At 43.4% G+C, this 141,203-nt stretch overlaps 8 protein-coding genes across 11 annotated transcripts; 5 read left to right on the forward strand and 3 right to left on the reverse strand.

Moving 5' to 3' along the window:
• Positions 1–2,478: 2,478 nt before the first annotated feature.
• Positions 2,479–9,864, reverse strand: taf1b (TATA box binding protein (Tbp)-associated factor, RNA polymerase I, B). The gene is made up of 15 exons (XM_085432715.1): positions 9,679–9,864; positions 8,512–8,610; positions 8,167–8,251; positions 7,999–8,096; positions 7,841–7,933; positions 7,388–7,481; positions 7,114–7,273; positions 6,931–7,030; positions 6,707–6,854; positions 6,427–6,601; positions 6,312–6,349; positions 6,000–6,087; positions 5,536–5,606; positions 5,167–5,389; positions 2,479–2,910 (listed from the first exon to the last, which is right to left on the reverse strand). The coding sequence occupies exons 1-15, from the start codon at positions 9,694–9,696 to the stop codon at positions 2,571–2,573; spliced, it is 1,830 nt and encodes a 609-aa protein (XP_085288841.1). The 5' UTR covers positions 9,697–9,864; the 3' UTR covers positions 2,479–2,570.
• Positions 9,865–10,139: 275 nt separating this feature from the next.
• Positions 10,140–20,757, forward strand: adam17b (ADAM metallopeptidase domain 17b). Of its 2 annotated transcripts, none has more exons than XM_085432713.1 (18): positions 10,140–10,208; positions 11,947–12,079; positions 12,163–12,296; positions 12,815–12,903; positions 12,975–13,155; positions 13,654–13,784; positions 13,867–13,953; positions 14,038–14,148; positions 14,378–14,522; positions 14,605–14,696; positions 14,797–14,946; positions 15,097–15,296; positions 15,373–15,476; positions 15,864–15,998; positions 18,125–18,255; positions 18,332–18,499; positions 18,591–18,647; positions 18,731–20,757. In XM_085432713.1, the coding sequence occupies exons 2-18, from the start codon at positions 11,961–11,963 to the stop codon at positions 19,079–19,081; spliced, it is 2,385 nt and encodes a 794-aa protein (XP_085288839.1). In that variant the 5' UTR covers positions 10,140–10,208; positions 11,947–11,960; the 3' UTR covers positions 19,082–20,757. The 2 variants fall into 2 exon arrangements, with proteins under 2 accessions (XP_085288839.1, XP_085288838.1); XM_085432712.1 differs by lacking the exon at positions 10,140–10,208 and adding an exon at positions 10,899–11,252.
• A 306-nt stretch (positions 20,758–21,063) lies between these two features.
• Positions 21,064–28,702, reverse strand: cpsf3 (cleavage and polyadenylation specific factor 3). The gene is made up of 18 exons (XM_085432714.1): positions 28,504–28,702; positions 28,019–28,082; positions 27,838–27,935; positions 27,612–27,740; positions 27,130–27,307; positions 26,565–26,654; positions 25,659–25,809; positions 25,400–25,575; positions 25,163–25,321; positions 24,678–24,824; positions 24,227–24,379; positions 24,036–24,144; positions 23,840–23,938; positions 23,375–23,469; positions 22,941–23,028; positions 22,789–22,855; positions 22,538–22,634; positions 21,064–21,277 (listed from the first exon to the last, which is right to left on the reverse strand). The coding sequence occupies exons 1-18, from the start codon at positions 28,572–28,574 to the stop codon at positions 21,188–21,190; spliced, it is 2,061 nt and encodes a 686-aa protein (XP_085288840.1). The 5' UTR covers positions 28,575–28,702; the 3' UTR covers positions 21,064–21,187.
• Positions 28,703–33,087: 4,385 nt separating this feature from the next.
• Positions 33,088–59,571, reverse strand: asap2b (ArfGAP with SH3 domain, ankyrin repeat and PH domain 2b). 2 transcript variants are annotated; one of them, XM_085432710.1, is made up of 29 exons: positions 59,282–59,570; positions 57,356–57,744; positions 50,899–50,971; positions 49,528–49,682; positions 49,331–49,405; positions 48,516–48,565; positions 48,063–48,192; positions 47,350–47,435; positions 47,137–47,212; positions 46,939–47,025; positions 46,498–46,601; positions 46,188–46,257; positions 44,337–44,427; positions 44,203–44,251; positions 43,961–44,127; positions 43,055–43,188; positions 42,543–42,637; positions 42,280–42,469; positions 41,973–42,058; positions 41,786–41,901; positions 41,068–41,135; positions 40,867–40,974; positions 40,545–40,779; positions 40,353–40,448; positions 38,085–38,352; positions 37,949–38,010; positions 34,264–34,328; positions 34,000–34,119; positions 33,088–33,836 (listed from the first exon to the last, which is right to left on the reverse strand). In XM_085432710.1, the coding sequence occupies exons 2-29, from the start codon at positions 57,479–57,481 to the stop codon at positions 33,762–33,764; spliced, it is 3,057 nt and encodes a 1,018-aa protein (XP_085288836.1). In that variant the 5' UTR covers positions 57,482–57,744; positions 59,282–59,570; the 3' UTR covers positions 33,088–33,761. The 2 variants fall into 2 exon arrangements, with proteins under 2 accessions (XP_085288836.1, XP_085288837.1); XM_085432711.1 differs by lacking the exon at positions 33,088–33,836 and adding an exon at positions 33,845–33,907 and having other exon boundaries at positions 59,282–59,571.
• A 4,429-nt stretch (positions 59,572–64,000) lies between these two features.
• Positions 64,001–69,849, forward strand: LOC146692591 (protein NLRC3-like). The gene is made up of 5 exons (XM_085433496.1): positions 64,001–65,838; positions 68,137–68,310; positions 68,413–68,586; positions 69,063–69,109; positions 69,272–69,849. The coding sequence occupies exons 1-5, from the start codon at positions 64,001–64,003 to the stop codon at positions 69,847–69,849; spliced, it is 2,811 nt and encodes a 936-aa protein (XP_085289622.1).
• A 7,565-nt stretch (positions 69,850–77,414) lies between these two features.
• LOC146692592 (protein NLRC3-like) lies at positions 77,415–95,985 on the forward strand. 2 transcript variants are annotated; one of them, XM_085432707.1, is made up of 8 exons: positions 77,415–77,466; positions 79,266–79,442; positions 81,111–81,213; positions 83,542–83,655; positions 83,823–83,880; positions 84,116–84,344; positions 86,134–87,913; positions 87,990–88,167. In XM_085432707.1, exons 3-8 carry the CDS (start codon positions 81,125–81,127, stop codon positions 88,165–88,167), a joined length of 2,448 nt encoding a protein of 815 aa, XP_085288833.1. In that variant the 5' UTR covers positions 77,415–77,466; positions 79,266–79,442; positions 81,111–81,124. The 2 variants fall into 2 exon arrangements, with proteins under 2 accessions (XP_085288833.1, XP_085288832.1); XM_085432706.1 differs by lacking the exons at positions 77,415–77,466; positions 79,266–79,442; positions 81,111–81,213; ... (1 more) ...; positions 83,823–83,880; positions 84,116–84,344 and adding exons at positions 90,905–91,078; positions 93,195–93,241; positions 93,461–95,985 and having other exon boundaries at positions 86,068–87,913; positions 87,990–88,163.
• Positions 95,986–97,196: 1,211 nt separating this feature from the next.
• LOC146692593 (NACHT, LRR and PYD domains-containing protein 3-like) lies at positions 97,197–106,975 on the forward strand. The gene is made up of 14 exons (XM_085432726.1): positions 97,197–97,279; positions 97,356–97,472; positions 97,691–97,804; positions 98,072–98,188; positions 98,484–98,594; positions 99,902–100,018; positions 100,479–100,527; positions 100,625–100,838; positions 101,913–103,707; positions 104,105–104,272; positions 104,512–104,685; positions 104,815–104,988; positions 105,350–105,396; positions 105,502–106,975. Exons 1-14 carry the CDS (start codon positions 97,197–97,199, stop codon positions 106,062–106,064), a joined length of 3,843 nt encoding a protein of 1,280 aa, XP_085288852.1. The 3' UTR covers positions 106,065–106,975.
• A 4,229-nt stretch (positions 106,976–111,204) lies between these two features.
• On the forward strand, positions 111,205–119,871 carry allc (allantoicase). Its single transcript, XM_085432718.1, has 11 exons — positions 111,205–111,405; positions 111,948–111,998; positions 113,808–113,895; positions 114,234–114,353; positions 114,455–114,534; positions 116,699–116,831; positions 116,916–117,071; positions 117,196–117,269; positions 117,864–117,972; positions 118,049–118,167; positions 118,240–119,871. The coding sequence occupies exons 1-11, from the start codon at positions 111,316–111,318 to the stop codon at positions 118,417–118,419; spliced, it is 1,200 nt and encodes a 399-aa protein (XP_085288844.1). The 5' UTR covers positions 111,205–111,315; the 3' UTR covers positions 118,420–119,871.
• Positions 119,872–141,203: the final 21,332 nt, after the last annotated feature.

The raw sequence follows: 141,203 nt of genomic DNA on the forward strand, positions 1-141,203 counted from the left end.
TGGATGCTGTGCAATCTCATCCAAATATGGTGAGCACTGGAAACAAAATGGCATCAAAATGAAATTTAAAAAAAAAAAAAAAAAAAAAAAAGACTGAGGATTGGGAAAAACCAAAAGGTGATGTGACAGAAGCGAGCTCTGTCTTATACACGATGGTTACGATCATGCGTTTAGAAAGAAACAAAGCTTCTATTTTGTCAGATGCTTGGAGCTGGTGACCAGGCTCCTTGTAGACATTTTTGTACATCGTCTGCTGCGCCAACCAATACAGGAAGTACTACTCACAAAGTACTGAAGCTGAGATGAACCAGCAGGCCTTGAATGCAGTACGATGGCGTTTATGGCACACAGAGAAATTCAATAAAACATTTACAGCTCAGAGTTCATCTGAGGACTCGATGCCAGTGTCAACCAACTGTAAGTGAATGCAACACAAAGCTTCTTTGATGGCTACTCTCTGTAGTATCACCATGGCAACCTGCCCAACACTGTAATGTTACCCTAGCAACAGCTGTGGTAAATGAAGGTGGACAAACAACTGGTGAAAACAAATGAATGAAGTTAAAAATGAAGCATGAGATGCTGATGTTACTTTATTGTATTTGATTCTACTTTCATTTTATTTTTGTTTTCTGATTAACTCAAATGACCTGCAGAGGAGAGGCCATAGCAGCAGCGACTCGATGGAGCGAGCACACCTGAAGTCAAACAGTTGGCTCAGGTTGCCTCAGACGTCTTCTAACTTGGATGTCTTTACATCGTTTTAGAAACCAGCTGCAGCACATCATCAGAGAATTGCTATCCCAGAAAGAGCTGAGGAGAGCCCCAGATGAGGGGTCACTCAGCAGCCGCGGAGCAGAAGCCAGGGGGGGGTTGCAGTGACGCGCCCGTGAGCTCCGTCGGCAGGCAGCTGTGCCTGTGACCGAGCCCCAGGCCGAGAGGCTGACAGCACCCCACCCCCGAAGTGGCCCGAGTGAGCCCCAGGCTCCAGGCCCCGACAAGCAGCCACCAAGGAGTGAGCCGGTGTGTACCTGGACACCCATCCCCGGACACACTGTAATATCCTTTATCTATCCAGGTGAATGTCTCATTGAGATTTAAAACTTTTCCAGTGGCCATCATGGCAGCAAAAGTTACAAGACATAACAAGTAAAAAACAAATACATTTATACGTAAAAACATCATTAAGAGCGACATTAAAAACAGTCACACTGACTAGAAGAGTTATTCTCTCTTTAAAATGGACTTAAACTCCATTTTGTTCCTTCTGTAGATAATTCCAAGAAACAGGCACAGCGTATTTCAAAGTCTCTTTTCCTATGTTCTGTTTTGATTTTAAGAAAAAAAAAAAAATCATTTGTATGACGTTGTGAGAGTGAAGACTATATTGGTTGTGGTTTTTACACATATAAACACAAAGATAAGTTATGAGCTAAACCTGCACAATTCAGGGGTTTATAGTAAGAAAACATTACAAAAGGTCACGTGTTGGCCACAGTTTCTTCTTCTGCAGGTGGAAACCAGAGGTGAGCAGTTCCGCTTCCTCAGGACTGACACAAGTAACAGACCAGAGTAAGACCTGAAACACTGCTTCACCTTTAACCTTTGGTTGGTCAACAGTTAGGGTTAGTACAGCTGTTTCTGCTGCTGCTGCCGCCATCTGCCCAGCAGCAGAGACAGCTGTTCACAATCATTTCAATCATTGAGGTCAAGATATATTAACACGGCGCAGACTGTACATGAAGTAAAGGTCACCCTGTGTCAGATGGAGGTCAGCTGAGGTAAATAAGTCCTTAGCTCCTCCTCTAAACTACAGCTGCCTCCACCCTTCATACTACAACCGCAAGCTGTTTTCTAGCTTCTGAAGCCAGAAGATCTCAAACTCGCCCAAAAAACATTCAGCTGCAGAGGGAGGAGGAGGAGCCACAGAATCAAGCAGCCAAAAGAAGCTCTGAGCTCAACTTTTCCACAAACATCTGGCCAGCTGCTCGGCGCTGCTGCTGTAATGGACCTCAGCAGTTTCAGTGTGTGCTACCTGTAACAGGCTGCTCTCCATTAGTGTGATTGAACATCACCTCCTGCTGGTCACTCTTAGTCAGTGCAGCACTCCTGTTCATCCATGGCACACAGGGCAGTCCCCTGGAGAGTCACACAGTCTGCTCAAATATTCAGGACAGCAAGTTTAACAACTTTAAATCTACACAATTTAAAAGCTCTTCCAGCTCCATCCACACACATGCAGAACTACACCCTCATCACATGCCACACATCCATTAGTCTTCCAGGTACTGCGTGCTCCCCGCCTGCAGATACCATTCCCAACCCAATGCTGCAACTCTCCATCAGATCCTGTTGTTCAAACTACAAATCTTTTCCTCCTTTAGAGAGATCTCTCTCCTTTTTAGGAAACGCTCTGATCAAATTTTCTTCCTATTGACAGAAAAATCTGTTTTAATGCAATTAATCAAAGACAAGAGCAGCCCTTTTAGGTTTATTAAAAATGTCTTTGGTTTAAACAAAAACACGGAGGTAGCAGAAACAGCCAAATGTCCCACAGATGCTGCAAATTCTCAGCTCTTCCTACTTCGCTGCCGTTTCCTGTGTGAAGCCCGGGTCCCGACTGAAGCCTCAGCCGTCCTGGGTGATGTCCGGGTCCTCCTTGGTGACGTCCGGGTGTTGAGTGAAGCCTGGGCCTCGGGTGAAGCCCCGGCAGTCTCAGCCGAAGCCCCGGCATTGGCCTTGCTCTTCCCTCTGTACAGTCTGGTGTCAAAGATCCTCCTCTCCACACTCAGGACCTCCTCATAGAGGCAAAACGGCTTCACGTCCAACATGAAGGCGAAAAGCTGCAGCAGCCAGATGAAGGAGCGTGGCAGCGTTGCCTCCACCTCCTTGTAATGACTGTTGTAGCACCTGCAGGAGGAGGCAAGATTTAAGTGTCAATGCATCGTCATGGGAACGTTTGAACAGATGAGGGGAAATTTGGCATTATGATGTGGGATCAGTTTGTTGTCGGGCCTAGTCACAAGTTTGAGGTCTTCCAGGAGATCTCATTCAGCAAATCAGTTTAAAACCCACTAATGAGCATCGAAGGAATCGAAGGAGCTTGGAAAGAAAAGCATCTGGACTTCTTTAAGTTTCTTGAAGACGTTTCGTTCTCATCTGAGAAGCATCTTCAGTTCTAAGAGCAATTGTTGATTCCCCAAGAGAAAGGATGCCCCAAATGTCTACATTTTGGACAGAGAATGTCTTCTCTGGTTTGAAAGAGGAGTGGAAAAAAAAAAGCCATCTATGGTCGTGTCCAAATTCATGGGCTGCATCCTCCTGAGGACCCAGCCTTCACGATCTACGTGGGCCGGGTCCTCAGAAGGTTGGGTAGGCCGGAAGTAAACGGCTGGGGAAATTGGATGGTCTAGCCTTCTGATTAGCGTCACCGCTGTCTCGGTGGAGTTTAATAAACTCAGCCGTCTGCTCCTTGCTGTCTAAAATATAACAGGACACTGGCGTAAACTCTCAACCGTCTCACACTTCTGTTTAATCAGTTTTCTGTTTGACGTTTATTCAGCTGTGTGAAGATCCCGGAGGAACCCACCCGGGGGATTAATAAAGTTTTATTTTATCTAATAACTTTAATCTCAGCCAAACCGATTTACTCACAAACAAATAAAACACTGAAAAAAGCCCAACAATAACATTTTTAGGTTGTCTAAGTGACTTATATATTACGTTTAACCTGAGTAGCGAAACTCTGCGGTGATCTGAAAATGATGTGCCGGGAGTTGTGCTGTTCTCGGCGGCTTCAGTGACCCTCGAGCTCCCGGCTTCCTATCGAGCTGGTGGGTAGCAGATGCTCCGAAAACGTTGAAGCACTTTTGCAAATATGCGATATCTTGATAAACCGAGCAGATATTTGATGTTTACATAAGTACTTTCTCGCCTGAAAATATGTTAAAAGTTCATTTTGTGACCCAGAAAGATTAGTACGAGTAATTTTAAAACTTAGTAGCGGCCGCCATTGTTGGAAACTGGAGTTTGGCTGGGCCGCGCTATGAATTCTGGGATATGGTAGGCCACGAAGGACACACCCGACCCATCCTTCAAATTCGGGAAAAGGAGGACGCATTTGTCGGCTGCTTTCGGAGGAGTCTACGAATTTGGACAGCCTTCGGCGCGTCGCTGTGACATAATCGGTCTACAAATGCGGCCTCGGGAGGATGCAGCCCATGAATTTGGACACGACCTATGTCTACTGTGAAAACCATCTTTAAACAGAGGGCGGGGCTTATGACACCAACTGTCTGCCATCTATAATCCAGTTTTGAGATCCTTCCCAGACACTGACATCCGGGGCCATTTGACTTCAGTAAGAACTGAAGAAGCTTCCCAAGAAATTTAAAGTCCAGACGCTTTTCTAAGCTCCTTAGACTATGATGACCTGGATGACCGAAACCCTTCACAGACATGAGGTAAGAAGCGTCATTCTGTAAGCGATCGAACCCAGCGTCCAGTCTGTGAGGCAACATCAGTCCAACCTTCATGACATACAGAACACCAGTACATCTCCATATATCACCGCTTTGTCATCACCCTGAGGGGGAAACTTCAACCAGCCAGTGAACGTCATAGAGCTCACAACTCCTAACCATCACATTACTCCACCACGCTTGGCAGGTAACTTCCTCCTCCACCCAATTTTTTTCTTCCTGACACTTCACACTAAGATTCTTTGTTCATGCATCGCTATTTTCAGTCCTCTGTCATCAGCTCAGTTTAAAATGACTAAAGCCTTAAACGACCAAATAGACTCACCAGAACTTCTGTCCTCTGAGAACAACTTGTCAAAAGATCTCAAGCCAAGATGTGTACTACTCCCTTTACTGGCCATTCTCCAAGGTTTAAAACTATAAATCTCAATTTTTTACTGAATTATTTCATAAAGCTGACTGCTGATGACCAGCGATCTACAAGCGCTGATGTTTATGTCGTGCAATCTTCTATTTTTGCTCTATACAAGCAGCAGTACACTCTTAAGTGTGAAATCTTCACTTTCCTCTTTGGAAGTTTCTCTCTTTGAGGCAAGTTTCTGGAGAAAATATTCCTCTTTGGTCATTTTGAGATTTTTGTGCATTTTGATATTTCAACCTGAGACTGAAGCTGTGAGTGACTCACAAGCAGCGTCTGAGCGCCGGGTGCCAGTACATGTCGTTCAGCGGAGTCAGGAAGTCGTATCTACGGGTCACGACCTCGTCCAGCTTCATGTGGTGCAGACTGGGACCATCTGATTCCTCCTCGTCCCCCCAGCAGAATATGAAGCTCGATGGTCCTACGTCCTGGAGCCCCGATGGACAGGAAGCCAGCTTCTCGAAACACAGCTGGACCTGCTCTGCAATTCCTGCACAAACAACAGAGGGAGCGTGTCGCATCTCAGGATGTTTTTTCATGTGCTTCAGATTAATTTTGCAGAGAGAAATGAATATACAGGAAAGGACAGGACTTCACCTCTCTTTCACAATAAGATCAGCCAATTAAATTTCTTACTTTTTTTTTTAATCATCGAACACTTTTCTTTCTTGTTTGGGTAAATTTGTTTCTTTGACTTCCACTGCTTCCTGCAGAGAAGAAGAAAAAAAAAAAAAAGCATATCAGGAACTCTTCATCAAAAACAGAAAGCACGGGTTTAAAAAAAAAAAAAAAAATCTTTTTTTTTATTTTTTTTAAAGGAACACAAGCAGCTATTAAGCAGCTTCAAATGTCTCCACATCTGCAGGTGTCCGAGTCAGACACCAGAGTCAAACTCACATTATTCACATAAAAACACAAAGAGAAAAAAAAAAAAAAAAAAAAAAAAAAAAAAAAAAAGAGCCCATTATTCCTTAACGTAACACACAGATTGCAAACTTCCTGTGTGCAGATACGCCAATGACGTCACGCTTTAAAATCAGGACTAAAATCTGATTTCTGCACACAGATCCACCTCAGGGGAAATACCGCTGATGTCCTACCTGGAGACATTCTGGTCTCTCCTCTCTTGAGCTCGAATCAGAGTGGCCTGCATCACTTTGTACCACCTCCTCAGGTTAAACACCTTACCTGTGGATCCACACAGAGACAGAGTCGCACACAAGCCACGTCTAGAAGGGGTCACGCTCAAAGGTCAAAAGGGCAGAAAAGTTCCAAGATCAGACATAGTTCATCATCTGTATACAGTCATTCACAAACACGTGCAGTCAGCCATTGATTTTCAAACTGATCATGTTATCGAATAGCTCCTTACATCTGTGCCATGTTATTTTTTTAATAAATATAAACCCAACCTGAGTCCTTCTGTCGTCCAAGATCATTGGACAGATGCCTGAAAGATAGAACCAATCACAGTCAGCACACCTGGAGCCCTGCCGGAGGTCGTCTGACGGCGTGAAAGATACGTACCACTCGGTCATGTCGTCCAGGCAAAAGAACAGCTTCAGAGTGACGATGATGAGGGCAGCGGCTTGCACGTCATACCGTGGCAGGGTGGGGTGATTGTGGGGGTCAAATGTGTGGAGCGTTTGATCCATCATACCGGTGTGCTCCAACAGCCTGCAGACCCAGGGGTGGAGCTCATCTGACAGGAAACAGGCGTGTACAGGTACACTGTCAGTGTTTGTATGTAAAGAAGGTCGCCTCCAGCAGAGACCATTATCGGTCAGAACACTGAAGTAGTCGTTACCGGGCAGGTTGACATCGGACAGGTATCTGAGGCTGAGCAGCGCCGGGTGCAGCAGGGTCTGCTGACTGATTGGAGGAAAAGCAGGCAGCTGCAGGAACTGAATGAGAGTCTCGGCCTCTTTATGAACGGCGTGATGAGACGGGACCGTCTACAGAAACCAGGTGAGAGCCAAGTCACGCATCATTACCAGGGCCAGGTAATAAACAAGATGGCGGCTTTCTCACCTCAACTACAAAGATGAGGGAGTCCTTCCCCGTGACTTTCATCTCCTCGGGAAGCTGCTCATAGGCGTTCAAGTACGGGATGTGACCCTCATTTACAAGCCTGCGAAACATCACGTTCATCCAGGTGAAACACACTGGTTAAAACCCCTCAGCCACGCAAGTGCAGGTGGGTGCAAGTGGTACCTGAGCAGGTCGCTGAGCGTCAGCGCCTCACGGCTCCACACCAGAGCCAGGTAGATCAGAGACAGTGTCTTCTTCATGCTCAGCAGACTCTGGCTCCGCTTCTTCCTGGCCGACAGGTAGGTGAGGGTGTCCGAGGAGCCGGACCAAAAACCAGAATTCTCTGAGGTTAAACGAGCAGTCAACTAACGCAGGAAACCTCATCTGGTCATATGACCTGACACTGAAACTTTTACAGGAGCTTCCTGTCAGACTGAGGACGCTTCCAGCACCGTACCTGTGTTTGAGCCCGCCGTGCTTGCTGGGTTCGACTCGCCATCTGTGCAGCTGATCCCCTCGCTGGCGCTCTCCAAGTCAGAGCCCACAGCTCTCTGAGGATTTAGATTTAATTATTAAATCTCAAAAAATGAAATAAATCAAATGAAATCAATAACCAAAAAAAATAAAATAAAACTTAGTAGATGAAGTAAAACATAGAAAATCAAATAAAATGATTAAATATACAAAAAGAATACAAATTTTTAAAAAAAAGTGAAATAAATAAGAAAATAAAGACAAAACTAATCAAAATTAAGGATTAAAAATACACAAATCAAATAAAAATACAAAAAAGAAATGAAAATGGATTAAAAACAAAGGTGAAACTGCCAGGAGACAGATAGATAGACAGATAGACAGATAGATAGATAAAGCTGACAAGCAGTTTCCAGGCACCACCATAAAAACTCACCACTCTGAACTTGCAGCTCCTCACGGGGTCGTGGGTGTAGGCCTGGCGACTTTTCTGCAGGTAACACCTCCACAGAGGACACAGCACATCATCCTGAAACAGTAGCACCAGTTAGGCCTCTGATTGATTGCTTTGTGGTTAACAGAGAGGAGACGGACCTTAAATTGAGGATGGACTCCAAGCGCGAGCAGAGCATCGGCCTGGTTCTTCAGGATAAACTGGAAACCCTCGCAGACCATCCACACGTGACCACGCTCTAAGACAAACAGACACGTTAAACAGGATATGACATCATCGATTTATGCTGCTGCTGATCGGACACTGACCGGCCTGCTTCTTGCGGGGTCCTCTGATGGTCGACACCCTGCTGGACAACTTTAAGAAGGACAGGTCCACCACCTCCCGGGTCCTCTGAGGACACAGTCACATGTTAGGAAACAGAATAAGGAGGTCCTCTACACGTGGGCTTAACCACCAACACCATATTGTTAAAAGAAGCATCTTAAAGCATGTTTATGGAGTTCTGAATTCCCTATATCCCCATAACAAATTCATACTCATCCACCTGTGTAGTAAAAAGAGTGTCTCTGAAAGGGCACTGAAGAGACCCTGACACCTCAACCTCCAGTTACAGACCACTGTACAGGTCATAATGACGAAGATGTTTTTACCTCGATCACGTTGTGGCAGGACCTGCAGTAGAAGCGACCCTCGTCCGAAATGCCCCAGTCCACTGCTGAACACTGGGCACAGGGCACCGTGTACTCGGCCTGCACGCGCGCACACATACACAGACACACGGTAATGCTCAGGTGTTTCTGTAAATATTCTAATGAATAAATTAATCTTTCAGTCTTAAAAAAACAAAACAAAAAACAAAAAACGTACTTCATGTTTTTATTAACTTTATATAATACTAAGTGCAATAATCCTTTCTGTCATCGTTGTATTTTTACTCAGTTGTATATAGTATTTGTATTCTATTTTTATCTTATTGTATATTTATTTTATTTTATTCTACTGTATATAGTATTTTATTTTATTCTATTCTGTACAGTTGTGTACTGTATTTATTCTTATTGTATTCTAATTTTTGCCTCATAACTTTTGCACTGTCCACTTCCTGCTGTGACAAAACAAATTTCCCACGTGTGGGACTAATAAAGGTTATCTTATCTTATCTTATATTCGTGCATTCAGCTCTTAATGAACAGCGGAGGAGAAATCAGAGCTAATGTTCACGTTCAAATGCCTTTGAAAACAAATTTATGTACAACAGCTGGTGAAACTGTACAGCAGCGCCCACGGGAAAGAAGGTCAACAATTAAACCTCCAGATCCTAAACACTTCACCCACAAAAGTCTAGACGTCATTAACAACGATTGCTAAAATAATCCGTCTATGTTTATCGGGAATATTTATTTGCGTTTTCATTTGTTAACTTTAAGGCTTCTTTGAGACTTTCTGAGTATTTCGACACACAATGTAGTTAAAATCAAATTTTAAATCAAAACTCATTAAGCGTACACAGTTCACAGGTACTGGTAGAGGAGTTTATTTTGAACATTATGGATAAACTGTCGCTGATATTACGCTAACGGATTTTAATTGAAGAGAACAGTTATTAAATGTGTGCCGATTAATTACTCAACGGCTGCGGAGTCACACAAACCTGTTAAATGTCTGAAGTTAAAGTTGGAGACTGAATGTCGTGCCAATCATCTTAAAACACTAATATTTTTAATTGAGTTTGGTAGGACCAAACTAGCTGACAACTGCGTTCACCGTAGGTTGCGTAAAATGAAACGGCCGGTTTATGAGAGCACCGGGAGACTCACCGTGTGTTCGTCATCCATCCTGAGTAGAAAACTGCAGCTTTAACACGAAACTTTGGATTTTGTCAGCACTTTGTTACAACCGCACGTGCCTCTGGTTGGAGACGCTGGGACTCTTCTTCTTCGCGCATGATTTCTGTGAGACTGAACGCCTCTCTGCTGCAACCACAGGCCAGATTACATACTTCAACTACTTCTACTCAGCTGTAAAATAAAATAAAAATAAATATGCTTTATTTAAATATTGTTGTAAGTAAAAATAATACATGTGCTATACTGTGTTAAATGTGTTTAAAATAACAAATGATAAATGTGTCTTTTATACTTTTTTTTTTTTTTTTTACATCTCCTCGTATAAATATACTAAGTATTAATTTTCTGGATGTTTCTAAATCACTTTAGTGAGAGTTTTTCTTCCTCCAGATGATGATGATGATGATGAGTTCCTGATGTGCTCTGTGTTTCTAAGCGGATTTGATGAGGTCAGAGGTTATAAATAGATGCCAGATGTCTCTCTGATTCTCTTATATAAGGTGACCCCCCCCCCCCACACACACACACACATACATACACACACATATACGTACAGACAGAATGATGGTTTGATTGATTTTTTATTATTGATCTAGCTGAGGCGGATCAGCTGTTATCAATCACTGTCACGGGAATGGTTTCGCGAGCTTTTTGTTGGACTCGTGTGCAAAGCTTACAACAAAACAAACACAAACGCCTGATAGATTTTCAAAATAAAACATGTGCGGGTAAACGCTTTTCTTTGTGAAACATTTCTAAAACAACTGAAGGTTTGATTATTGCTTTGCTATTAAAAGAAAAGCAAAGAGGGCTATACAACACAGACATCCCACTAAACAAAAGAAATTGATTATTTATTAATTAGAAACACATTTGTATGTATACATTACTATTTGTATTTTAAATTTAAATAGTATACTTTTATTTGTTATTTATTCATCAAGTTAATTTCATTAAATTAATTAAATGTTGTATTATATTTATTACTTTAAAATGAACTTTTTTTAAAACTTGTTTTAGTTTTAAAGTTAAGATGACAGCACTCCCCCTCCAGTCTAAAAGATTTCCATCATTAAAATTTATTGAAATATTTACTATTAGCTACCGTGCGTTTGTTTTCAACAGTATTGATTATTAATCGAATTAATACTTTTTTAATCGTACCCTTAAAATCCCTTGCTTTTACTGTGAAAGCCCTCGGGCCTACTTCCGCCCTGCTTCCTCGGCTCTCGGTAGCTTCACTCGGACGCTCTCTGACTTCCTGGTGAGTGGGGGCGTTTGTTCTGCCCGTTTCCAAACACAACAAAGACTCGAGTGGGGTGAGATTTAGTGAGGTCGGTCCAGAGATGAGCTTTAAAGCTTAAATTTGTGTCTGAGCTGCGGTTGGAGTTTAATCTGATGCTAGGACGTTGAAGCGGGCGGCGGAAGGTCTTCATTCAGTCCGCCCCGACGGTTCAACATGTGGCTGCTTTTCGCCTTTTTAGCCGCTTTCACCGCTTTAACGAAGGCCGCCGTCCCCCCGGACACGACGGAGCAGGACTTCAGTGAGTGTTTAAAACTGAATTTAATCGTAAATGTGTCCTTTGTGAGAGCCGCCTTTCCGCCGGAAAAGTTCATGTTTGAGGCAGAATGTATGGAGGACCGCTCATGTCAAACAAAAGTTTAATTCGCATAAAAATCACAGATAATTAAATAAATGGCTGAGTGCAGGATTATTCAACTGGATCATGATAGTAGTTTATTAAATGGAAAATCAAGTCAAATGAGATTAAAAGTTAACATTTTGACCAGATATTTAACTATTATAAAAAAATCACAATACATGAACTTAAAAATAAAAAAGTCATAATAAGAGAAGTGTAGGGAGTTAATTGTGCCTTTTAAGAAAGAAAAAGCAAAACCAAGAATAATGCTGTGCCATAACGATGTTAGCATATGTCACTGGTTTCTAATCATGATGTCATCATTTGACAGGAAATGAGATGATAAAAAGTGCAGAGTACTGAAGTTTAATATTTTAACTTCGTTTATCGTTACAAACTTTTTCCTTTTTTTTTTCATAAAAGGAAAAAGTGGATGGAAAAACTTACATTTCTATTAAATATAAAGTCTGCAGCATTTCATTTGTGTTAATTATTAACTGATGTGTTGAGTTTGGTCACTTGTTGGCGTGTGGTAGAGCTGAGGTATTTCACAGGATTTTCAATGCTAACAGGCAGGTCTGCGTTTCCTCCGCAGTGTCTCTCAGAGCGATGCTGGATGACTTTGATGTGCTGCCTCTCTCCAGCCTGCAGACGCACTCCGTCCGCCGTCGTGACGTCCAGACTCAGACGCACGTGGAGAAGCTGATCAGCTTCAGCGCCCTGCAAAGGTAAGATGGCGGCGTCCGTCCATGCAGCTCTGTGCCATTTCTTTGATTTGTAAAATCTGAACATCTCCTCCTCGTGTCTACAGGCATTTCAGACTCTACTTGAGGACCAACGATGAGCTCTTCACCAGCGACTTCAGAGCCGTGGTCATCAGCGAGAACGGCCAAGAGTCGACCTACCCGGTCAACAGGCACAACTACTTCACTGGACACGTCATCGGTAAACTATTTAAGCAGAGCCTTTGTGGGAGGTCTTTGGGGTCCTTCTGGTGGTTTTTTTTGTTTGTTTGTTTTCTTTGTTTTGTTTTTTGTATTCGTCTTGATGGAGGCTTTTAAGGTCCTTGTAGAGGTCTTTTTTGGTTTCATGTAGGGATATTTGGGCTCCTTGAATGGATTAAAGAGGTCTCATGGAGATTTTAGGTGTTCTTATGGGGTTTTTAGAGTCCATGTGGGGATTTCACGTGTCCTCAGAGGGTTTTAGAGTCTCTCGTGGAGGTTTTTGGGGTCCTCTGAGTTTTGAGAAATCTACTTCATGGTTTCTTGTAAAGCTTGCAGAGTAATTAAAAAAAAATCCCCAGATGTTCTTGAGAAGGTTCACAAGGCCTTATCAGGCTTCTTGTAGATGTTGTCGGGCTGGTCCAAAGTACTTCAAACACACGTGTGGAATGTGTGTGGTGACCTTTAGCTGAAAGGATTAACATGGAGTAACTGCTCCTTTAATGAGTTTTTGTGTTGTAGGGGAGGAGAACTCCCGTGTTCAGGCGCACATCGAAGATGACGAGTTCTCCGCTCACATCCTGACTGATGAGGCCGAGTACAATGTCGAGGTAAACATCTGAGACTTGGAGTAAACGCCTGCTGAGTGATCAGTCCCTAAACCTTCATCTGCTCTCTTCAGCCTCTTTGGAGGTTCACATCGGCGCCCTCTGGCGGTCGCCTCCTAATCTATCGCTCGGAAGACATCCGCAACATCAGCCGCCTGCAGCAGCCTTCGGTCTGCGGCTACGTGACCTCTGACCCCAGTGACTTGCTCCCTGACAGCGTAAAAGCAGCTGTGATGGAGGAAAAGGAGGAAGAAGGTGAGAAGCGAGCTCCTCACCTGAACTTAGCACTGCGACTGCTTCCTGTTTGAGGGTAAAGCTCACACTGACCCAAAGTGACCACGCCCAGGTGACACAGAGAATGCGAGAACTTCCTGTCACTGCTCAGCACAAAGGTGCCCAGTGAAACACCTTCATCTGAACTGAGTACAGAGCGAGCGACACAAACAGGAAGTCAATCAGAAAAAAGACTTTTAATGTGAAAAAAAATCACAAAGTAAAAGCTGTTTAAACAAAAGAGAGCTCGCCATTCCAACCGAAGGAAAAGTTCGAGCTTTAAATGAAAAAATACAAAATCTGAAAAAATATTTTTAAGGTAGGGGGGAAAAAAAGAGAAGAGAGATTTTACTGTAAAAACATATATTTTAATATTTGACACATTCAAACACTTATAAATAATAACAAATAAAAAAAGAGCTTTCAGTTTCAAATGCATAAATAATATTGTCTGACGTGTTTCGGTGGTTTCTTGTTTAGAGTCGGCGTTCAGAGTGAAGCGTCACGTGCACGACCACAAGAAGAACTCGTGTCCTCTGCTGCTGGTAGCCGACCATCGCTTTTTCAAACACATGGGCCGCGACGAGGAGAGCACCACCCTCAACTACCTGGTCGGTACCACCTGTACATTCATCACCCCCGCCTCTCCCATCCACTGACACTGAACCCTGCCCCCTCCCAAATGTGTTTCAGATCGAGCTGATTGACCGTGTCGACGACATCTACAGAAACACGTCATGGGGCGAGGGGTTCAGCGGGTACGGCGTCCAGATCGATCAGGTGAGCATGCTCTGTTCCGCTTCCTGTTTGTGTTTAAACTCGGACGCTGTGATTTTTAACGTGACACTGCGTTCCTGCCATCAGATCATCATCAAGAAGTATCCGACTCCTGTGGATCCCGGAAAAACTCATTTCAACATGAAGGGAAGTCCAGTGGAGGGGAGAGACGTTTGGGATGTGAAGAAGCTGCTAGAGGTAACCACAGGAAGCTGACACTGCCACGCCACCGAGTAACTGTGTCCATATTCACATTTAGAGAAACAGGTTCAAGATTTAGGTCTGTGAACACAGGTTTTTTTGTGAAAACGACATTTAATTTGAAAAGAAACAGCTTAGTGTGAGTAGAGCAGGCTGTGATGTGGAGTGTGTCGGATGCATTGGATCGGTCAGCTCTCTGAGGTCTCTGCTCGCCATCCTCTCGCAGCAATTCAGTGTGGACATCGCGGGGAAAGCCTCCAACGTCTGCCTCGCTCATCTCTTCACCTATCAGGACTTTGACGAGGGCACTCTGGGGCTTGCCTACGTCGCCCCGTCTAAAGCCGACATCGCTGGAGGCCTCTGCTCCAAAGGTGAGTCCCGTGGCTCCGCCCCAGAGTCCCTGGTAGATGGAGGTGGAAGTGTGACTCACGTTGTTGTCTCCTTCCACCACAGCTAGTCCTTCGACCTTAAATGAGCAGGGAGTGATCTACCTGAACACTGGCCTCACCAGCACCAAGAACTACGGCAAGACCATCCTGACCAAGGTGGAAATGAACCAGGCGTTCTGATTGGTTAATGCCTGCTCCTTTAGAATTGTTTGAGTGTGTGTGTGTGTGACACAGGAATTGTTCGTCATCTCCACAGGAAGCGGACCTGGTGACAACCCATGAACTCGGCCATAACTTCGGCGCAGAGCACGACCCGGACAAACCGGAGTGTGCCCCCCGAGAGGACCAGGGTGGGAAGTATGTCATGTATCCCATCGCCGTGAGCGGAGACCACGTCAACAACAAGGTGCAAAATGCTGAATCCAGGATTTCAGTCTTTAAACTCACTGTTCCACCTGCATGTTTATTAGCGCCTCTTTACACATTGATTATGAGTTGAAGCGACAGTGAACCTCTGCAGAATTACAGTCTGTGTTTGCCTCTCGTGTGCTTCCAGATGTTCTCTGACTGCAGTAAGCGCTCCATCGTGAAGCGTCTCAGGTTGAAAGCACCGTCCTGCTTTAAAGAGAGGAAGATCAATGTATGCGGGAACTCCCGGGTGGAGCAGGGCGAGGAGTGCGACCCAGGACTGCTGCACATCAATTCAGACCTCTGCTGCACGCCCAACTGCAGGCTGAAGGCCGATGCTCAGTGCAGGTCAGAGATACACCTGACAGGTGAGGTGATTCTCTTGCAGCGGTGCTCTCGGCTCACCCCTGCTGTCTGTGTTCAGTGACAGGAACAGCGCCTGCTGCAGGGAGTGCAGGTTCGAGGCCAAAGGAGCGGTCTGTCAGGAGCCCATCGATGCCACCTGTAAAGGACACTCATACTGCACAGGTGAGCTCCAGTTACCACACAACACTTTCAGTTGACAGCGTCAGACGACTGCAGATTTTTTAAATTATTATTATTGCTATTATTATTATTTCTGCTGTAAAGTTGAACAATGTAACATGGGAGCCTGCTGGAGCCTCTATTGGACGATAGAGGAACTGCAGGGTCTGGGATCGGTTGTTTCAATGAATCTAAATCCTTTCTAATCTTTTGCAATTCTCAGTTTAGTAATACGTAGTTGTCTTATTTTAGTCATCACAATGAAAACTTCTTCTAATTAATAAAATAAATGTTTTTGAACCAATAGCAGAAGAAGCAGAGAGTGAGGTTGGATAAATGGCTGTAGGTGGAAACGCTGATAGTGTAATATAAAGTGTTGTGTGTTGACAGGAAACAGCAGCGAGTGTCCTCCTCCAGAAAATGCTCCAGATAAGACGGCGTGTTTGGACAGTGGCGAGTGTTTGAATGGAGAGTGTATCCCCTTCTGTCAGGCCGTCCTGAAGCTGCAGCCCTGCGCCTGTAACGGTACGACGCTCTCAATTTGCAAACAGTTTAAACTTAGGTTTATACCCCTGAGTTTTCTCTGTAGTGAGTGTACTCTGATAGCAGGAAGGCTGTTTACCTCAGCGTTATCTACTAGTATCTAGTATAATGTTTGGTTATAATGAGCTGTTGTTTTTCAGTTAGCTCATTATCACATGTCTAACCTGCTGACATTAAGCCCCAATATCAGGAATAAATGAGCACGTTTACAGGGAGTGCAGAATTATTAGGCAAATGAGTATTTTGTCCACATCATCCTCTTCATGCATGTTGTCTTACTCCAAGCTGTATAGGCTCGAAAGCCTACTACCAATTAAGCATATTAGGTGATGTGCATCTCTGTAATGAGAAGGGGTGTGGTCTAATGACATCAACACCCTATATCAGGTGTGCATAATTATTAGGCAACGTCCTTTCCTTTGGCAAAATGGGTCAAAAGAAGGACTTGACAGGCTCAGAAAAGTCAAAAATAGTGAGATATCTTGCAGAGGGATGCAGCAGTCTCAAAATTGCAAAGCTTCTGAAGCGTGATCATCGAACAATCAAGCGTTTCATTCAAAATAGTCAACAGGGTCGCAAGAAGCGTGTGGAAAAACCAAGGCGCAAAATAACTGCCCATGAACTGAGAAAAGTCAAGCGTGCAGCTGCCAAGATGCCACTTGCCACCAGTTTGGCCATATTTCAGAGCTGCAACATCACTGGAGTGCCCAAAAGCACAAGGAGTGCAATACTCAGAGACATGGCCAAGGTAAGAAAGGCTGAAAGACGACCACCACTGAACAAGACACACAAGCTGAAACGTCAAGACTGGGCCAAGAAATATCTCAAGACTGATTTTTCTAAGGTTTTATGGACTGATGAAATGAGAGTGAGTCTTGATGGGCCAGATGGATGGGCCCGTGGCTGGATTGGTAAAGGGCAGAGAGCTCCAGTCCGACTCAGACGCCAGCAAGGTGGAGGTGAAGTACTGGTTTGGGCTGGTATCGTCAAAGATGAGCTTGTGGGGCCTTTTCGGGTTGAGGATGGAGTCAAGCTCAACTCCCAGTCCTACTGCCAGTTTTTGGAAGACACCTTCTTCAAGCAGTGGTACAGGAAGAAGTCTGCATCCTTCAAGAAAAACACGATTTTCATGCAGGACAATGCTCCATCACACGCGTCCAAGTACTCCACAGCGTGGCTGGCAAGAAAGGGTATAAAAGAAGAAAAACGAATGACATGGCCTCCTTGTTCACCTGATCTGAACCCCATTGAGAACCTGTGGTCCATCATCAAATGTGAGATTTACAAGGAGGGAAAACAGTACACCTCTCTGAACAGTGTCTGGGAGGCTGTGGTTGCTGCTGCACGCAATGTTGATGGTGAACAGATCAAAACACTGACAGAATCCATGGATGGCAGGCTTTTGAGTGTCCTTGCAAAGAAAGGTGGCTATATTGGTCACTGATTTGTTTTGGTTTTGTTTTTGAATGTCAGAAATGTATATTTGTGAATGTGGAGATGTTATATTGGTGTTACTGGTAAAAATAAATAATTGAAATGGGTATATATTTGTTTTTGTTAAGTTGCCTAATAATTATGCACAGTAATAGTCACCTGCACACACAGATATCCCCCTAAAATAGCTAAAACTAAAAACTACTTCCAAAAACATTCAGCTTTGATATTAATGAGTTTTTTGGGTTCATTGAGAACATGGTTGTTGTTCAATAATAAAATTATTCCTCAAAAATACAACTTGCCTAACAATTCTGCACTCCCTGTATATTGACTTCAGTTTAGAAGATGAGGAGGAAGAGGATGTGGTTTAATTAAGATGGCAATGACGTTGGCATTGATCCCTTTTGCAAAAATAAAAAATAGCGATGATGCTTCATATCATGAGTCTGAAAGTGCAGGTATGAATTTAAATACAATATCCTTTTTCTTTTTTTTTTTAAAACAAAATAAACTTTAAAAAAAAAAAATCCAGCTGACTGCAGAGAATCACATCTGCAGTTACTTGTGCGATGCTTCTTCTCTTAAACTCTGTTTTGTTTTTCTCCTGGAGGTAGTTTCAGTCTGTTTCATGCTGCAGCTAAAGCCGTTGTTTCTGCCTTTGTTCCTCTCAGAAACCAACGCTTCCTGTAAAGTCTGCTGTCGGAGCAGCGGCGGCGTCTGCACCCCCTATCAGGACATATCAGGCAGTTTCCTTTTTCTCAGGAAGGGCAAACCCTGTACCGTGGGTTTCTGCGATGGAGCGGTGAGACCATCGCTAAATATTCAGAGCTTTTACACTGAAGGCGACAGGAAGTGATGACCGTTTCCTGTGCCTGCAGGGAAAATGCATGAAGCAGGTGCAGGACGTGGTGGAGCGTCTGTGGGACTTCATCGATAAGCTGGACATCAACACGTTCTGGAAGTTTCTGGCTGATAACATTGTGGGCTCAGTGGTGGCGTTCTCGCTGCTGTTCTGGGTTCCTTTCAGCATCCTGGTGCACTGTGTGGTGAGTGGCATCTGTGATCGCATCTGCGGGGGGGCTGGAGGGTTCGGGTCGCCTTTGAAGTCTGAATTTTGTCGCACTTCTTTGGTTTCAGGACCGGAAACTCGATAGGCAGTACGAGCAGACCACCAAGTCACTCCTGTTCCCCAGCGTGAGCACAAATATCTGAGTAAAGAAGGTTTTTAAAATTTAATTCTCGGACATGCTCTCACACACGTCTCTCTGTTTTCCCAGAATGCCGAGCTCTTGAGCAGCCTGGATTCGGCCTCTGTTCGGATCTTCAAATCTCCAACGTTCTCCTCCGGCCCCCTTCGCTTTCATCCCAGTGGCCCCGAGCAGACTGGCGCCGACCCAGCCCAAAGCCCACCTCCTCTGGACAGCCCCCGCATGGCCACCATCCAAGAGGACCCCAGCTCAGACTCCCACCTGGAGGAGGCATCCCTTGAGGAGGCGTTCGGACGTCCAGCAGGGGCAACCCGGCGCTCCTTCGAGGACCTGACAGAGAACATGAGTCGCAGTGAGAAGGCAAAGGTGTTCAGGCTGCAGAGGCAGCATCAGATCGACAGCAAGGAGACACAGTGCTGAGGCGGCGAGTGCCTCCACCTTCATAGAATAGCTAGAATAGCTCTTTGCCATTGTACATGTACAACGAAATCCCGGCTCCACCTTTAGCTGTATCTTCGTCAGGATCCGTTCCAGACTGCAGAGTGTCATACTCTGTAAGACAAAAGCCTCAACAGCTGGCACTCAGACCACAGACGTATACAAGATGGACTTAGCCCCGAAAATATGTTTTAAATACTGATATAAAAAACATGGTAGCCTGCTGGCGCCTCTATTGGATGATAGAGGAACTGCAGGGTCTGGGATCAGTTGTTTCAATGAATCTAAATTCTACGTACAACAGAAAGTAAACTCAAAAAGTAAAACAAAGAAATCTTCAGATAACGTGCTTTGATTTATATCGTTATTCACTATCAGTGGACAAAATGTCCTTATTACAATATAAAAACACTGTAGTGGCTTAAACCTGCAGCAGTGACCAGCAGGGGGCGCCTCCTCAGTGTCTAAAAGAGACTCCTGCTCCCTTGACCGTTGACCTCAGTAAACGACCTCCTGACGCGTTCATGTCTCGATTTCACTTGTTACTCAATAATGGTGTCGTTGGGGGCAGGGTTTCAGTACAGGCATCGCAGCTTTTGTATCTGTTCATTTTCCTTCCCGATGTTTTGCACTTTAGTCTTTCACGCCAGTTCTTTGTGTTCCTCTAAAACAGGTGGCCAACTCCAGGCCTCGAGGGCTGGTGTCCTGCAGGTTTTAAATGTGTCCTTGAGCCAACACAGCTGATTCAACTGGCTATATTTACCTCCTCAACATTTGCTGAAGTTCTCCAGAGACTTGGTAACGAACTAATCATGTGATTCAGGTGTGTTGACCAAGGGTGATATCTAAATCTTTCAGCACATCGGCCCTCGAGGCCTGGAGATGCCCACCCCTGCTCTAAAACAACCCGTCCTGTTCAGTGAAGCAACTCAGCAGCTCCGGGAATCAAACCTGTCAGTGTTCGTGCCTTGCTCAACGTGCTGAGCCTCTGTAAATATATGAACGTAAAATATTTTATCCTCCTGCAAAGCCCTTTGGACTGTTTGTGTTTGGAGCCTCATTTTAATCGTTTAAATTAAGCTGATGTGTTTTTGTTTGTTTGTTTTGGGCTTTTTGTTTTTTTAAAGCACTTCGTGCATCTCAGATTCAGGGTTGGCGAAATTACAGTTTATGGTTTTCTGAATATTTTTTCAAATTTTTTTTTCTACTGTTTTGTAAGGCAAAGTTTAATGCTCACCTTCAAGAGTTTCAAAGTCTACAAGACTTTTAGGAGAAAAAAAAAACAGGGAAAATGTGGAAATAAAACAAAACATTTAAAATGAATATTGTTCTAATTTTCTAAAGAAAAGCAGGACTTTTTCTTGCATAAAAACAAACCAGGTTCAAGCACCAAAGCTGAACTCCCCGTAAATCCATTTTTTTTTTTTTTTTTTTTTATTTAAAAAGCGACAATCAGTCAGCAGTGAGCTCCTCTTCTTATCTGGTATCCTGATGCAATAGAGCCAGTGTTTTTAATTTCATGTGCTCTTCTGTGCAGATGATGCTCTGCTGTATCTACACGTTGTTTACTGTCACATCACTGAAGTGGTGTCGGATTTAATATATCATTACATGTTAGAAAATTCTGCTTTTGGATTAAAAAATGAAGACATTTCTAAGACTCTGTACTGTTTGTGTGTTGAAGATAAGAATACTGCACTAATTAGCAGGTATCTGTGCCTGTGGAATAGCTGATCACCTAGCACTCCACCCTCTTGTTCAAATGTGGTCTACAAATGTGGTCTACAAATGTCCATCTGTTACATACAGTCAGTGTCTGAGGCTGTGAAGCTACAGCTAACAGATCTGCAGAACACCATTGGAGATGATGTTTTATGTATCCAGAATAAGCCAGCATGACTGAAATAAGTGTAAACCTTTTTAAAGCGGCCATCGGAGGCTTTGATGGTCTAAAGGAAACAGACTGAGAAACTCAACTGAAGTTTATTTTACACATTAAAAAAAAGAAGCATTCATTTTTATAGGAAATCGGTACAAAAGCATCTCCTGGAGGTACAAAAGCATCCCCTGTGACATCACTGTGGCCTGTCAGAAAGCAGGGCTTAGGGCGTCATGGAGCCGATGGACAGCGACTTCTATCATCTCCCTTAGAGTCTCGTCCTCTGCGCATGACACCAACTGCAGAGTAACACACAGAGGTCAAATAAAGGGTATTACATCATTTTCTACAGAAACAAACAAAATACTTGCATAAATAACATATGTGAAACTATTAATTTCACACATAACCAGGAAGCAACTGTAAGTTAAACTCAGTAGCACTGACTGTGACTGTATAGTAGTCTGAGAAAATAAGCTTGAGCAAGTCTGAGTTCAGTTTAGCCCTTTACAGGCTTTACCTTACAGGCGCTCTTTAAATGTTACTGTGTGTGTTAGAAAGAAAATTCAAGGGGCTTTTGAAATGAGAGAAGGCGAGCTTTACAGGGATATTTTGTGTATCACGGTATCATGAAGCATTCACTCAATACTGCTGTCTGAACACAGACAGAAAAAAATCACGTGTGTGCTACACATCCCCCCCCCCCAATTCCTCACACATTTTGGACTCCAGAGAAAATAAAAAAAATCAGTTGCACTGAAGTTTTCTTCCTGTTCAGCAGCTGACTTTCAGTCTCATGGAAACTGCACAGCTGCCTGCTGGGAGGTCAGAGTCATTGCAATCACACAGACTGCTTAAGGTTTACAAATGATAAGCATCAGATTTAGTAGAAAGCCAGTTTGTCAATGAGTTGCAATCGGTCTGAGTGCAACTAACTAGTCTTTACAACTGGGGACTCCAGTGGTTGCTAACTGGGTGTGTTCCTATATGAAAGCAAGGTTGGCGAGGATCTGTGTTTGTTATCTGTGGAAGAATCTGTTTCAGATCTCTGAATGTATGAAGTTAAAGTGAATTTTGGTTTTCAGATGGACACAGACTTTTGATGTTCCCTGATTTATCAGTTAATCTGTGTCATCATGAACAGAGAGCATGCAACTGTCAACTCAACCCAACAACTTTTATGCCGTCATGATGTAATAATGACTGATCAGAGCTGATCTCAGTCGCATGAAGGTCAGGTAATTTCTCTGTGTGAGTGCAGCCTGACAGAACTTCAGCCAATGACATCTCAGAGGCGCCGTCTCTTATTTACATGCTTTGAGGTTTAAACTTAACATAAAGCCCTGCAGCGGGAACAGGAAGTACCCATACTTTCAGGTTTTTCATGAACAGATCGGGTTCTGTAACAGGAAGTCTGAGGATTTAAAACAAAATGATCCTTAACACCAGATTTATGTCACATGACCTTAATGCAGCTTAAACTGCACAGCCCCCTGTGCTAAAGGTCAGAGTTTTGTGTTCTGTCAGAAGGTCTAACTCTGCCCACTCCTCATACTCACTCTGGTCTCTGGGTCTACTGACGCTGTGACGCCGTCCACGGTCACGCTGAGGTTTTTACCATCTTTGAAATTCACGCAGTCATCCCCAAACATGTCGCTGCAACACAATACAAGTTAGTCTACCACTTGGGGACTTTTACTTTGAAAATTTTGAAAATGCTAAGTTAGAAATGAAATCCTTTCTTGGGTCTGTGTGTGTCGGTGTGTGTGGTGTTTGTGTGTGCACATGTCTGTGTGTAGCAGCGACTCACTGCAGCATGAGCGCAAGCCTCTCCACAAACACGTCCATGTCGAAACTTTCCTTCTTCCCCTCCACAACTGAAACACACAAACACACAGATGTTACAGATTCTGCACTGTCCCCAAACATTGCACTTCAAACTGCCGTACTGTGTTTACTGACACTTCTGGGCGTTGGGGTTGGACTGGACCTCGAGGATGACAGTGGCAACGGCGTCAGCGTACATGTCATTGAGCGGATTGGCGATCCACTGAGGAAACAAATCAAGAAGAAACACTTACTTACTTCAATGATGGCAAAATGAAACAGAAATTAGTGAACTAATTGGTAAAATTCTGGATCTGTAACACTTTAAAAAAAAAACGAAAAAACAAATTTACAACAAAGAAACAAAAGATCTGAAATTAAAAAAACTTCAACAGCTGCTTAAATATGAAGCAAAATTAATTTTCCTCCAATCAGTGAGTTCCTGTTTGAAATAAATCTGAACATTTTGTTTCAGACAGAGCACTGAAGCTGCATCCATGAACAACAAAGGCTGTACGAAATCACAGCACCTCTGCTCACATGGGCTGTAGTGTATGTGTGTGTCTGACCTCTAGCAGCACCATGCTGGCTTCATGAACCATCGTGATGCTCTTAAAGATTCTCACGGTGATTTTCTCAGTTCCCTCCACCTGCTCCACATCGCCTGAAACACAAAGAGCAGCTCATGAACGCTCTGTGGACCGTGTTCAATTAAACTTCAGTTCACTTTTATTTATATAGTTCCAAATCACAACAACAGTTGCCTCAAGGTGCTTTGTATTGTAAAGACATTGTCTCCATCATTCTCTGTAAACGTCCTGATGGAGGTGAAACACCTTCAGAAACTAACATGAACATTTTTAAGCCCACGTATCATCAAGTCTGACATGCAGAAAAATTCACGACCAAAGATCCCATTAAATATTTCTAATGCATCGCCTCACAAAACTTCCGGTAATGGGAGGAGCCAGCTTAAGTTTTACTCTGGATGACCCGAGTCAGGTGAGTCCAGGTGAGCTTTGCTGCTTTCTTACCTGCGAGGTTTCTCAGCTGGCTGACCAGCAGTGAGATGGGTCCGGTGTATGGGATGGCCTGCGTCTGAGTCACCATGCCCATCGACAGGTCAGTGTAGTCTGTACAGAGAGCACAAATGTCAGGAAGTAACAGGCGATGCGTTCAGGGACCAGCATCAGGCTGGAATAATTAGTGCAGGTAAACTGAGTTACTGACTGGAGAGGTCGGAGGGCGACAGGATGTGATAGTTGAAGTTTCGTTTGACGAGAATCCCAGAGACCCGCTGACCCTGAATGCACTTCTTGTCGGCAAGGGAGCCCATCACCTGCAGCAGAGGATGCTGGGAGTTAAGGTGGCAGAAGGTGAAACGAGACACGCTTAAAGCTGCGGATGGTTTTCAGGAGGACCTTGGCCAGTTTCTCTCCTCTGAAGTTGAGCGTGACGGCCTCGGTGTTCCTCGGGTTGTGCACCTCGATGTGGACCTCATCGTTGTCCTCGTACTCGCGGATCAACGCCGCCTTCAGACGCGCCATCTCGTTCTGCTCGCCGTGGACGAGAATCTGCAGACCCAGGATCAGCACACGTTAAACTAAACTCACCTGTTCCCGACATCAGACCGAGTGCTGTGCACAGTTTCAGTCAGTAGAGCAACAAAGAAAAACTCCAGGTCCAGGACTGAAGCTGCATGCGAAGGTCCACAGCGCACAGACGTCTTACTCTCATTAGATGATCTCTGCTCTGCTGAGCGATTGGACTGAGTCATGATTAACAATTATACAGCTGCTACAATTTTAGCACTTTTGAAACGCTGTCATCTGTTTACTGATAAGCTGAGAGTGAGTGAATAAATCTGATTACCACATGAGGAGGCTTGAGAGCTCTGATGAACTCGCTGGTCTGTTGGTAGTCTGTGTGAGCTGAGAAGGAGATGTAGTCCACCGACATCTTCAGAGGAAGCTTCTGACCCGACATGGTGGTGATCTCGTCGGGCTCTGTCATGATGTGCTGAGAAACGCAGACAAACCGTTAGACCTCGAAGGAATCAGGAAAGAAACTCGGCTCTCTGAAGGCTTTAAATGATTGTGTCATTTTCACTCTGGCCTGATGGGGGCACTGTTGCCTTATTATTAATGCCTAAACCCTGACACAGACGGTTTAAATCAGAGCAGATCTGCAGGTCTGGGCTTTCCGCCACTCCCCGAAAAGAAAATCAGACTCTCAGGAAACATTTTCCACTCAGAAACGGGAAAATGTTGGAAAAGCCTCAGAAGCAGGCTCACTCAGGTTTGTCCTTCAGGGCAGTTTCCTGACTCCACAGTTAAAATAGTCCAAGCTGACCTCACCTTGGCGAGCGTCCCCTCCACGCAGTATCCGGCGATGATGACGCCATTCCTGCGGTCGGTGCACCAGCTCTCAAACAGCTCTCTGGACAGGCCACTCTGCATCATACCAGGAGATGCCATCACCACGCTGGGACCGATGTCATCGAAGTGGTCCATGCTCTGAAACACACACATGTAAAAATCCTGCATGTATAATGATATGAGCCAACTGACAACCCACGGACTGCATTCACTGACCTTGAGGTTGCTGATGTGCTTGAAGACAAAGGGGTTGTTGATGTTGATAGCCTTGCGGATCTTGTCGTTCATGGCGTTGATGTAGGTCTGGTACACAGCCATGCACTTCCTGGCCAGAGAAGAGGCGTAGTAGATAGGGATGTCGTGGAGCTCCGGGTGGTTCTGCCAGTACTCGTCTGGATCAAAAACACGAGCAGATCAGAGGTCAATAGGGTCGGAGCCGGGCTCATGGGCAGAGGAGACCGAGAGAAGACCTCACCGAGGATGAGGAGCAGCTCCTGAGCCCGTCCCAGGGCGAAGACAGGGATCAGGCAGCGGCCCTCCCTGTTCACGATGTCGTGGACGGTGTTGCAGAAACGAGCCTCCCTCTCCTCACGCTTCTCGTGGATGTGAGTGCCATAGGTCGACTCCTGAACGCAGAGCAGGAAACATTACTGAGTATGCTTGGCTCGCTGATTCATCACAGTTGCATCAAGATTAGCAGTCACATGATGTAGTAACAGCAGGTGTTTGCAGCTCCAGGTTTCACCTTTAGGGTGTGATCTCCACACACGGGATCATGTGGAGATGTCAGATCTTACAGACATTTGAGGCGGTTACACCTCATTCATGGTTTTACTCCGTTTCCTGGGCAGGGATAGCTCAGTAGGTAGAGTGGTGGCCCCATGATCGGAAGGTCGGGGGTTCGATTCCCCTGAACAGCTACCCTGAGGTACCCCTGAGCAAGGTACCGTCCCTACACACTGCTCCCCGGGCGCCCAATGGCTGCCCACTGCTTCACTGAGTGAATGGGTTAAATGCAGAGAGGGATTTTCCCCACGGGGACCAATAAAGTACACACTTTCTTCTTCTTCTTCTGTCACGTTTCTGTGGTCGATGTTTCTAACGATGACCTCAGAAGTAAATTGATCCCTGTGAAGTTCAGGCTGCTCTAAAATATCAGTTTTTTTTTCTACTCTTGGATCTGGATGATGTCACTGAGATGCTCCACCCATATGTGGATTCTGTGAGGCAGCCAATCAGGAGAAATTAGGCTTAAACTGGGCGTAGCTAAAAGAGGACAAACCAGCCCAGAATCAGATAAAGGAGGATTATTATGAACGACGGATCAAGCAAAGCTGCCATAAACTTTGAACAGTTGATTTCTGATTTCAGAATCACTCACTGTGATGAGGATGTCCGGCTTCACGCTTGGGATCTCTGCTGCCATCAGGTGTCTGTCCTCTTGACGGGAGAAATCACCTGTGTACAACAGCTACACACACACACACACACACACACACACACACACCATGCGCGATTAGCAGCTGTGGCCATGCTGTCCTCAGTAAACTCACTCATTCACAAAAACAAAGTGCCTGTCTGAGGTGGTCCCTCCGGAGAGACAATAGTTTTGGAACACACCAGCACATTTTCTCTGCTGTTTAACGCAGAAAAACCCGACTGCGATGCGACAAAGCATCACCCCACTGATCATGTGTCTAAGACAGCCTCGCCCTCATCGTATTCACATGAAGTCACAGGAACTTATTTCACCTTTATTTTCAGTTCTTGCAGCGTCTTTATTTCTTAACAAGCTGCAGTGATTAAAAAAAAGGTCAAAGAATCTGAACTGTAGTTTTTAAACTGCAACTAAATGTCCATAAAAACTCTGAGTGTGTACATGTAGCAACACGCCCACAGAGGCGCAAACACTCAGAGGAGGCTGGATCAATGTCTGAAGAACTCACCTTGACGCCGGCGATCTCGATCATGAACATGGCGGCTCCGAGGACATGGCCGGCGTGGTAACACCAGAACTTAATGCCAGCCACCTCCTTCACCTCGTGGAAGTTGATGGTCTCGATCTTTTCCATGCTGTCCTCCAGGTCGGTCTCCGTGTACAGCATGTCATCAGCTGAGATGTTACTGCAGACACGATTCAGACAATCAAGCGTCAAAGATTCTAAGCAACTCATCAGCAGCGTCTTTGACGGCAAACAGCACTTACCTCTGCTTCACAACTCCTACAGCAGGTTTGCATTACTCCAGTTTAAAATAACCCTCCTTTGGATGTCTTGTTATTTTAATTTAAAGCTGCTTATCACTGACCTGACACTGACCTTTGCTCGTTCGAGGTAACCCAAAAGTGAGGCTCACCAGCATTCGCCCACACTCTTATTAAACCGTTAAAAACATTCTCAGAGTCAACGTGTCTACCGGCGAGTCTCACCTGACTTTGACGTAGTCGGACAGCAACCACCGGTAGATGGCTTTGGTGGCGTGTGTCATGAACGTCCGACCTTTAAAGCTGGTCTTCTGCAGGAACCAGGGCAGAGCGCCGCAGTGGTCCAGGTGGAAGCTGATGGAAGGAGGAAGAGTCAGCATAAACATCTGCGGTACATCAGTATCATCATGCTGCAGGCAGTCATGTGACCACTCGGAGGCTGTGAACTCACTGGCTGATGAGCAGCAGGTCGATCTCAGCTGGGTCGATCAGGTCAATGTAGGGCAGAGCGTCCATCCCCTCCAGACCAGGATGGATCCCACAGTCCAGCTGACACACACAAAGAGACACAGACCTTTACACACACTGAGGCTTCACGTTCACAGCTGGAAGGTTCATATTCACTATCTCACCATGATCTTTCTTCCTTTGAACTCCAGGATGATGCAGGACCGTCCCACCTCCTGACCGGCCCCCCTGCACATAGACACACACTGAAACCACACTCCACACCTCACCCCAACATCCAGCTCAAACTCACTTTAAACCAAACTCCATTCAAAAATCAGTCAATTTTTATTTGTAAAAGAGCAAAACCCTGAAAGAATTGGAGTCACATGACTACACTCATAAGATTAAATATGCACTGACAGACGACCTTATATTTAATTATCAGCTGTGTCGAAGCTGGGAGGGAGATCTTTTCAGATTATAAGTGTTGTTAAATGAGTTCTGAATCAAAGCGCTTCACTGGAAACTTCCGCGGACCTTTTTAAGTTGTGTGTTTTACGCGTTTTATAGTTTATTTATGAACCCTGAATGAGTGATTTTCTGAATGTAGTTCTGTGAGGAGGGGGAGCCCGCACACAGAAAGAAGCTGAAGTTGCCTTAAACTCACAGCGGGCGGATCAGCAGCTGGTCGCTCTCCTCCGCCGGAACCGTCGCGTCGGGTTTACGTTTAGCCGCCATGTTGTTTACTTCCACACGCCGAAAAACAAACAAACAAACTCCGTCATCACTCCGTTAGTTAGCCACCTGCTATTAACAGCGGCTCCACAAGGTTTACTAATATGTAACTTCCGGTCCCCAGTGAAATCTTTCCGTGTAGTAACATTAGTCCTAACTTTTTGTTCCGCGATGAATCCCGGAGGAGAAGTGTGCTTTAAAGCAATCTAATATATTTAAAAAAAAAATCAGATTAATATGTATCAAATAAATAAATAGTATTCATCAATAAATGCTCAAATTAATTATTAACTAAATATATACTACTAATAATTACAAACAAAAATTATTTTCGTTTTTGTATCTTTGCTCTTTAAGTCTATGCACTTTTAATTTAGGAGATTTTAAAACTCTTTAAACAAATTCATTCTATAAATTGGCTTTGATTAAATTTAAAATCATATACATGACTATGTTTTTGTGTATTATATTTGAGTATTTAAATATTTTGTACTCAAGGTATTAAAAAACAATAATAAATAAATAAAAACAAATGGTTTACATAAAAACATTGACAAAATGCATCCTGCTCTGCTCGCTGATGCTTCCCCCCTCACTGATTTTCTTCTAGAATAATCAGGATGAACATCAGAGCCACAGATATGGCATGAATATTATTGATCGTTTTCTAATAAAAGGTGGAAACAGTTTGAATTTCATACAAGTTCTTAAAAATGTTTCACAATAAAAGCTCTGTCAAGAAAGTTATTTTGACCAGCGAGACTTTATAGGACTATTAATTTGAAAAGATCCAGGATAATTCGAGTTTGTATAAATAGAGTGATGCAGTAACTTTAACAGATTTGAGAAGTTTAGAAAGAGTGATGTAGGAAAAAACGGACACCGAACAGCTCACAGCGAAAAGCTGTTTGTGTTAAACTCGGCTCTTAGTAAAGTCCTCAGCTCCGAAGCTGCTTTCAGGTCTCGAAGTGAGAAACTCTTTTATGCACTAAAGGAAACGTTTAGACTGAACTTGAGTATTTTTGTGTGAACCACTTTGTTTATAGAACCACGTTGTTCTTTCCTCAGCTTGGTTTGGTGTTTTACACCAGCTTTTTATTTTGACATGTTTTCTGTTTTTATTGATTTCAAAACCTATTTGTTCCCCTGGAAATGCCTTTTTGGGTTTTTTTTTTAAATGCCGTTTAGTTTTCACAGTTTGTTCATCCTGTGTGTCCTTGTCAGTTTTCTCTTGTGTATCGATTCATCATCTCCCAGTTATTAGTCTATTTCACGTGTCAGCGCTGACAAAGAGCTTTACAGGTCCATCTCAGAACAGGAGTGCTTTCTTTGACTAAGTAATTCATCAGGCCTTTTACCACCACTTGATTAAATCCATGGCTGCAACATAAAAATTCTAATTTATTGATTAAGATAGACCTTCTAAGTTGCAAACTTTATTTTTTTGGGTTGTGTTGAAATAATAATGTTGGTAATTACATTAAATTAATTTTATATGTAATTTGAAATTAAATCCCAATGTTAGTGGGTTCAAAATAAAATTCAAGTTGTAATTACTTAAAGAAATTGAATAGATAACTTATTTTTTTTCCACTGTAACTTCTGATTTCAAATTCCCTCCCCTACCGACTTAACTAGCCCGGGCAAATTCACACATGTTGGGTTGCATGGTGCAAGCTTTTGTAAAAGACATTTCAAGGTAAGTAACATTTCATTTACAAATAACAGTTCTACCAAAGCAAAGCATTTGTGCTAGTCACCTGTAGTGGATTTGTGTATGATGTGATGCTCATACAGATAAGGAAATACTTTGCACTACCACATGTAGCTAATGCTAGCCATTCTAAACTTTAGCACAGCAGAGGATAAGACTTATAAAGTTTCATTTGACAAAAGTCTTCAGCTAGAGAGTGCAACTGTGGCTAGGAAAAGCGTGGTTAAAGTTTTGCTACACAGTGCAATCTAATTTCGACCATAGGCTGATTTTGTTTTTCTTTTTACCAAAATTAGAAGCCTTAAACTGTGAATAGTTTTGTCAGAGGGATAACCTAGAGGCTTCTTTTTTCCATCTGGCTCACCTATTTTATGTCTTTATAAAACTTGCATGACCTATACGTAATATTACATTGTAAATGATTTTGGTTAGTATTGTGATACAGCTTAAAGTAAGTATTGTTCTTGATCTTAAGAGCTGTAGCTATCTTTGTTTTTGTTTGTTTTTTTAAAAAAATCAGATTGTGTGAAATATTGTTAATGTCATTCCAATAGCATTATTCTGGCATAGGCTATGTGAATCTACTTAATATTAAGACTTTATGTAAGCAGTTAGTATAGTGTGATAATCTGGGGTCATTAGTGCTTTGTTAAACTGGGACACATTTTTTACAAAATGGGCTGGGAGTGAACAATGTGTCAATTCGAAACCTCTGCAAAAACAGGGTTGCTAAAACATTACAGATTACACCACGGTTATGGTGGGGAAGTCTCCCTTGTCTTCACCAAGATTGTTTTTGTTCCCTCAAAACTTGGGGTAGCCTTAGATCACATCTATCCTCTTTAAATAATGTATTACAGCATTCATTAATGCAGTATAGCTAATAGTCTGCAAGGTTTAATTCTTCTGTTTGTGTGGTCTACAGATACAGGAGGAGTTCAAGAGAATAACCACTGTAAGCCTTGAATGGCTACACTTGACCATTGCACCCCAAAACTGATGGATGTCATTTTATCAAGGGGAGGAGCTAAGGGAGTGAGAATCAGGCAGATCAAGGACATGCTTCTTGAGGTAGGACAACTATTTAGACTTTGGGTAGCTTTGAAATGAACTTTGTTGGCAGTCACCCATGTATTTTATACTCATACTTTATTTTTTCTTAAATAGCACAATACAATTGAAACATGCAGAGAAGTAGCCATCTGCTGCCTTATCACTTTCCTTGGAGAGAAGGACGAGGACCTTTTCATGGAGTTTTGGAGTTTGGTGTAAGTAATTCAGCATTGTGTGTGTGTGTGTGTGTGTGTGTGTGTGTGTGTGGGGTATCCATTGATCATCTGAATTCATTAAGATTCAGTAAGTATAAAAGTCTAATCTATAATTCACTAACCTATTTTTTAAAATTTGCTTTACAAGGACACTGAAGAACTTAAGGCAGGTGATGAAAACTGCCATCATCAGTAACCGGTACACCCGTGGATCTAACCATAAGACTGCAACCATTGTGTTTTGAATCCTGTATGTGTAAAATTGATCTTAAAGGTGTTTGCTGCATTGTGTAATAGAAAGATGGAAGATCTTGTAAAGTTTGGTAGGCATTGAAAGTTAACATTTACTGAACACTTGCATGGAAGTATTACTGCAACAAAATGTTTTCTAAGTAGATTTTTTACCAATTGAACACATTTGTTTCTGTGGTGTTAAATACATAAAGGCATATTCTATAACTTGGCTGTGATGGTATAAATCTAAATTTCTGGTTTATTTTCACTTTTTAAATACAAAGTGTTGAAATGCCTACTGTTAAAAAATAAAAAAGTTATTTGATAAAAAAAAAATGTTGAATGAATTCCTTTCTTAAAAGCTATTACAATAAAAAAAAATAAGAGAAAGCTAAAATGATGATAATAATGATGAAAATCAGCAACTTAATATTTTAAATAATGAACTTTAAAAAATTGTTTTTGTAATTGCTGTAATTAATTACATAACACTTAAAAACATATTTTTAAGTTGTTTACTCATAAAAATTATGTTCCTCCAATTACTTTTTCCACATTATTTGAAATGATTTTTAAGCTACCAAATATTACGTAAATGGTAATTAAAATCACCTTTGATTATGGAGGATAATTAAATTCCCGTAACTCAATATAGTTTGTTGGTTCAATCTAATTTCAACATAAGTTATCATAACTCAAAAAGAGTAATGGAAACTGTTGCGTTAATTTTTTTGTTGAGCTTAAACAATAGTTTTTAGAGTGTATGTTTCTGATGAGTTTCAGCCCTAGATCCTTCACAGATCATCAGTAGTTGTTCTGTTCCGTATGGCTGTAATTCCTGCTCTGACCACAGTGTGGTGTGGTTAAGATGGTCGGTGTAATTAGCGATGTCCTGTTAGTACACAGGTATGTCTGCCTGATTATCTGTAATTCCAGCTGGTCTGAAAGTCCAAACTGATGATTTTCCAAGTATGTAGAAAATGAAAAGGCTCCGCTCACATAAAACTGAACATATGTCATTGTTTTAGGTAACACTCATATGAGAGTAAACTGAAATATTTTAAGTGATCGCAGAGTTTGACCATTTCTTTACATTTGATTTTTTTGCCAATTATTTGTCTTCCAACTTATGAAATGCTTCAGACTGCTCTTCACTGACTCACAGAAACATGTAAAATAATAATGTAAATAAAAACTGAAGCAGTGAAGCGTCTAAACAAATCTGTGCCACTGACAAAACTTGTGGGAAATAAATGAGAGTGAAAAAGTGAGTGCTGGGAAAGAAAAACAGGACAGACTCTCACAGGTACACTTATGATGATTTTAATAAGTCGAAAATACATTAAAATTTAAAGGACACTCAGATTTTCTGCTCAGATTACATGTTTGATCTTAAAATAATAAAAATCATTTCATCCTGAAGCTTTTACAAACAAGCTGAATGTTCCTGATGTAACACAGCTAGATCCCAGCAGCAGAACCACAGAAATGTACATCACATCTGCCAAAAGTATGTGGACGCTGTGCCGGTGCGGTCATCCTGACAGAGTGAAGATGAAGTCCTTTCATAGTAAACTGATTATTTCTATAAATGAAGCTGGCTTTGTAACAGGAAGCAGAAAAAAACAAAGCTGTTGTTTCGTCGCGTTTTTTTAAGGCAGTGAAGGATTTTACTGTAACTGTGTTCAGCTGTAGTTCCTGTTCTCTGTCTGTGGAGGCGCTGTACTAACGTAGCTCTGCTGTGTGTAAACGTATCACTGAAGAACACTGTTCACATACTTTTGGTCTGGTCTGCCCTTTTTGTGTCCGCTGCATAGCTTTTAGAACATTTCAAACTCAGGCCGACAGCTTTTGAGGAAGAGCATGAGTGAAGATCGAGACCCCAATCAGATCTCTTTGGATGTCGGACTCTCCTCTCAGGTCCACAGGAGGATCCAGATGTGCCCTCAGTCTGACCACAGTTGGAGGCACGAATCACTCCGACAGGAAGTGAACAAAGGTGCGAGGAAACACTCCCCGCCTGGTCGGATCGCTTTCGATGTGACCGATCTGAAACGCAGACGGTGGTTAAATCACAACCTGGACAACGGGTCAGGATTGTTCTTCAGGTGGGTTTTCATCTAAACGCACACACATGCTGTAATAAATGTTGTGAAGTGAATGAAGTTGTGCTGATGATGCGTTTCCTGTGCTGGAGGCGTTTCTCACTCACCCACCACTCGCTGTCCTCCTCGCCGTCCACCACGATCAGCTCTCCCTCGCTGAACGTCAGCTCGTCTGGACTGTCCGCTGCACAGTTGTAGATGGCCCTCACCCTCTGAGGCCTCTGCTTCTACACACACACACACACACACACACACACGCACGCACGCACGCACGCACACATTTAGCAGTAAAGCTGTGTTACATGCTGGACTTGTGATGATGACTGTGTCTGTGTGCAGAAATAAATGAGGTGGTGTGTTTGAGGACTTACAGAAAATGTAGTTCTGGGTTTGCGGGGTGGAGGAGACGGATTATGAGGGGACACGATCGGACGACCTGCCAAAGAGAGATAAAGCCCCCACAGACTTCAGAAAAAAGTTTCTCTTCTGTAACTTCACCTTTGTTTGAACCAGAGGCGGAGGCAGACATTTGATACACCCGGGGCTTAGGCCTAAAGGGTAGTATGCATGTGGGATTGGGGGGGGGTAGAAATGACTGAAAGATTAATAGGCTCTGTTTTGAGTTTTGTTAAAAAAAGGAATGACTTCATATAGGGAAAAATATATATCACATATGCAGGACACCTTAAACTAGTTTTTTAATTAAGCAGCAAGGCAGAACAAAATCAGGGCTGCATCACGACACGAGGACTAAACCCCAAATCAACCAGACCCAGAACTGATCCGGAATTAAAACAGGACACAACAGTTCAAAATCAGGACTACTGAGGACTTAACCAAGACAGAACCAGAATCAGAACTAGATGATAGTAGCACTAAAAATCATCATAGACCTGCACTACACTTATTTTTTAATTCTACCAAAGTACAATATTTAGATTGAGAAAAGTTTATTTAATTATTTAGCCTTGTTGTGCAAACAAGCCTGCAAAACTTAATTAATGTAGAATTTGAAAAATAGTAAACCTAAAAAGAAACACTAGGTACGAGATACATGAGGACCTATGATACGGTGATACTTTTGGCAAACAACCATTTGACTAACATGTGTGTCTCACCTGCTCTCTCTCCCTCTCTGTTCCTCTCTCTCCCTCTTTGTGCTGACAATCACGGCAAACATCAACATCATCAAACATACAGTGGAAACCAGATATTTACATACTCTTCAGATAAAAACACTTTTTTAATTGTAACATCAAATCAGACTAAATGTTTATTTTTTTTAGATTGATAAATATAAAAACATATTTGTTAACTTTAAGAGTAAAGAGAGAAACTATCTGTTTTCTTAATTGTAAATGGCACCAAATTGTATTCAAAACTGAGCCACACTTATGGAGCTCCACAGTTCTTTTTCTGGTGTTTTGGTTGACATCTCTTGATTTTCCCATTTCAAAGAAACAGGCTCTGTGTTTTGCCTTATATGCATCCACAGGTGTGTCACCAATTTACTCACATGGACTCTACGAACCTATCAGAAGCTTCTTCAGCTCAGAATGGAATCGTCTGCAGTTTTCTTATTAATTAACAATAAACTTAGTGTATATGCACTCCTAAATTTGATGAAAGTGATAATAAAATGACAGCTCTCTCTCTTATTCCGACATTTAACTAATTCAAAAGATCTTTCAATATTTATTTATCCAAAACAAGTTTACTCTAAATTGATGTTTAACAGTAAAAAATGTTCTTGTGTTTTCCATAAAGTGTATGTAAATATCTGGTTTAAACTGTGAATATACTGCTGTGTATTGAAATTCCTCTAGCCGTTAGCATGCGTCCGTACTAGCTCCCCCGGGAAATCTCGCATGTTATCACGATAACAGCGCATGTCCCCCCCCTCGGCCAACGCGGATGCAGCCAGTGACTCTCTCCACTCTGTAGTCAGCAGACTGCAAACGCAATCACTTCTCCTAATATCAGGGGACTTTAATCATGTCTCACTGAACTCCACACTGTCCACCTTCACCCAGTATGTGACACGCCCAACCAGAGACAATAAAACACTGGACTTACTGTACACCAATGCAGAAGAGGCATACAGTTCATCACCTCTCCCTCCCCTGGGCAGATCTCATCACAACCTGTGTATGAGCCCTTATTGTGCAGGAAGCTACCAGCTGCCCGAACAGTGCAGAGATGGTCAGAGGAGAGCGAGGAGGCTCTTAAGGACTGTTTTGAGTCTACTGTGTGGGAGGTGATCTGTGACGACCACAGAGAGGACATTGACAGCCTTGTGACATGCATTACGGACTATATCAACTTCTGTGTGGATAACGTTGCACCCAGCAGGACTGTGCGCTGTTTCTCCAACAACAAACCTTGGATTAACCGTCCTCGAGCAGAAGAGGAGGGCCTTGCAGAGAGAGCTGGAGGACTGATAAGGAAAGGGAAGTTCAGCTACAGGCAGAAGATGGAGAACCAGCTTCAACAAAACAACTTCTCCCACAACTCCACCCAGTGCTTCCTTCAGAAGTTCTCTGACGACTTGGCAATAGTTGGCCACAGTGATGGGGACGACAGGGAGTACAGAGAACTGACCCACGACTTTGTGGACTGGGTCCAGCAGAACTACCTCCAGATGAACACTAGTAAAACCAAGGAGCTGGTGGTAGACTTCAGCAGGCACAAACATCCTCCACTGCAACCACTAAACATTCGATGCATGGACATTGAGACTGTGGACAGCTACAGGTACCTTGGTGTTCATCTGAACAATAAACTGGACTGGACTCATAATTCAGACACCCTCTACAGAAAAGGGCAGAGCAGGCTGTACCTGCGGCGGAGACTCAGGTCTTTTGGAGTGAAGGGCCTATTCCTGAAGACCTTCTATGACTCTGTGGTGGCCTCAGCCATCTTTTACGGTGTGGTCTGCTGGGGTGGCAGCATCTCTGCTGGTTCAGGAAGAGACTGAACAGGCTGATCCGGAGGGCCAGCTCTGTTCTAGGATGCCCGCTGGACCCAGTGGAGGTGGTGAGTGACAGGAGAATGGTGGCTAAGCTGTCATCCCTGGTGGACAACATCTCTCACCCCATGCAGAAGACTCTGACAGCACTGAGCAGCTCCACAGTGTAGGACAGAGCGATTTCGCAGGTCTTTCCTCCACACTGCTGTCAGATGTATATTGCATTTGTATTTTATTTTATTCTATTGTGTACAGTATCTTATTTTTATCCTATTCCAGTGTTTTTCTATGCAACTTTGCACTATCCACTTTCTGCTGTAACAAAACAAATTTCCCATGTGTGGGACTAATAAAGGTTATGTTATCTTATGTTATCACATGGGAAAAGACCCAGGGAAACAGAGTTAACGCTAAAAAACAATAAAACCCCTGAAAACCACGAATTTCACACTCGAGCCTCAACTCTCATGGCCTGGTACCAAACCACTCACAGACCCAAGGGGTGGGAACCACTGCAGTAAAGCACCAGAATATCTGACATGGCACGAAACTGCAAAGATACCCTTAAGTTTCACACAGAGAAACATCCAGTGTTGAGGTTTAATGAGCACCTGACCTCATTAAACCATGACGGGGGTATTTCACTGATGTATTGTACACCATAATCACAGCTTTCCTTGAATGAGTGACATCAGAGATCATGTGAGTGTGTTCTTGCAGGTCGTGGTGTTCCACAGAGCTCTATTAACAGTCCCTTGTCAAAGCACAAAAGTTTCAGCCTTTTAACAGCAGTTATGTTTTTATAACACACCTGCTTACATCATATTCAGGCTTAAAGTTTGACACAGGTGCCTGTAGCTGCTAGCTGTCTGCTAGCTTCACCTGAACTGGATGTCTGCACCATGTTTGTGCTGCTGGAGCCTTTTAGAGCATTTTTAATGACATCTTACGACCAATAATATGCTGCTGTGAGTTACTGTACTAACATCCAAGAAGGCGGTGCTGCAGCCTGAGTGAAATTCAAATATTTTCATGTTACTGATTGTGGATATTTTAGTGTGTGTGCTCATGTGTGTGTGTGCGTGTACCTTGTTTTTCCAACGGAATCGTGCCTGCAGGTCTCTGAGGAGGAGGAGGAACCCTCGCTGCTCTGTAATCATAAGAACAACATTAAACTGGTGTGCTTCCTCCCAGCAGACCCAGCTCAATCAGACCAGTACGTACGCGGGAGGAGAGACAGGGGCTTTGGATCCTGGTGGTCCTCTGTGTTGGTGGCTGGGTGGGAGGAGAGGAACTTTATGCTGGGGTGGTGATGGAGGTGGGATGCAGGGCGGTGGCGGGACTGGAGGTGCTGTAGGTAGTCCTGTCGGCAGGGGAGGCAGAGGAGGGAGGGGGGCAGTCTTGGCTGTGGCGGCTTTGGTCTCCAACATGCCGGTTCTCCTGCTGGGCCCAGGAGGAGGAGGAGGAGGAGGAGGAGGAACCAGTGAGAGCACTGGGAGAAGAGGGCAGAACAAGAGTCAAGAAAGCCCTGAGCAGTGGCTCCAGGCACACCTCCACAGTCAGAGCCTGAAAGCAATCCAAAATGCTGCAGCAAGAGTACTGACAGGGAACAGAAAGAGAGAGCATATTTCTCCTATATTGGCTTCACTTCACTGACTCCCAGTTAAATCCAGAACAGAATTCAAAATCCAGCTCATATACAAGGTCTTAAATAATCAGATCCCATCTTATCTTAATGACCTTGTACCACCATATCACCCCATTAGAGCACTTTGCTCGTGCAGTGCAGGCTTACTTCTTGTTCCTAGAGTATTTGAAAGTAGATGGGATGCAGATTCTTCCATTTTCAGGCCCCTCTTCTGTGGAACCAGCTTCCAGTTTGGATTCAGGAGACAGACACTATCTCTACTTTTAAGATTAGGCTTCAAACATTCCTTTTTGCTAAAGCATATAGTTAGGGCTGGATCAGGTGGCCCTGAATCCTCCCTTAAGCTGGGCATACACTGTGCGATTTTTTTAGTCACGTTAATCAGCTTCTGCTCAAACTGTACAATTGACTTGCAGGGGTTAGAAGTTTGTAGGTCACCATGCAGGGTCTCACACTATGCGGCCTGATGCTCTGATGCGACCTCAGTGCTCACACTGTGCATCCCTAACATGAAGGTTATAAAACAAAATCTGTCTCTCGCTCTTCCTCTCTGTCTTTCATTCACACAGACATACAACCACCATCAGAAACAGGAAAAAAATAATTTTTCCACTTAACAAACTCATTCACCCAATTAAACAGTTTGAAAAGTCAATCTCTTCACTTAATCTGACTCATGAGGTTATTTTAAATGAAATAAACAATTTTACACAAAAGAAACATTTGGTTACACCCAATTGACATGATCAATGACATCATAACCTATAAAATCAGGAAGTACTGGGGCAGCCCTTCCCACATACCTGTTTTACACATAGGACCTGCTCAAAGGAACACACAATGGTAAGTATAACCAAACTATATAAACAAATGAAAGATTGTTCTTAGCTTTAAGAACATTTGCACAGATGAAATGAATATAACCAATGCTAATACAAACAGACCCGGGATAGTATGTAGAGCCAAGATTACATGTGCTTATTTTGTGTTCTATAAGATAACAGAACACAAAATAACAATTTATGCATGTGACAAATGGTAAATGAATTCAGTCCTAGCCACTTTGTCACAATACTACACGACGCATGACACACGATGAAGGTGAAACTCGGGCCGATCACCAAAATGGTCACACGACTGAAAAAAAAAAATTGCCTCAAAATGGGCCAAAAGTCGCACAGTGTATGCCCAGCATTAGTTATGCTGCAATAGGTGTAGGCTGCTGGGGGATTCCCATGATGCACTGAGTGTTTCTTCTTCTTCCTTCACTATGTGTTAATAGACCTCTCTGCATCATGAATAAATCATGAATGAATCATATGAATCATAATTGTTATCAATCTCTGGCTCTCTTTCACAGCATGTCTTTTATCTTGTCTTCCTTCTCTCACCCTAACCGGTCGCAGCAGATGGCCGCCTGTCCCTGAGCCTGGTTCTGCCAGAGCTTACTTCCTGTTAAAAGAGATTTTTTTTCCTTTCCACTGTCTCGAAGTGCTTGCTCATAGGGGGTCATATGATTGTTGGGTATTCTCCGTATGTATCTAGGTTTCTACCCTACAATATTAAGCGCCTTGGGGCGACTGTTGTTTTGATTTGGCCATGTATAATTAAAATTGAATTGAACTGAATTTAAATTCATTGAATTGAACTGAACTGGATTAAATTGAACTGAACTTGAATTGAATTGAAAGCCTCATACAGCCGGTTCATACCTCAGAAAGAGGACAGAACTGTCTGCTCTTTTCGTGAAAATAAAGCAACAAAGCCAAATAAAGCTGACGGACGCAAAGAAAAACATCACAAACGAGACCCTCCGCTGTGGATCTGACAGGAAGTCCACCCACCGTACTTGGAGTTCCTCTCCGGCGTTTGAGGGTTGGGGGGGTCGGAGGACGACCGCTGTCTGCCTACTGATTCCACGGAGGTGCCTTTATTGGTACCTGATGGTGACAAGACAGAATCAGATCAATTTTATTTCCTCACTTCTTCACAGGGTCTGAACAGCAGAGCTGATCTCAGCCCAGGCGCCCTCTGACCTCTGCTGGGTCCTCGGGGAGGAAGCGGGGGCGTTGGGCCGGGGGGCGGCAGGTTCACATTCAGCATGGTGCCGTAAGTCTCGTTGCTAATAATGGTGCTGGGGATCGCAGGCCGCTGCTTGTCTAATGCCAGGGAGGCAACATCCCACGCCAGCGCCGCCAGGTTGGGCTGCACGGGTCCACTTCCAGGCACAAAGCAGCTGACCGGGCGCTCCTCCCGCCGCTGTGGGATGGGCTGCAGGACCCACAGAAAACACAGGAAGTACACGGTCACTTAAAGCCAACAGAAAGTTTAATGCAGGACGTCAGAAAAGCAGCCTACCTTGTCCTCCATCTCGTCATCGCTCTCATCCAGGTCTTCGTTTTGCAGACGCCACTCATACTCGACGTGAACATGGACGTTAAACTTTCCGGTCTGAGCCTGAGTCAGCTGGAACACATCAATCAAACTTTATTGGTACAGACACTCGACAGCACAGGAACTGCTTTACTTTGAACAGCCTGGAAGTGTTTGGATTCTCACCAGTTCTTCGCACTCTTTGTGTCGCATACGTTTGGCAATGTCCAGCGGTGTTTCTCCTGCATCGTTAGCTGTGGACACAAATTCAGTCATTCAGACTTTTGGTGAATTATGTCAGCACATTGTTTCCAAAAGGGAAAGATGATTAGATCTGCACTTTTCTTGTGTTACTGCAGGTTTTTCTCCCCCTGAAAAGACAAAGTACTCAGCTCTGTTTGTTCTCAAGACATCATTTAAATTTTATGTGATGGTAGAAACAATAACGGCCCCAGATGAGGGTCACACCAGCTGTGAAACTTGCTTTTATTTCTTCAAACCTCACAACAATAAACTAGAGCCAGGTTGGCTGGTTATTTGAACTTGACCTTCATCATTAGTGCCCATGTCAAAGTTCCTCTTATAAAACATTTCAAGAAACCTTATCGAGTGATATATCATATTAAAGGGCATGAAAAGAGCTGTACCACACACTTTTTCTTTTTTTTTTCTAAAATGACATCCAACGACTTTACAACGATGTCATAAAGTTTAGAACAATCACACACTGCATAAATACATCTTAAAACCTCAAGTTTGGACAGATTTCAGACCAGTCGTATGGTAAAAGATCATAAAAAGCAACATTTGAGTGTGTAATGCTCATATGAATGATATGAGCACTTGTCACTCATCGTCAGCATTCAGCACGCTCTGATATATGTGCAAGTGTGTGTGTTCTTACTGATGGACACTGAAGCTTTCCCCCTCAGCAGCAGTTTCAGGCACTCGCTGTTGTTGGTTAGGCAGCAGTAATGCAGCGCCGTGTTTCCTCTGGTCGTCTGCTTGTCCAGGTTACCGCTGAAACACAGACCCGGTCACTACACACATACACACACCTGGAGAACAGGTATTTAATTGAACAGTCACACCTGTTTTGTCCGAGGAAGTCGACAATGTGGAGCGAGTTTCTGTCACCCATTCGGACCGCCAGGTGGAGCACCGTCTCCCCGGGTTCCTGACACACACACACACACACACACACACACACACAGTCAGTCTGCAGAGCAACAACGGACACCTGCACAGAGCTGTGTCTACGTGTTACTGAATGGACACACAAAGCAGAGCTTAAGAGTAAAAGCTTAGTAAAAACAGACACAAAATGAGCACAAAGACACAACAGAGAGACGCATGAGTCAGTCCGTCAAACTCGTGTTAGAGATGAGGAGGTCATACATGTTCGTTGGGCTGTGGGATGGCATCCATCAGGTCCACCCCCTCAGCGTAGACTTGGATAAGCGACAGAATGTCTCGGTTCCTGATGGCCTCGTAGAGAGCCCGCAGCCTGGACGCGGCGTCGGTGCACTTCCGCCGGGCGAAGCGTTTCTCGGTGTACTTCGCTGTGATGTAGTCCTTCCTCATCTGCCTGCAAACCAGACGGACGAGTCACTACGACATCCTACTACAGCTCAGACTCACCTCCTGATGCCGTCACCTACATGTCGCTGGTTGGAGTTGGTTTGGTCACTTCCTGCGCTGACAGATCTGCCTCCATGATCTCATTGAAGCTGGCGTTTCCCACATTATTCGCCAACTAAAAGGCAACAAAAGCCCAACATCAACTCGGTTCTGGCTGTAGCTCCTAAGATTAGACACGTGATCACACTTCCTGATTCTTCACAGCTGAAGACGACTGACATGCTCGGCAAGGGTTCTGGTTCCCTGATTATTCCAGAAAAGGTTTGCAAACATTCAGAATGTCCCTTCCATTCACGTCTTCACACAGGTGAATATAATGAGGTTAAGAGATTTCAAAGAAACAGTTTTAAACGAATCAGGAGACAGTCTTGCAGGATGGTAAAAATCTGAGGGTTTTTTGCTTTGCTTTTTTGGCTTTTTCCTGCAAATATTTTAATTTTATTTAACAGATTAAAGTCATGATGAAATGAGTCACCGCAAACTGACAAACAGAATGCTCTGACCTTCTGTCGGGACAGTGAAGTGGACTCACCAGCAGCTCAGAGGTTCCCAGGACGTCCAGGTCCAGACTCTGGATCCTGGAGTAGTGGACCCCCATTTCTCTGTGGATCCCTGAGCACTCAATACAGATCAGCACCCCGAGGTTCGTGGACAGCCAGGAGGGATCTGTAGAGGGTGGGTGGGGGCACAGAAACAACAAGCGGTGCCTTCACATCCTCAAAATGTAATTTCAAGACTAAAGAAACAACAAAGTGAATGAGATGAATTAACAATCTGCTGACAGACAAACCTGGAAAAGAATTCTGGGAAGTTTCTGCAGCTCTGAGCAGAAATGTGTTTGGACTACAGGTCCACGTGAGGAAGCTGAGTGAATACTTTTGGCAATATAGTGAATGTTGAATATATAATTGATAAAAAAAACTGTATGTTATTAATCTAATCTTTGGACGTGCTGAGATGAACAGATGAAAACGTGTTTTGTGGTGTTATTAGAGAGACTGTTGATGCGCCCTCTCTCATGACACTAACGTGTTCTCACTTCTGTAAACCATGACAGGAAATAGAAGTGCTATGAAGTTCCACATCAAGTGTTCACAGTGCAGTTCAGTAAAACCATCATCTACAAGAATATCAGCTAGGTTTAAAGCAACAGACCAACTAAAAAAGTTGCATAAAACAACTTCAATGCCAAAAACAAAAAAACCCCACACAAAACAACCGCAAAGGAAAAAAACTGCCTGAAGGCCCAGAGCTTTCCACAAGCAGTCCTGCAGAGGTCAGTGGGGTTAGAACGCCGGCAGAACTAAGAAAGACTCATTCAAGCGTCACTACTTTTTTGACCTGACCGTGAGTGACTGGACTTCCGTGTTTAATCTTTGAATTTTGTTTCCTTTCATGAGTGGTGTTTGTTTGAGAGAGACTTCTGAACAATTCTGACCTGCAGCTCCACAGTCGCAGCAGCTGTTGTTTCCAGTCCTCTTCTTCACCTCTCCCACAATGGACTTGGTCAGCTCCTGGACGATGTTGTTCTCACCCTCGTCCTGGTCTCCTTTGAACGCCTTGTTCAGCGCCTCCTCCTTGCTGTTCTGCAGCACCGACACCCAGCTAAAAAACACCAAACCATAAGCGCTCGCAGTAGCGCGAAGCCCGGCAGCTCAGGCCATGCCTGCTCGTACTTACATCTGACACTCGGCCTCGTCCTCGGCCTGGAAGTGGTAGGTCCGGTCATCTGTGGGGGGGGGGGCACGAGACAGAGTTTAGACTTTACACACATATATACAGAGGAACATGTGAGCAGGAAGTCTGCAGCATACGGGAGAACAGGTCGAAGCTTTTCTTCTCCTCATCGGGGTTCCTCTTCACCTGGCAGGTGAGCAGGTTGACCTTGGCTGGAGGTTTGTTTGGCTGCAAGACAACGAGAGGAGGTGAGAGCTCAGCTCTGACTGAACCTCACTCAGATATCAAACATTCAGCGTTACAGAGAAAAGATCCTGAAACTGTCACAGAGTCTGTACTGCTATATACCATAACATGGACAATAGTTGGATCCCAGTTAAGTTCAGCCCACAGCAAGAACCTGTAAGGACTTTAAGCTGCACAACTCAAAACCTTCCCTCATCTTGCAAAACATCTGCACATATCATTTAAAGTTCTGAGATGATTAACCTCAGTGACTTTCTGTAATCTCATTTTCTACTGTTTTCTGAAGCCTGATGACTTTTGATCCTCTGGCTTTTCATGCCACAAAACGTCTCATTCATAAGGAAACTATTGATGAACCACAGGGTTTTCCTTTCCTCCTCTTGCCTCCACCACTGTCTCCTGCCTCCCTAAATGGGCGTACCATGCGGGCCCCACAGTTCACCCATACATACCCACTATGGGCCCATGGACCCGTTTTAAGTCTGGTAGACTAAAGTTTTATGACGTTTTTCCTTCACATTTTTGATATCAGAGGATCTTCTGCAGCTGACGGTTCTACTCCCCAAAGCAAGGCAAGAGTCAGGTTTCAGAGCTGGAGCTGATCATCATGCGCAACGTTTGTATCTTTGTGTTCAATTCATTTTGATCATGTAAACAAAATGCAATTTAGGAAAAGAAAAGAAAAACTAAACTAGAAATACCCTCCAATATCGCTTCACCTATCCTCAGAAAGGAGTGGGAATGGGAGTGGGAATAAGTGCACATTGGACCATAAGACGGATGAACTCGGTGAGCTGACCTCAGATGGAGCACTGCGAGGACTCTGTCTGCAGTACCTGTCTTCATTTGAGTCTGAGTGGTAAATGTGGAAGGTTTCTACCAGCTGTGAAGGGTTGGCGTAATCCTGGACATGTTACACTGAAGAAACGTGTCTCTGAAGGAATGCTTTCATGAAGGAACATTACTCTGAAGGAGGGATGTACCCAAGGATGTACCGACAGCTATCAAGAAGGTGTAGGTTACCTTGGAAACCCGGTTCTCAGAAACATGAGTCTAATCTTGAAATTTACCTTAAATAGAACTGAAGATATGTGTTACTGTGAATCTGTAGATATGAGGTTTGTTTTTCTTTGAATTTGCTTTTCAGCAAGCTCAAGGAGAAACAAAAGGCTGAAAGTTAAAGAGAAACAGTTAAGAAGAATTAGAAACTTTCTCTCCAGCAGCCCTCAGATTTCAAATCAAATCCTTTTCCCACCCTTTTCTTTTAATCATTTTCCTTCTGCTCTTTGTGTTCTGCTAGCTCAGTCCTGATTGGCCATTTGACTGCTCAAACTTCAAAATAAAAAACAGAAGGCAGAAAAGAAACTAAAAAAATAAATAAATAGATAATGTACTATTTAACCCCACTTAATGTAGACCAGGAGTAGGCAACTCCAGGCCTCGAGTGCCGGTTCCTGCAGGTTTTAGATATCACCCTGGGTCAACACACCTGAATCAAATGACTAGTTCATTACCAGCCCTCTGGAGAACTTCACGGGATGTTGAGGAGGTCATTTAGCAATTTGAATCAGCTGTGTTGGAACAGGGACACATCTAAAACCTGCAGGACACCGGCAATCGAGGCCTGGAGTTGTCTACCCCTGATGTAGACGATAAACTCATGAGGAGATTTCTGATTGGACATGTAGTGCAGGCTGGAGGGCGGGGGCTTGTCATGGACCAATGGGAGAAGAGGACCTTACCGTCCCGTGACAGATGGTCAGGAAGCCGTTCTTCACCGAGCACTTTCTCTTCTGCCACACCTTCCTCAGTCTGACGAGGAGAGAGACAAAGCTTTTAGTGTGAAAGGTCATAGAGTGGAGTCGTGACTGAGGCAGCTACCACTAACACACGTGTGCAGAAGGAGGAAAACATGTTAAATCTGTAAATATGTTACATTTAACATTGAGTCTGTGTAGACTGACTAAATGCTGCCTCTGCTGGACGTCACAGGAACTGCATGTGCATGTCAGTCACATTCATATGGCATTCTGGGACACTGAGTTCGCTCACCCTTCACTTTTCTTGTAGAGGAAACCAGAGCGCTCGTTGCCGTGGGCTTTGTCACCCTGCAACTGATGGAGGCTGTAACCTGCGTTCTGTTTGGCCTGGGCGTCCTGTCAATAAATCAGACACTTTATGTGAAGCAGCTCTTATGACAGAAAGACGTGAGAACTATGACCCTACACAGAGTTCAGAGCTCAGAGCAGCCTCTGTTTGATGGACAGCTTTGTTAATCAACTTCCTTTCCAGTAACAGGTGAGCCTGTCAGAGCTCACCTGGTTATGCTCACCATCAGACTCATGACATCTGTTCAGACCATGTTTGTTCTAACTGCTGTGCGCATGTTAGCGACTCTTTACCCTCGTGTTTATCCTGCATTTTAACTGTGTTCATGTTTTCGGTCTGTGCCATCAGTCAAATGGATGTTACACCATGTTTGATGTTTTTTACCTCTTTCTGATCGGACTGCAGTGCCGCCTTCAGGGTGTCTCGGAGCTGAGCCAGCTGCTTCCTCTCGCCGTCCTGAGTCTGTTTGATCTGCAGAGGAAGAGAAACTCTAACTTTAAGCCCATTGTTGTGTTCGCACAGAGCGATCGGTAAGTGAGCTGTGAGCTTTAATGCTCCTGCAGGGAACACAAGCGTCCTCACCGCTGTCAGGTCTGTGGACAGTTTCTCTACGGCCGGTTTCAGAGTCTCCACAGCTTTCAGTCCATCCTGGAAAAAACTGAAGAAAAAAACGTCTGAGAACCTCCAAGGAAAAAGTGAATCAATAACAAAATTAATGTTTTAATATTCACACTTTATTATCTTTTCTTTAACACCTTACTCATACATGGACCTGTTGGTCACGTTTGGACATACTTGCACTGAGCATGGTAAAACTTGATGAGGTTCTGGAGGAAGTCTACTCCTTTCTTCACTTTGATCTCGTTCACTTTGAGCAGGTACTGCAGAGAAAAGCCAAAGAATCAAGAAAAACTGAAGAAAATAACCGTTACTGCATGACCAGTCCTTCCTTGTCCTCCTCCAGCTCTTCTAGGAGGACACTGAGGCATTCCCAAACCGCTGAGAGATCATCTCTGCATTTCCTGGGTCTGCCCGGGGTCTTCTCCTGGCCTTTAAACCTCATCTTGTTTAGGCATCCTGGTCAGTACCATCTCGGCTGGCTTTACTCTGAGCTGATCCTCATCGGGTCTCTAACAGCGAGCCTGGACAGCCTTCAGAGGAAGCTCGTTTTCACGGCTTTTTTTCTGTCACCTCTTTACCAGCATATCCACAGAATTCACCCTCCACTCCTTCTCTACTCATGACCAACAAAAAACCACGAGAAATACAGACTGAGCTGAAGATCAGCGCCTGATGAAGCCAAAAAAGCTACAAACCCTGAAAACCATCAAACTGGAAAACTTCTGAAAAGAATCCGTCACAGACCTCTGTCCACCAAATCTTCCACGTCATATAAAATCTGCGCTGACTGGTCGAGGCAGTAAAACAAACGTTGCTCTCGGTCTGACCTCAGAGGATAGAGATGATTGTTTTAGCATTCAGGTCACCTGTGTGACCTCTGACCTCACCTCGCACATCTGCAGCTGGAACATTCGTCTCTCCTTCTCCATCTCCTCTGCGATTTCTCCTCCGCTGAACTCCGTCCGAATCATGCCATGCATCTTGGCGTTCTCTTTCTTCTCTTTCTCAATCTTCGCTCTGCAGAGGTCAAAGGTCATGTTAAAATCTCAACACAAAAAAATGTGATCAAAACAACAAACTGAGGAGAAGAAAAAATAGAAAGATGCTAAAATACAGAAGCCAAGAAACGCCATGATTTCAATCATCATATTTTATCTTTTCTTCTTTTTTTGAGAAAAAAGGAAAAAAAGAGCATGTATCAGTCTGTGGAGACAGAAACAATAAAGATAACTTTATTCAAACATTCTCATTTAAATGCTGAATGAGTCGACTGGTTAACGTGTTCTCGTTTCTGTGATTTAACATTTCAGTGAGAGCAGCTGATAATGAGCCCTTCTTACAGTTTGGTCTCGTAATCCTTCCAGGCCTTATCGAACGGCTTCTTCAGATCCTGCAGGAAAAACAGACGTCACACAGTCACAGTTCATAAACGTACACACACACACACACACACACACACACACACACACACACAGGACTCTAACCTCTGAGTCACTCTGGAAATATTTCTAGATGATAGCATGTGCGTTAGATTAGAAAAACAAACACAATGGTGACCGTGTCACAACAGAGGTGTTTTAAATTCAGCCATTTAGTCTTTATGCCACGAGCCACAGCCTGCAGGACGACACCACCATTACAAACAGGAAGTTATGCTCATCGCACAACTACAAGAAAAACTGTTCAGTGTTTTGCAGAAATTAAATGTTGTATTTGGCACCTCAGGGCCACCTTACCTAACATGCCTACATTTTATAATTCAAGAAGCAGTTTTTTTTTAAATTATTCAAACTGAGCATAAAGCAGGAAAAATAATATTGAATAAATCAGAAAAAACAAAAAATTATCTTTTATTTCGATTTCCTGCTTTTGTTTTTTCATATGACAGGAAACGGAGAATTTTACAGTGGCTGGTTTGCTGCTGTGGTACAAAGATATTTAGACATTAATGTGGGACCCCAGCGTGATTTTATTTGTTAAATCTGAAGCTGTGTGTTTAAAATGATTACAGTTCTGATGTAATTATTGTAAATACACAGTCAACATGTCATCTAACCAAACATGATTAATTTTTAGCCACAGTAACAGGAAGTGAAGTGTAACTGAGCGAGTGTCTGCGGGTTTGTTTCAGCAGGAAGAAGAAAGTGACACCAACCCCTTTCACTCCTTTCAGGTCTCCTTTCAGCAGACTGTCCAGAGGGAATGTGATGATGTTGTTCATGTTCTGCAGCTGCAAACAGGAAGTTGTGTCACAGCACAAATGCGCAAAACACACCACACTTTCTACATTTAACACTTTTCACAATAAAATGTCTGATGTTTCACTCTCTGAGGCTGACTTTGGTTCCTCACCAGGTTCTTGAAGAGGGCTGTCAGCTCTCTGGTGAAAACGACAAACTTGATGAAGGCAGAGCCGACATCGCCGTCATCCCTGTCACCCCGGGTCAGGTAGTTTTCCCCGAACTTGTGCATGGACTGAACGTACTGCTCCTCATTTTCCACGTGAGCTACGACACAGAAAACACTTTAAATAAATGCGGACTGCAGCTCGGATCATCTTTCATTTAACTCCAAAAACAAAAATGATTAAACTCTGTGTGAAAACAAAAACCATCCACTCCACCATGTGGAAAAAACAAGGACAACAAACACGTGTGAATAAAAAAGTAATAAAATAAAAAGTAATTAAAAACAATAAATATAAGAGGAGACAAAGAGAATAAATAAAAATATGATACTAAATACTGAGAAAAACTGGAGATATATGAATGAACAGAAATAAAATACACACCTCAAATTAAAATAAACAAATCTAAACAATTAAAACATAAATATTTATTTTAAATATTTTAAACAAATAATGAATGTGAATGTATTAAAATAAATGTAAATTTATTGAAATTATATTTAAATTAATTTAAATGAATTTTATATTGCAACAAAAGATTTTTCCAAAAACATTTCTAGTTAATTTAATTTAGTCCCTTTTGATACGAAAAATTAAAAGTAGAAAAATAAAAGGAGAGAAACAAAATCTTAATTTTTTACAGTTTTTCGTATAATTTTTCAGCTTTAAATAATTCTGATGATTTAAAAGTGTTTATTGGGCTTCAGTTGGACATGTCTGTGTGTACCCGCTGCATTTCTTTAGCAGAGAAAATGGCCTGTTCCCCTCGAGCTGAGGCACCGAGCCGCTCTGAATCTTTGGTATATACATGGAGATTTACCTCCAACATAAACCTGCAGGTCACAGAGAGAAGCTAAATATTTCAGAACCTCTCTGCTGTCCACATATTTCTGGTCATGCAGTGCCTTCTGTCTGTGAAACTGCTGAATGATGCGTTTCCTGTCAGTTTTTGCAGAAGTGCTGAATAATGTTCGGATCTTGTGTGTTTGCTGAGTGTGTGAAGGACTCGGCCTTTCCTCTGTTTGCACTGTAGTGTGGATGTGGGCGTATCCCTCAGCATGCCGGGACACGGGGAAGCATGACAGGAATGTTTGGAGGTGAGACTCCACCGGCCCGAGCAGAGACCCACCAGCAGCACGCGGCTGCTGACGAACCCACCCCACCCGCACTGACCTGAATAAAAAAACTGCTTTTATTTTGGTAGTTTGTATTTGAGCGCAGTGTGCTACCACAAACAGGAAGTGACAGTCAAAGTGAGACTGTGGTGACAAGCGTTGTTATTTTGGGTCAGACTGACATGAAACTGCATCTCTCACCCAGACCAGACGAGTTGATGGCCTTCACCGACTTCTTGATCTTGTAGAGAACGGACCGGTCCAAGTCGAGAGCCTGAGGAGAAGAAACAGCACGCAGATTAGGAGCCATGCCTCTAATGCTTACATGTCAAAGTTAAAGAAAAAGTGTGTTTATAGTCAGTATGAACCGTTCACCACTGCTGGTGTTCATCTCAGACTGTCACCCTTCATACCCTGAGCTGACGTGCGTGGACGGACTGCAGAGTCTGCATGTTTTACCCGAAGCAGAGTTATTATCAAGACATCACACATCTAATAAGAGACTGATGAAAACAGTGCTGCTATTAAAGGTGCTTTTTTTTTTTAGCAGACACCTCTCACTCACAGAAACTGTTTCATTCAGACCTTTGAAGCAGATCTTTTTATTCTTGCAGTTCAACATAATCCGAAGACGCCTGCTGAGGGACAGCGCCCAGCGGCCACAGCTACTGACCTTCTCAAGGCTTTAGAATGCTGGCAGCATTTCATAAAGTTTAGTCAGTTCTTTTTGTGTTTTACTGTTGCATCAACTTTTGCCTCCCCCAAACATAAGCCTGGTTCTGTTAAAAGAAAGTTCTTCCTCCCCCCTGTCACCAAGTGCTTCCTCACAGGGGGTATTATTGTAGTATTATATTTATTATTTTAGGGTCTTTATCTTACAAAGCACCTTGAGATGTGCATTGTTGTATATTAATACATCTGTAATGAACTGAATCTTATGTTCTGAAAATGATCAGATTCTCTGTGCTGTTCCTGTTTCCTGTGTCCCTCCTCATCTGAGCGGTACAGTTTGGTGCATTAGTCCCTAAAATAAGAGCGCTGCTTCTGTGATCTGCAGGACATCACATGGAATCATCAGTATTGTATTGATTGGCACGATCAGCTCTGGCGAACACACAGAACCTGACATAGCCACGCCCACTGTATTCACAGGAATCTGGTTAGGGCTTCAGAAGGAATTCTTTCACCTGTTTGACGTACCCAAAGGGAGCTCATATTCTGTAAAGCCGGCGTGCCTGCAGGAGAGCTGATCTGAAAGCTAACGTCTTCTAGTTCCTGAAACTCTCCTCGTTAGCCTGAGGCTAAAACGCAGCCTAAATTAAACCTTTGAGTGGTAACACGAGCTACAGCATTAGCTTCATGTTAGTCAGGAACATGAAGTCTGCTTGTGTCTAACCCGAGGCTGTGGGAGGGAGACTGAAGAGGCCATGCGATCTAAGCCTTTACCATAGTTTGCATGACTGATGAGACCACAGAGGTTCAGTCACATGACCTTCAGGTGTTTTCCTGCCGACCTCATCTGTGGGGTTCACCTAAGCGTCTACAGCTCTGAGTCACAGGTCCATGACTCAGAGAGAAAAACATGCACTTGGTTATTCTTTGACCAAAAACTGGTTCAAGATGAGCCACTCATCAAACACCGGAGCCGATTTCAAATCTCTGCACAGAAACACAGCGAGGCGACAGGTGAGCTCAGGTGTAGAGCAGCGACTTCATTCAGCTCAGCCAAAGACCAAACAACAGATCGAGCACAAATACAAAGAACTCAGAAACAGCTCAACTCAGTACGGTGGATGATTGATGGTCTCACAGCACTGAGGTCCTGGCAGGGCCTTCTAGATAAATATTCATGGTCTTCTTGTGTTTGTGAGAGTTTACCTGCAAATTCACCAAAGCACTCACTGAAAAAGAGCTACAGGATGGGTTAAACGTAGAAAACACCGTTCCTACAGGATGAATGATGCAATAATCTCAATGAAACGCCTGCAAACACACAAACAACACACAGGGCAGGTCTCTGAGGACAGCGTTGAAATCTTGGTACAAACGCCAACAGGCTCATGTCACAGCAGCCCACCCACGAGCTTTCATTATGTCCCTAATAAGGGTGTTGCAAGGGTGTAAAGAGGTCATAAAGGTTAAATATAGTAACTTAGTGCATGATTGTACACCACATAGATCATTGACCTGGTCAGCAAAGATAAAGGGGGATCACTTCCTCTGCTGATACGTCAGTCAAACTGTCTGATCAAAGTTTACCAGCAGCCCCTTCAGACTGTTTCAGGCTGACGTCAGAGGATTCATATTTAATGATAATTAATGGTAATTACCCCTGTTACCTACTGAATTCATTTTCAGCACAAAGCTCTGGTTTTTCCCTGTGTTATAAATCAAGTACATCATTTCCCCCCCCCTTATCTACATCACACTCATGGTCAGTTTAGAATCACCAGTGATCCCAACATGCAGCTCTTTGGACTTTGGAACCTACTATGAGGTTGCAGGCAAACATCTAGGAGGATGTTAATGGATGAAGATGCCCAATTGACTAATCATAACTAACTGACTGGTAGTTGGCCTTCATCACTCTCAGCATGCATGCAGGTGTCTGAAGGCAGGTGAGGTTATTGGTGCCCTGACTTCTTTTCGCCCCACCTCCACCTGCAGACATCCTGACTTGGAGGCTGCAGGCGAGCAGGGGCGCTGCTTTGTCTTGTGAGGTCAGAAACGTCCACCAACGTGTGTCTAAAACTGTCTGCAGGACGTCGCATGTCCCCACCACCCTCACGGTTTTTACACTGAAGTTCAAAGAAACAGTCTGTAAAACTGTTAATGTAATGACTGTAAAATCATTGAGATTACAGTTATTGACTAAAAGTAATCATCATCATGAATTTTCCTGTAACCGAGTGGCAACAATGTAGAGCTGCTAAAGCTCACAGTAGTGGTGATATTTATTCAAACAGAGGTCTCAGGTCTACAGGATGAGGCACGAGCCAAAGTGTGGATTTGGAGAGTGGCAATCATCAAAACAGAACATTTCACAGCAGTTTTCTGACAGTAGAAGCAGCCGAGACGCTTCCTGTTTTTAGGGTTTCCTCAGTTTCACAGCCTCTGCACACCAGCTCTGCTCAGCTGCTTTTAACACGTGCAACAACACTAATTTTACATTAGTGAACGCAGGTGAGCAGATCAGTGTGACGAGTGGAAGATGAAGCAGATAAAGAAACCTGAATGGGCACAACACTGATCAGACCAGCAGGGACTGTGTAAAGTACTCATCTGCTGTTTTTACCATTCAGCACACTGATGCTGATTTCATGTGTTTACTGTAATTATTCTACCGTCTGAAGATGAGGGAGGAGCTGATGATTTATTGGAGACTTTAATTCCTTTCACATCACTTCAGACAAGTTGAGACACAACAGAAACAGAGATGAGCTTCAAACGTGAAGAGAAGAGCTTTAAAAGTGACCAAAGGAGAGAGAGAAAGAGGACGAGACAAAGAAAGATGACAAAGGAAAGAGGAGAGAATGGAGGGATTTAACTGAGAGGAAAGCAAAGATCGGAGACAGCAGGAGGACCAAGGTGAGGCGAATCATGTCGAGACTCGATCAGAGGAGTGAGGCTCTACCATCGCCTCGGGTCTACTGAGTGGGAACATCCCAGCATGCAACAGGAGGAGGAGGACATGATCAGCAGACCTGCGATTTCTACAGACCTCACGTCAGGTTTTCAGTTGTGCTTTTAAAGCATTCGCTGCAAGGACATAGATTTCTTCACTTTATGCTGAGAGGAACCAGCGTTCAACTCTGTGCTCTGAGCTGTAATCCAACAGCTCCTCAACAACAACAGATGGCCTCTACAACGATGGGGAAAAATATTTACTGTCCTTAGAACCAATAAAGTCTCAGAAGGAATCTGAAAAACTAGAAACCATTAAAAAAAGAAAAAGAAAAGAGGAACCCAAACAAAAGTCCCCACAAAAACACACAAAGTGAAATAAGAGATTGTTTAATCCATCCCTGAATCACGTGATCACCTCCCTAAAAAACATCCATGTTGTGTCTTCTTTTCAGAGCATTTGACTCTTTATGCTAAGAATTAATAAATAACCTCTCTGACACACTGTTCTATTTATCCATCAACAAGGAAACCTGTGAAAAAAATATTTAATGCCTTCATTATTGACAGGAAGCCATGAATAACCAATGGACTCCTGTCCTGAAAGACTTGCTGGCAACTATAACGTGATATCAAAGACTCAAAGAGAGAAAAAAAACTAAAACATGACCACAAAAGAGCATATATGTATTAAAACAACAACAACAACAACAACAACAACGTCCTCACTGAACAGCTTTCTGTCCCATTAACAGTCTCAGGCCAGTATGCACAAAGTGTGATCACTAACGCCTAAGCTTTTCCTGCCCTGAGGTCAGCTTTCAAAGACATGGCCAGATTTGTGAAACAATTAAATGAGCACACCTAATACGACCTAAGCGTGTGTTTTCTTATGCTCGGCCAAGATGTTTGATATAGAGGAGTTTCTAACTCCTTTAGTAAGCAAACATAATCAATGTTTGTCAATCACCTCCATTAATCAGCTATGTACCACAGGCCTTCAAGCTGGCAGTAGTTAAACCTTTACTAAAAAGGCCATCTCTAGACCTAGCGGTCTTAGCTAATTATAGGCGAATCGCTAACCTTCCTTTCATATCAAACATTCTTGAAAGAGTAGTTGTCAAACAGCTAACAGATCATCTGCAGAGGAATGGCTTATTTGAAGAGTTTCAGTCAGGTTTCAGAGCTCATCACAGCACAGAAACAGCTTTAGTGAAGGTTACAAATTCTTATGTCCTCTGACAGTGGACTCATCTCTGTGCTTGTCCTGCTAGACCTTAGTGCAGCGTTCGATACTGTCGACCATAATATCCTATCAGAGCGATTAGAACATGCTGTAGGTATTACAGGTACTGCACTGCAGTGGTTTGTATCATATCCATCTAATAGACTCCAATTTGTTCATGTAAATGGAGAGTCCTCTTCACATGCTGAGGTTAATCATGGAGTTCCACAGGGTTCAGTGCTAGGACCAATTTTATTTACATTATACATGCTTCCCTTAGACAGTATTATCAGAAGGAATAGCATACATTTTCACTGCTATGCAAATGACACCCAACTCTATCTATCCATGAAGCCAGATAACACACACCATGTAACACCGCTTCCATGTAAAATAGAACGTCAGCCTTCAGCTAGCTGTATAATTTAAACATGTATCAGACTAAGTTAACAGTTCATCTGCAAATTTTAATACAACTTCTGGAGGCTTATGCAGATTTTTCTCCATGTAACACAAACAGGAGCGGGCGGAGCAGCTGCAGAATTTGCTTTTCTTCATGTTAAAATGTGTTAGCTGCTTTGACAAAGGACTCCCGCTCGCTGTTTCCCAGTAAAGGTTTTAATGGTGGTCACAGGAAAAAAAATGTTGATCATAGGAACAGCTGCTGTGGATGCTGGAAACACGTTTTCTACCACTCAACCTGAGCTCACCAACTCAGTAATGGCTCTGCCTCTTTGCAGCGTGTAAACAGATTCCCTTCCATGTTAAACTGCGCCAGCATCATCATTACTTGTGTTTTTAATTCTGTTTAAAATTGGGGGCTGTCAGACTTTTCATTCATGTGCTGCTCATAAATATGCTTCTATTGAAGGTCTGTTTTTTATTTTCCAATATGGGTGAAACACTGCACAAAACCCAACGACATGGTCCAACGATGTGCTGCAGACATTTAACCTCAGTTTAGCACCAGGTCCACAATCTCCTCACTGTCCTTCACTGATGACAATCTCACCCACACTGAGGTGGTGCTCCACTGTAATGGAAAACAACCGAAACGATCCAGTCTAGGTGAATCGAGTTGAGCCGAGTTGGTGATAGTGGAAGAGTGGCTTCGCTAATACTACCTTAACCTTTCATGAATATTATCATTGAGTTTACAGTACAATCATCACGTTAATTTACTTTAAGATATTTTCTCTAAATACGACTAAAAACAGCCAGTGACGACTTCCTCCTGAGCTTGAGGGCAGTTTGGGGCCTTTCACATGTCTGTGCCCACGGCCCTGTTTTTTCCCAGGGCGGCCCTGTTTTTTCCCAGGGCATCCCTGTGGGGAAAGCCTTCAGCCCCATCTTATTCTCCCACCTGAAACCTTTGACCTTTAACTTCTGCTTCCTCATCTCTTCAGTTTTAGAAATATGCTTCATCATCGTGTTGCAAAAAGAAAATAAAAAGAAGCTGTTAAATCTTACAAAATGTCTACAGAAGGAAGTGTTTCTCTCAGTTCCTCTTTCGAATAAAACAGATTCGTTTGACGCTCTGTTGCTTGGAAAGTTTGAAAAGCAGTAGAAATCACCGTTTATTCACACTGTAGGTCCACAAACAGTGAAAACAGGCTGTGACTAAAACCCTCTTCAATCCCACACACGGGAAAACAAACCACGTTCATGAAAAAAGGAACAAACCGGACTTTCCAGGTATTTACAGAGAGGCTCAGTGGAAGCCTTTTTACCACCTTATTAAACTCTTATAATCCCCGACTTCCAACCGTGTGTGTGTGTGTGTGTGTGTGTGTGTCCTTGTTTCCTCACCTCCTCAAGAGCTCCCACCGCGTTCCTGCAGTGGCCCATCCGGGTAGTGAAGTTGGAGGTGGTTGGAGCTTTGTAGTCTTCATTGGTCTCGTCGATGAACTCCGTGACGCTGATCAGCTCCGGCATGGTGAGCTCCGGCAGACGCAAACTGACCGGGGGCGCAAAAATCCCGTCAAAACTGCAGCAGTGATCGCGCAGCCGCAGGTGGAGCAGCCACACCTGGACGCCTCAAGAGTGCCCGCAGCGTCACAGCCAAGATCCTCTGCTGTTCCCGCACGCGTCGCTGCTCATAGTCATAGGAGGAAGAGGAGAAGTCCGACCTCCATGTTTGTCCCGCAGCACGAATCACCGACAGCACCGACACATTCCAACACCCTCAGCTGCTTCACCTGAGCAGGAAGCGCACGGAGAGGGGCGGGGACACTGAGGGGGCGGGGACAGAGAAGGGCGCTCCCACCCTGCTGCTGTTTCCGCAAACCACAAACACGCACACTTACACACAGGTACATACCCCCCCCCCCCCCCCACACACACACACACACAGACAAAACACCTACACACAGAGAGACACACACTCACACAGTATTTTCACAGTCCTATCAGGGTGGGACTGGAACAATATGATGTTTAAAGTGTGAAGTCCTCTAAATTTTTACAAACGGTGTTAATGAGACACGGTTAAAGGAACACCCGAAAAGTATAATGCACCTTTATTTTTAACCCTTTGGTCAGCAGTGTTCTCACTTAGCTGCAGAGAACTATATTTACCATTAATATTTAGAGCACTCAGACATCCCCCAACACACGCACGCCATAAAAGCAGGGACACTGAAACAACACGAGGAAGCTGTGAGGCTCACCAGCACACAGCCTTACTAAAAACGTCTAAAGGCCCTCTCAGGACACGGCACGCGCTGCGCTGACCGCTAGCTGGAGCGAAGGACCCAAACTTTCGCTGACCGCAGCGCTCTGTTTGTACATCATTTTTTTGTAGCTGCTCTATGCGTCATTTCAAAACATGTATCTGACTTTATATCTTATACGAGAGTTTGTGTAGTATTATGTTCAAATGTTTAATAAAAACATGTATCGCTCATTCACAAAGAAGAAAGCTTTTAACTAGTGAAGAGTGTGTCGTTTCCACTACACTGCTTTCCTCCAGGTCCGCAGCCGTTGGAAAGGCTCTGGAGGTCCCCATACGTAAACTTGTGTCATTTTACACGACGGGCCACATCCAGCCCATTCTGATCTTATGTGGGCCGGACCGGTGAAACATTCTTTCTGCCAGTGCACAGACGTTTAACTACACATTTAATCCCTGAGATTAAATAAAAAAAAATGAAAAGCTCAACTCTTTGCTTATTTTAAGAAGTGAAAGTGTAAAATCACAGAAATCTGTAACTTCAGGCTGTTCAGAGTGTACCCCCATCTCTCACCGACCCTGACAAGGAAAAGCAGAAGATAATGGATGGATAGATACAACTTCGTTACTTTGCTGTAGCATGAATGGGCACTGATCTGTATCAGTAGGAATAGCTGTAAAACTTATGAAGATCTCTGTTCACACTTTTAGAATCTGGTCCCTGGGCTGTATGTTTTACAAGCCTGGTCTACACTGTGATGAACTCAAACAGGCATCACTGACGTGAACAGGTGACGTGTTTAATCAGGTGACTTCACCAAACAGAAAGCATAAAAGCCTTCCTGTCACACTGAGGTAAATCCTGTCTGTGTGCTGATCGTGTTAAACGAAGAGAAAGGCTCTGAGCCGGAATATCCCTCAGTCTGAACTCCAGCAGGCGGTCCTGAACCAGGAGGTGCTGCCATGTCAGACTAATTACATTTTTGCTTTAACATACAGTTGAACAGATGTGCCTAATAAACTGTCTGTGTGCATTTGTGTGAGATCCACACATGCTTTCAGACCTGTGCTGATATCTTTGTCAGTCATCTCCATCTAGTGGACAGATGGTAGAACTCGATCATCTGATGTGGTTTCTGACTCAGGTGAGGTTGTGTTTGAGATGCGTCAAACACATCTGGCTCCATGTTCACGGGGAGAAGGTTCTAGATTCAGCATTGTTGGTCTGCATGTCAGCCTCTTAGGTGTACACATGGGCTGTATCCCAATTCAGGGTCTGCAGCCTTAAAGTACGCAGCCTCAACGGTCCTCAAGGGCCGTGTACTCAAAGACCGCTAAGGCCGGAAGTGCGAGGCTTGTGAAATGGGACGGTCTAGCCTCCGTAGCGCTGCCCAGGTTGCCTAGCAACCATGATAGCTGGAAACGTGTGGTTGACAGAAATGAAGGAGAAAATATTTTGTTCGTTTGTTTGTTTCTACATGAGCTTTGTGTGATTTAATAAGTATCTGAGGCTGAGACCACAGGACTGTAAAACATGATTATTGGGCTTCATATCTGTACTGAACAGTCGTTTATGATTAGCTAGTAAATAACAATTAGCTAATGTTGTTCATGAGACTAAAGTCAGTGTAAATATGATATGGCCAATATTATAGTTATTATACTAATCATTATTAGTTATTACAGCAGTGAGTTTGAACTCTCAAATCAAATCACTTCTATTGTCACATCACATGTGCAGGTACACTGGTACAGCACATGTGAGTGAACTCTGTGTCAAATACTGAGCTTCAGTAAAGATTCAAGTTGCAGCTATTTATATGTCCCATCACCTTAAATCTTCACTCAAAGACACTCAAGTATCTTTGACAGTGTATATATAGATGTATCATATATAAGAGACAAATGTTGTTCCTTCAGTATGTTGGCATTATTACATTTGGCTCAATGCTTACATATATGTGTAAAAAGCAAATGTACGAGCTGTGATAACTGTTTCTGATAGAATGAAGAGTAGACTGATATATGAAATATTCCTTTATTGGGTGAGAAAATCAGACCATGTCATAACTGCTTTAAGTCATACAGAATAGATATCAGAGCCTTAAACAGGCTGAATTCTGCTAAATGGGTCAAACTGGGCAGAAAGTATACAAACACATAACATCCTTATAAAATATGATGTAACACTATAGATCAACTTACCTCAGAATATATAAAGCATATAAACAATTACAGCAATATGATGCGACAAACACAGCAGTACTACTAATCCAAAATACTCAAAGCTTCATAGAACTGAAACAAACATTTATTTTTAGGTCCATTCTGCTGCTGATACATACTTTAGGTTTCTGAGTATTAAACTTGTTGCTGCCTTTCATAGTGTGTAACTTGAAGGCCCTGAGTACTTTCTCCCACACTGAAAACACTGGAATGATAAAATTATTTAAACATTACCTAATAAGACTGATTCAGGCCAGACAATTAGTTATGTTAAACTTTTCTAGCAGTCCTTCACAAACAGGGAACAGTCTGTCTATTCTCTCCATCTGTCAGCTGCTGCTGGCTCTTCCTCCTCCTCTTCCTCACACACTGCTGAGTTTGTCCTGGTGGATCATCAGGGGTGCAAAGCCTCACAGATGATGTGCAGCAGTGGGTCCCTCACTCTGTCCTCACTCTGGACACTTGCAGTTGTCACACATGGAAATCAAATGTGCGATGAGCTGCAGGATTCAAACACAAGTGTAACTTATAAATACATGTTCATACTTTTATTACACAATCAGAGAGAAAGAAACAGAGAGAAAGTGCAGGACAGACAGACAGCTGACAGTCTCAGGTGTATACACTGCTACAAAACAGCACAAGAGAAGGAGGATTTAGTGTTTGTGTTATTACAAGTGCTAAACAAGAAGAGTTCCCAGATGGTACAGTGGACACATGTGTGACTCCTGTGATTAAAGCATCTTTCTTTCAGCTTAACGAGTGAACCGTCAGCTCGTTCAAACACACGTTAAAGTCTGTTTGGCTTGACACCACCGAACAGAGGCAGCAATATAACATAGCGAACATTAACAGTGCAGTGAATCCTGCTTGTGCCGTGATATTCAGGACTGCAAACCGAGCAGTTGTTGTGTTTGTGGATGTATGACTGACTTTAATTATCCATAAAATAATCACATCTCTGTAAGAATAAGGTTGACTATTGTGGGGCGCCGTTTGTAAACTGAAACATGCCGAAATTAACGGCAACATTTATCCACATTTAGCTCTAAAACTTACAAAAACATGTTTTTTCGAGTAATTTTTTACAACATTTAGTAAAATAGTTGTAACTTCCATCCATCCATCTTCATCCGCTTTATCCGAGGCCAGGTCACGGGGGCAGCAGCCTAAGCAAAGAGGCCCAGACCTCCCTCTCCCCAGCCACCTCCTCCAGCTTATCCAGGGGAACACCAAGGCGTTCCCAGGCCAGCCGAGAGATATAATCTCTCCAGCATGTCCTGGGTCTGCCCCGGGGCCTCCTCCCAGTGGGACATGCCTGGAACACCTCACCCAGGAGGCGCCCAGGGGGCATCCTTGTCAGATGCCCGAACCACCTCAGCTGGCTCCTTTCGATGTGGAGCAGCAGCGGCTCTACTCTGAGCCCCTCCTGGATGGCCGAACTTCTCACCCTATTTCTAAGGGAGAGGCCAGCCACCCTTCGGAGGAAGCTCATTTCTGCCGCTTGTATCCGCGATCTCGTTCTTTCGGTCACTACCCACAGCTCGTGGCTATAGGTGAGGGTAGGGACGTAGATCGACCGGTAAATTGAGAGCTTCGCTTTTACACTCAGCTCCCTCTTCACCACGACGGACCGGTGCAGCGTCCGCATTACTGCAGCTGTAGCCCCAATCCGTCTGTCGATCTCCGGCTCCCTTCTCCCATCACTCGCGAACAAGACCCCAAGATACTTGAACTCCTCCACTTGGGGCAGGAACTCATCCCCGACCCGGAGTGGGCACTCCACCCTTTTCCGGCTGAGAACCATGGCCTCAGATTTGGAGGTGCTGATCCTCATTCCCGCTGCTTCACACTCGGCTGCGAACCGTTCCAGTGCGAGCTGGAGGCCCTCACCCGATGAAGCCAACAGAACCACATCATCTGCAAAAATCAGAGATGAGATTCTGAGGCCACCAAAGCGAAAGCCCTCCGCCACTTGGCTGCGCCTAGAAATTCTGTCCATAAAAATTATGAACAGAACCGGAGACAAAGGGCAGCCCTGGCGGAGCCCATCACCCACCGGGAACGAGTCCGACTTATTGCCGGCAATGCGAACCAAGCTCTTGCAACGGTTGTATAGGGATCGAATGGCCCGTAGCAATGGGCCAGACACCCCATATTCCCGCAACACCTCCCACAGGACACCCCGAGGGACACGGTCGAATGCCTTCTCCAAGTCCACAAAACACATGTAGACTGGTTGGGCAAACTCCCATGCACCCTCAAGTATCCTGGAGAGGATAAAGAGCTGGTCCAGTGTTCCGCGACCAGGACGAAAACCGCATTGTTCCTCCTGTATCCAAGGTTCGACTAACGGACGAACTCTCCTTTCCAGCACCCTGGCATAGACTTTCCCAGGGAGGCTGAGGAGTGTGATCCCCCTGTAGTTGGAACACACCCTCCGGTCCCCCTTCTTAAAGATGGGGACCACCACCCCGGTCTGCCAGTCCACAGGTACTGCCCCTGATCTCCACGCAACATTGCAGAGGCGTGTCAACCAGGACAGCCCTACAACGTCCAGAGCCTTCAGGAACTCGGGGTGGACCTCATCAACACCAGGGGCTCTGCCACCAAGGAGTTGTTTAACTGCCTCAGTGACCTCGGCCCCGGAAATTGGCGGGTCATTCCCCTCATCCCCAGACTCTGCTTCCTCCTCGGAAGACGTGTCAGTGGGATTAAGGAGGTCCTCGAAGTATTCCTTCCACCGCCTGACAATTTTCTCAGTCGACGTCAGCAGCGCTCCGCCAGCACTATACACAGTGCAGGCAGAGCACCGCTTTCCCCTCCTGAGACGTCTGACGGTTTGCCAGAATCTCTTCGAGGCAGTCCGAAAGTCTTTTTCCATGGCCTCTCCGAACTCCTCCCACACCCGAGTTTTTGCTTCAGCCACTGCCCGAGCCGCATTCCGCTTGGCCTGTCGATACCTGTCGGCTGCCTCCGGAGTCCCACAGGCTAACCAAGCACGATAGGACTCCTTCTTCAGCCTGGTGGCTCCCTTCACCTCTGGTGTCCACCATTTGGTTCGGGGATTACCACCACGGCAGGCACCAACCACCTTGCGGCCGCAGCTCAATGCAGCAGCTTCGGCAATGGAGACGCTGAACATGGTCCATTCGAACTCAATGTCCCCAGTCTCCCTCGGAATGCTGTTGAAGCTCTGCCGGAGGTGTGCGTTGAAGATCTCGCGGACTGGGGCCTCTGCTAGACGTTCCCAGCACACATATAATAAAATAAATTATATTATATTGGAATAAAACAAACATTGCCTTTACTATGAACAAACATTTGGACTGCATATACAACAAATCTTACTGCAATAAAAGCTGTCCAAACATTTTCTTATATGTTCTACTTGAAGCTTTTAGTGCCTGATATGCGGTGTGGCTGTTACGGGGTGTCTTGTTGCTGCTCTTGCTGTATCTAACTTTTCATGTATGCACAAGAAAATTTAAAAAAAGCTTTGATGTTGCAGGTTTTAAAATTCTGGTCTTTCACAAACATGCATATACGCTAGAAAAATGATCAAAACTGTGATATGTTTCTTATTTGTTCATTTAGGAAACCCTGATGCTGCAGAGTTTCGCCAAAAACACAAGACTCGCCTAAAGAGGAAGTTCCAGTGTGTGTTTGAGGGGATCGCTAAAGCAGGAAACCCAACCCTTCTGAATCAGATCTACACAGAGCTCTACATCACAGAGGGAGGGACTTCAGATGTGAATGATGAACATGAGGTCAGACAGACTGAAACAGCATCCAGGAAACCAAACAGACCAGAAACTGCAATCAGACAAGAAGACATCTTTACAGTCTCACCTGGAAGAGATGAACCAATCAGAACAGTGCTGACAAAGGGAGTGGCTGGCATTGGGAAAACAGTCCTAACACAGAAGTTCACTTTGGACTGGGCTGAAGACAAAGCCAACCAGGACATCAATTTCATGTTTCCATTCACTTTCAGAGAGTTGAATGTGCTGAAAAAGGAAAAGTTCAGCTTGGTGGAACTTGTTCATCACTTCTTTACTGAGACCAAAGAAGCAGGAATCTGCAGCTTTGAAGACTTCCAGGTTGTGTTCATCTTTGATGGTCTGGATGAGTGTCGACTTCCTCTGGACTTCCACAAAACTACAATTTTGACTGATGTTACAGAGTCCACCTCAGTGGATGTGCTGCTGATAAACCTCATCAGGGGGAAACTGCTTCCTTCTGCCCGCATCTGGATAACCACACGACCTGCAGCGGCCAATCAGATCCCTCCTTCATGTGTTGACATGGTGACAGAGGTCAGAGGGTTCACTAACCCACAGAAGGAGGAGTATTTCAGGAAGAGATTCAGAGATAAGAAGCAGGTAACCAAGATCTTCTCCCACATCAAGTCATCACGAAGCCTCCACATCATGTGCCACATCCCAGTTTTCTGCTGGATCACTGCTACAGTTCTGGAGGATGTGCTGAAAACCAGTGAGGAAGGTGAGTTGCCCAAGACCCTGACTGAGATGTACATCCACTTCCTGGTGCTTCAAACCAAAGTGAAGATGGTCAAGTATGATGGAGGAGCTGAGACAGATCCACACTGGAGTCTAGAGAGCAGGAAGATTATTGAATCTCTGGGAAAACTGGCTTTTGATCAGCTGCAGAAAGGAAATCTGATCTTCTATGAATCAGACCTGACAGAGTGTGGTATTGACATCAGAGCAGCCTCATTGTACTCAGGAGTGTTCACACAGATCTTTAAAGAAGAGAGAGGACTGTACCAGGACAAGGCGTTCTGCTTCATCCATCTGAGTGTTCAGGAGTTTCTGGCTGCTCTTCATGTCCATCTGACCTTCATCAACTCTGGAGTCAACCTGCTGGAAGATCAACAGGCAACATCTTATTCGCCTGAAGTGTTTACAGAAATACATGAACTAAAATATCTCTACCAGAGTGCTGTGGATAAGGCCTTGGAGAGTCCAAATGGACACCTGGACTTGTTCCTCCGCTTCCTCCTGGGTCTTTCACTGCAGACCAATCAGACTCTCCTACGAGGCTTGCTGACACAGACGGGAAGTAACTCACAGGACACAGCCCAGTACATCAAGAAGATGATCAGTGAGAATCTTTCTGCAGAGAAAAGCATTAATCTGTTCCATTGTCTGAATGAACTGAAGGATCGTTCTCTAGTGGAGGAGATCCAACAGTCCATAAGATATGGTAGTCTTTCTACAAATGAACTGTCTCCATCTCAGTGGTCAGCTGTGGTCTTCATCTTACTGTCATCAGAAGAAGATCTGGATGGATTTGACCTGAAAAAATACTCTTCTTCAGAGGAGGCTCTTCTGAGGCTGCTGCCAGTGGTCAAAGCCTCCAACAAAGCTCTGTGAGTACAAGACATCTACAAACCCATGTATAGAAATGTTTGTGCAGTATAAAGTAGAAATAAAAGAAAACCTAAACACAGAATTATTACAATAGTCATTGAAAATGGTACTAATATTAAAATCACTGTTTGAAAGGTTTTCATTTTGTATTTAATATCAGTAACGCATCAAGGCAAAAAACAAAAGAAGAAAAAAAAGACTGGGCAATCTAAAACCTAAAACGACTAATGTTCTTTTTATGCAGGGTATTAAAAGAGCATGACAAATAAACTGAAACTTTTTAAAATAAAAACGGGGAGGACAAATACACTGAACAAAAATATAAACGCAACACTTTTGTTTTTGCTCCCATTCCCCATGGGATGGACGTAGAGACCTAAAATTCATTCCAGATACACAATATAACCATCCCTCCCAAACAGTGGTCACAAATCAGTCCAAATGTGTGGTAGTGGACACATCTGCTATATTGAGATAATCCATCCCACCTCACAGGTGTGCCACATCAGGATGCTGATCTGACATCATGAGTAGTGCACAGGTGTACCTCAGACTGCCCACAACAAAAGGCCACCCTGGAATGTGCAGTTTTTTGCGCTATTGGGGGTCTGGGGACCCAGAACCGGTCAGTATCTGGTGTGACCACCATTTGCCTCATGCAGTGCAACACATCGTTGCATGGAGTCTATCAGATTGTCAATTGTGGCCTGTGGAATGTTGGTCCACTCCACTTCAATGGCTGTGCGAGGTTGTTGGATATTCGTGGGAACTGGTACACGCTGTCGTATACGCCGGTCAAGCACATCCCGAACATGCTCAATGGGTGACATGTCCGGTGAGTATGCTGGCCATGCAAGAACTGGGACATTCTCAGCTGCCATCTGCCCTGAACAATGTGAACCATGATTCATCCGTGAAGCGCACACCTCTCCAACGTGCCAGACGCCATCGAATGTGAGCATTTGCCCACACAAGTCTGTTACGGCGACGAGCTGGAGTCAGGTCAAGACCCCAATGAGGACGACGGGCATGCAGTTGAGCGTCCCTGAGACGGTTTCTGACAGTTTGTGCAGAAATTGTTTGGTTGTGCAAACCAATTGTTCCAGCAGCTGTCTGGGTGGCTGGTCTCAGACGATCTTGGAGGTGAACCTGCTGGATGTGGAGGTCCTGGGCTGGTGTGGTTACACGAGGTCTGCGGTTGTGAGGCCGGTTGGATGTGCTGCCACATTCTCTGAAACGCCTGTGGAGACGGCTTATGGTTGAGAAATGAACATTCAATGCACGGGCGACAGATCTGGTTGACATTCCTGCTGTCAGCATGCCAATTGCACGCTCCCTCATTGCTTGTGGCATCTGTGGCATTTTGCTGTGAGACAAAACTGCACATTCCAGGGTGGCCTTTTGTTGTGGGCAGTCTGAGGTACACCTGTGCACTACTCATGATGTCAGAAGAGCATCCTGATGTGGCACACCTGTGAGGTGGGATGGATTATCTCAATATAGCAGATGTGCCCACTACCACACATTTGGACTGATTTGTGACCACTGTTTGGGAGGGATGGTTATATTGTGTATCTGGAATGAATTTTAGGTCTCTACGTCCATCCCATGGGGAATGGGAGCAAAAACAAAAGTGTTGCGTTTATATTTTTGTTCAGTGTAGTTCAATAATTTAAAAATCTTTCTCATTGCATAACTGCAGATAATTTGGAAATTTAATTGTTCACAGAATCCAGTGAAATGCAGGAAACAAGGATCATCTAAGCAAAAGAACCTTTTGTTAAAATAAATCATTGGAGGGTCTCACAGACACTTTAAAGAACATTGTCGTCTTCCATAAATGCAAATCAAAGTGTTCTATAAACATGTTCTTATGTTCAAAAATGATTTAAATTAAACTGAGATCCCCATAAATATGGTAAGATAAGATATGATGTAAAACAGATGGATAGATTGTTTACTGCTCAATTTCCCTCAGTTTAAACAGGTGACATATTGCCTTTGTATACATTTCAATAAAAAGTCGGAGTTTAATTATTTGCAAATGACCCTTTTAACTTTACCTATGTTCCATGAAGAGGTTTGAACTGCATGTGTTATTCGTCCATTGAAAAACCCCTGGCAGTCAAGGTGCCATGCAAAGTGGCCTTACAGTTCAATGTCTTGTCCAAGACAGATCGAAGAAATATTGGATCAAACCACTAATCCTGTGATCAGTGGACATTCAATTCTACTATCTGAGCAATAGCCTTTTTTTTTTTTTTTTTTTTTGGCTTTCATTCTTAAATCTTTCTCAGGCTCAGCTGTTGTAATCTCTCAGAAAGAAGCTGTAAAGCTTTGTCATCAGTTCTCCGCTCCCAGTCCTGTAGGCTGACTGAGCTAGACCTGAGTAACAACAAACTGCAGGATTTAGGAGCGAAGCAGCTGTGTACTGGGCTGGAAAGTCCACATTGCAAACTGAAAATTCTCAGGTCAGATTACAGCTAATTTTGGATCAATTAAAGCCTGTTTTCTGTTTATGTCACTTAATTTTTATTAATATTTACATTTTGTGTTAATATCGTCTAAACCAGGCTCTCAGGTTGTATGATCACAGCGGAAGGTTGTGTTGCTTTGGCCTCAGCTATGAGGGGCAACCCCTACCATCTGACAGAGTTGGACCTGAGCTACAACCATCTAGGAGACTTTGGAGTGAGGCTGCTATCGGCTAGACTGAGAGACCCGCTCTCCACACTTGAAACTCTCAGGTAATGAACACACAAAGTATTTTCCCTTGAGTGACAAATGTCCCCAGTGAATGAGTAGACTCATCAACATATTTTGCATCACACCACACTAGGAAGCACAGGCTGTGGAGGAGGAGAGGCCCCAATCTTCATTTCTAGCTTATTGAATTAACCATACATCTGGACAGTTATTTGGTAATTCCCCTTGGATTCTGTTTATCTCGATAAGCTCTTTTATCTAGCGCTTGTTGAAACCTTTCATTTAATAAAAGGCTTTGTGAAGTTTTCTGATACCCTCTGTTTTCTCGAGCTATGAAAAGTTTCCCAAATATAAAAGCTGTCCATTTATCTTTTTTAAAAAAAAAAATAAATTAAAAACTCAAAGCAATACTATATAAATGACTATATTAAATTAAACATTGTACAGTTCATGTTCAACATTTAATACGCGTTGAAAGTTGGATAGACAATCATTGTTTTTGCATTTTGTTCTCCAGGGTGGACCATAGTGGTGAACAGTGGTTAAAACCTGGTCTGAGGAAGTGTAAGTTTGACTAATGATGTGAAACTTTCTAATTAAATCCAAATCATTATCATTAAACTTTCTACAAATGACAGCATATCAGTAATTACAGAATAAAGCCATTAGATGTGTAAGATAAAAACTGTGCCCTCTTGTAAACTTTTTATTTATTCTTGCCTTCAGATGTCTGTGATCTTGAACTGGACACAAACTCAATAAACATAAACCTTAAACTTTCTGAAGACAACAAGATGGTGACAGTTGTGGAGGAGGAGCAACCATATCCTGATCATCCAGACAGATTTGGTTGGTGGCAGCTGCTGTGTAGAAATGGTCTGACTGGTTGTTGTTACTGGGAGGTTGAATGGAAAGGAAGAGTTCACATATCTATTAGTTACAGAGGAATCAGAAGGAGAGGACACAGAACTGACTGCAGGTTTGGAGAGAATGATCGGTCATGGAGTCTGAGCTGCTCTGATACTGTTGGTTACTCCGTCTGGCACAATAACACAGTTACAACCATCTCCTTCTCCTCGCCCTCCTCATCCTCCATGTCTAACAGAGTAGCAGTGTACGTGGACTGTCCTGCTGGGACTCTGTCGTTCTACAGAGTCTCCTCTGACACTCTGATCCACCTCCACACAGTCAACACAACATTCACTGAACCTGTGTATCCTGGGTTTGGATTCTGGTCTTATGGTTCCACATTGTCTCTGTGTTCTTTGAAGAATGAAGAAGAAGAAAACCCTTTGGACATTTAGACACAATCTCAAAGTCTGTAATAGAAATGTCAAACGTTCAAATCATTGATTGTGATTTAATGCTGTTCTATCTTATAAGCAGAAGTAGCTGAACAAATGTTTTTACAGATTTGGTATCAGGACACCAAATATATAAAGCCGTGAAGGTTAATAGTTAAACTGAGTTTTTTAAATTTATTATTCTGCTTTTTTTTTGTGTCAAACACATTTGGTTTACCAAGAGGAGAGACATAGACTCTCTACAGGATCCTCTTGTTACTTTCTTAAATTTAGATATGTATTTATTTTATTGTATTACTCATAATATTATCTGTGTCGTTATGATAGGGCTGATGGGCTGAATCTTTTTAATGACTTGCTTCTGTAAATAAAAAAAGACAAAATGTTAAAACCCATTTAAAACACGACCGCTGACATGAACACAGTAGGAGTTTAGAGGAAGAAACAGGTTTGATGTATCGCCATCATCAACTACCCTGTTGGCAAGTCTGATGGAACTTTTTTACACCTGCTCTTAAGTTAACCACACACCTTCAGCAGGATGACCAGTGGGATACAGGAGAACCACAGCTGCCCTTCTTTAATGGCTACTTTAGGCTGGTAGTGGATACCACTACTGGGAGGCAAGGTACCTTCAGTGTTTGCTTATTTGCAGAAGGATCACAACAGCACCCTTCTTGCAGGTTTCCTGTTTATCTGGGCTTGACACTGCCTGTAAGTACACTTGAGTGACCCAGTGAGGCAGGGTTTGTGTCTCCTTCCAGAATAAAACTGAGACTCTTTTACGGTACTCTCAGAGCACAACAGAGAATTGATAAGTTGATATCAATAAGTTCTTATCAATTCCCAACTGCAAATTCAGAGAGTTATGATCTGACATAAAGATTTATACAGTTAATGTTTAATGAGTTTAAAGAGTTCAAGGGTCATCATGTGACTGTTAGTGCAGCTCTGTTATCAGATTTCCTTAAGGCAGCCCCTGAATTTGAAGAGTTAAGAGCTAACACACTTAAAAACCTTGAATGGTGTGAGTTACATGTTTATCCTCTTTGGTCAGTCTCATTGTTGGATGAATAATTTGACTTTCTCTTATTTCCACCATCCAAAAGTAAACCTAATCTTAAATCATTTTAGTGTGAGTGGGTGTTGCTGTTAAACAGCTCTTATAATAGTTGAGCTAGTAGAAAATATTGTGTTATCTTGTTGAGTTTTATTGTTATGTTCAGGTAGAATATCTGAAATTATTTTTGAACATTACAAAAACCAATTGAGGAGTTCTCATATCATTAAACCATTACAGATTTTCTATTTTCGCTCTCTTTAAATGTTTAATTTGTGAATTAATTCTTCTTTTGTCTTATTGCTCTTCTAATTATGCAGCACTTCCTCAGATGTGTCTTCGGGGGTTCAGATTTCTTGGATTTAAAAATTCTACTTTGCTTCCACTGCAGTTAGACTCCCGTTTATGTCACATTTTAGTTTTTTCAATATGTAAACCTGTGGAGGTACCTGAGACCTTTTATGATCCATCCAGCTGAGTACTTTGGTTTTGTGGCTATGGGGTTTTGTATGATTGCATTTGTGCTTTCGAGATTAAGGAGTTTAAAACAGCTCATACAATGAATCAGATTCAGTAAAAGGACTAGATATTACAATCCCTGATTGCTCATGTGACACATCGCGGACATCCTCTCAGTTCTGTACATATTATTTGTATTGCACTTCGGTTTTTTGCAAACGGGAGCTTTCTGTATAATATTGGTGACGCTGAGCACGTTTCCAAGGCTACCGTCTGTCGGGCAGTCAGGAATGTTACAGTTGCACTGAAATGTCTCCTGTACTCGTTTGTGGTGTTCCCCGGTCATAGACCTACAACATTTATCAAAGAGGGATGCCACAAAATTGCATCAGGATGAACGAAACTTAATTCATGATGTGGTGATATTTGAACTACTACTTAAATTTTACATTTATTCTCACGGTTCCCAGGCGTGATTGGCTGTATAGATGGCACTCACATTCCAATCATTGCTCCTTTAGTAAATGAAGGAGACTATGTGAACAGGAAGTCTTTCCACAGCATTAATGTACAGGTACATAGTTCCCTGTAGCATTTCAAACTAACAAATTATTTCATTATAGTAATGGATGCTAATTTGTGTTCTCTGCACTGTGAAGATCATATGTGATGCTGCCAACATTATCACAAATGTGGAAGCCAACTGCTCAGCCTCTGTGAGTGGTGGTGGTGGAGGACCCCCACCTGTTTTTCGGGCCTCCGCTTTTTTTCTGTTGGCTATAGCGGGTCACATTTGAGCATACAGAGTAAGCAAATATGTACTTGTAATGTGCTCAGATAATTTCAATAAGTGCTTACAGAAAGAAAATTCATGTAGAATCTAACTGCAATTGATTTACATAGGACAAACAGACCAAGCACTATGGCTCATAATACAATTACACCTTACCTGTTTGGACTATATTTTTATGTTTCATTTTTACTTGCTGCCAGGAACGTTTGGGGCCTGTTGGGTTGCACCTGCGCTCACATCACGTCACAAAATAAAATGTATAAAATAAAAAATAAAATAAAATAGAATAAAATAACGTGTTAAATGGGTGGAAATCCCTAGTTCAATGTTTAAATTAACACTCACGCATTGACTCTGTCAGCTATGTTTTGCCATGCATGCTCCCTTTCTTTTGCAGCTGAGGCTGTGTTACTTTTTTTCCGCGGAATTTGCATGTTATCGGCATATGCTGCCATCAGAATTTCGGCCTCAAGCGCTGTAAAATACATTGACCGCGCCTTCTTTCCCTCCGTCTCCATGGTGACTCGCTTAATCTGTGCTCCACTAATCAGGGCTTTATGTATCCTCGTGCGCGCGCTTAACTTGGGGTTAAAGCAACTCCGCGTTGACTGAACTAATTGTTATCAGCCTTTCTGAAACCAAATATTCCGAGTTGGACAGTTCGGGGTTACTCAACCCTGAGTATCGTTTTTCACTCTGAGTTTTCTAAACCGGCTTCCTGAAATAGGGCCCTGGTTATGCTGATGGAAACACCTAAAATCAGTTTGATTTTAGGTGTTTCCATTAGACTGGCAGTATGAAAAGGAAAAAAACAAAACGCTTGGACACTGCTAGCACAGGCGCCCACAGAAACGCAAAGCAGGAGATGAAGCATCGCTGAATAAGTTTCCAAACCAACTTCATTCTAAGCCAAAGACTAGAAAATATGGTGAAGCATATCTTCCCTTTGGTTTCACCTGCACAAGTGCCAAGGTAGGTCTCCCCTGCAGAATTGGTTTTCCCTTTGTCGGGAGCATGCGCTGGGCTGTTCAAATCACGGACAAACAGTATCCCACATTCTTGATTTTTAGTTCACAAACACTTGTTGTAATGACTAACTACTCCTGACATTTTGGAGATGTTAGCTCTGTATACAGTAAAGTTACAGCGGGATAAAAATAATATCAGGTTGATCCTGCCAGGATTTGTCCCCGGGTTCAAATCACGGACTAACAGTATCCCACAGCTGTTTATGTTTTTAAACCCATTTTGCACAGAGAGGCATTTTTTGAAAAATGTATTGATAGCAATGTTGAATATTATTACACAGAAGAAAAAAAACAACTACATGTAAAATAATCACACCGTGAAGCTTCTGCCTTTGTAAATGGAGGGACAGTAACTGCGTGTAAAACCTGAAGACAGTCAGAATAACAGTAACAGTATTTCATCTCTATGTCCCATTCTGCAATTCATCTCATGTAAACAATAACGTGGCGCCCAGCCTGACGTGAAAAGAGGCACATTCCTTTGACGTTGCCAGACAAACTCTGTATTCCTCATCCGCAAAAAAAAGGTGTTTTAAAAATTCTCCGTTTTCAGTGATTCGAAACGCCGTTTACGTGTGGATACGTTTTCAAAAATACCCATGTAGGTGCGGACGTAGCGTAAAAGAGTTAGTAGTTTATTTTATTACTAACTGTCATTTATTGGAGGTTACTTGTACTTGCTTAATTGTTTACTAAATGTTTGAGGTGTGAAATAAACCGCAATGGAGCAAAATATGGGTGTGTGTGGTTGGAGGATGTGTTAGTGCGTGTGCGTGGCTCCACATCAGCCACGCCGCTTTGCTAGCTAAAACACTGGTGTTGGATAATTTTGCCAGAAAAAAAAACAGAGGACGGCTGAAGCGGGGCAGCCAAAGAGTAAACTCTTAAAAGTAAGTACTGAATATTATGTCACTTATTTATGTGCAAATGCTTAATAACAAAGAACATTAAAACATTACTGTTGGCCACATGTCGGCAAAGTTATGTGACATTAGCAATGTTTGTACTAACTTGGCTTTAAAGCCTTTACTTTAAAATATACTCCGTTCAATAGTTGACTTTAATCTTAGAGAGAATGCCATGATTTTATGGCTAATTAAAGTCAGCAATATATCCATAAACACAACAAGCAGAAAGTCAGTGATGCTGCTCGGTTTGCAGTCCTGAATATCACGGCACAAGCAGGATCCACTGCACTGTTAATGTTCGCTATGTTATATTGCTGCCTCTGTTCGGTGGTGTCGAGCCAAAAGGATTTTAACGTGTGTTTGAAAGAGCTGACGGTTCACTCGTTAAGCTGAAAGAAAGATGCTTTAATCACAGGAGTCACACATGTGTCCACTGTACCATCTGGGAACTCTTCTTGTTTAGCACTTGTAATAACACAAACACTAAATCCTCCTTCTCTTGTGCTGTTTTGTAGCAGTGTATACACCTGAGACTGTCACCTCTCTGTCTGTCCTGCACTCTCTCTCTGTTTCTTTCTCTCTGATTGTGGAATAAAAGTCTGAACATGTATTTATAAGTTACACTTGTGTTTGAATTCTGCAGCTTATCACAGATTTGATTTCCATGTGTGACAACTGCAAGTGTCCAGAGTGAGGACAGACTGAGGGACCCACTGCTGCTCATCATCTGTGAGGCTTTGCACCCCTGATGATCCACCAGGACAAACTCAGCAGTGTGTGAGGAAGAGGAGGGGGAAGAGTCAGCACCAGCTGACAGATGGAGAGACAGACTGTTCCCTGTTTGTGAAGGACTGCTAGAAAAGTTTAATAGAACTAATTGTCTGTCCTGAATCAGTCTTATTAGGTAATGTTCAAATTTCAGAATGTAGCTGTGTAAACTTCAAATATCTGCTCGGTTTGTCAAGACATCACATATTTGCAAAAGTGCTCCAAAGTTTTCGGAGACGTCTGTTACCCACCTGCTCGATAGCTAGCAGAACAGCGAACTCCCGGCACATCATTTTCAAACCCCCTGCGATCTGTCGCTACTCAGATTAAAGGTGATATATAAGTCACTTAGATAACTTAAAAATGTTATTGTTTGACTTTTTCAGTGTTTTATTTGTTCGTGAGTAAACTGGTTTCCCTGAGATTACAGCTGAATAAACGTCAAACTGAAAATTGATTAAACAGAAGTGTGAAATGTTCGAGAATTTACGCCAGTGTCCTGTTACATTTTAGATAATTACTGAGGCCCGCAAGGGACACTGGAGAGAAAAAAATCAAGATAAACTTGCAAAAGTTCATCTGAAGGCTAGACCGTCCAATTTCACAGCCACTCACTTCTGGTCTTCCTGGCCTTTGGAGGACCCAGCCCACAAAGACCGCATCCTCAGGAGGTTGCAAGCCTATGAATTTGGACACCCCCATTGTTTACATGAGATGAATTTCTACAATGGCAGATAGAGACAAAATACTGTTGCTGTTAATCTTATTATTTGCAGTTTTTACACGCTTGCATATACACACACAGTTATGGTCCTTCCATTTAGACAGAGGCGTCAGAGTGAACTTTGGGCATGGCTTCTAAATTCAACACAGATGCTCTCACAACCCAAATCCCGACGTCGGTTTTGAATAAATTTAATTTTTAAAACATTTAATTTATGTATGCTGTATGCACTTTGCTTATTCCTAAGTTGTGAGTCTACACAACAGCCAAAATACTGTCTTTAGTTATTAACATTTGAAATGATGAGGGCACTTGAAAATGGCACTTGAAAAGCATGCTCAATCATCCAGGTAAATCTCCAAAAGTTGATTCTGTTCATCTGGACGTAGCGTTTTCAGTGGGAGAAACGTTTCGTCACTCATCCAAGTGACTTCTTCAGTCTCAGCTGACTGCAGGTTTCCCCAATCTTATAAACAGTACATTTGCATGACTGAAACCAGCCCACTGGAGGAACAATGGGCTGGGAGGTCAGTTCCTTAATCGTAATTATGCAAATTGTCATGACCATTGATCAACAACCACTGATCAAAGCCCACTGTATGTAGGTAAACTGTCAGCAATAACACAGGTGATCAGGCATAAAAACGTTTTTCATTTTTAGGTTGTTGTGCAGTCATTTGTCATACTAGAGAGAGAGAGAGAGAGAGAGATGGCTTGTAACTGTCTACCATGATGAAGACTGTCAGTATAAGAGGGTTTTAAATAATTAAAAATTTTTTAATAAAAAATAATAAATATAAAGTGTAAAAAAATGATTAAGATAATCAAGCACCTCCATAATTCCACCTTTATTCTGTCTGAGGTTGGAGAGCAGCCATATTTGGCACATGTGACGTCTACTTATATATTCATAAATAATATGATCATAAAGGGTGGTGCAGTGTGTCCTTTTCTAAAGAAGGCAATAAAGGAAGCATTGACGCTCTTTTCCTTAGGATTCAGAGAACTGGGACAGCTCAGGTTGCCTGGCAGATTTTTCCAGACCACTGGAATACAAGCATCGCATCTCCGCCACAAATTAAACTCAAACCTTACAGTTCAGGTAAAACTGAATCCTGTTGCGATTATGTGATTTTACATATTTTTTCTCTAAGGCTGTTATATGCAGGCATGTCTGATGTACAGTGAATTTTTATCATCGTGATTTTACCTAAATGCGTGTGACTTTCTATGAAGTGTGATATATTTCTCTTTAAACTTGCTGTGAGGAGGGATCTATTCAAACCGTCAGGACTCACAGAAACGTTTGTATGTTTAAATGAGACGAGCGGTCTCTTTCAGCCTTTATTTGGGGCGATCGTGGCTCAAGAGTTGGGAGTTCGCCTTGTAATCGGAAGGTTGCCGGTTCGAGCCCCGGCTTGGACAGTCTCGGTTGTTGTGTCCTTGGGCAAGACACTTCACCTGTTGCCTACTGGTGGTGGTCAGAGGGCCCGGTGGCGCCAGTGTCCGGCAGCCTCGCCTCTGTCAGTGCTCCCCAGGGTGGCTGTGGCTACAATGTAGCTTGCCATCACCAGTGTGTGGATGACTGGATATGTAAAGCGCTTTGGGGTCCTTAGGGACTAGTAAAGCGCTATATAAATACAGGCCATTTACCATTTATTTTGATACATCGGTGAGGAGAATGACTCCATGTTTGATCTGTTAGGTTTCAGATTAAACCGAGTCACAGTGAATACTGTAGCAGACCGTGCTGTCTCCAGCTGTTTAAATGTGACGTTGTAGAAGGGAACCCTCCCTTTTCTCCCTCTACTTCCTGCTCGGTTTACTTTCACTTTGTCCGGCTGCTGTTCCGCGGAGCGTCTTTCCTATCTGTGTAGGTGAGTGAGGTCCGCGTGCCGGTGTTTGTCTCCGAGGTTCTGCTCGTGCTGTCAGATTACTGCTGTAACCGTGTTACCATAGAAACGTCAGAAATCGAGACCCTTTGAGTATCTGTTAAGATCAAACAGGTCGGTGTGTGTCCGCCGCGGCGTCAGTGACTGCAGTCATTTATGTGACGTCAGTGTGGACCCGAAGTCCACGCAGTGCCGAATAAATCCAGCATTTTATTTCTTAAACTAACATAACATTATTATGAACGTTTTTATGTTTAATATTTTATCGACAAATGTTTAAGTAGCTGCGTCTCAGGGTCTGTTTGGTCACGTGAGATGTGCTGTGAGGCATTTTGTCCTCCAAACGTGGACAATAAAGTTGTTTTGATTGTTGAAGTAGAAGTAGGTCGAGGCCGGAGCATTTCTATGTTTTTCTTCATAATTCACAATGCTTGAAATCCAGCATTTACATTTAGATGTAAGACATATGTGCAGCTACCAGTCTGATATAGCCTATGCACTAACAACACAAAGTGTAACCCTGAAAAAATTTAGTCATATTACTGTTCATCTAATAAATCAGATTACTGCTGTACATGTGACTTTTGTTTAGCTTTTTTTGTATATGTTTAAAAATGTTTTGGATATCAGCTGTCATATCAGAGAGCTGTTCTACCTTTTAAGACACCAGGCTGCTGTAAATCAGCTCTGACAGAACACAGATAACAGATTTTATAGATGAGCTGCTTTTAGAACAACACGTTTAATAACCCCTTTGAAAATGTAATTGTGCTGATTTTCTGATTGTCAGCAAACTCAGAGTGCTTATGATCCTGCAGCCATGAATACATCTTGTATTCTATTGCAGCGGTCCCCAACCCACGGCCCTCGGACCGGTACCGGTCCGTGAGTTGTTTGGCACCGGGCCGCGAGAGTTTAGGCTTAGGTGTGAAATGTATAGTTTTCAGGGTTTTTATTGGTTTTCAGCGTTATTTTGTTATCGTTTTTATCGTTTACTCAGTTTTCCTTGGTCTTTTCACGTGTGTTATGAATAAATTTTCTTTTTTTCAGTACCGGTACTAGTTTTATTTTGTTGTATTTATCCGCGACACCTTAAAGGCCGGTCCATGCAAATATTGTCGGGCATAAACCAGCCCGTGGCGCAAAAAAGGTTGGGGACCGCTGTTCTATTGAGCAAAGGCAATATATGTGTACACACACACACACACCTACCCATCTATAAATAATGAAAAAGTTTTTTAATTTAGTTTTTAAAAAAACTTCTGCTACGCTGAGATGATCCTGCTCTTTTTCCACACAGAGAGAATCCTACTGAGCATGTGCAGATCAAATTTCAGCCCTCTAGCTTGTTTATCTGAAACAGCCATTAAAAAAGTGTTTTTGAGAGTAAAGGAGAGATGTCCTCGTATCTCCTTATGTTCCCTTCTGCTCCCCCTACGGTGTTGGTGTTTAGGACATGGAAATGGTTTTCCAATTTTCTATTGTGTGCTCTTCTGCTGCTGTAGCTCATCTGCTGTAAGGTAGTGTGTGTTCAGGCATGCTCTTCTGCATACCTTGGTTGTAGTGTGTGGTTATTTTACTTACTGTTGCCTACTGTTGCCTTCCTGTCAGCTCACAGCTGTCTGCCCATTCTCTTCTGACCTCTGACAGGCTTTGTGTTAGGGAGAACTGCTGCTTGCTGTATGTACTCAGTGCATCTAGGAATGTAGACATGGTCAAGATCATGTCTAAGTCCATAATCCCCTATGTGTTTTCTCTGACACTGACTGGGTTTCTTTCCACAGGTGAGGCTGGTCGGATGTCTTTGGGGTTGTTTTTTTTATCTGTTGTTGTGAGCTTGTGACGGAGTCCTTAGATCGATTGCTCAGACACCAGGACTGACGAAGAGACTGAGCAGCTTCTTTTCTCAAAATATTTCTTCCACACATGAAGGTGGAAAGGGTGTGAAGTGAGCTCAGCAGGTGAGTCTTTCCAGAGAAGGCTGTTTCATGATGCTGATTGGCTGTTTGCTGTTTGTTGGTATAAAACATGAAGAGAAAAAAGAATTTCTCTCTGAGTTTAGGAACAATAACTTTACAGTGATTCATTTACTTTTAAGTGTTCAAACCATCAGGTAACACTGAAGACCAGTGTTGGGAAGGTTACTTTTAAAATGTATTCCACTACAGATTACAGAGTACATGCCCCAAAATGTATTTTGTAACATATTCCGTTACGTTACTCAAAGCGAGTAACGTATTCTGGATACATTGGATTACTTAATATATTATCATGCCTTTTTACAACTACATGAATGTACTATTGCTGTGTGATTTATTACTATTACTGAAGGCTACTCACCATACCAATACCAACTAGAGTCTTAAATCTTAATATAAAATGAGTAACAGTAGGGTGGACATTAGGTAAGGTTGTATAGAAAACTATTTCGCGTGTATATAAAACAGGTCCGCGGCTCCGAAGCGTAGTAAAGGGACCTCTGGCTAATACGTCTGGTTCCATGTAGGGCTCGTAACCGAAAACTTGCTTTACTTTGTTGTCTGTGTCAACTTTGGTAGCGAGAGACAGAGAGAGGGGTTGAAAGGCTGCTCCAACTGAACTCATTGTTTCTGAGGAAAACACGAAAAAAGTGTAGAGCCGAGTCTTAATAGCTTACTTACAACTGGGCTCGTCAGGCACTCTTTTTGGCTGCAGTGGTTATTATTATATTTACATGCTTCCAGCTCCCGTTTCTGCTCGGTGACAACTCGTGCTTTTCGACTCTCCTTTTTCTCCCTCCCTCGCTCACAGACACACAGCGGGTATTGCAGTCCATTCTCCCTGCAGCACGGACTACACTGCCCATGAGGCTAGGGCAGGGGTGGGCAATCTCAGGCCACGAGGGCCGGTGTCCCTGCAGGTTTTAGATCTCACCTTGGGTCAACACACCTGAATCACATGATTAGTTCGTCACCAGGCCTCTGGAGAACTTCAGGACATGTTGAGGAGCTAATTTAGCCATTTAAATCAGCTGGGTTGGTTCGAGGACACATCTAAAACCTGCAGGGACACCGGCCCTCGTGGACTGAGATTGCCCACCCCTGGGCTAGGGCAATGCCTGTAACACTCTGTCTATTGCCTTCATATTAAATAAATAAAAATATTTCTTCACGTCATTATGAGACGCTAGATTGAGACACAGCCATTTGAGCCTCTTAATGCGTGTTTTGTTTGGGTTTCCACCGGCGTGGAATTACCATAAATAGAGAGGGCATAGCCTAACATATGAAACAGGAAAAGATCTTTTCCTGTTCCTGACCGCCGTGTAATCCCTTTATTTCAACAAAGTAACTGTATTCTGAATACCACCTTTTTAAACTGTAATGTAACGGAATACAGTTACTCATATTTTGTATTTTAAATACGTAACGGCGGTACATGAATTCCGTTACTCCCCAATACTGCTGAAGACCGACTGAAGGCACACAGGAGAAGATGTTTGGATTCTGTTTTCAGACAAAATATTATAGATGTTTAAATCCCCGTGTGTGTGTGTGTGTGTGTGTGTGTGTGTGTGTGTGTGTGTGTGTGTGTGTGTGTGTGAGAACTAATATATGTTGTGATATTAATGTTGCTGTGTCTGTGTAAAGGTGTGGCTTCTGCTATGGATCAGTGTGAGCACAGAGAGGAGGGAGTCCCTCCCTCTAAATCCACTCTGTGTGGGGAACATGACAGCAAGACCAAAGCTCAGAGGTGAGAGGACTGTCTCTAGCTGTCAGGACCCTTCTCCAGGTCCTGGTCAGAGACACAGAAATCAAACGAACCAACTGTTTAACTCTCTGACATGTGAACTCTCTGCAGTCACTACATTGTGTGGTCATCACCTTTTCTTAATGCAACAACCTCAGTTAAAAAAACAAAAATAAGTCAGAGTTTTAAAACTTGAGAGAGACAAACATCAAATTGCTGCCAGTACACAAACTTATTTCTGCTGCTGTGTTCCTGTGTTTAGTCTCACAAAACAGCACAATCTGTTTTTTACCGTGTCATCTACTTACACACCAGGTAGAAAATACACAATGGATTGGTTGCTATAAATTTTGGTTCTACAGTTTTGTTTTGTTTTTTGTGTTTTTCAGTTGGTTACTGGAAATTGTTGCAGATGCTTTGAATCCAAACTCACTGTGCTACTGTGCTCACTATGTAGTCCCTGTTTTTTTTCTATCAGTTTCTATCAGAAAACACAAGCCCCTCCTTCATCCACCGGTGTGTCCTTCAAGAGTAATCGATCTATGATTCAACCCATTATATTCAAAGATGAAGACAAACACGCACATTCTTCACTTACAAAATTTTAATTGATTTTTGTTCTGTGATGACAATAAATAACACGTTAAAGAAAATCATTACAGTTATTCAGAGGCTCAATGAGGCTCCACGAATTTTAACAAGAGATTTAAACAGAGCGAGTGATTTAGTGAGTCTGCAAATCATTCTAGAGTTTAAACCCTGTGATAATAAGACAAGGTTGTCTTGATGTTACATGTGATTGATGCACAAACCCTTTTAGACCCTCTTCACTCTGTTAATGTTGGAAAGAAGCAGCTGTTCCATAACATATGACAGACAGTACCATCAACCAAACAGGAGACAGAAGCAGACACTTTTGCGGAATTTTGTTGTTGAGTATTGTTGGAAAGTTGTTTTTGTGCATTGCACCAGAAAAACTGCAAAAAACTGGCTGCCAGAGTTTATCCAGACTCCCAGTGCAGCTTCACACCAAAAAGATCAGCTGATATGATTTTCTCATTGTGACAACGTCAAGACAAATGCAGAGTAACAGTTTACTTATAGCATTTATTGACAGACCCTTGTCCAACCCCCTTGCCTTGGTGTCAAAGAAGGATGTGTGCATGTCCCAACATTTTTCAACATTTTTCTTTTCCTTACTTTTAAATCATGTGTTTAAAGACAGCACTGAAGGAATCTGCTTAGTTTGAAGGAAAGACCAAAGTTCTATGTTTGGCATACCATGGAAAGACAAGGTCACCAACACAGAGATACTTGCAACAACAGGACTACCAGCCATCTACACCATCCTCAAACAAAGACGAATGTGCTGAGTTGGCCATGCCATAAGAACGGATTATGGACACATCCCAAAGACCTTTTGTACGGAGAACTGAAAATTGCTCTGTGTGTAAAAGAAACATGAAGAACACTGGCATGGAAGGCCAAAGGTGAACAAGTTATTTAACAAAATGAGGAGACATGTGACAAAGACCTAAAGGGGTGATTGGGAGGAACGGACTTCCTGATATGAAAAATAATTAAATGATCATTCCTGCAGCCACATAAGTTAAATACTCAGGTGAGGAGAGAAACAGCTGTCACCTGAGCTGGATTAGGTGGTGGGGTAGGATCCTGGACAGAGCTGGTATAGCCAAACATACAGAGTGCACAGGGATGTTCAGTTCCCACCTCTGGCAGAAATTCAGTACTATTCCAATTTTCTGACTGAGTGGACCATGTTCTGCACCTCCAATACAAAGGAGCTTTTCCAGTTCAATTCAGTGCCAAACACACACAACAAGATATGAGGTAAAAATTCTACAACACAGAAAAAACACCAGTATTAAGGGAGCCCCAATGAGCAAGCACTTGGTGACAGTGGGATGGAAAAACTCCCTTTGAAAAGGAAGAAACCTCTAGCAGAATCAGGCTCAGGGAGGGATGGCCATCTGAGGAAGACGGGAGTAAAATCTATTTGAGCTTACAGTGGAAATCAGTTGGGGACCTATTCTTAGGTACTGAACCTTAAGGTTCCCCCAAATATCAAACCCCACTCCGAATCATAGTTTGTAGCTATGAACAGCTTAATCGATAAAGTTTTAAAATCATTCTATAAAACAAATAGTCTCGGAGAACCAAAGATTTTGTGCTAACGAGAGTCGAGTGAATTATTTTTAATTCTTAACAGACCTGTACACATGCAATCTTATCTGTTTCATTAGAATACCAACATTTGCTGTGAATACCTTAAATAACACACGTGTGATATTCTTTATTTTCTCATTTCAGAATCAATAAGGAGACACCGTTGTCTACTTCACTGAGCTGTGTGTCAATGAAGAGTGACCGATCTATGATTCAACCAATAACCTTTTCAAACAGAGAGCGGTCTTTTGATACAGGGTGAGAACTGAAACTGTTGATTGTGTTTCTTCTTTAAAAACGTCATGTCCAACAGCAAGACCAGCACTTGCATTAGTGATCACTTTGTGTTCATACCAAGACTCATCATTACAGAGAGCAACACCTTTAACAAACTGCACATATGCTAACGTTGAGCGTTTTTGCAGTGTTTTGCAGAGCTCAGAGACTCTCAGTGGTCAGTCTGATCTGGACTCCATATTTACGGTGAGAAGATTCAAGAGTCAACAGTTTAATATCACATCAATGAGGAAAAAGTAATTTAGTTTCCATCTCTCCTTAAACATGAGACTCAGTGAGAGAATTACTAGATTCATTTAGTTAAAAACATTATGAAGGTTATAATGTGGAATATATGGTCCTAATTCTGTCAAAACCTTAATAGATGAAACTGAAAATGACTGAAAATAAGTTTAAAGTTCTAAATGTATCCCTTTTCCAGACGCTGGAGGACAACATGTTCAGTTTTTTAAAGAATGAGCTGAAGAAGATGAGGAAGGTCGTGCTTTCAGACTATCCAGAATGGTTAGAGTGTCAGAGGGAGGATGAGGAGGTGCTGAAGGCTGAGGATGAAGAACAGAGGAGGAGCAGTAGAGAGTCATTTTTGAAGATCACGCTGCAATTCCTTAGGAAAATGAAGCAGGAGAAGCTGGCTGAGTGTCTGCAGAGCAGTAAGAGGATTTGAACACATGCACAGCATTTCCTCAAGTTTGTCTACAACCCCAGCTGTTCTATGCCCCACAGTCTGAGAAACACTCTGTTGGATCTATAAATTTTTCTTTATCGAAACATAAATGATGTGCACCATGATTAACACAACACCCTGGTGCATGACAGAGACATAAACATTTATGCATCTTTTGTTTTTATGTTTCTATTTGTTTATCTATAACTTTTGTGGTCAGACATACTACATTATAGATGGTTGATTACATCAGGAAAGCCCATAAATCAATGGCTAAAGTACACTGAACAAAAATATAAACGCAACACTTTTGTTTTTGCTCCCATTCCCCATGGGATGGACGTAGAGACCTAAAATTCATTCCAGATACACAATATAACCATCCCTCCCAAACAGTGGTCACAAATCAGTCCAAATGTGTGGTAGTGGGCACATCTGCTATATTGAGATAATCCATCCCACCTCACAGGTGTGCCACATCAGGATGCTGATCTGACATCATGAGTAGTGCACAGGTGTACCTCAGACTGCCCACAACAAAAGGCCACCCTGGAATGTGCAGTTTTTTGCGCTATTGGGGGTCTGGGGACCCAGAACCGGTCAGTATCTGGTGTGACCACCATTTGCCTCATGCAGTGCAACACATCGTCGCATGGAGTCTATCAGATTGTCAATTGTGGCCTGTGGAATGTTGGTCCACTCCACTTCAATGGCTGTGCGAGGTTGTTGGATATTCGTGGGAACTGGTACACGCTGTCGTATACGCCGGTCAAGCACATCCCGAACATGCTCAATGGGTGACATGTCCGGTGAGTATGCTGGCCATGCAAGAACTGGGACATTCTCAGCTGCCATCTGCCCTGAACAATGTGAACCATGATTCATCCGTGAAGCGCACACCTCTCCAACGTGCCAGACGCCATCGAATGTGAGCATTTGCCCACACAAGTCTGTTACGGCGACGAGCTGGAGTCAGGTCAAGACCCCGATGAGGACGATGGGCATGCAGTTGTGCGTCCCTGAGACGGTTTCTGACAGTTTGTGCAGAAATTGTTTGGTTGTGCAAACCAATTGTTCCAGCAGCTGTCTGGGTGGCTGGTCTCAGACGATCTTGGAGGTGAACCTGCTGGATGTGGAGGTCCTGGGCTGGTGTGCTTACACGAGGTCTGCGGTTGTGAGGCCGGTTGGATGTGCTGCCATATTCTCTGAAACGCCTGTGGAGACGGCTTATGGTTGAGAAATGAACATTCAATGCACGGGCGACAGATCTGGTTGACATTCCTGCTGTCAGCATGCCAATTGCACGCTCCCTCATTGCTTGTGGCATCTGTGGCATTTTGCTGTGAGACAAAACTGCACATTCCAGGGTGGCCTTTTGTTGTGGGCAGTCTGAGGTACACCTGTGCACTACTCATGATGTCAGATCAGCATCCTGATGTGGCACACCTGTGAGGTGGGATGGATTATCTCAATATAGCAGATGTGCCCACTACCACACATTTGGACTGATTTGTGACCACTGTTTGGGAGGGATGGTTATATTGTGTATCTGGAATGAATTTTAGGTCTCTACATCCATCCCATGGGGAATGGGAGCAGTAACAAAGGTGCTGCGTTTATATTTTTGTTCAGTGTAGGTGATAGGCAGAGGGTAGGTGAATTACAGAGAGCTGAGGGAATCCAAGGTAATCCTGTCAGTTCTTAAATAAAGGAAACACCACGGCAAATATTCTAATCAATTCTAATGTTTGTTTGTTTTTTAATTATTAATTTAGGAACTCGTGCTGCAAAGTGCCAAAAAAACCTGAAGTCTAATCTGAAAAAGAAGTTCAAGTGTGTGTTTGAGGGGATTGCTAAAGCTGGAAGCTCAACCCTTCTGAATCAGATCTACACAGAGCTCTACATCACAGAGGGAGGGACTGCAGGGGTCAATGATGAACATGAGATCAGACAGATTGAAACCGTATCCAGGAAATTGAACAGACCAGAAACTGCAATCAGACAAGAAGACATCTTTAAAGCCTCACCTGTTAAAGACAAGCCAATCAGAACAGTGCTGACAAAGGGAGTGGCTGGCATTGGGAAAACAGTCCTAACACAGAAGTTCACTCTGGACTGGGCTGAAGACAAAGCCAACCAGGACATCCAGTTCATGTTTCCATTCACTTTCAGAGAGCTGAATGTGCTGAAAGAGAAAAAGTTCAGCTTGGTGGAACTTGTTCATTACTTCTTTACTGAAACCAAAGAAGCAGGAATCTGGAGCTTTGAAGACTTCCAGGTTGTGTTCATCTTTGATGGTCTGGATGAGTGTCGACTTCCTCTGGACTTCCACAAAACTAAAATCATCACTGACCCTAGAAAGTCCACCTCAGTGGATGTGCTACTGACAAATCTCATCAGGGGAAAGCTGCTTCCTTCTGCTCGCCTCTGGATAACCACAAGACCTGCAGCAGCCAATCAGATTCTTTCCCAGTGTGTTCACAGGGTGACAGAGGTAAGAGGGTTCACTGACCCACAGAAGGAGGAGTACTTCAGAAAGAGATTCAAAGAAAAGGAGCAGACCAACAGGATTATCTCCCACATCAAGAAATCACGAAGCCTCCACATCATGTGCCACATCCCAGTCTTCTGCTGGATCACTGCTACAGTTCTGGAAGATGTGCTGAAAACTAGAGAGGGGGGACAGCTGCCCAAGACCCTGACTGAGATGTACATTCACTTCCTGGTGGTTCAGGCCAAAATGAAGAAGGTCAAGTATGATGAGGGAACTGAAACTGATCAGCACTGGAGTCCAGAGAGCAGGAAGATGATCGAGTGTCTGGGAAAACTGGCTTTTGATCAGCTGCAGAAAGGAAACCTGATCTTCTATGAATCAGACCTGACAGATTTTGAAGTAATTATCAAGGATGCCTCAGTGTACTCAGGAGTGTTCACACAGATCTTTAAAGAGGAGAGAGGACTGTACCAGAACAAGGTGTTCTGCTTCATCCATCTGAGTATTCAGGAGTTTATGGCTGCTCTTCATGTCCATCTGACCTTCATCAAGTCTGAAGTCAACCTGCTGGAGAAACGGCAAAAAAAAGATCAGTATTCTTTAAAACATCTCCACCAGAGTGCCGTGGACAAGGCCTTAGAGAGTTCAAATGGTCATCTGGACTTGTTCCTCCGCTTCCTCCTTGGGCTTTCACTGCAGTCTAATCAGACTCTCCTAAAAGGTCTACTGACACAGACAGGAAGTAGTTCAAATACTGATGTGGAAACAGTCCAGTACATCAAGAAGAAGATCAGTGATAATCAGTCTGCAGAGAAAAGCATCAATCTGTTTCACTGTCTGAATGAACTGAATGATCGTTCTCTAGTGGAGGAGATCCAACAGTCTCTGACTTCGGGAAGTCTCTCTACAGATAAACTGTCTCCTGCTCAGTGGTCAGCTCTGGTCTTCATCTTATTGTCATCAAAGGAAGATCTTGATTCATTTGAACTGAAGAAATACTCTGCTTCTGAGGATGCTCTTCTGAGGCTTCTGCCAGTGGTCAAAGCCTCCAAGAAAGCTCTGTAAGTCGATTTATGAACCATTATAAATGTTTTTACATTCTTGATTGTTATCTTCATTAATAATTCTTTCTCTCAGGCTGAGCTGTTGTAACTTGTCGTGGAGAAGCTGCAAAGCTCTTTCATCAGTTCTCAGCTCCGAGTCTTCTAGTTTGAGAGAGCTGGACCTGAGTAACAATGACCTGCAAGATTCTGGCGTGAAGCTGCTGTCTGGTGGACTAAAAAGTGTACACTGTAAACTTGAAACTCTAAGGTAATGATTCAGTGTGTGTGTGTGTGTGTGTGTGTGTGAGAGAGAGAGAGAGAGAGAGAGAGAGAGGGAGAGAGAGATATTTACGTGTTATTTTAAATTGCAGAATCAGAATCAGAATCAGAAAGGGGTTTATTGCCAAATGTTGAGCAGGTTTACAACATTAGGAAATTGCTGCGGTGCTTCAGTGCAAACATAGTGTCATAAATAGCACTTAAATAGACATGAAAAAATAAAAGTAGAATAAGAATTAAAGTGCTACGTAGAAAGATATGTGCATGAGATATACATGAGATATATACATGAGAATAAGAATTAAGAGTGCTACGTAGAAAGATATGCGTGCAGGTGGTGATCAGTGCCAAACATGGAATGATGCAGTGACACAGCGTAGGGTCATGTGTTAGTGGCGGGGACAGTCATATGGTTATTGTTCATGTGTCCAACAGCAGAGGGGAAGAAACTGTTCTTATGGCGAGAGGTTCTGGTGCGGATGGACCGGAGCCTCCTGCCTGAGGGGAGCAGGTCAAACAGACTGTGTCCAGGGTGAGAAGGGTCAGCTGAGATCCGAGTTGCACGCCGCAATGTCCTGGAGGTGTACAGGTCCTGCAGAGATGGGAGTCTGCAGCCAATCACCTTCTCAGCAGAGCGCACAACACGCTGCAGTCTCTGTTTGTCCCTGATAGTGGCTCCAGCGTACCACACGGTGTTGGAGGAGGTGAGGATGGACTCGATGATTGCAGTGTAGAACTGCATCATCGTCCGTGTTGGCAGGTTGAATTTCTTCAGCTGCCTCAGGAAGTACATCCTCTGCTGGGCCTTCTTGATGACGGAGGTGATGGTGGGCTCCCACTTCAGGTCCTGGGTGATGGTGGTACCCAGGAAGCGGAATGAGTCCACAGAGGTGATGGGGGTGTCAGTCAGGATGATGGGGGGAGTGGGGCTGTGTGCTTCCTGAAGTCCACAATAATCTCCACTGTCTTCTGGGCATTCAGCACCAGGTTGTTGTGGCTGCACCAGGACACCAGACGTTCAACCTCCCTCCTGTAGGCAGACTCATCCCCGTCCGAGATGAGCCCAATAACGGTGGTGTCATCTGCAAACTTGATTAGCTTGACAGACTGGTGGGTGGAGGTGCAGCAGTTGGTGTACAGGGAGAAGAGCAGAGGAGAAAGAACACAGCCCTGAGGGGAGCCGGTGCTGATGGTCCGGGAGTCCGAGACATTCTTTCTCAGCCTCACATGCTGCTTCCTGTCCGTCAGGAAGTCAGTGATCCACCGACAGATGGGATCAGGCACATTCATCTGGGAAAGCTTGCCTCGGAGATGGTCTGGAAGGATGGTGTTGAAGGCAGAGCTGAAGTCCACAAACAGGATCCTGGCGTAGGTTCCTGGGGAGTCTAGATGCTGCAGGATGAAGTGTAGGGCCATGTTGATGGCGTCGTCTACAGACCTGTTGGCTCTATATGCAAACTGCAGGGGGTCCAGGAGGGGGGCCGTGAGGGTCCTGAGATGGGAGAGAACTAGGCGCTCAAAAGACTTCATGACCACAGATGTCAGAGCCACGGGTCTGTAGTCATTTAGTCCAGTGATCCTAGGTTTCTTGGGGACAGGGATTATGGTAGAGGACTTGAAGCAGGCAGGCACATGACATGCCTGCAGTGAGGAGTTGAAAATGCCAGAAAACACTGGGGCCAGCTTGTTTGCACAGTGTCTGAGGGTGGCAGGAGACACGCCGTCTGGGCCGGGAGCTTTCCGAGCATTCAAATTCTTAAACTGCTTCCTCACATCTGCTTCATGAATATGAAGAGTTGTGGTGGGAGGAGGTGGTGTGAAATCCTCTTTTGTGTGGGGTGAGGAGGGGGGTGTTGTAGGTGAACAGTTTGAAGGTGGTGATGGGGGGAGAGGTGGGGGAATTTGTGTCCAAAGTGCCTCTATTGTTGGGGCCGTTGGAGGTGTGAAGGCTGCCTGATGGCTCGTCAAAACGGCAGTAAAAGTCGTTAAGGGTGTTGGCTAAGAGCAAGTCATCAGTGGAGTGGGGGGTTTTAGGCTTGTAGTTTGTGATATTCCTAAAACCTTTCCACACAGAGGCCGAATCATTCTCTGAGATCTGCTGCTGCATCTTCTCAGAGTGCTGATGTTTAGCAATGTCCACTTCTTTAGTGAACCTGTACTTGGCCTCTCTGTAGCAGTCCCTGTCTCCGCTTCTGAACGCCTTTCTCTTTTCCAGCCACAGCTTTTTGAGTTTAGGAGTAAACCAGGGTTTGTCATTGTTATAACTCACCCTGGTGCGTGATGGCACAATGCTGTCCTCACAGAAGTGGATATAGGAGGTGACAGTGTCCGTAAACTCGTCCAAGCTGTTAGAAGCAGCCTTCAATGTGTCCCAGTCTGTGGTCTCCAAACACGTGCGAAGCTCCTCCACAGCCTCGTTGCTCCACAGTTTTTTAGTCCTCACGACAGGTTTGGAGAGCTTCAGCCTCTGTCTGTACGCGGGGATTAGGTGGATCATGACGTGGTCAGAACGTCCGAGTGAAGCGCGGGGCACCGCACGATAGGCCCCGCTGATCGTGCTGTAGCAGTGGTCTAATGTCCTCTCCTCTCTGGTCGGGCATTTAATATACTGCTTATATTTCGGAAGCTCATGGCTCAGATTGGCTTTGTTAAAGTCCCCAAGAGCAAGTATTGCAGTATTATTATTTATGCATGCTCATCCTGGACTTTTTTCTTCTTTCAAAACTTTAGTCTCTCGGGTTGTCTGATCACAAAAGATGGAGGTGAATCTTTGGTCTTGGCTTTGAGGTCTAACCCCTCCCATCTGAGAAATCTTGATTTGAGCTACAATCATCCAGGAGACTCTCATGTGGAGGAGCTTTCTAAGGGAGTGAAGAATACTCAGTGGAGACTGGACAATCTAAGGTATGAACAAGAGTTCACATGGCGTTGGTTTATCTAACTTGGGTTTTTTTTTTAGCCTTTTTGCTTTTTCCTTTTTTCTGTTTATGGGAAAGATATAAAGTGATTCTATGTAAAGAAATGTGCAGACCCCAGAGGAGTCATGGAACAAGTCCTGACTGTTGTTTGTGCTTATATACCGAACAACAGTGTGGGTGCTAGAGGATGCCCTATCAGGGAACTATATGGTCCTATTGGTGCACTGGTAATGTCTGAGGCCCTGGTCTGCAAAACCTTAAATTCTCACCTTTGACAGAGCTTTGAAAGCCTTCCGTAAGATAAACAGGGGATACTAAGTCCAAAAGGACGATGTCATAGAACTCCTTGGCTGAGGAGTCTGTATAAAGCTGTGGCCTCATGGTGGTTGGCATGTGTCATAATATTAATTTCAAAATCAGATGGTGGACACTAAAAGTGACCAGAGCCATCAAACTGAAAAAGTCCTTAGTTAGCCTGCTGGACTCCTGAGACAACTTACAGGTACTGCAGCCCAAGAAGACTGTATTCTTACAGTAGCTGTGCAAAAACTCACCTTTAGACTGAGATTCTTCTCAAGCATTTCTGGCAAACCTTCAGTCAACTTCTAGTTACTCGATGTTACTAGTAACTTTGAGTAAGTAGAGGTTACCTAAAGCGGCAGTGCCCAGATTACTTACGTGGACAGCTACTTCGGTGCAACTGATATAAAGTGCGGTAAGCTGAAGGCAGCTTCAACCATCTGTTTGTTGAAAAATAGTAATGCGACCGCACTGCATTTTCTTGTTAGTAACGGTAACGGTCTTGTAACGATAAAAATAGTAATTAGTTAGATTTCTCATTACTGAAAAAAGTAACGCTGTTACTTATAATGCTGTTATTCTCATCACTGGTTGTTTCTGACTTCAGTTGAGGATATAGTCAGCCAGTGAATCCAATACCTTAGGCACCTCCTCAATTCTTCCAATATCCATCCTTAGAGAAAGCAGTGTCTAGGAATTAAAGGGGACAACTTAGGCATCACTAGGCTGAGTTCACTAATGGTCTTAAATAAGTCCTTGGTGGCAGGGAATTTTTGGTGGATGAGATTTCCCCTTAAGTTTCTTAAGGTTCTGGATGTGGTGGGGCTGTCATGGTTGACACGTCTCTGTAATGTTGTTTGTCTGGGGTAGATCATCGGGGTTGGCAGGGTCAGGTGATGGTTCCTGTCTTTAAGAAGGGGAACTGAAAGCAGTGTTCCAATTATAGAGGTATCCCACTACTCAGCCTCACTAAGAAGGTCTGTCCGAGAGTACTGGAGAGGAGACTCTGTTCTGCTCTGTTTTGAATCTGTGTTTGCATCCACCCCTATGGCTACCAGATCCAGGTCGCGACTGAAAGAATGAGACTGCAGATACTAACGGTGGACATGAGTTTCCTCCAAGGTGTGGCTGGGCTCTTCTTTAGCTTGTTAGCTTCTTTAGCTTTCAGTTCTGAATGGGACTGACAAACACACACAGGTTTTTAAGAATACACTTTTACCCTTTTTTAGCTTCATGAAAGCATGACCCATAGCAGTCTCATGACCCTGCAGCTTCACAAGTACTCTGTTTAATCTGCACTGGTCATTCCACTTTATTGTCATTGATATTTATATTTAAAAGTGCAATACTGTAATTTTCTGCTGCTCATTCCTGTGCAATATCCCATCTGCCCTCCCGTCATATTTCTTTTCAAGATTTTCTTATTTAATCACTAATGTACATATATTTATATTTATAGATACATATATATTTAGTCATCTTTTCTCTTTTACCATGTGTCTCTAATATTTTGCTCCTTACTATTTTTCTATTTTCTTTATTATTTTATTTTATTTTATTTTCTCCTACTGTATCATGGTGCTGAGTGACTGCTGCTCGTCATACACATTTCATTGCAATGTTGACCCTGTGCTAACTTGCATATGACAAATAAAACTGAAACTGAAACTGCTGAGAAGAGAATATATTTAAAACTGGCTGTGTTTCAGCATGTTTCTATATCAATCAGGAATTGGTGCTTCATGTTGAATAGCAGTATGTACACATTATAGATAAAACTCATTATGTTTTTCTCCCTCCAGAGTGGACCATTGTGGAGAGCAGTGGCTAAAACCTGGACTACTGAAGTGTAAGTCTCAGAAATGATAACTAAATGTTTATGTCAAACCTTCAAAACTACAGCTTCACAGTGGCTACAGGCATCTTTTATATACAGTCCTGTATATATTCATTCAGAAAGTATCATCATTAAACTTTCTATGACTGAGCAACATATCAGCAAGTAAAGAAAGAATAAAGCATCAAATATGTCAGATTATCAACTGCAGCTCCATCTTTTTCTTACCAGATTCATGTGAACTCACAGTGGACACCAACACAGTGAACAGAAACCTCAGACTATCTGACAACAACAGGAAGGTGACACGTGTGAAACAGGACCATCCATATCCTGATCATCCAGACAGATTTGACTGCTGGCCTCAGCTGCTGTGTAGAAATGGTCTGACTGGCCGCTGTTACTGGGAGTTGGAGTGGGAAGGAGAAGTTTATATAGCAGTGAGTTACAGAAGAATCCAAAGGAAAAAAAAGAGTGATGAGTGTTGGTTTGGAGGAAATGATCAGTCCTGGAGTCTGAGCTGCTCTGATGGTGGTTACTCTGTGTGGCACAATAACAGAGAAACATTCATCTCCTCCCACTCCTCTTCATCCTCGGTCTCTGACAGAGTAGCAGTGTATGTGGACTGTCCTGCTGGCACTCTGTCCTTCTACAGAGTCTCCTCTGACACTCTGATCCACCTCCACACCTTTAACATCACATTGACTGAATCTCTGTATGTTGGGTTTGGATTTGGGTTCTGGTCATCTGAATCTTTACTTTCTCTGTGTTCTTAGTGTACCTTTAATCTCATCACTGAGACAGGACACACACCACTTGTAGGTTTTTTACTGTCCATGTTTACAAGGGGACATCTTTTCAGAAATGTAACCAAGTGGATTTAGAGCCTAAAGCTGACCAGCGAGTGAAGTAAAAGTGGTGAAAAGTGAAACATGTTAGAAAGAGAAGATGGCCTTAACAGGGTGTGAACTTGTAAAGTAAAAACATGATGCATTTAAGGTTATCCTATTTGGTTTTTATTTAAGAAGAGAATTTGTTCCACTGTGCGATGGCCGAGTCTCTTTGTTTGCTTGGAGATAATTTCTCCTGCTTAGAGAAAATCCTCTCACACGAAACAGAAAAGGTTGCATTGCATAGAAACTGCAATGCAAGTTGGTGGGGATGCAGGTATATGATCTTCCTGGGTCCCACAAACTATCACCGAAAAAGAGTAAACAAAGTAAATTGCTGCACATTTTGTAGAATAACATTTTAAGATTATTTTAACAATGAAATTCTTTAATGATATGTATATTATGAAAAGCAGATGTTTTGTTAAGACATTTTAAGTTTTTCAAATTTCAGATAAAATAAATACACCCAAAACAAAGGCAAGCAACAAGAACAGAAAGCTGGCAAACCCACCTGATTGACCAAAATCAACTCAAATTACTCCCACATGACAGAACCTCCTCTCTTCCTCGCTGGCTCCATATCACTCATTAGAATGATCAGTGGTTTGCTATTTTTCACCATCAAAACACTCCACAAGTCCTGCGAATGACTAATCACTTTCCTATAAACCACTGACTCAGATACTGAAGCAGTTAAATGAAGCTTCAGACGTCATTGATCATGTGACTCTGGCCAAAAGAATCAAGTCTCGACACAGTGCTTCTGAAGCAGTGTGTTGGTTTCTTTTGACACACCTGCCAGAGTGTCGGCTTCAAGCGGGCCATCACTGCTGTGAACTGTAGCGCCCAGGCTGATAAACCAGAGATTAGGCAACAAAGGGACCTTTGTTTTGTTTTCTGGAGCAATTATGTGTTAATTACACCCACACAGGCTCAACCCATCTTCTGGAATGATGATTGCAGTCTTGAAGCTGATCATCGTGCACACCCACATGGATTCATCTTCTTTGATCCACTGAATCAAAGTGGAGGCTCTGCTCTTTATGATGAGTCACGGTATCTGACCTACTATAACTACTTTGGCTATTTTCATTACCCACAAGGTCATTTAACTCAGGGTGAACATACTCAGAGCTCACAGAGCTAACTCTGATCAGAGGGGCGTACATCGATTTTGGTGATGTAGAAAATGCACTAATGTTTTTATTAGTGCTGTCAGCGTTAATTAACGCGCTAACGTGTTGACGCCGGTCAGCCCCATGAATGGGACGATCCGCGGTAACTTGTTAACAGAGATTTGCCACATTAATGCAGTTATGGCGTTAACGTCATTAACAAGATTAATGCTGTTTTTATGCTTGATTACGCTAGTTTTTATGCTTGCCTCTAACACCACTAAGTCTGTTTTACACAGATGGATTCATTGGGAACTGAATAGATAAGAAAATTGATCATGGTCAATTTCCTGTGGGTATACAGTGACTAACCAATTTTAAATACATCAAGTTTATTATTTCAGAACTCTAATGATGCTGTAATGTTAGAAATAAACAGCACCACCGATCTTGAGTACCGATTCCTCTGATCATGTATCTGGTCCTTTTTTTTTCATCCTGTCTGTCAGCTTTTGCATGGGAAAGGTGGAGAAAATATAATAAAATACAAATAGAAATGCACAATGTATTGACAACTGCTGCACCTGTAAGAAAAACAAAGAAACATACTCAGATTGTGTAAAACCTGCCTTCTGTTCCACTGTAAGCTTGTCTTACTGTCTGTTAATGTTCCACAAGAGCAGGTTCAAAGTTCAGTGGCATGTGGTTATTGTATGACCTTAAATAATAAAAACTGTGGAGAACTGAATGTGGAGATTAGATTGAATCTGCAGACCAGCAAGCTCCTGTTTAGCCTTGCTTTTAGTTGCTTTACATTAGAAGTGGTTGATTAAGATTAATTTCACACAGATTATTTCTTCCATCAAACAGTAACGCAAACTGCTTCCTGTCTCTTCACTGTCAGCAGGTATGTCCAAAAAGCTTCCAAGTCTTTGTAGGATTTTGTTGTATGTTGCTGCAGAGGTGTGTTCATGGGCATTTTTGTCTGTTCATGCATTTTCATTCATGTGACCATCTCAGGATGCTCTCTGTTAGAAAATCGTTATGCTAATGGAAGTTCAGGCTGGTCTGCAAGAACTGATATTCAGATGACTAAATTACCTTTTCACTGGTTTATGTTGGGCTATCACAACCCATCAGTCTATTTCATTTGTTTTAAAAAGCTTTCAGTTCAAACTGTCTTCTACAACACGTCCAAATGTCAACCCTTATGATTATTTTTGGAAAACGTTTTTTTCAGAGTGGGGACCTTCACATTACAACCACCTCTGTGATGGAGAGATATTTTGTTTCCAGCCATTAGTTTCATTAATTGGTCTTGAGTACTGGGGGGACTTATCAAAAGGGTTATTGGCAGTATTATGATCAACCTCACTCCAGATTTAAAAAAACATGAGACTTGTTACTTGTTTTTTTTTCTGTTTCTATCATTTACATAATCCTTAATAAGTCAAATTTGACCTTGACACAACAGGAAGCTTCGGTAACCAGATGGCATGTAGAAATTTGAAACAAACAAACAACACAACTTTTTACCTATAAATAAATGTCCTTTGATGTAATGACATTTACAGTTTTTACAACAAACAGAATGCTATCACACCAATCAGCAGCTGTAATTCATATCATACAAAATCAAAGTTCAAGGTTTTATTTTTCTGAGGTATAAAAATCACAAAAAGGTTCCTGATAACCTCATTGCTCAATGTGATTAAAACCCCACCGCCAAGATAAAACAACATGAAAGGAAATCAAATAAAACAGTTATTAGATGCACTAATTTTGATTTTACAAACACGATCAAACACGTGGTATTTTCTGTAAAGTGTTTCTTATCTTTGTTTGTTTTATGTTACGGTATCAAGATATACTGGTATTATGTTAACAAAGACCAGTTTACATTTTGAATATCAAAACGAATCCAAACTTTTTGTAATTGTTTGACAGCAGTCAGAACAAATGTGTCCTGTGATGTTGTGTGAAGGTTTGGGATCTGCTATGGATCAGTGCAGGGAACATGAGAGTCGAACCAAACTGCAGAGGTGAGATGACCAACCGCCCATGACACATCATCTTATCTCTAGTTAAGCACTCAAGTTAAATTATTATATATAATAGGAAGATCAAACACCACAAACGGGACTCGCCTGTACCCAGTTGTGTCTCCATGGAGAGCGATTGGTCCAAGGGCGAACATGTTAACTTCAAAGATGGACATCACCCTGCTGATCCAAGGTAAGAAGTCAAAGGAACTAAAACAGATTTGTTAGACAAAATGATTTCTTAACAATGTTGAAAGAAATATTGATTATTATTTATTTAATTATCTTAATATTTAGAAAAAAGTTTAGAAGAGCAAAAATTCAAAAGCGTTCAGAGTTTTCTTCATGTGATCACTGTTTCAGGTTATTAATGAGTTCTTATTCAGGATAAACGAGTCCTTGTGTTTGCAGGAGGAGCCTGCAGCAGAGACCACACTCGCCTGTATCCAGCAGCGTGTCCATGCAGAGTGAGTGGTCCAAGGGTCCACATGTCGACTTTAAACATGAACAGAGGTCTGACCTTGGGTAAGGACTGCAAACTGAAGGTGCAGCTTTTTACAGTTTCAGAGGGGCAGAAAATGGATGGATGGATGGCTGTTTTAGCACTGCATTTAGCAATACCATTTTCATCCACTTTATTTAACACGGTTTAAATTCTTTATAGCACGCTCCAACCATTTCATGGCTTTATGTTTTTTTAGCAGGAGGATTTACTTACTCATTCTAACTGTCATGTACTAAGACAAGTCACATAGGTTGGTGTCTAACATAAATGCGTTCCTATATTTAAAGGAAGATCCTACAGCAGAGACCACACTCTTCTGTATTCAGCAGTGTGTCCATGAAGAGCGATCGGTCCAAGGGTCCACATGTCGACTTTAAACATGAACAGAGCCCTGATGATGCAAGGTAAGAGCGCAACAGGGTCGATTCAGGACTTATCTGAAACAGACATTACACATATTTTAGAATCAGGTTTTTATCAACATATAGATCAGGATGAATGTATTGATCAGTAAGAAGACTGAATAGGTTATGTTTTATTATTGCATTTGCAAATGCCAACTTGTTCCCACCACTTATAACATGTCCAGTCCCATTCGATTCTTTATACTTGCTGCAACTATCACAGCACTTTGTGTCTTTTGCCACTGGGTTCACCCAGTGTGCTTGCTAACTGAAATCTCTCCCCCTGTGATTGTAGGAAGGTCAGACAACAGCAGCGCTCTCCTGTATCTAGCAGTGTGTCCATGCAGAGCGAGCGGTCCAAGGGTCCACATGTTGACTTTAAACATGAACAGAAGTCTGACCAAGGGTAAGGACTCAAAGGTGCATGAGTTATCTGATACAGAGTACTGCACATATTTTAACTATCAATTTTATATCCTAATAAATCTATCAGACCATAAAGCGCCCCGGATTATAAGACGCACTGTCGATGAACAGGTCTGTTTTCATACATAATGCACACTGGATTATAAGACGCAATAAGGGAAACAAAACAGTCCAGTCAGAGTTGAGTAAGCCAGACTTTACTCAACTCATTCTTCTTGCTTTCTCCACTTCTGTACCCTTGATTCATTAATGTTGAATTCTCTCGCAGCTGCTCTATTCCCATGTTGTTGCAGTATATTAATGACTAACCTTGTATTGTGGATGGATTCTCTTAGTTGTTCTCCTCACTGAAGTTTGGTCCGTTTACACCGTCCTATGATGCGTTTGCATTTGCCCCTAACCATCGGGAATGCTCGCGTTAACTTTTATTGAGTAGAAAAAAGTTAGCATTCTTCCTTCAGCTTCACTGTTTAAGTTATGCTAACATAGCTGTGTCGCTAGCAATCACGTAGCACATCATTATATACTATACCGGCTAGTCCAACTTCAGTAACCCTACAAAAGTCACTGCTGTTTAGTTTTCTGTCTTCATTTCTGTCTGAAGTGATAGGAGAGCTGTGTGTTTAATTTTTTTTCAGAAATCTCTCAGTCAGAACATGCTATATCATGTTTAGGTGGAAACTAGCAAGCTAAGTTCCTGTTAACTTCTAACTACGTTAAATTTAATAAATTCTGTTTTCATGGATGTCTGGATGTTAAACTTTATTGTTACACCTTTTAAAGCAGCAAATTTTGTTAAAGATGAAAGAATTTAGAGAGTTAGTTTTTAACTCTCAGTGATGGCGCAGTGTGCTTTTGACTTTGGAACCTGAAGCAGAGTTTGGACACAGATTACTGCGCAAGGCTCCTGACTACAGTAGCCGTAATGCTCCGATAATCGGAGCATCGACAAGCGGTGTGGCTTCGTAGCTTACCAAAGTTTAAAGGTCAGAAAGCACAACCAGAATTCATACATAAGGGGCACCAGATTATAAGGCACACTATTGATTTTTGAGAAAATTAAAGGATTTTAAGTGCGCCTTATAGTCCAAAAAATATGGAACAATACGGTATATTAAGTTTTAGCATTGCATTTTAAACATGCTGGTCTAATCAAGGATTTTAACATGGCTTATTATTTTTATTCATTTATGATTATCTCTAGCATGGTGCTTTGTATTATTCGTATTTTATCACTGTGGTTCACACCATGTGCTGGGTAACTGAAATATCCTCCTGTGATTGTAGGAAGATCAGACAATGGCAGCAGCACTCTTCTGTATCCAGCAGTGTGTCCATGCAGAGTGAGCGGTCCAAGGGTCCACATGTTGACTTTAAACATGAACAGAGGCCTGATGATCTGGGGTAGGAGCTGAAAGTGTGCAGATGTATCTGAGAAAGTACCTTAATTTTTTTTAAGATTGGTGCAGCCATTACAGCAGGAGGATTAATATACTTGTACTAACTAATACTAATCTAGTTCATAAAGCATGTTATCTAACTGAAATATCTTTCTGTTTGTATCAGCATTATCTTTCTATTAGTCTAAAATCGAATGCATCGCTAATAAAGAGCTATGATGTAGATTTTTATTCTCACAGCTCTTTAGCAAAAGTAAAACTGCTCTCAACAAAATACAGCCGGCTTTATGTGGGATACTTTTCACTATCTATCAGACAAACAGTGAGGGGGTGGAAGGTTGGAGGAGTTATTTACGTTTTTACTGGACTGCACAGTCCTGTAAAAGCTTTATTTTGAACCTGTTATCCTTAAGCAACTCACATGATAACTAAAATAAACATAAATATTTTATGTGTCTCTCTAGAGTTCAGCATGCCCAGCAGAATCAAAAAGACCTCGACTCCATCTTCACTGTGTGTAAATGTTCACCCACTGCACTTATCGTCATCAGTGATAGGTATTCTGGTTGGAACAACCTTCAGGCTACATGCATTAATATTTCTGTTCCAGAAACTCGAGAAGAGCATCATCAGTTTTGTGAAGGATGAGCTGAAAAAATTTCAGAGGATTCTGAGCCCAGATGACTCAGTCGGATTGGAGAGTGAGAGAGAGGATGGTGAAGATGTGGAGGAGAGGAGGAGCAGCAGAGAATCATTTCTGAAAATCACACTTTACTTCTTGAGAAGAATGAAAGAGAAGGAGCTGGCCGACCATCTCCAGAGCAGTACGAGTATTTCAGTAATGTCGATGTGATGTCACTTACCTACTGCCTCGTACAGGGCATAGGCTTTGAACCTGTGGTGGTGACAATTCTGACATTTATCTTGGTGGTAAAGTTATCTCATGATCCTCATCTGCTGGGAAGGTCACTTGTTTCTGCTGTTATGTCAGCATCTGTTATAACATGTCCGTCAATAATGTCGCTAAGGCAAGGAAAGCGCTCATTCTCCTTGAAATGTTTAACCATCCAACCTGGAGAGCAGCACTACCCTTTTCTTCTGTGGATGCCTTAGGAAGCCTTAGTTTCCCAAAATGGTAAATGATCTTTTCTGTTGCCAGTGGAAGAGCAAGGAAGGTGATTCTTGGTGACTCCATGGGTCCTGGGAGTCAACTGGGTGCCTTACAGGTCCAATATTCTACTACTTACCTCACTATATACATATTTTTCAAGTTTCTGCCCCAAAGTGACAGAGTGACAGCGCAAAGTCGCCAATACACGATCGACACTCTGGTTTTTTAGATGCCTCTTTTTGTATTAACTTCACTTTCAAATCCAGCCACATTCTCAGCACAGTATTGGTATTTAAGATGGGTGATGGTATGTTTTGTCAGGCATTTTTGCTGTAATAAACGCCTTCCCTAACACCTCCAGCTCGACTGTGTTAGTGATTTTTAGTTACAGGCCTTAAAGTCATTATGTCAGTCTCACCCCGTTGTTGGGGGAAACAGCCAGAACAGTTCCCTGAATTAAATGATGCTCACCACTCACTCAGAAACACAGCCTCACAGTTTAACTGTGGCCGTCCCTTTGGCTAGTTATGTATCTACGAAGTGAAGGTGGAATGAACTCCCATTTTGAGATCGTGTCTCAAAATGCAGGCTTGAATGGTGTTAAACACACTAGAACAATATGTGTGCTACAAGGACAAGCTGCCTTTCAACCTGGTGCACGTACTTGTTTAAACACATTGTGTTTACGGGATTTTCAGTAGCTGCATATTTCTTAAGCTACTTGGTGTTGAGCTTTTTGTGTTCGTGAGATTTAACAGGTTTTAATTTCTCTTTGTTTTTTATTCAGGAACTCATAATACTGTGTGTCAATATAAGCTGAAGTCTAGCCTAAAGACAAAATTCGAGTGTGTGTTTGAGGGGATCGCTAAAGCAGGAAACCCAACCCTTCTGAATCAGATCTACACAGAGCTCTACGTCACAGAGGGAGGGACTGCAGAGGCCAGTGATGAACATGAGGTCAGACAGATTGAAACAGCATCCAGGAAACCAGACAGACCAGAAGCAACAATCAGACAAGAAGACATCTTTAAAGCCTCACCTGTTAAAGACAAGCCAATCAGAACAGTGCTGACAAAGGGAGTGGCTGGCATTGGGAAAACAGTCCTAACACAGAAGTTCACTTTGGACTGGGCTGAAGACAAAGCCAACCAGGACATCCAGTTCATGTTTCCATTCACTTTCAGAGAGCTGAATGTGCTGAAAGAGAAAAAGTTCAGCTTGGTGGAACTTGTTCATCACTTCTTTACTGAAACCAAAGAAGCAGGAATCTGGAGCTTTGAAGACTTCCAGGTTGTGTTCATCTTTGATGGTCTGGATGAGTGTCGACTTCCTCTGGACTTCCACAAAACTAAAATCATCACTGACCCTAGAAAGTCCACCTCAGTGGATGTGCTACTGACAAATCTCATCAGGGGAAAGCTGCTTCCTTCTGCTCGCCTCTGGATAACCACAAGACCTGCAGCAGCCAATCAGATTCTTTCCCAGTGTGTTCACAGGGTGACAGAGGTAAGAGGGTTCACTGACCCACAGAAGGAGGAGTACTTCAGAAAGAGATTCAAAGAAAAGGAGCAGGCCAACAGGATTATCTCCCACATCAAGAAATCACGAAGCCTCCACATCATGTGCCACATCCCAGTCTTCTGCTGGATCACTGCTACAGTTCTGGAAGATGTGCTGAAAACTAGAGAGGGGGGACAGCTGCCCAAGACCCTGACTGAGATGTACATTCACTTCCTGGTGGTTCAGGCCAAAATGAAGAAGGTCAAGTATGACGAGGGAACTGAAACAGATCAGCACTGGAGTCCAGAGAGCAGGAAGATGATCGAGTGTCTGGGAAAACTGGCTTTTGATCAGCTGCAGAAAGGAAACCTGATCTTCTATGAATCAGACCTGACAGAGTGTGGTATTGACATCAGGGCAGCCTCAGTGTACTCAGGAGTGTTCACAGAGATCTTTAAAGAGGAGAGAGGACTGTACCAGAACAAGGTGTTCTGCTTTATCCATCTGAGTGTTCAGGAGTTTCTGGCTGCTCTTCATGTCCATCTTATATTTAGCAACTCTGGGGTCAACATGCTGGAAGATCAAATTGCTTCTAAGAAGCCTAAGGTCTTTAAAAACAAATGTAGTCTAAAACTCCTTCATCAGATTGCTGTGGACAAGGCCTTACAGAGTCCAAATGGACACCTGGACTTGTTCCTCCGCTTCCTCCTTGGGCTATCACTGCTGAACAGTCAGAATCTCTTAAGAGGACTCCAGAAAACAGTAGGTTCAGAGTGCAATCAGAAAACAGCCAAGTATATAAAGAAAAAGATCAGCGAAAATGAGGCTACTGAGCAAAACATCAATCTGTTCCACTGTCTGAATGAACTGAATGATTGTTCTCTAGTGGAGGAGATTCAACAGTTCCTGAGTTCAGGAAGTCTCTCTACAGATAAATTGTCTTCTGCTCAGTGGTCAGCTCTGGTCTTCATCTTACTGTCATCAGATGAAGATCTGGACATATTTGACTTGAAGAAATACTCTGCTTCAGAAGAAGCTCTTCTAAGGCTACTCCCAGTGGTCAAAGCCTCCAACAGAGCTCTGTAAGTGGATGAATCAGAATCAGAATACTTTATTGATCCCCGGGGGAAATTATTTTTTTGTTACAGTGCTCCATTATAAACCAACATAAACCAACATTAAGACAAGACAGAATATACGCTAACTAAGAACTAACTAAGAATAGCATAGTACTATATATATATATATATATATATATATATATATATATATATATATATATATATATATATATATATATATATATATATATATATACTCATTAATAAATTAATACTCATTAATAAATAGCTGGAAAAGAAACGTGTAGTTGTAGCAGTAACCAGTGTGTTAAGTTAAGTGGATGCATTGGCATGATATATATAATATAATAATATAACTGAACACATTAAACATTTGTAATTACTATTTCCTGCTTAGGCTAGGTGGTTGTCACCTGTCAGGGGGAACCTGGAAAGATCTTTCCTCAATTCTCCAATTTTCTAGTCTGAAAGAGCTGGACCTTAGTAACAATGACCTGCAAGATTCAGGAATGCTGCAGCTATCTGTGGGACTGAAGAGTGCACACTGTAAACTGGAGATTCTCAGGTTAGGAATCCATTGCAAAGTATTACACTTCAAATTTGGCAACAGTAATGTTTAAATTGTCAAATTAATTTCTATTAAATAGAATTGGGACATAATTTCTTAATTAATTTAGGGTGGTGGCATTTTTGTGTTTTTGTATTAACATTTGCAGTGATCTAGATTTGTCCAACCAGAAAGCTAATTCAGTAACACCGAATATGAAGTGTGTTTAAAACACATCTCCAACCTTAACTCTAAAGGATGGCTGTGTGCAAACTGTCGTGGAGAAGCAGTGAAGCCCTGTCCACAGTTCTCTGCTCTGAGTCCTGTAGCCTGAGAGAGCTGGATCTGAGTAACAATGACTTGCAGGATTCTGGCGTAAGAGGGTTGTTAGCTGGACTGGAGAGCCCACACTGTAAACTTGAAACTCTTAGGTAAGAAATCAGATGTTTACTTCTCTTTTTCTAAAGACTGTGTCCTGCAGATTCTTTTGTATATCCCGACCAATGTCTTAAACTTACCTATAACACTGTTTTAAATACAATTTCTTTTAATAATTTCAGCCTCTCAGGTTGTCTAATCAGATATGACGGCTGTGCTTCTCTGGCTGCAGCTCTGAGATCTAACCCCTCCCATCTTAGAAAGCTAGACCTAAGTTACAATCATCCAGGAGATTCAGGAGTGGGACTGCTGTCCACTGGACTGAAAAATCCACTCTGGAGACTGGACATTCTGAAGTATGATTCATGAAGACACCGATGATTTTTGTAAAAAACTATAATAATTTAAAAAAAATACTTGCCATGGAGGCTCTTTGCCTTAAATACAAGCATGCATTTAAGCCATTGTGAAACTTGACGACATGTATTAAGTCTAATTTACACTATTTAGCCCTTCTCTACAATACTGTTATAGATTTAACACTGTCAGTGAAGCTGGGAAAAAAGTTAGCATTTTCAGTTTCAGTTTTGAGAGCATGTGTGGTTGATTGGTTGGTGGCTGCTAATAGTCCTACATTAGCTTATATTTTAGAGCATGTCTTCCACTTTTCATAATGAAAGACAACATATCAGTTAACTGGGTCGTTTTTTTCCCCAGGGTGGAAAACTGTGGAGAGCAAAGGTTAAAACCCGGTCTGAGAAAATGTAAGCATGTACTTTGTTAATAGGAATTTATGATATTTTGAAACCTTGTATTTGAATATTCTTTATGTCCTTTATTTTAAAGCTGTGTCTTCTTTCTTCTGGCAGACGCCTGTGAACTTACACTGGACAGAAACACAGCACACAGAAAGCTGAAACTTTCTGAAAACGACAGAAAAGTAATGCTGGTAGGAGAGAAGGAGCAGACTTATCCCAATCACCCAGACAGATTTGACCGTAGGGAGCAGCTCTTGTGCAGTAATCGTCTGACTGGTCGCTGTTACTGGGAGGTGGAGTGGAGAGGAGAAGTTGACATAGCCGTAAGTTACAGAGGAATAAAACGGAAAGGAAACAGTGAAGACTGCAAGTTTGGAATGAATGATCAGTCGTGGTGTCTGCGATGCTCTGATGGTGGCTTCTCCGTCTGCCATGATAACAAAATCAGATCAGTCCCTCCCTCTTCGGTCTCTAACAGAGTAGCAGTGTATGTGGATTATCCTGCTGGCAGTCTGTCCTTCTACAGAGTCTCCTCTGACAAAATGATCCAAATCCACACCTTCGAAACCACATTCACTGAACCTCTGTATGCTGGGTTCGGTTTTGTGTTTGGGTTGGGCGTTGAGTCTTTGATGCTGTCAATTGACTCCTCTGTGTCTCTGTGTTCAGTATAGGACAAATAATTGCATACATCAGTCTGCATCTGAGTAACATCCACAATGAAAATATGATATGGCATTTCAGAACAAGTTCTAGCAAGATTTCTGGATAAGCAAACAACACATTACATTTCCTTTCTGCTTTAATATACAGTAAGAGATGTGATCTGAAAGTTTTTATATATTGCTAGTTTGGCTCTGAGGATTACTGCTCTTTTTGGCCAACTGCCTTCTAGAATGCAGTAAAACATACTACATGGATTATCAAACTTTAATGGCAGTTTTTCAACTCCTAACTTAAAGTATAGAATATGGCAACTGATTCTAAAGAACATAATAATCTGCTTCCATACATCCATTGTTTGTCCTACTAGGATTAGAATAAGATTGCATTTTTGCCATGTTTTCAGTACTAGAAAATATTATCTTTCAAATGAAGTCTCTTAAATGCATTTATAGTTCTTCCTTTAGCAGATCTTATTAGGGTGTAGGTCAAGATTACATAAAAAAGGGTAGATGTGAACCAAACCCTTCCCCTACCCTTAAATCCTAAAACCAGTCAATGGCAACTGCATACATGTAAAGACAATGCATTTCCTTACGTTCATCAAGTTCATTTTCTTAGTAGTCCTTACCCTTGAAAATATTTCTTCTTCTGTCAAAGGTTATTATCCATTTAAACTTGGCTAAAAGTTTTAAAATGAACACAGGTTGCATTTGAAAGTGCGTACCACTTCAGGACGAAAAAGAAAAAAGAAAGCTTCCCCATATTTTCACTGTTCTGTTCTTCAGTCACCAACATCATTTTCATTTTCTGCAATATTTTTACTCTGAATTTTTTTAAAAGAAAGTTTTTATTATTTCTGCTTTAATTTGCCAAGATGTGAAACACGGCAACATGTACAATAAATGACCGTATAACCTGACTTGTGAGATGTCATGTATTAATGTTTTTCACTGATCACCGATCAGCAGTGATCAGTGAGATGCTTGACTACAAGATAAACAGCCACAAGGAGCAGTACCTTCCATGGCGAAGGAGACTAGAGGCCAAGGTCAAAGTAGCATGGAAGGAAGTTAGCCAATGATCGGAGCTGCAGGAAGGGGCAATCAAAAAGGTGCCTAAGAAGTAGAGCAAGCTCTTATATATATTATATTCCTTCAGCTTGAAGGATAGACCACCAGCAGCGATGAGAGGTTTTTTTTTAAATTACATACACTATCAGTCAAAAGTTTTAGAATACCCCAATTTTTCCAGTTATTTATTGCAAGTCAAGTTGTTCACGTCCAATGAATAGTTCAAATGGTACAAAGGTAAGTGGTGAACTGCCAGAGGGTAGAAAAAGGTTACCCAAAAGTGAAAAATTATTTACATTTCAGAACTAAACAAAAAGGCCTTTTTCAGAGAACACAACATGGGTTAACAATTTAAAGCTGCTCTGCAGCAATGGAAGTTGATCAAGACTTGAAAGCTGGAGCTACTAAATCCTACAGGTGTTCCAACTTTTCTGGATTACATACCACCCCCTCTGTCTGCATAAAAGCAGTGCTGGAACACACTGTGGTGCCATACCCTTGTGAGCATCAGTTGAACAGTATTGTACTGCAGTGTGTTGCTACAAAAATGGGGAGGAAAAAGCAATTAACAATGGAAGACAGACAGGCCATCATAGCACTTAAAAATAGCTCTATAAAATAGGTGTAGGTCTCTCCTACAGAGAAATTGCAAAGAAAGTCCAGGTGTCAGTGAGTACAGTTTCCTTCACCATCAAAAGGCACTCAGAAACTGGGGCAAACTCTGACAGGAAGAGGTCTGGCATACCCAAAACCACAACTGAATCACAGGACAAGTTACTGAAAGTTAACAGCTTGCGTGATAGGCGGCTCGCAGGACAACAGCTTCAAGCACAGTTTAATAGTGGTCATAGTAAGCAACTCTCAGTTTCAACTGTTAAGAGAAGACTTCGAGCTGCAGGTTTGACAGGAAAGCCATTGCTAAAACATCAGAATAAGACAAAGAGGCCTGCCTGGGCCGTGAAACACCACCACTGGACTACTGGAGACTGGAAGAAGGTATCATGGACTGATGAATCCAAATTTGAAATCTTTGGTTCATGCAGGATCTTTGCACGCCATCGAGTAGGTTTGTTGGATCAACAGTCAACCATAGAGAAGGATGTGTGATGGTCTGGGGCTGTTTTGCTGTATCCAGGGCCTGAACCAAAATAGCTACTCCAGCATTCTGTAGTGCCATGCAATACCCTCTTGTATGCATCTAGTTGGTCAGGGTTTCAAGATTATGACCCAAAACATAAGTCCAAGCTATGCCAGGATACCCCAGGAAAAAAAGAGCAAGATGGTAACCTTGAAAACATGGAGTGGCCAGCACAGTCTCCAGACTTAAACCCCATCAAGCTGGTTTGGGATGAACTGGACAGAAGAGTGAAAGCAAAGCAACCTACAAGTGCCACTGTCTGTCGACATTACAGGAATCCAGGCCTATACAATAAAGGGTGCCAACTGCGCGGAAAGCAGACACAGTTCAGGAGCCATTGGTGGCAACGAAGCAGTTCTGAAGGCCGACTGCGGAGGCAGCGGCAGTGATGAGACAGTCCAGGGTGCTGGCCGTGAGTAAAGCAGCGGCAGGTGAAGTCCAGATGCCGCTTGGGAAACGGGGGTGGCAACATAGTTAAGGAGGCTGCGAATGACAGCAAAGATGCTCAGCCAATGGCCTGGAAAGTGGCCGTCAACAGTGTAGTGCTGGACGTGGACGAGCAGGCCGTGCAGGCCGTGGATGAGCAGGACCAGAAGGCACAAGACCAGATGGCGGCGTAGCAGCCATAGGCGGTTGGATGGCTGGCATCATGGCTGTTGCAGATGGTGGATCTGATGGTTGAGTAGTTGGTGGAGCTGATGGCTGGACAGACTCTCCAGAGTCCTCAGCAGAGGCAAACGACAGCTGGGCAGACTCCCCAGAGTCAGCTGGGTAGACACTGCAGAGAGTCGCCAGCAGATGGCGTCAAAACATTGGACAGCTGGATGAACTCTTCAGAGCCGCCAGCGGGCACAGATGGCTGGCGCGGCTCTCCAGAGGCCCCAGCTGGAACAGATGCAGGACCAGCAGGTGCAGACTTCTGGCTGACCAGACAGCTGAGCAGGTGTCTGAGCAGATGACTGGGCTAATAACTGACCTAGCGACTGAACTAGTGACAGAAGTAGAGGGTGTAATGGTGGATGAAGTGGTGGATTAGCAGGCGGCTTTACTTGTTCTCCTAAGAAAACAAAGGAAACGGCCGGAATGGGTGCAGGCACCTGCTGGACACCAGCTGCTCCCACCCGAGGAGCAGGTACTGGTGCAGAGGTGGGCTGTTTCCTGGTTGGCCTCACCCTGGGGACCTGTATGGGTGCCGGGGCAAACTGGGCACCAGTCACTGCCACCCGAGGGGTGGTTATGGGTGCAGGAGGTAACTGGTTAATGGCCACCCTCACCCTGGGAGCCGGAACAGGCACTGGCAATGGCTGCGCAGCTGCTGTCCCCAGCTGGTACAGGTGTAGAGACTAGCAGAGCCTCAGCTGGCCTGGAAACCGGAGCAGGAACCAACCGGGCCCTGGGCCCCCTCACTCGAGAAACTGATACAGGTGCAGGGGATGTCTGGACCGCAGTCACCCTGAGAACAGGGGGCACAGAGAGGCAGAGGAACAGTCTCTGAAAAAACAGTGTCAGCAAAAATAGATTTAAGCCCTTTGCCACCTTGACGAACAGTTTTTACAGTCTTTGTGGTTGGGTGGACAAAATATGACTTGACAGAACCTGACTTGACAGAACCTGAAGTTCTGAAGAGGAACAGTGCTGAAGAGGAACAACCCTAGGTTTCTGTTTAGCCCTGTTATATGTCTGTTATATGAAGCACTATGGTCTTGGAGGAATGTTGTCTTCACTGTGTATTGTACCACTACAGTACACAATCTATTTTTTCAACAGATTACAGATATAGGTTATCAAGTACTTCTGATTTGAGGGTCTCTTTTTCAGAGGAGCTATAGTATCTGGAGTCGTGCTGTGTGCAGATCAACAATGAATCACATATCGATTGTGGGAGAGAGTGCAGCGTGCAGCGTTTAAAGCGTGGAAGTACTGACCTTACTTTGAGTTTGATTCCATAAAAAGTGACAAAAACATTAGCGTCCATTGTGCGTGGGAAGAAAACTTCTTTTTACAGCGAAAAAAACCCCTAAACTTCCAAGCAAGCACCGAGTGCGCAACGACGTAATGGGAAACTCACAGAGAAAGTCGCGGATTCTTCAACTGACCGCGCCTACCCCACTCCTGCTTTACAGGTGAAAATAGAGCAACAGGACCGCTGAGTCTTTGACTTTATTTATTTTCTGCTGTGTTTTACTTGCATCTATTTGAAAGAGTGAGTGTAAACACAAAAAATATTTTATTTTATGTGCTGGAATGTGTAGAAAATAGGTTTAAATGTTAAACTAATTTATTCAAGTCAGAGAATGTTGCATATAATTAAATTTTTGCTTGATGCATAAAGTTAAAAGATTAAAACTAATAAAACAAGTTAAAAAAATAGACTTTTCCATTTGATTACATTTTGTATGATAGATTATGTAGAAAAAGTAGAATTGGGCTGAAAGATCTATCGCTTTATCACCTCTTCAGGTTGTAAATCGTGTTTTTAAAAAGTAACTAAGTAACTAAGTAATTAATTACTTTTGAAAATAAGTAATCAGTAAAGTAACGGGATTACTTTTTTGGGGAAGTAATCAGTAATTAGTTACTGATTACTTTTTTCAAGTAACTTGACCAACACTGTTTGAGATTGAGCACCGTTGTGGAAGTTCACCACCAGTCCTTTGGTTTCCCCAGCACCGATCTGGAGGCACTTCCACAAACTCCTGGGTCAGCTCTCTTTACTTTATCAGCTCCAGTGTGATTGGAGAACTGCTGCAGTGTGTTTTGCTCATGATTTTGTAGGTAGGAATTTGTCTTTATAGGTTTCTGTTCACCTGTAGTTGTGTGTTTGTGTCGGCCAAACTGACTGCACTGGTCAAACTGTGTCTGTTTCAGGTGAGTTAACAAAGCTGTAGATATGCAGGTAAATGAGTGACAGTGTGAGCAAACAGCTGCTGTCTGGCCGAGCAAACGCTGAACTTTGTGCTGCAGGGCAGCGGCTGCGCAAGTAGGTTGGCAGACAGCGGCTGCGTCAAGTTTTGTGTTCTTGTCTTAGTGGAAAGTCAAGGAAAGGTCAGTATGGCGGAGAGGAGGATGGCAAGAAAGGCGTGTGCAGAGCCCGACTTCCTGCAGTTCAACGATCTGGGCTGTGAGACGGTCGGAGGGAAGGTGAGTCACCACGAGTATGTTCACGCTGCTGCTGTGGGCAGGTTCACTCACTCCACTCATTACAACTGTTTGAAACCACAGCCTGATATGAAAACAATGTAAAGTCAGTAATATAATATACGAAAGACACAATGAAAACACATGAATTATATTGCAGTTTGTAATCTTTCATTATAGTATGTAATTTATAGTAAATTAAAAAATTGTGAATAAAATCAGGGCTCCTAACATTTGTTCAGTATAATATGACAACAGACATAGAAGAAGACACAAAAAGAGTTTTAATGGGCTTAAAACACAAAAATACATAAAATGATCACAAACAGGTCTAATGCATTTTTTTAAATAATTTTTTACGTACATTGACTTTAACTCAGTTAACCGTCTAAATATTTTCTCTCCTGCTGCTCAGGAAAGAGGCCAGCTAGCTGTTCACTCAGTTTCTGTTAGCGTAATGTTTAATCACCGCTTTAACTCTGTTCAGTTCTCTGTGTTATCACATTGAAGCTGTTTGTGTTAGCAAAACAATTTTTTTCTTTCAGGTAATTTTTGCCACAGACGAATGGTTTGCCCCAGCGAAAAACCTGCTGAAGGTAAAATAACTCCACTCATCAGCATCAGTGACATTCACGTTAAAGGAGCAGTCCACTGTTTCTTCCCCTGCCTGAAGCTCTGAGCCCAGTGATTCATATTTCACATCATTAAAAACACCTCACACCCAGCTTTATTTAAAAGAGTTGAATATTTGTTTAACAGCTTATGCCTGTTCTTTCCAGTCTAAAATGTTTAGAAAACAGTTTCTAAGGCACTATTTTTAGCAGTGGAAGAATCCACATTAGGATGGAGGACAGCATATTCACACAGTGATGAACTGGACATAGCAGCAGGTGTATGGCACGATTCTTTCTAATGATAAAGTTCTTTATGCAGGTGACTCAAAATGAGCTGGATAATTATAAGACATTAACAGAGTTATCTTTAAATATTTTTTAAAGCTTTTAAAGGCATTCAGAGGTGGCAAAAGTACACACATTCTGTACTAAAGTAGAAGTACAGATACTATTGTTAAAAATACTGCAGTAAAAGTACTGATTCAGCCTCTTTACCCAAGTAAAATTAAAAAGTACTGGCTCTGAAATACACTCAAAGTAAGAAAGTAAAAGCAGCTCTTTGAAGGACGTTTCTATTTTTGTGCAAAGCTAACTGAACTGTGCTATATTAATATAATAATAAAATAATATCAGTAGATGGAAAAACAGACTTTACTCTAACCTTTAATCCTAATTGAATTAAATCATGAATCAGAAGGAAAAGAAAAATATATTTCTATTTTCTGTTTCCTTCATTGTAGAGGGTGACTTTACCTCTACCTCTAAACAGGAAAATTTGTACAGTCAGGGGTTAAAGTGGAGGTGGCGTGGAAGTGGCCAGGGGAGGAGCGGTGGGGGGATCTCAGTGTAGGGAAAATCATCATATCTCTCAATAATTTCTATTGAAAGCTTCACCAGATTTTCTTAGTGTACGGGCTGTGATCAGCTGGCCTGCTGCTCTTTGTGGATGTATACATGTGGATTCAACCTGATGTGAGCAAATGTTTCCTGAGTTGTCCTGCCTGATTTAATCTCTACACTGACAGTACACTGTTTATGCTGTCTTTATATTATACACTATACAACCATCATCAGCTAAAATACACACAAAATAACATGTTAACATGTAAGCAGTTAATATAGTTGTTTGCAATAGCCTGAGATAAACAGGCACACTAAATTTCATCCCTTGTAATATTATATTTCATCTTAAGCCCAGGTTTGCTCTGTGAGGGGGATACTTCATCTGTTACCATGTAAACCTATACACACCACCTGCCCAGTGGTCTCACGGTTCCGTGTTACAATAACAAGGCTTGGCAGGATGAAAGCAGACATATCTAACTTATCCAGGACCCAGTAAAACTGGGGCACGCAAACTATATAACATCTCTTGTAAGACAAACGCAAAATATAACCACGCTCAACATGTAGATACTACACAACATAGTCAAAGAAAAACGTGGTCTTACATCTCAAAAAAGAAACAGCAGCTTGCCGCCAAAAACAATGTTTTTAAGTTAAATTTGAAGTCTTGCCGTGAAACCTTGTTGTTCTTCGCGGTTTTATTACAACTGTTTTTGCATTACTGCCACCTTGTGAATATACGAAGTATATTGATCCTAATTAACTTAAATGTTATGCCATCAAGTAACACGTTAGTATTCTGTACAGACAATAATAGACAAAATTACGTAGACTTGATTAAAAAAACATATTTTAACTTAACAAAAACATATATTTTAAGTAAAATGAAAATAAATAATTAATATACACTGAACAATCCACCTCATTCATTTTTTGAGTGTACAGAGAGAGCCGCCACAGTTCATCACATCTGCCTTCACCGAGTTTGGAAAGTGGATGGACGGATGGGAGACGAGGAGGAAGAGAACACCTGGTTAGTACCCTGAATTTTCACAAGCGGACCCGTTTTCTGACGCGGTGCTTTCTTTTACTCTCTTCTGGGTTTTCTGAGCCTAAGCTCCAACATTTCTTACACTTGGGTTTTGTTTTTGTTTTTTTTACTTTTAACATTTTGTTTATTTTAGTTTTCTTAGTTTGATCTGTGATTGTGTTAGAGTTTAACTGTTCCCTCTGTATTTCCCGTCTCATCTTCCTCAATCATTCCCCCCTGTTATTTGTGTCTGTGTTTCATCCATCCATTCTTTTCCTTTTTTCCTTTTTTACTGAGAAGTGAACCAATCATCATTGTGTTTGCTTGTTGCTTGGTTGAAGGTCACGACTGGTGCATTATCCAGCTGGGAGTCCCAGGTTTGATCCATGGCTTTGATGTCGACACGTCCTTCTTCACAGGAAACCACTCACCCTACATCTCCATCCAGGCCGGCTGTCTGGGTATGTCATCATCGTCATCATCATCGCATTGCCCAATAACGTACTTTAAACTTTTCCATATCTAAATAGCTTCAATGAAACACTTCCTGTTGTTCTCCCAGACCAGGAGTCTCCTTTCACCCTGGAAGGAGACCGAACTGGCATGGCTGCCTCCGATAGTCAGATGGCAGCTGTTGCCAAGGTAACAGTGACCTTCATGTGATTCAATTCAATTCAATTCAATTTTATTTATATAGCGCCAAATCACAACAAAAGTCGCCTCAAGGCGCTTCATGTGATCACCGACACTGTAGTCAGCCCCAGCTAAACAAATATTTAAAACAAGAGTGATGTGCTGAATTGACAGCTATGGTCGGTTTATCTGCAGCCATGTGAAAAGCGGAGAGCTCCTAATCGTCAATCAGTCATTAATTCATCGTCAGGATACCATAAAGACCTGAGTAGAATGTCTTTTTCACATGACTATATGTATGGCTCAGGGGCGATTCTAGGATCAGAGCTTTGGGGGTGCTGAGCACCTAGAGAGCTGCCCAGCCAGGCAAGATAGACTTTACTCGTCACGATGAGACGTCTTCCCCGTGTCTGTCAGTCCCTGCATCCTTAAATGTCTCCAGTTGTCCCAAGTTCTCTATGACTGTCTCCTTGGTGCATTTAAACCCCTGTTCCTCCCTGTCCTCATCGTCTGTTGTCTTCGTCTCCGTTATCAGTCATCATAATTTTACCATCTCTGAGTAAGTCTGCAAATTTCTTTATTAAATCATAAGATTCTTAAATTCATCAAGTCTCCCTGTGCCTGGGTCCTCGTCACAAAACACGACATCACTGTTTTGTACATTTTAACACAATTGAATCCCCATTTTTGAGAAAGAAAAGCAAAACACTATTTTAAAAGTCAGTAACAAAATCATCAAATCAGATAAAGGTTATTTAAATGCTGCAAACGAAGAATGGATTGGAATAAAAAAAAACATATCCTAACCTTAATTACTGGGGGAAAATGATGAATGATGATCATAGTGAGTAAGATGTAAACAGAGTGCATTTTTTGGACAGAGATTCACTTTTAATGTGTATGTATAATATAATACAGATACATAAAAATACACTCCAAAAATAGAGTCCTTGAAATGTACAAATGTACAAAATATTGATAAATAAAATTATAAAAATGGAGGCAACTTTGCCTATGGTACAATGTATTCAATGTATGAAAAGATCTTTACTGTAGGCTCTGCAGATTTTTTGTTTTATTTTAACCTATGTCGCCTCACCTTGAGGTTGGCAAATCTGTCTATCACTTTTTGTCATTAACTCTCTCAAGCAGTTTAACAGTTTCTGTTTTGCCTGTCACTGTTCCCTGTCTGTTTTCTTATCTGGTTCTTCCTGACCTTGTACTTTCTTCTCACATTCCCCTCTTTCTTCTCTCCCTCTTTGGACTGACAATCATACACAAATAGATTGTATTAATTAGATGTAAAAAATTACATTAATATTAAAAAACAAATACTATTAAGACCACTAATAAAAAAAAAAGTCCTCTCTCAGTGTACTTTCAACCAAAAGGCAAATAACCAAACCACATGAACATCTAATAAAAGATATAAATATTGAAACACTGATCCAAAATTATTCTTGATTGACGGATCTTTTGATCTTACACTTTTACCTGAATGTTGCTCCTGGGTTTAATCTTGGCACATGCACATATGACAAAATAACCAACTTCTCCATTTCAAACAGGACAGTGGCAACAACAGTAGACTACAGATAATTTTAAGTTTTAGATTTTAAATAGGCTATATAAATTTCAATGGGAGCAACAGGACAGTCAAATGCCGCTGATTTTACTACAGAGCAGGACGGATTGTAGGGTAGCAAACATCGTTGGAAAACACATTTCCAACACTGCAGGCTACCTGGTGTAATGTTTTTCAGCTAAAAAGAAACATGGTCTGACTCCTACCTAACTATATAAAGAGTAACTGAAGGTTAAATGCAGCTAATATGTCCTGTTTTAAGCCAGGCACTTACACCTCCGCTCCGCTGTGTCTCAGCCACCATCAGGGCGCTAGAGGGGAGAGCTGGAACAAACCATTTGGGGGGTGTTATCTATACTTTTGTTGTTAAAATGTTATGTCTCAAACAAGTACTGAATGCTTTTTATATTTTTAGTAGTGTGTCACACAAACAGTAAATAATCTTTGGGGGTGCTTTGATTCATTGATTCAAAAATGGGCTAAAATCGCCCCTGGTGTGGCTGCTGATTAGGTGAACACCTGTGCCATGTGGGCATGTCTGACCTGGATGTTCACTGAATGATGTCATTTACTGTGTTTGATTGACAGCTGGGATCAGAGGTGTGGCCAGAGCTGGTTAGTGTGTCGCAGCTGCAGCCTGGATACTCGGACTGCTGCCATAACTACTTCAAAGTCAGCTTCAGCAGGAGAGTGACACACCTGCGCCTCAACATGTACCCAGGTACACACACACACACACACACACACACACACACACACATGCTCTGTGCAACTTTATATGCATCTACAATATACTGTGTTTCAGATGGAGGCATAGCCAGACTGCGGGTGTACGGTGTTGGGCTGAGGGACTGGTCATCTGTCTCCACTAATCAGGATGTTGACCTAGTGGCTCTGACCAATGGAGGAGTCTGCCTCGGCTACAGTGACGCCCACTTTGGGCATCCACGCAATATGATTGGTTAACATCAGATAGTACAATAATCTGTATTTCAATATAATATATATATTGATAATATTGGGTTGAATGTCTCTGTTGTGAGTGAGCTGGGAGCTCTGGTCAAACTGGTGTGCTGTGTTTGCAGGACTTGGTCGAGCTGCCAACATGGCCGATGGATGGGAAACGGCCCGCAGACTGGACCGACCCAAAAAACTGCAGGTGTGCACGCTGACAACACTAATGTCACATCTCCGGCTCTATACGTTAAAGCAGCTGTACATGATTCACAGCCAGCTTTATTCTGATTGGCTGGCCCAAAGGATTTTTGACAGCACGTTTCTCCGACATCATAAAGATCCAAGAGCAGAAAAAACTGTGTGAAACCACTGAACTGGAGGAACATGAGAGGAAATAAGGAAAAGTCTTTAAAGTTTCTAACCTTTACACATTTATAAAGGTTAAATCCCACAGAAGTAAAAGTGGTGCACTCTCCTGACACCTTTATAAAAACTCTTCACATAGCAAAAAAGACAAAATGTCCTCCAGCAGTGTCTACACAGTGAAAAACATCAATTTCTGATTGACTTCATTTACTACCAACAGTTTCCTTGCTTGTCAGAGAGTCCTCTCTCTCTCTAAAATGTTTCATTTCATTAGAAAGGTTTCCACTTTCTTTTCAAGCTGTCCTCAGTGTCACAATTCATTGTACTATAATGATATAATATTATTAACTTCTTGTTTCTCCAACCGTGAACATAAATATTATTACATTATAGATGTGGGTTAAATGCTTCCCTGCTGCAAATCTTGCAGGCAGACCAGCGTGGGATCCTGCAGGTTCCCGGCTGGGAGTGGGCGGTGTTTCGTCTCGGTCATCCCGGACTGATCAGCAGCGTTGAGGTCGACACCAACCACTTCAAAGGTGGAGACACGTCAGTGCTGCTTTTCTTTCCTTTAAAAACAAACTTAGCTCTTCAGCCTGACACTTTCCTCTCCAGGAAACTTCCCAGACTCATGCAGGATCGAGGCATGCACTTTGACCCCTGAGGAGAAGGCTCAGTGTATCGGCAGTAGGTGGAATTCTGGGAAATGGAGGGTCCTTCTCCCTCCTCAGAAGGTAACCTTTGTCACCTGTTAAATCATTTTCACCCTCTCATCCTCTTCCTCACCGCCTCCTACCTCTCTGCAGCTCCGCCCTCATCACATTCATCACTACGGCAAGATGGAGCTGAAACTGAGCCATCCTGTCACCCACGTCCGACTTATCATCGCTCCGGACGGAGGAATCAGCCGCCTCCGTCTGTGGGGTCGACCCATACCATTCACTGCAACTCTGGCCAGTAAGAAGTGGACAGCGTACAAACTGTGACACCCAGATGACCTCAGACCTTCAGGGCTTTTAAAAAATTAAGCTGCTATTGATCTGCTGGTTATTGATTTCCTTTTGTCTGGTCCTCTGTCATTAGTTCTCATCCATCCATCTTAGTTTTCTCTCCCTCAGGCTCAAGGTCAACTTTAATCATCTTCCACCTTCCAGCCAACACCCTGACCCCCACCTCCAATGATTCTCCAGGACATTTGTCCTTTGAATGAGTCTGAAATGTCCAATTATGATTGCGCCTCCTTCTTTCCCCGTCTGTTTGAGATTTAAAGACATTAACTGGAAACATCTGGGCCTGACACACAGCTCCAGCTGTGGTATGCTCCTACACACAGTGCTCACGAGCGGCAGCAGAACGGCACCGTCAGGAAGGGTCAGGGGTTGGGAGTTAGCTGCCTCATCAATAGCTGTGCTCAGTTGTTCTTACTCCCGCAGTTAATTATAGTAGCCCCTCCTCCACCTTCGTGTTGGCTCACGAAGCTGCTGTGAATGGTGGAGGTGGTGTAGCTCAGACACATGTGTTCACACTGGATTCACGTCACACGTAGAACCCTCACTCTGATATTTCTGGATTTTCAGTCTCTGGTTTCGGTTTCTTTTCCATGTTTTAGTTAGATCATCTCCGCTGGCTTCAGTGATTCCACGATCATTTAAAGCACATACATTTAAAAACACCTGACACGCTTCGGATGTGAAAGAATGAATGGGTTTGTTTACTTCTGTAAAATAAAGCTGTGACAGCCAAAGTTTGATTTCACTCTAAACATGAAAACAACATAAAGTCACTAATAAATGAACAGGTTTAAATTTATTTACAACCTGCCCTCTAATCAAAAACACCGCCTCCTCCACCTCTCTGTAAAACCTCTGACTGTTTTTCATTATTAGGGGCGTGGCCTCTGTGACTGACACGTGGATGGTGACACAGGCAGCTGTAGCTACTATCTGTCTGCTAGCTTCAGCTGAACTGGACCTCTGGACCCTGTCTGTGCTATTGGCCTTTGGAGCATTTTAATGACATCATGTGACCAATAACGGGGCTGCTGTGATGTTACTGTAGTAACAGAAGGCTGATCTCCAGTTTTCACTTCTCTACTGAGTACTTCCATGTTATACCCAGGGACCATGAACCTGACTAATGGATATACAGTACTATGCAAAAGTGTTGAGCGGGAAATAGGTGCAGTGGTTTATTGAAACATGCTAACATCATGTAAATACAGCACATGAGGCAAAAACAAAGTTTGTACAAATCTTCATTCTTCAACACAGTCTGGTGTTCAGATTTTCAGTGAGCAGGATGCTCTGAGCACTTGCAGAAGAGCATCCTGCTCTGGAGTGAACGGCTGGGAGAAGAAGAATTTAATTTTATTGATATAATGCCTAGACGGTTTAAATTGTAAGGTGAAGACCCACAACAATAAAAAGAAGAAGTTTTGAGGAGTTGTTTTTTTTTTATTTTTTATGAGCACATATATTTTTTTTTACAAAAACAAGGAACATGATTCAACAGAGGCAGTGACCCCTGACCCTAACAGACTACTGCAGTAAAAATCACATCCATCCCAAAATGTCCATTTTCCTATTTTATTTCATTCTCTGTGCACACACACACACACACACACACACACACACACACACACACACACACACACACACACACACACACACACACACACACACACACTCTGCTGGTCACTGCTTCTTCGAAGCGCACAAATAAAGAAAGTGATAAAATTATGTAACCACAGAAAAGCACATTAAGTGATAAAATGACCATTAAAATATGAAGAGAGTAGTTAAAACACACTGGCTTCGAAAGTCAACAACCTTTCAATATTTTCTCATTCTTAATAATCTAATAAATCACCTCTATAATTAAATATCTCACCAGACAGACTTCCAGGGTGCAGACTGGTAGAGTACAAAATTCTCCACTTCTGAAGAGACTCAAATGAGAGAATAAATATTTACATTGAAAAGGGGGAGGAGCAAACTGTACAGCACTTCCTTTTCAAACCAAAGCTTTTCTTTCAGAAAGATTTCATTAAGATGTCCAAACCAGATGAGGAGCATCGTGCAGTAAAACTCCTAATATTCCGATCCAGTTAAACTCTTGCACATTTACACTGAGTGTGGCTCTGAGGAGTGTTTGTATTTTCTTCACCTGCGTCGTGGTTCTGATTACTGTTGATGTGAACGTCTTTAAAACCATGCTGTTTTCTCTGAGCCAGCCACGCACAATTTCTGATTCATCTCTCAACAATTCCTGTAAATCCTGGTGCTTTTTTTCTGAGTGATACATCATCAGCTTACTGTTACTCACAACAACATGAGCACTTTTTAAAGCAACTTTCAGATCGTTTGTATAAACAGAGAACAGGAAGTGAGTCATGCAGCTTCCTCGTGGCATCTCACAGTGAGTGTCTGTCCAGCGACATGAGCAGCTGTTTCCATCAGAGAGAAAACTTCTCATTATAGAAATGGCCGAATCTGAGAAATGGTAAGACTTCAGTTTGGGAAGCAGCAGATTAGGACTGATGACATCAGAGGACGAACTGAAATCTATGAATACAACTCCAACTTTTCTTTTTTTTTTCAGTTCTGTGAGCCAATGATCAGTTATGTCACCAAGAGTTTGATGATGAGTGAAAAGTTCATTGTTATAAAAGTATCCCTGCATCTGCTGGAGGAGTACTTTCTCCAGGATCGGATCAGGACGGAATACGCAGCTCTCAAGATTCTCTGATGGGAACTTGCCGCGGTGGATGCACGAGTTCAGGATGTGACATATGGGAGCAGAGATGGATGGAGCTGCAGCTTGTAGAACATAAGCATCAACGTCGGACATCAACCTCTCAACTTCCTTATCCTCAACTTTCCTAAACTCAAGAGAACAGTGTTTGTTTTCCATGATCTTCTTTTTAATAAGAAACTCTGATGGAGACACTTCAGAAAGAACAGGAGGAGACTTTAAGGGTTCACTGAGGGGATCTGTTTCTGAGTTTCTGCTTCTGGGGACTCTTCTTCGTACAGTGGCAGTGATGAGCTTATGATTACTGATTGATTTAACTTGGTGACCGTCTGGTTCTGAGCAGAGCGCTGGAATATTTGTGTAGATGTGATCAATATATTTTGATGTGGATCGTGAATTTGTCACGTGCGCCCTGGCAGGCTTTTTTACGATCTGGGTCAGTCCACACACAGAGGAGACAAAATCAATCCTTGTCTTTTTTGTAGACTCTTTCGACCAGTCAAAGTTAAAGTCTCCCAGAAGGAAAATGTCTTTGTCTTCATTTGACACCATTTCTATTTTTCTGCAGATTTTAATTAAATAATCTATTTTGCTGCCTGATGGTCTGTAACAACATCCCACTAACACTGGTCTGGTATCTGGAAGGTAAATCTCAACCCAGATCATCTCGAGATCTTTGTGATCCAAGTCATACCGCTGAATAACTGTCATGTGATCGTGAATATAGAAACAGACACCACCTCCATTACTGTTTCTATCCTTCCTGTAAAACCTGAATTTCTCTATATGTAGTTCAGAGTTTTTAACACTGTTGTCTAAATGAGTTTCAGTTAACGCCAGCACATGAATGTTAGAATCTGTTAATATTTTCTCAACGTCAGGATGCTTATTCCTAAGACCACATATGTTCAGATGAGCTAAACATAAATACTCGAGTTCAGAGTCAGCTGAGGGATCTGCAGCGGCCATAGTTTCAAAGAGAGATGAGTGTCACGGGTTCTCTGATCCTGGTTTGTCCTGATGGAAAGTGTCCTCTCCAGTGTTGGTCAAGTTACTTGAAAAAAGTAATCAGTAACTAATTACTGATTACTCCCCCCAAAAAGTAATCCCGTTACTTTACTGATTACTTATTTTCAAAAGTAATTAATTACTTAGTTACTTAGTTACTTAGTTACTTTTTAAAAACACGATTTACAACCTGAAGAGGTGATAAAGTGATAGATCTTTCAGCCCAATTCTACTTTTTCTACATAATCCATCATACAAAATGTAATCAAATGGAAAAGTCTCTTTTTTTAACTTGTTTTATCAGTTTTAATCTTTTAACTTTATGCATCAAGCAAAACATTTAATTATATGCAACATTCTCTGACTTGAATAAATTAGTTTAACATTTAAACCTATTTTCTACACATTCCAGCACATAAAATAAAATATTTTTTGTGTTTTCACTCACTCTTTCAAACAGATGCAAGTAAAACACAGCAGAAAATAAATAAAGTCAAAGACTCAGCGGTCCTTTTGCTCTATTTTCACCTGTAAAGCAGGAGCAGGGTAGGCGGAGGGTTACCCTGGTGCAGGTGTGCTGCGGTCAGTTGAAGAATCCGCGCGAGTGTCTCTGTGAGTTTCCTATCACGTCGTAGCTACTCGGTGCTTGCTCGGAAGTTTAGGGGTTTTTTTCGCTGTAAAAAGAAGTTTTCTTCCCACGCACGATGGACGCTAATGTTTTTGTCACTTTTTATGGAATCAAACTCAAAGTAAGGTCAGTACTTCCACACTTTAAACGCTGCACGCTCATACTCTCTCCCGCACTCGATATATTATCCATTGTTGATCTGCACACAGCTGCTGTCACCAACGTCGCACTTGCTTACGTCACTGTCATGAGACATTCTCGCAAAAAAAATCACGGTTTTAGTAACGCAGTAACGCAGCGTTCCTACGGGAAAGTAACGGTAATCTAATTACTGATTTTGCAATAGTAATCCCTTACTTTACTCGTTACTTGAAAAAAGTAATCAGATTACAGTAACGCGTTACAAGTAACGCGTTACTGCCCATCTCTGGTCCTCTCTGCATCCTTCAGCTGAGAAGCTGTTGGCCTGATTCTTAGTCTCTTGGTCCAGGTTCAGTCTGCGGCACAAACACCTCACAGTTACCATGCAAAGAGTATAAATGGAACTCACATACACTAGATGGTCTCAATAAATCTGTAACAGTAAACTTTCCTGTGAAGTAAAACATTTCAGTAATATTTTATTATACTTTGTTGGAATATTTCATAAATCAGTCAAAAGAAGATTTGCAAAATCGATTCAGTTTTATTCATATAGCTCTGAATCACAACAACAGCCACCTCAAGGTGCTTTACACTGGAAGGTAAAAATGACATTTATTACATTTAAAATTACACATTACATACAGCACCACTCCGCAAATCACTACCTTATCATTTTGGAGGGGTTTGTGTGTCCCAGGGATCAGGGACAGTGGGGAGGCTGCCCGAGGGTGAGCTTTTGGTGGCCAGGGCTTAGTCCATGGGGCCCGGCCAGGCACAGCCCAGAAAAGGGACATAGGCCCATCCTCCTGCTGGCCCACCACCTGCAGGAGGCGCCGTAGGGGTTGGGTGCATTGTGTGCCGCGCAGCGGGCAGGCACTGAGGCCCTGATAGAAGGAATACGTCGAGGACCTCCTTAATCCCCTGTGGACGGCTAGAGGACAGCTCACCTATCTCTGGGTTCAATTCAATTCAATTCAATTTTATTTATATAGCACCAAATCACAACAACAGTCGCCTCAAGGTGCTTTATACTGTACAGTAGATCGTACAATAATAGATACAGAGAAAAACCCAACAATCATATGACCCCCCTATGAGCAAGCACTTTGGCGACAGTGGGAAGGAAAAACTCCCTTTTAACAGGAAGAAACCTCTGGCAGAGCCAGGCTCAGGGAGGGGCAGCCATCTGCTGTGACCGGTTGGGGTGAGAGAAGGAAAACAAGATAAAGACATGCTGTGGGTTGAGGTGACTGAGGCAGTTAAATAACTCCTTGGTGGCAGAGGCTCTGGGGTGGATGAGGTCCGCCCTGAGGGCTGTCTTGGTTGACACTTCTCTGCAGTGTTGCGGAGAGATCACGGGCAGTACCTCTGGATTGGCAGACAGGGGTGGTGATTCCCATCTTTAAGAAGGGGGACCAGAGGGTGTGTTTCAACTATACGGGGATCACACCCCTCCCTGGAAAAGTCTATGCCAGGATGCTGGAAAGGAGAGTCCATCCGTTAGTCGAACCTCGGGTAAAAGAGGAACAATGCTGTTTTTGTCCTGGTCGTGAAACACTGAACACTGGATACTTGAGGGTGCATGGGAGTTTGCCGAACTAGTCTACATGTGTTTTGTGGACTTGGAGAAGGCATTTAATACTGTCCTTCGGAGTGTGGGAGGTGCTTCGGGAATATGGGGTTTTTGGCCCATTGCTAGAGGCCATTCAATCCTATTTAACACTCACACGCATTCGTATTCTGATGAATGCATCGGAGAGCAACATGGGGTTAGTATCTTGCCCAAGGATATTTGGCATGCAGACAGGAGCAGAATGGGATTAAACTACCAACCTTCCGTTTAGTAAGTGACCTGCTCTGACACCTGAGCTGCAGCCACCCTACTAATACAATCGTTGTACGGGTAAGGTGTTCTGGGAAAGTCCCACTGGGGGGAGGCCCCGGGGCAGACCCAGGACACACTGGAGAGATTATATCTCTCAGCTGGCCTGGAAACACCTTGGTGTTCCCTTCAGACAAGCTGGAGGAGGTGGTCGGGGAGAGGGAGGTCTGGGCTTCTCTGCTTAGGCTGCTGCCACAGTGACCTGGCACAGGATAAGCGGAAGAAAATGGATAGAATAACACAGAATAAGAAAACTGTCTCGGTTGCTGGCGTTTAGTGCAGGATATTCACTTTTTGTGTTTTGATTGGTCTGTTTTGGTTTCATTGTGAAGGCTCAACCTGAGTAATGTTGGGCTAAGTTTGGACATCAGAGATAGGGATAGAGCTCTCCTGGGTCCTCACATGCAGAGCCATTAAATTATGAGTTAACTGTGCTTAACCGCAACTTTTTGAAAGCTGACTTTCACTGTCACACCCAGGCCTGACTACTTCCAGACATGTAACTTTCAGGCTGTGTAACAAAGTGGAGCAGATCTCAAACAGCAGCACATCACACAACCAACTAAAGAAAGAGCTGAGGAACAAAGTCACTGACATCTATCGGTCTGAAAGACTTACAGAGAGATTTGTAGTCTGGGTTGCAGATGAACACAGAACAACACTGTGACGGAGGTGTAGTCCGTGGCGCCGCTGCCGAGGAGGGGGGTGGAATGGACTGTAAAAACACACAATTATCAAAGAAACAAATTTCACTACCAACACTGAGAGTCTTGAGTCCTTACTGGGGTTAAAAGCATCCAAAGAACCAGCTGAGAGACAAACTCTGTAACTCTGTCAGTCTACAGGACTCACTGGAACACAATAACTGTAGTTACGGTAGCTATTGTCAAGGTCAATGTCAAGTTTATTTGTATTGCACATTTCAAACATCTCATGCTGCAAAAAGTGCATCGACGTGTGCTAAAAGCCAGTCAAAAGTATTTGTCTTCAGTAAAGACTGAAAATGTTCCAGCATTTGTGCAGACCTAATATTTAGAGGCCGACTACTCCAGAGTCTGGGACTTGCCACAGAAAGGCTCTGTCCCTACCAAATTTAGACCGTGGAACAGATAAGATTAGTTCTGAATAGTGATGTGTCATGTGCAAAAGCATCGACTCTAAGAGCCAACTTCCATCAAGTGAGAGCCGGCTCCCCAATTTTTTTAAACAAGGTTTATTGTGTTGCCACTGTCCTCCCACATACATCACACACAGCATGATTGGTTGGAATTGGTTGCACCTCTTTATTCAGCCATGGACCAAACATTTCTGCATATGGAGTTCAACACTACCCTCTCAGAAACTGCATTACTGGATCGCAGGTTTAAAAAGCCTTAATTAAGTGACAACAGAGCTGTTGATGAAGCACTTCAGAGAATAACTGCCTCAGCAGCAAAATGCACCCCCAGCAGCCACCCAGCTCCATCATTAGAGGGCCAATTGGAGGAGGAGCCACAAACTTCTGCTGTGTGGAGACTCTTTAACGAAAGAGCTACAGGAGATGCTGCAAAGAGCTGATGCTCTACTGGAGATGCAATGCTATCTTGAGAGATGAGATGTTATCTTTCCAACATGGAGAAGACCCCCTGAGCTGGTGGCAGGCCAAGGTCACAGTTTTCCACACCTGGTGAAGGTGATGGAGGGGAGACTATGCATTACAGCTGCACCTTCGGAAAGAGTCTTCTCAAAAACAGAAAAGATAATAACTCAGAGGAGAAACTGCTCTCCAGACATACTGTTTGGTTACTGAGTTTGGTTCTGTTCCTGCTCTGCGGATTTGTTTACAGAGTTTTGTTCATTTGTTTTTGTGTCAAATTAAAATTAAACATTTGATTAAAATATTAAAATTAAGTAAGAATGCCTGCTTTTGAAACAGAAGAAATACACAAAATTAGGCAGTTATAAGGCTGCTCATAAAAACACTAAATACAAAATGGTTTATCAACACACGAAGCATTCATATTTGCCAAGTAAGGCTAAAATATTATGCTGTTGAAGATAATAAATTAGAAGCCATTTGGGAGCCAAAAGAGCCAGCTCTTCCTTGGGAGTCGTGCCACAAGAGTTGTCTCTCTGAAAAGAGCCGAACTTCCCATCACTAGTTCTGATCTTGATCTCTTGGTTCACAACTACAATTGTAGTTATTGTGTGTGCACCTTGAAAGATAACTGTTCAAGGTGTACAGGTGACACATGTCTTGCATGTTTGAACATTACCTTGTGAGCGCATTACTGCTCAAAAAGGTTTTTATCGTTCAACTGACTTACATTTTTAATCTGCAAGATTTAAATTCTCAAAAAAAACATTGAGTATAATTTAACTTTCATAACATGAATATTATTAGTTACAGAACATGATTTATTAGAAGAGAGCTGGAGGGCAAAATGCGATTAGTACTTCAAGTCAAGGCAGTATAGCAGAGACACAGCTAGGATGTGTTTCCTTTTTTTTTTTTTTTTTTTTTTTGCCTGTCCCGTTTGGCTCTTTTGCCATCAGAATTGTTGTCTAAAGGCAAAGAAAGATGCCCAACGGATTTGCTTTACCAAATTGACCATCCCAGCCTTGCCGTAATGGTCCATTTGATTCACCTTTTATTGTTTATTTTATTTTCATTTACTGAATACGGGACAGACTTGACTGGGGGAAAGAAGGGGAGAAAGAAAGAGGGAAAGAGAAACAGCTGAGAAGAGGGACGGGGGAGAAGGGCAAAAAACAAAAACCAACAGAATGAGCAGAAAAAAAAAAAGAAAAAAAAATGCATATATCAATCACCTGGATCACCTGCTGAGAAAGAAAAAAGAAAACAAGCAGAAGAGAACAAGAGTAATAGAATAAACAACATCACAATGATATATGGGAATATGACAGTAAATACTAAATATTAAACATTATTGTGCAGCACATAAGATCAACAGAACACAGTGTGCTTTGAGGTAGAAGCCAAAAAGGGTGTAGTTTGTGGGTGTGATCACCTGTATGTGTTTCCTGAACTTTACTGTTACGTACTCAGTATGTCAATCATGAATTGTTAATGCCTTGCATATTTAAAGTACAGTGTAGTACCACAAATCCTAACGGATCTGTTAAGAAATATAGCTGGTATTGTGTTGTGTCATAATGTAAAATGTAGTCCAATGGATGCATGCTCTAACAGGAAGTACAACGAAGGAGTTTTCAGCACTTTGGCAGATGTGTCTGTATGTACCTGTGGACACCTTTTGTCAGCATCTTAATGCCACAAACACTTAACAGGGAATGTAGTTTAGATCAAGACAGAGTTGGCAGAAAAACATGATCTGACACTGTCACGGCCAGGCGGATCAGCTGCACGCTGATCAGCCCTCTCTGTTTCTCTTCCTCTTCTCTCTCGCCGGGGCGGAACTCACTGTGGGCTCATGCCCTTGGCCCACGCCCTCGGGAGATGAGACCCAGGTGTCTCATTAAGGGGAGCAGCATTTAAGCCAGGAGGTGACTGCTGTTCGTCGCTGGATCGTTGTCTACCACACGTTAGTAAAGTCAAAGCTACAGCAAGTTTAGTGAAGAGTGTTTTCCTCTGTGCATCGTCCTTAACCCTGTCTCCCTGTCTACAGAACCTCTTGGATTTTTCCCCGTGTGTTTCCCGTGTGGCAGTGTTGGAGTGTGAACCTGTGATCGTGTGAGTGGATATTCTGAAGAACGTATGCTTTCCCTTGGACTTCCCTGGAGACCCCTTCTTCCCCCACTCAGCTGTATATAACACCCCCCTGCACATTCTTGTATATACACCTGGTGACTTGTAAATAAACTCTTCTTGTAAGCATCAGTACCGGAGTCCTGCGCTTGAGTCCTCCTTCCAACCGTAACAATAACGATCCAGCCATCATGGACTCAGCGGACTCAAACCCCACCCAGCAACCTGTCCTCACCCCGGAGGCAATTCTGGAACGCCACGAACACATGCTTCGGCACATAAATCAACAACTGGCCGCACTCACTCAAGCCCTCGCTCAACGTCTACCGTCGGTAAGCCCACCCTCACCCCCTCCGTCTGTTTCTCCTCAGCTATCGGCTCCCAGTCCCTCTGCAGCCGCTCCGCCTGTTTCCCCCACGCCGGCCCCCACAGAACCACCGGAGCGATCGTTACCAGCGCCGGAGCCTTTCTCGGGTGAGTTCGATAAATGTGGTGGATTTTTGACTCAGATCACACTACAATTCCGTCAGTTACGAAGAACATATGAGACAGATGGGGCCAAAATCGCCTTTATGGTTCAACTATTACGCGGGCACGCATTAAACTGGGCGCAAGCTGTTTTGAGAACAGCCCCGGACATTTCTTATGAGGACTTCCTCACCAAATTTAAGAGTGTTTTTGAAAGAGGCACCGGAGCGGAGGCGGCTGCCCACAGACTGTTAAATTTGAAGCAGGGGAGGCGGAGTATGGCGGATTTTTCGGTCGAATTCTGGACCTTGGCCGAAGAGACTGGCTGGGGGCAGTTGGCATTGATAAGTACTCTCCTGAATAATGTTTGTGATGAGTTAAAGAGAGAACTGATGATGAGAGATGTTCCTAAGACCTTGTCTGATGTGATTACGCTGTGTGTGAAGTTGGATGAGCACCTACGGGCGCGTCGGGGAATCGGAAACTACATTTCCCAGAGGCCCCCGGGGCGCATGGAGACGTCAGGTGGGGGCGCGCCTAGCGGCAGTCACTCGTTGGACAGCACGGAAGAAAGTGAACAGCCCATGCAACTGGGCCGCTCCAGTCTGTCGCCCGAGGAGCGGTATCGTCGCTGGAGGGCCGGTGAGTGCTATTATTGTGGCCGCAAGGGCCATATTGCCATGGTTTGCCAGGCGCGGCTAAAAGACAGCGCCCGCCGGTAGTGAGGAGTGTACGGGTGGGCGAGGTCTCATGTTCTCAGTCTCCTCCTCGTCTCATGATTGCGGCTAAGCTAACGGTTCGTCTCAGGACTCATTCTCTCGACGCTCTGATTGATTCCGGGGCAGAACAGAATTTTATTGATGCCTCGCTGGCACTGAAGTTAGGTTTTAGCACGGAGCCTCTGTCTCATTCACTCCAAGTCACAGCCCTTAGTGGCCAGCGTCTTCCAGACATTACTCATGTCACAGAACCGATTTCCCTGTCTCTTTCCGGCAATCATGTTGAAACCATACAGTTGTACGTCTTTAAGGCCCCACTCACTCCACTAGTCTTGGGCTATCCCTGGCTGTGTCAACATAACCCTGTGATTGATTGGAGGAAAAAGAGTATTTCGGGGTGGGGGGAGGAGTGTCACATGTCCTGTTTAAAAGCCGCCACCCCTGCCATGAACCTACCACTCAATAAAACTATTTCAGAACCGCCTGATCTGTCCTCCATACCGTCTGACTATCACGACCTGGCGCAAGTGTTTTGTAAAGATAAGGCACGCTCTCTTCCCCCTCACCGGCCGTACGATTGTGGGATTGACCTCCTCCCAGGCGCGCCGCTTCCGACCAGTAGGTTGTATAGCCTGTCTCGACCGGAGCGGGAAAGCATGGAAAATTACATCAATGAGTCACTTGCCGCTGGTCTCATTCGCCCCTCGTCCTCACCTGTTGCTGCTGGTTTCTTTTTTGTCACCAAAAAAGATAAAAGTTTACGGCCCTGTATTGACTATCGCGGCCTCAACGCCATCACAGTTAAAAACAAGTATCCCCTCCCTCTGGTGAGTTCCGCGTTCGAGCTGCTTCAGGGTGCCACCATCTTCACAAAGTTGGACCTGCGCAACGCCTACCATCTGGTGAGGATTAGGGAGGGAGACGAGTGGAAGACGGCTTTCAATACTCACCTGGGCCATTTCGAATATCTTGTGATGCCTTTTGGTCTCACCAATGCTCCAGCTGTGTTTCAGGCTCTCGTGAATGACGTGCTCCGAGATTTCATCGACCATTTCGTTTTCATTTACTTGGATGACATCCTCATCTTCTCCCAGTCTGTCGCCGACCACCGACGCCATGTCAGGCAAGTGCTTCAGCGTCTCCTCGAAAATCGTCTCTTTGTTAAAGGGGAGAAGTGTGAGTTTCATGTCTCAACTGTTTCCTTCCTGGGCCACGTCATAGATCGGGGTAACCTCAAGACTGATCCCGCAAAGGTTCAAGCCGTTGTTGACTGGCCGACCCCCTCTAACCGTAAACAGCTTCAAAGCTTTCTGGGGTTCGCGAACTTTTATCGGCGCTTTGTTCGCAACTATAGTAAACTGGTCCTGCCTCTGACCCGTCTTACTTCTCCCAAGGTTCCCTTCTGCTGGGATGGGCTGGCTCAATGTGCGTTTGCCCATCTGAAGGACCGCTTTGCCTCGGCGCCCATTCTCGTCCAACCCGATCTCGACCGGCAGTTCGTTGTGGAGGTGGATGCCTCGGACGCTGGAGTGGGGGCGGTGCTTTCCCAGCAGCAAGGAGGTAAGCTGCATCCCTGTGCCTACTTTTCACGCCGTCTCAGCTCTGCAGAGAGCAACTATGATGTGGGAGATCGAGAGCTACTAGCCATCAAGCTAGCCCTGGAGGAGTGGCGCCATTGGTTAGAGGGTGCTGCCCAGCCGTTTGTGGTCTGGACCGATCACAAGAACTTGGAGTACATTCGATCGGCAAAACGCCTCAACGCCAGGCAAGCCAGGTGGGCCCTGTTTTTCACTAGATTCCAGTTTATGATCACTTACAGACCCGGTTCCCGTAATGTCAAGCCAGACGCCCTCTCACGCCAATTCGCCGCCTCCGAAGACGCAACTCGGGACTCTCCCATTCTACCGCCCACCTGTGTAGTCGGGGCCCTGACCTGGGAGATCGAGTCGGCTATTCGAGAGGCTCAGCGGACAGAACCGGACCCCGGAACGGGCCCTCCAGGGTTGCTCTTCGTCCCCCCCTCAGTAAGGTCACGAGTGTTACATTGGGCTCATACTGCCAGATTCACCTGCCACCCGGGGGTCCACCGCACTATTACCTTCCTCCAACGTTTCGCCTGGTGGCCTTCCCTTGCCAAAGACGTCCGCGAGTATATTTCCGCATGCTCGACCTGCGCTCAAAACAAGAGTGTCCATCAACCACCCTCTGGCCTCCTTTACCCTCTGCCGACTCCGAGCCGCCCTTGGTCGCACATCGCTGTTGACTTCATCACTGGTCTGCCCGTCTCGTCAGGTAACTCTGTGATTCTCACCATTGTGGACCGCTTCTCCAAAGCTGCTCATTTTGTCGCCCTCCCTAAGCTCCCCACTGCTCTAGAGACCGCCCGGCTGCTAGCTGACCACGTGTTTCGCCTCCATGGCATCCCCACGGACATTGTGTCAGACAGAGGACCGCAGTTCACGTCGCGTGTATGGAAGGAGTTCTGCAGTGCCCTCGGAGCTCAGGTCAGTCTCTCCTCTGGTTTCCACCCGCAGACGAATGGCCAAACGGAGCGTGCCAACCAGGAGCTCGAAGCTGCTCTCCGGTGCCTGGTCTCCACTAACCAGTCAACTTGGAGCGAGCAACTGTCATGGATTGAGTATGCTCATAACAGCCTTACCTCCTCTGCCACCGGTGTGTCCCCTTTCGAGGCGTCCTTGGGCTATCAACCGCCACTCTTCCCAGCCGTCGAGGGTGAGCACTTTGTTCCCTCTGTCCAACAGCATCTTCGGAGGTGTCGGCGCGCCTGGAGAGCGACTCGGGCCTCCCTTCTCCGCACGGTGGAACGCAATAAGCGCCTGGCGGATCGCCACCGGACCCCTGCTCCCACCTACACACCTGGACAAAAGGTTTGGCTGTCTACCAGATTCATCCCCCTCAGGTCTGAGTCCAAGAAACTGTCTCCCACTTTCATCGGTCCCTTTGAGGTCGACTCTGTGATTAACCCTGTCTCTGTCCGCCTTCGCCTGCCCCGGAATATGAGGATCCATAACTCCTTCCACGTGTCGCAAGTGAAGCCGTGTCTCTCTAGTCCTCTGTGCCCTCCTTCCAGACCCCCTCCACCCGCCCGGGTCATTGATGGCCACCCGGCTTTCACCGTTTCGCGGATCATGGATGTCCGGCGCCGGGGGCGCGGTCTGCAGTATCTCGTGGATTGGGAGGGCTACGGAATGGAGGAGCGTTCTTGGATCCCGCGGGCGGCCCTCTTGGATCGGGGTGTGGTGCGGGCGTTCCATGCGGCTCACCCTGACAAGCCTGGGGGTCGCCGGGAGGCTCCCGTCAGGGCCAGGCGGATCAGCTGCACGCTGATCAGCCCTCTCTGTTTCTCTTCCTCTTCTCTCTCGCCGGGGCGGAACTCACTGTGGGTTCATGCCCTTGGCCCACGCCCTCGGGAGATGAGACCCAGGTGTCTCATTAAGGGGAGCAGCATTTAAGCCAGGAGGTGACTGCTGTTCGTCGCTGGATCGTTGTCTACCACGCGTTAGTAAAGTCAAAGCTACAGCAAGTTTAGTGAAGAGTGTTTTCCTCTGTGCATCGTCCTTAACCCTGTCTCCCTGTCTACAGAACCTCTTGGATTTTTCCCCGTGTGTTTCCCGTGTGGCAGTGTTGGAGTGTGAACCTGTGATCGTGTGAGTGGATATTCTGAAGAACGTATGCTTTCCCTTGGACTTCCCTGGAGACCCCTTCTTCCCCCACTCAGCTGTATATAACACCCCCCTGCACATTCTTGTATATACACCTGGTGACTTGTAAATAAACTCTTCTTGTAAGCATCAGTACCGGAGTCCTGCGCTTGAGTCCTCCTTCCAACCGTAACAGACACATTAGTACAGTATATTAGTAGAGTGCCCTTGTAATAGCATAGAAATGCCTGCTCATGGATCATATGGTCAAAATAATATCTAGTTTAACTCTTGATATACACACCACATAGTTTTAATGTAACAATAATAACAACTTGTAACTGAAGTCAGTGTTTCAAACAACTCCCCCTGTTTCCCTAACAAAGTCAAAATTCTTGATCATGTACTCGCTCAGTATAATTTCCCATCACATAATTTATAATGCAAATATACAGTGGAACCCCGACTTACAAATACCCCATTAAACGGAAAATTCAAGTTATGAAGGCACTGAACGGCAATATTTCTGCCCGTGTTACGGCAAAATGCCTGTGTTCCGAAATCAGCAGGCTCTGATTGGCCGAGCCCAGAATGCCCAGAATGCCTAGAATGCCTTCCGAATTATGTGCCAACCACCTTGGCTTTCGTATTGTGTTGATGTTGCAGTTAGCAATTAGCCAATAGCCTATTGTTCATTCACAATGAGGCCTGCAAGCGATTCGAGTGAAAAGAAGAAGCGTAAAGTGCTCTCGATGACAACAAAGAGAGAAATTATTCATAAATATGAGTGAGGTGTGAAACTTAGTGCTATTGCACGTGAGAATGGCCGAAATCCTTTGACCATAGGAATAATTCTAAAACAAAAAGAAGTCATCAAAGCAGGTAAACCTTCAACGGGCACCACCATCATGTCCAAAAGGAGGAGCCACATACACGATGAGATGGAAAGGTTTCTCCTTGTTTGGATTAAAGACAAGGGAAAGGCTGGCGATACACTCACCGAGACGATCATTTGCGAGAAGGCGTCCTCAATTTATAATGATTTAGTAAGCAAGGCACCTTCCAATGAGCAGCCAACGGCATCGACGTCCTTGCAGGAGGCACCCCCATCCTCCCCAGAGTTTAGGGCGTCGCATGGGTGGTTTGATCGGTTCAAGAAGAGGACTGGCATCCACTCTGTTGTGCGTCACGGCGAGGCAGCAAGTTCCGATCACAAGGCTGCCGAAGAATTTGTTAGAAAATTTGAGGAACTCATAAACCAAGAAGGCTACACCCCCCCAGCAGGTACTAACTGTGATGAGACCGGCCTCTTCTGGAATAAAATGCCGCAGCGTATGCACATCACCGCGGAGGAACAAAAGATGCCAGGCCACAAGCCCATGACAGACTGTCTTACCCTCGCCCTGTGTGCTAATGCCAGTGGGGACTGTAAGGTCAAGCCACTCCTAGTGTACCACTCAGAAAACCCGCGTGCCTTCAAGAAACACAAAATTTTAAAGGAGAGGCTTGCGCTTCCATGTTAACCCAGTAGAACCGCTGCCGTATCCGAGAGAGGGTTCGATCTACCCCTGCATGAGCAGCAGCCTTCCGCCACACCTCATGGCACCTGGAACTAGGACACACAACTTGATAACGAGTCTCCTGGGTATATTCATCCAACACTTTACGGCACAGTATTCCGTCTTTAATAAAAAGTCTTTTTTGTTGCTGCAGGAGTCGTCGCACACCATGTGACAATGTCTGATGTTCTAACTTTGTGGGTGCGACCTGGGCTTCCAGAAGTTGCTTTACTACTTGAATATCCGGATCACGAGCTTGTGCTTCTGCCCAGTCACTCCCCTCTACCTCACAGGTCAATTCAATGGCTGCTGAAGTGACTCCACGCTCTGATCCAGCCCCCTCCAGGTGCTCTGCTGGGACAGTGGGGAATCGAGAAAGGGCATCAGCATTAATATTACTCTTACCCGAACGATACTTCATCTCGCAGTCGAAAGAGGCCAGCTGGGCAACCCAACGTTGTTCTACTGCGCCCAAGCGAGCAGTCTGTAAATGGGCCACAGGGTTATTATCAGTATACACAACGAATCGTGCACCAGTCAGATAGTCTTTAAATTTTTCGGTAACTGCCCACTTAAGGGCTAACAGCTCCAACTTGAAGGAACTATAGTTGGCGTCATTCCGTTCCGTGTGGTGTAAGCTTCTGCTGGTGTACGCTATTACCCTTTCTTGGCCCTCTTGAACCTGGGCCAAAATGGCTCCCAGCCCGCAACCACTGCCGTCAGTATACACAATAAAGGGAAGAGAGTAATCTGCGTATGCTAAAACAGGTGCTTGCGTTAAAGCTGCTTTGAGTGCCTCAAATGCTGTTTGACATTCTGGGGACCACTGCACTTTGCGACGGTCTGTTTTCTTGTTCACAGGGACCCCTGTCAATATTGCATTTAAAGGGCGTGCGATTTTAGCAAAGCCGGACACAAAACGTCTGTAGTAGCCAGCCAGGCCCAAAAAGGATCTGACTTGTCTGATGGTATCAGGGACCGGCCAATCCATCACTGCAGAAATCTTATCAGGGTCTGGTCTTACACCACACTTATCCACTACATGCCCCAGAAATTTCACCTCCTGTTGCAGGAACTTGCACTTTTTCGGCTGTAACTTCAACCCATGACGCCACAGCCTCTGAAACACTTCATCTAAATGCTGTAAATGAGACGAAAAGTCAGGTGAATAAATGATAATGTCATCCAAGTACACCAATAAAGACTCTGCAATCTGTCCACTCAAACAGTGCTGCATCAGCCGTTGAAATGTAGCGGGTGCATTGCACAGACCAAACGGCATCCGCTCGAACTCAAACAACCCGACTGGGGTAGTAAAAGCAGTCTTGTATAAAACCCCTGCGATTTGTGCATGTAGACTGTTCCACGGACCCCCTCTAACCACTGCTAAGGTGGTACATTCCTCCCATCCTTTGTTTGTGTTTGCGCTGGTTCACCGTGATAGCGCTGGTGGAGCTGGGCTGTTGTACTGAATATGTGTCGTGCGTGTGCGTAAGTAAGTAAGTAAGTAAAATTTTATTTATATAGCACATTTCTAGATAGAGATCACAAAGTGCTTTACAAGATATAACAGATTAAAAAGACAAAATACAAACAAAGTTAGCAAAAGGCAGTTTTAAAAAGATGTGTTTTTAGCTGTTTTTTAAAAGTAATCAATGAATCAGCGGATCGTAAGTCCTGAGGAAGAGAATTCCACAGTCTGGCGGCCACAGTAGCAAAAGCTCTATCACCCCTAGTTTTCAGTCTCGTATACTGAATGACAAGTAGGCCCTGACTACTCGACCTCAGAGACCTACTAGGGGCATAGGGCTGTAAAAGTTCAATGATATATGGTGGTGCTTGTTGTTGAAGAGCCTTGAAAGTTAAAACCAAAATCTTAAACTGGACTCTAAATTCAACAGGAAGCCAATGTAACTGCATGAGCAACGGTGTTATATGTGAAAATTTAGAAGCTTTCGTCAAAAGTCTTGCTGCAGCATTCTGAACGATCTGCAGACGCTCCAAAGAACCTTTATTTAAACAAGTAAACAGGGAATTGCAATAGTCCAGTCGTGAAGAGATAAAAGCATGAATAACAATCTCCAGTTCGGTATAGGATATAATAGAGCTCAATTTAGAAATATTTCTTAAATGATAAAAGCAAGACCGAACAAGAGATTTAACATGACTATCTAACGTAAGAGCAGGATCAAGGATAATCCCTAAGTTCCTGACAGATGGTTTTACAAACGTTGAAAGAGGACCAAGAGCATTTATTATACTGGGTATATGTCTATCTGGGGCACATAAGAGGACTTCGGTTTTACTTTCATTTAGTTGGAGGAAGTTTTCAGCCATCCAGTGAATGATAAGTAAGTGCCTTGTATTTGTTTGTTCTATGGTTGTAACTTATCATATACTTGCCTATGTACATTGTGTCATGCTTTTATAGAGTTTTCCAGCGGTTTGTGTAGCCACGAGACACTGTATATTCACGCTGATTTGACCAAAATGGTGCTACCCTTGTGAACTGAGCTGCCCAAAGTAAAGATGGAGTCTATCCCTGTGCAGCAGCCCATTTGTGTCCACCAGGGGGTGGTGTTTAGTCATTTTCGAATTAGTCTTTCTGTTCAACCCTTTCTGTATTATTTAGACCAGTTTGGTTGACTTTAATTGTTTGCTAATTGTAATTTCTGTTATTTTACAGAACCACACACACATACATATACTCACACGAATTCACTTCTGGAGATGTTTTGGATTAAAGGAACCCTAATTATCATTGCTGTGGACCCTCTCTTTCATCATATAAGTCACCTGTGCCTTCTGACCGAGGATAGGAAAATCCTGCTGTAATTTGCCAGTTTATTAAGCACACACATGTCCAGTTCAAGTGGTCCTTCGAGCCGGAGTAATTACAGCTTTTCCTAACATGCCGACATCCCGATATGATGAAGAACAACCAGGTGCCCAGCACAGGAGACCACATAGGGCTCCAAGATATCTGGATGACTTCATCTGGACCTATCCCCCACAGCCGACTAACCCAGTTCCACCGAATACTAACGCAGCTACTCCAATACACCAAACCGCTGGCATCGACGGCTCACCAGAGATGGAGAGAATAAGGAGGATGGAGCAGTGTGTTACTCAGGTACAGGAGCAGATGAGGGAGATACAGAGCGCTATACAAGTGTCTTTGAACTTTGGCCAAAGAACCCCCCAAGTACAGTTACAAACCCAGGTCCGGAGCCATAGTATGCCTTTACTAACTGTGGATAATAATCCTACACAAGCTCCTCCTATGGGCGGACTAGAAAACATCCCTCCCATATCTCCAGTAATACCTGGCCCTCAGTTTCATACTGTACAGCAGACCTCCCCTTCCACAGCTCATCATGTTGATAACCCTCAAATATTACAGTCAACAGCTCCTACTCTCCCTGTTAACCGACCTATTCCTCAGCCCCCTCTATACGTCCACTCTTCTATGCCATCAGCTGCTCAGCCAACACCAGTGGTACCCCGGTCTGCATTTACAGCAACAGATCAGCCACGTCCTCCCTGGTATCAACAAAGAGACCTGAATTGGCAGTCATCAACCCCACAGTGGTCTGTGCCACACAGTGCTGCTCAGTTTAGTATCCCTGGCACTATGCAGTACCCTGTCACGCTGCCGCCTGGCATGCCCTCTCCAGGTTATCCACCTTGGACTTTAGGCCCACCTCTCAGTCAGCCATACGTTACACCAGTGCTGCCACCTGCTGTTAGCTCACAGTATACCTATCAGCATCCTGCTCCAGCTGCACCGCCACCTGTCAGTTCACAGCATGATGTAATTCAGAGCAGCCCACAACACTCCTCATCTCTGCTTTCCTCTCAGAGACCGAACTTGATGGAGATGGCTATTTCCTCTTCTTATGGCATCCCTAAACCCAACCTAATCCGCTTCACCACAGGAAAAGAGAGTGATTTCCTGCTACTGAAGAAAGGTCTGGATGGAGTTTTGGGACCACATCCACATCTGTCTGAGGATTACAAATTCCAAGTACTGCTGGATCATCTAAAGTTTCCTCCTGCGTTTCAGCTTGCAAAGAGGTATGTGCATGACCCTATGCCCTTCACTAAAGCAATGCAGGCTCTACAGCAGCGCTATGGACAACCACGCCAATTAGTCCAAGGTGAAATTAACAACATTTTGAGAGCTCCTACAGTGAAAGCTGGAGATGAACAGGGGTTTGAAGACTTTGCTCTATCAGTTAGTAGTTTGGTGGGACTACTAAACTCCATGGAAGGAGCTGCTAAGAGCGAACTAGAGTGTGGCTCCCATGTGGACCGGCTTTTGAGTAAACTCCCCTTCTCCTATCAAGACAGTTTTGCTGAATATTGTCTTGCAAAGGGCATCTTGCGGAGTGACTCAGCTAACACCTATACTCTCCCTGACTTTGCACAGTGGTTGGAGAGGAAGTCACAGGCCATACAGATATCACGAAGGGCTACAGAAAGCTACATATCTGATAAACCCCGCTCAGATCGTAGAGACAAGTCATCACGACCATTAAAGACATCCTCATCAGTCTACTATGGCACTGACAAGCCTACAACACCGATGGCTAATACCACTTCAGCCCCTACTGACAGTAAAGAACCTATGAAAGGGAAGAAAAGAGAGAAATTTAAGCCCTACTGCCCCTTCTGTAGCAGTACAGAACATTACTTGAGTTCCTGTTCTGACTTCAGTAAGCTGAGTACTACACAGATTATTACGTGGATTAATGACAATAAGAGATGCTGGAGATGTGGTCGGAGTCACCAGCCTGACAGTTGCAATCTGAAGAAACCTTGTGCCACCTGTGGAGAACAACACCTGCAGATCCTTCATGAAGCTGCCTCTCGCTCAAACAAGAGTATCCTGACATTGAGTACAGCCTCCAGCATGGTGTATTTGGACCAAGTCACTCATTCAGGCAGAGTCATGCTTAAAGTGGTCCCAGTTACCCTCCACAATAATGGGCGATCTCTGTCCACCTACGCCATTCTTGACGATGGATCAGAGCGGACTATTGTTCTATCTGCAGCGGTTCATTACCTGCAATTAAATATCACAGAGGAGTCCCTCAAACTACAAACCATCAGGCAGGAGGTGTCACAGTTACAAGGCGCATCTGTTTCTTTTGAACTAAGCGCACCCAGCTCTCCCCAAATCAAACATCACATCAGACGTGTTTTTACTGCTAAAGAACTTAATCTGACAAAACAATCCTGTCCAGTGGACATACTCCATCAGAGATATCCACATCTGGCCGACGTTCCCATCAAAGCATTTAAGGATGTGCAGCCTATGCTTCTTATAGGCTCAGATAATGTCCAGCTCATCACCCCTCTGTCACCTGTCAAAGTTGGTCCACTAGGCAGCCCTGTTGCTGTCAACACTAACCTCGGTTGGGCCATCCAGGGACCGGCTACCTTTCTACATCTACCTACTGAAGCTTCATGTCTGCACACATCCCTGTTACCAACTCCTTCTCAAGCGCTAAGACAGAACGTTGAGAAGCTGTGGCAGTTAGATGTGCTCCCCTTTCGATCAGAGAAAGAGGTAACTCGCTCTAAACAAGACAAAGAGGCACTGGAGTTACTGCAGAAAACCACAGAACATGTACAGGTGGATGGAATAGCTCGCTATGCTACTCCTCTGCTTCGCCGCAGAGACTCCACTAAACTACGAACTGACCATGGCGCAGTGATGGCTCTCCTTCGGTCCGCAGAGAAGTGCCTGATTAAAGTTCCTGATCTAGCGGCTGTGTACAATGCAGAAATACACAAACTGGAACAAGCAGGTTATGTAAGAAAACTCACTCCTGAAGAGGCAAACCGCACAGATGAATCCTGGTTCATTCCCCATCATAATAATAATAATGATAATAATAATAATGGATACTTTATTGATCCCCATGGGGAAATTACTTGTTTTTTCTCTGCATTTGACCCATTCACTCAGTGAAGCAGTGGGCAGCCCACTAAGCAGGCGCCCGGGAAGCAGTGTGTAGGGACGGTACCTTGCTCAGGGGTACCTCAGGTATCATATTGGGCATCATAACAATAAGCCTAGGATAGTTTTCAACTGTTCCTTCCAATACAGGCAAGACTGCCTTAACGATCAGCTGCTACCAGGTCCAACTCTCGGTCCATCCTTAATAGGTGTCCTGTTGAGATTTAGGGAGCACCCTGTTGCTGTGAGTGGGGACATACGAGGTATGTT

Source organism: Copadichromis virginalis, linkage group LG15, assembly GCF_057382275.1.
Source record: "Copadichromis virginalis isolate Kocher_CV1m ecotype Utaka linkage group LG15, C_Virginalis_male_GT1.1, whole genome shotgun sequence".
NCBI lineage: Eukaryota > Metazoa > Chordata > Actinopteri > Cichliformes > Cichlidae > Copadichromis > Copadichromis virginalis.

What these genes read in the sequence shown, in the direction of transcription:
- LOC146692591 (XM_085433496.1), top strand. Translation starts at nt 64,001, where the DNA reads ATGATCAAAACTGTGATATGTTTCTTATTTGTTCATTTAGGAAACCCT. An exon ending in AAAGCCTCCAACAAAGCTCT is followed by an intron (nt 65,839 to 68,136) that starts GTGAGTACAAGA and finishes AATCTTTCTCAG; the next exon opens with GCTCAGCTGTTGTAATCTCT. An exon ending in AAAACCTGGTCTGAGGAAGT is followed by an intron (nt 69,110 to 69,271) that starts GTAAGTTTGACT and finishes TCTTGCCTTCAG; the next exon opens with ATGTCTGTGATCTTGAACTG.
- asap2b (XM_085432710.1), bottom strand. Translation starts at nt 57,481, where the DNA reads ATGCCGGAGCTGATCAGCGTCACGGAGTTCATCGACGAGACCAATGAA. An exon ending in CGGTGGGAGCTCTTGAGGAG is followed by an intron (nt 50,972 to 57,355) that starts GTGAGGAAACAA and finishes TCTTCTCCTCAG; the next exon opens with GCTCTCGACTTGGACCGGTC. An exon ending in CCAACTCCAACCAGCGACAT is followed by an intron (nt 42,470 to 42,542) that starts GTAGGTGACGGC and finishes TCTGGTTTGCAG; the next exon opens with GCAGATGAGGAAGGACTACA.
- allc (XM_085432718.1), top strand. Translation starts at nt 111,316, where the DNA reads ATGGCGGAGAGGAGGATGGCAAGAAAGGCGTGTGCAGAGCCCGACTTC. An exon ending in GAGGAGGAAGAGAACACCTG is followed by an intron (nt 113,896 to 114,233) that starts GTTAGTACCCTG and finishes GCTTGGTTGAAG; the next exon opens with GTCACGACTGGTGCATTATC. An exon ending in CATCCAGGCCGGCTGTCTGG is followed by an intron (nt 114,354 to 114,454) that starts GTATGTCATCAT and finishes TTGTTCTCCCAG; the next exon opens with ACCAGGAGTCTCCTTTCACC.
- cpsf3 (XM_085432714.1), bottom strand. Translation starts at nt 28,574, where the DNA reads ATGGCGGCTAAACGTAAACCCGACGCGACGGTTCCGGCGGAGGAGAGC. An exon ending in GTCGCCCTCCGACCTCTCCA is followed by an intron (nt 23,939 to 24,035) that starts GTCAGTAACTCA and finishes CTCTCTGTACAG; the next exon opens with ACTACACTGACCTGTCGATG. An exon ending in AGGCTTGCGCTCATGCTGCA is followed by an intron (nt 22,635 to 22,788) that starts GTGAGTCGCTGC and finishes ATTGTGTTGCAG; the next exon opens with CGACATGTTTGGGGATGACT.
- LOC146692593 (XM_085432726.1), top strand. Translation starts at nt 97,197, where the DNA reads ATGTGTCCTGTGATGTTGTGTGAAGGTTTGGGATCTGCTATGGATCAG. An exon ending in TGTAAACTGGAGATTCTCAG is followed by an intron (nt 104,273 to 104,511) that starts GTTAGGAATCCA and finishes TTAACTCTAAAG; the next exon opens with GATGGCTGTGTGCAAACTGT. An exon ending in TGGAGACTGGACATTCTGAA is followed by an intron (nt 104,989 to 105,349) that starts GTATGATTCATG and finishes TTTTTTCCCCAG; the next exon opens with GGTGGAAAACTGTGGAGAGC.
- LOC146692592 (XM_085432706.1), top strand. Translation starts at nt 86,103, where the DNA reads ATGTTTGTTTGTTTTTTAATTATTAATTTAGGAACTCGTGCTGCAAAG. An exon ending in AAAGCCTCCAAGAAAGCTCT is followed by an intron (nt 87,914 to 87,989) that starts GTAAGTCGATTT and finishes TCTTTCTCTCAG; the next exon opens with GCTGAGCTGTTGTAACTTGT. An exon ending in TGTAAACTTGAAACTCTAAG is followed by an intron (nt 88,164 to 90,904) that starts GTAATGATTCAG and finishes TCAAAACTTTAG; the next exon opens with TCTCTCGGGTTGTCTGATCA.
- adam17b (XM_085432712.1), top strand. Translation starts at nt 11,168, where the DNA reads ATGTGGCTGCTTTTCGCCTTTTTAGCCGCTTTCACCGCTTTAACGAAG. An exon ending in GAGACCACGTCAACAACAAG is followed by an intron (nt 14,947 to 15,096) that starts GTGCAAAATGCT and finishes GTGTGCTTCCAG; the next exon opens with ATGTTCTCTGACTGCAGTAA. An exon ending in AAGGCCGATGCTCAGTGCAG is followed by an intron (nt 15,297 to 15,372) that starts GTCAGAGATACA and finishes GTCTGTGTTCAG; the next exon opens with TGACAGGAACAGCGCCTGCT.
- taf1b (XM_085432715.1), bottom strand. An exon ending in GAGTCCATCCTCAATTTAAG is followed by an intron (nt 7,934 to 7,998) that starts GTCCGTCTCCTC and finishes CTACTGTTTCAG; the next exon opens with GATGATGTGCTGTGTCCTCT. An exon ending in CCCTCATCTTTGTAGTTGAG is followed by an intron (nt 6,855 to 6,930) that starts GTGAGAAAGCCG and finishes TGGTTTCTGTAG; the next exon opens with ACGGTCCCGTCTCATCACGC.